Source organism: Aotus nancymaae, unplaced genomic scaffold, assembly GCF_030222135.1.
Source record: "Aotus nancymaae isolate 86718 unplaced genomic scaffold, 86718_ANA_hifiasm-v0.15.2.pri h1tg000058l, whole genome shotgun sequence".
NCBI lineage: Eukaryota > Metazoa > Chordata > Mammalia > Primates > Aotidae > Aotus > Aotus nancymaae.
In genome coordinates this window covers 11,333,850-11,465,696 of record NW_026988472.1, presented here as the reverse complement: position 1 = coordinate 11,465,696, position 131,847 = coordinate 11,333,850, and the positions used below count along the sequence as shown (strand labels likewise).

The 131,847-nt window shown below is 44.3% G+C and overlaps 2 protein-coding genes and 1 pseudogene across 8 annotated transcripts; 1 reads left to right on the top strand and 2 right to left on the bottom strand.

Annotated features, from left to right (window-relative positions):
* Positions 1 to 14,517: 14,517 nt before the first annotated feature.
* ZNF41 (zinc finger protein 41) lies at positions 14,518 to 60,685 on the bottom strand. 7 transcript variants are annotated; one of them, XM_021666286.2, is made up of 5 exons: positions 60,543 to 60,685; positions 39,210 to 39,561; positions 25,990 to 26,132; positions 25,627 to 25,722; positions 14,518 to 19,341 (listed from the first exon to the last, which is right to left on the bottom strand). In XM_021666286.2, exons 2-5 carry the CDS (start codon positions 39,269 to 39,271, stop codon positions 17,270 to 17,272), a joined length of 2,373 nt encoding a protein of 790 aa, XP_021521961.1. In that variant the 5' UTR covers positions 39,272 to 39,561; positions 60,543 to 60,685; the 3' UTR covers positions 14,518 to 17,269. The 7 variants fall into 7 exon arrangements, with proteins under 7 accessions (XP_021521961.1, XP_021521963.1, XP_021521962.1 ...); XM_021666288.2 differs by having other exon boundaries at positions 25,990 to 26,116; XM_021666287.2 differs by having other exon boundaries at positions 39,210 to 39,470.
* LOC135269993 (small nucleolar RNA SNORA51) lies at positions 55,415 to 55,577 on the top strand (annotated as a pseudogene).
* A 50,239-nt stretch (positions 60,686 to 110,924) lies between the features above and the next one.
* Positions 110,925 to 111,415, bottom strand: LOC105734535 (small ribosomal subunit protein eS17-like). The gene has a single exon (XM_064364607.1). The coding sequence runs from the start codon at positions 111,352 to 111,354 to the stop codon at positions 111,016 to 111,018; it is 339 nt and encodes a 112-aa protein (XP_064220677.1). The 5' UTR covers positions 111,355 to 111,415; the 3' UTR covers positions 110,925 to 111,015.
* Between the last annotated feature and the right edge of the window lie 20,432 nt (positions 111,416 to 131,847).

Here is a 131,847-nt window from a genome sequence, read left to right as displayed (position 1 = left end):
CACCCAACTAATTTTTATATTTTTAGTACAGATGGGGTTTTGCTATGTTCGCTAGGCTGGTCTTGAATTGTTGACCTCAAATGATCAGCTTGCCTTGGCCTCCCAAAGTGTTGGGATTATAGGTGTGAGCCACTGCACCCAGCCTGTTTATTTTTTAACTTGTCTTTCCTAACCGTCAATGGTATTTTATGGTTTTCTCCAAGAAATTGTCTATGAAAGTTAATTTTTTAGTAGCAGCTTTGCATTTATACAGGTATACACATATATATTTCAAAATATAATGATGTTATGGGGTTTACGTATATACTTATATATAATATTTGTGTCTCTGTCACACACACACACACGTCTCCCCACACAACATTTTTGTTTGAGGTGGGCAAGCAGGAATGGCAGGCCACAGGGGGAGCACCATCCTTCCAGGTAGACCTCTTTAGCTGTGGCTGCTCTGGGGAAACAGTCCCTGCAGAGAGGCTGACTGCTGCAGAGCCCTGGTGTGGCCTCCTGGCAGGAAATCAATAGCCCTAGAGTCCCTAGATTTGCTTCCATCACCTGCTAGAAAATCCATTAAAGTGAACACTTCCCAGCATTCAGGGTGTCTGTGTGTGAATCTCTGTTTGGGAGAGACCGTGATGGCCGAGAGGAAGCACATGGATACCACAGCTGTGTGCAGTGTGCAGCATGGGAACCAGCCCTACTCTCACCCAAGCCTCATTCCTTCTCCCTAATACATGGACATCACACTTCTGGCCCAGAATCCTTCAGAGTCCCGTGCTGATGTTGGAGGATGAATATAGGGTGTCTGCCCCATGGGTATTTTTCAGCTCAAAACATGAAACCCTTATAACTGAATGTGCAATATTACTAACGGCCATTTAGTCTCTAGACAGGCAGTGTAGTGTAATGGTTAAGAAAATGAATGCTGGAGCCAGATATGTATTCAAATCCTGCCCCTTAATGGTTTCTTAGATATGGCATAGAAAGCACACATAAAGAATTCTTACACTTTGCTTAAAAAAAAAAAAAACATAAATAACCCAGCTAATAAATGGGCAAAGTCTGGGTGCAGTGGTTCACGCCTGTAATCCCAGCGCTTTGGGAGGCCAACATGGGCGGATCACTTGAGGTCAGGAGTTTGAGACCATCCTGGCCAACATGGTGAAACACCATCTCTACTAAAAATACAAAAATTAGTCGAGTGTGGTGGTACGCACCGGTAATCCCAGCTACTTGGGAGGCTGAAGCAGGACAATCGCTTGAACCTGGAGATGGAGGTTGCAGTGAGCCGAGATTGTGCCAATGCACTCCAGCCTGGGTGACAGAGCGAGACTCCATCTCCAAAAAAAAAAAAAAAAGAAATCTCTACTGGGCCGGGCACAGTCTAATCCCACCACTTTGGGAGGCCGAGGTGGGAGGATTGCTTGAGGTGAGGAGTTGGAAACCAGCCTGGGCAACATAGGGAGATCCCCGTCTCTACAAAAATTAAATAAAGATATGTACTATTGCCAACTATTGCCAAGACTATAACTTGCAAATCCCTAAGCCCTTGGTAAACAATTTCCTTGAAGAGCCCCCTCTCCTCATTGTGACGACATATGTCCTCTTTTACAAATACCCAACTGGCAAATACTTACTGTATTAGTTTTCTTTTTCTTTTTTTTTGAGACAGAGTCTTGCTCTGTCACCCAGACTGGTGTGGAGTAGCACAATCTCGGGTCACTGCAACCTCTGCCTCCCAGGTTCAAGTGATTCTCATGTCTCAGCCTCCAGAGTAGCTGGGATTACAGGCTGGTGCCACCACACCTGGCTAATTTTTGTATTTTTAGCAGAGACGGGATTTTGGAATGTTGGCCAGGCTGGTCTCAAACTCCTGGCCTCAAGTGATCCACCCGCCTCAGCCTCCCAAAGTGCTGGAATTACAGGCATGAGCCACCGCACCAGACCAACTGTATTAGTTTTCTATTGATGTATAACAAATTACTACAAACTTAGCAGCTTAAAACAATACCCATTTATTATCTCACTGTTCTGTAGGTCAGAAGTCCAGGCAAGTTTTGTTGGGTTCTCTCCTTAATGGTCTCACAAGGACAAGGTCAAAGTATTTGCTACACTGGACTCTAATCTGGAGGTTCTCAGGAAGAACCCACTTTTAACCTTGTTCAGCTCATTGTCAGACTTCAGCTCCTTGCAGTGTGTAGGACTGATGTCCCCATCTCTCTGCTGGCTGTCAGCCAGTGGCTGCTTTCTGCTCCTAGAGGCTGAGTTCCTCACCGTGTGGGCCTCTTCATCTTCGAAGCCAGCTAGGATGTGTCAAATGCTTCTCATGCTTCCAATCTCTGATTTCCTCTTCTGCCACCAGCAGGAGGAAATTCTGCTTTTATAATGGGCTCATGGGCTTAGATTAGGCTCACCTGAATAATCTCCCTATTTTAAGGTCAACTGATGAGTAACCTTAATTACATTTGCCAGAGGCAGAGGTTGCAGTGAGCCGAGATCATGCCACTATACTCCGGCCTGGGCAACAGACTCCATCTCAAAAAAAAAAAAAAAAAGTAAAATAAAATAAAAGTGGCACTTCCTCTCACCTGGCTCCTATTCTGGCTGTGATGCACCAGCTCCCCCTTTGCCTTCTGTCATGATTCTAAGTTTCCTGAGGCCTCCCCAGAAGCTGAGCAGATGCAGGCACCATGCTTTCTGTACAGCCTGCAGAACTGTGAGCCAGTTAAACTTCCTTTCTTTTTTTTTCAGACAGGGTCTTGCTTCGTCACCCAAGCTGGAGTGCTGTGGTATGAACACAGCTTACTGCAGCCTCAACCTCCTGTGCTCAAGCAATCCTCCTGCCTCAGCCTCCCAAGTAGCTGCAGTTACGGCATGCACCAGCATGATCCAGCTAATTTCTGTATTTTTTTGTAGAGACAGGATTTTGCCATGTTGTCCACGCTGGTCTCGAATGCCTGAGCTCAGGCAATCTCCCAGCCTTGGTCTCCCAAAGTGCTGGGATTACAGGTGTGAGCCACTGCCACCCAGCTTAAACTTATTTTCTTTATAAATTACCCAGTCTCAGGTGTTTCTTTATAGTGACGCGAGAATAGCCTAACATACACACTCAAGGGAGTGGTCTCTTCCTCTTTTTTTTTTGAGACGGAGTGTCGCTCTTGTTGCCCAGATTGGAGTCCAATGGCGTGATCTCAGCTCACTGCAACCTCCGCCTCCCGGGTTCAAGGAATTCTCCTGCCTCAGCCTCCCAAGTAGCTGGTTATAGGTATGCGCCACCACTTCCAGCTAATTTTGTATTTTTAGTAGAGATGGGGTTTCACCATGTTTGTCAGGCTGATCTCGAACTCCTGACCTCAAGTGATCCACCAATCTTGGCCTCCCAAAGAGCTGGGATTACAGGCGGGAGCCACCTTTCCTGGCCTTCCTCCTCTTTTTATCTTTTTTAAAAATAATTTTTTTATTCTTTTTAAAAATAACTGAATGCTTGTAACAATCTTCCTCTTAGAAGGACATCAGTCCTATTGGATTAGGGCCCCACCCTTTTAACCTAATTTAACCATTATTTCCTCTTTAAAAGCCCTGTCTCATTCAGTCACATTGAGGGTTAGGGCTTCAACATATGGATTTGGTAGGACACAATTCAGTCTGTAGCAACAACTCTCGGACAGGTGCGATGGCTCTTGCTTGTAATCTCAGCACTTTGGGAGGCTGAGGCAGGTGGATTGCTTGAGTCCAAGAGTTCGAGACCAGCCTGGGCAACATGGCACAACCCTGTCTCTACTAAAAATACAAAGAATTAGCTGGGTGTGGTAGCATGCGCCTGTAGTCCCAGCTGAGGTGGGAGGATCATTTGACCCCGGGAGACAGAGGTTGCAGTGAGCTGTGGCTGCACCACTGTAGTCCAACCTGGGTGACAAAGATACCCTGTCTCAAAAAAACAAAAACCAAAACCCAAAAAACAAAAACACAAAAAATAAAATTAGTACAGAAATAGGAAGATGTATATAATGGCTTGAATAGGATGAATTCGTTTTTTACTATTACTATATGTCATATAAATGCAATAATAAAAGTAGATGCCCAGACAAATACGATAATTTTGCTTTGAATGAGCCTTGGCCAAAGGCAGGGGTGACCTGTGTATTAAAGAATTTAACTGTATGGGAAGATGGATCTGGCCTTTGCCATCAAATTCCAGTTGGTAATCTCTCTCCCTTTTTTCTTTTTTTTTTTTAACTTTTTTTGTTTTTTTATTTCTCCTTTTTAACTAAAGATCTCATTACTGACCAGTTGGTAATCTAAGCCCTTGGACTGTTGTGTCTAATAGGAGTCTGTCTCTTTGTTTGCCTGGGGCTCTTGAGCCAGCCAGAATGAAGCAGTGTGATTTAGGGTGGGGGATTTAGTCCAGCCAGATAATAGCTGTGTGATTTAGGGTAGGGGCTTGACCTCCTGAGGGCTGGAAATTGAAATCAACCACGTGGACAGTCAACCGTTCCTGCATGATGGAGCCCTGTACACCAAGGCTCGGGTGAGTTTCCCTGGCCTGCTATTATCACACATCAATGCTGGGACAGTATTGCTGCTCTGATTCTGAGGAAGAGGACAACTGGAGGCTCTGCATTTCTGCCTTTCCTGGACTCTGCCCTATGTGTTTCACCCCTTGGCTGATTTTAATCTGTACCCTTTCACTGTAATAAAATGGAACCATGGGTAGAATGGCTTTCAGTGAGTTCTGTGAGTCCTTCTAGTCAATCTTTTTTTTTTTTTTTTTTTTTTTTTTTTTTTTTTGAGAGAGAGTCTTCCCTCTGTAGCCAAGGCTGGAGTGCAGTGGCACAATCTCAGCTCACTGCAACCTCTGCCTCCCTGGTTCAAGAGATTCTCCTGCCTCAGCCTCCCAAGTACTTGGGACTACAGGAACCTGCCACTATGCCAGGCTAATTTTTGTATTTTTAGTAGAGACAGGGTTTCACCATGTTGGTCAGGCTGGTCTTGAACTCCTGACTTCAGGTGATCCACCTGCCTTGGCCTCCCAAAGTGCTGGGATTACAGGCGTGAGCCACCGTCCTAGGCTCTAGTAAATTGTTGCACCTGAGGGTCTTGGAGACCTTTGAATTTGTAATTGGTGTCAGAGGTGGATACAGTCTCGTATGATGATTGTTCCCTTTAACTTTTACACAAGATAAACATACAAACATCCATGTATTGTCCATGGACTAGCAATTAACAGTAAGAAATTGAACTTAAAAACCAGTACCACACAATAAAGTGGAAATAGAATGATATCAAGTAAAACAGTATAAAAAATATGAAATACTTAGGGAATAATTTGTCACAATATGTGAAAGACCTGTACACTGAAAACTACAAAATATTACTGAGAGAAATTAAAGAAATGGAGAGAGGGCTGGGCATGGTGGCTGTCACCTGTAAGCCCAGTGCTTTGGGAGGCTGAGGTGGGAGGATCACTTGAGGCCAGGATTTTGAGACCAGCCTAGGCAATATAGTGAGATGCCCATCTCCACAAAAAATAATTTAAAAAAAATTAGCCAGGTGTAGTGGCACATACCTGTAGTCCCAGCTACTCTCAAGGCTGAGGCAGAATTGCTTGAGCACAGGAGTTGGAGGCTGCACTGAGCTATGCTCATGCCACTGTACTCCAGCCTGAACGACAGAGTGAAACCCTATCTCAAAAAAAAGAAAAGAAAAGAAAGAAATGGAGAGGTATACTGATTTATGAGTCAGAAAACAATATTGGCTGAGTGCGGTGGCTCACGCCTGTAATCCCAGCACTTTGGGAGGCTGAGGTGGGTGGATCACCTGGGGTCAGGAGTTTGAGACCGGCCTGGCCAACATGGTGAAACCCTGTCTCTACTAAAAATACAAAAAATTGGCCAGGCGTGGTGGCGGGTGCCTGTAATCCTAGCTACTCGGGAGGCTGAAGTAGGAGAATTGCTTGAACCCTGGAGGCCGAGGTTGCAGTGAGCCGAGATCGCACCATTGAACTCCAGCCTGGGCAACAAGAGTGGAACTCCGTCTCAAAAAAAAAAAAAAGGAAAGAAAATTCAATATTGTTAAGATTTCAATTCTGGTAAGGTGCAGTGGCTCATGCCTGTAATCCTAGCACTTTGGGAGGCCGAGGTGGGTGGATCACTTGAGCCCAGGAGTTTGAGACCAACCTGGGCAACACAGTGAAGCCCTGTCTACAAAAAGTACAAAAGTTAGCTGGGCATGGTGGTTCATGCCTGTAGTCCCAGCTACTCAGGCAGCTGTGGTGGGAAGATCACCTGAGCTCAGGGAGGTTGAGGCTGTAGTGAGCTAAGATCAAGTCATTGCACTCCAGCCTGGGTGACAAAGCGTGACCCTGTCTCAAAAAAAAAAAAAAAAAGATTTCAAATCTCTTCAATTGATCTATGGATTCAAACCAATCCCAATAAAAAATCACAGCAGCCTTTTTTTTGCGGGGGGGCAGATTTCGATAAACTTATTTTATAATTCATATGGAAATGTGAAGGACCTAGAATAGCCAACACAGCTATGACTTTATTAAATATACCTACTTGTACAACCGTCACTACAATCAAGTTCTAAAACAGTATGTTATCCCAATAAGATCCCTTGTGCTATTTTTTTTTGTTTTGAGACAAGGTCTCCCTCTCTCACCCAGACTGGAGAGCAGTGGCACAATCATGATTCACTGTAGCCTCCACCTTCTGGGCTCAATCGATCCTCCCACTTCAGCTTCCCCAGTAGCTGGGCCAGCAGTCATGTATGTATCACCATGCACAGCTAATTTTTATTTTTTTATTTTTTTTTTAAGATGGGGTTTCACCATGTTGGTCAGGCTGGTCCTGAACTCCTGACCTCAGGTGATCTGCCCGCTTTGGCCTCCAAAGTGCTTGGATTACAGGTGTGAGCCACCATGCCCAGCCAATTTTTTTTTTTTTTTATACAGACAGGGTCTTGCTTTGTTGCCCAGGCTGGTCTTGAAGTCCTGGCCTCCAGTAATCCTCCCACCTCAGCCTCCCAAAATGCTGAGATTTTAGGCATGAGCCACTGTGCCTGGCTCCTTTTGCTAATTTATAATAAATATCTATTAATTACAATTCCCAACTTCAGACAACCACTACTTTACAGATATCCCAGAGTGATGGGATTACAGATGTGAACCACCGCACCTGGCCACATTTTTGCTTTAATATCTTCTATAGAACTAGGTCCTCTCAATGTTTTAGGAGGTGTTTTTCCTGTTTCTGGAAGGATTCTTGACTTCTGATCTTGGTGTTGATGGTAGTGAGTCTTTTCCATTTGGTTTGATGTTTGCGCATTTTTGGCTGGAGTATTGTTATACCCAAGCGAGTCAAGGAATGTGCCACACTCTGAGATTGAGTTATGAGTCCTTTTATTGCTGGCAACCGAGAGACATCTAATGCCCAAAATTCTCTGGGCCCTGAAGAAAGAGCTAGGTGGTTTCTTATACCCTAGTTTGAAAAGGGGTGGGGGATTCTAGCTGAAGCAATTTTCTCACAGAAGCAGAGCAAACAAAAAGTTAAAAGATAAACTAGTACATAAGAAGTAAACAGTACCAGGTGCAGGGGCTTAAGGTGTCACAAAAGACATACGACTTACAGATATGGGGGCTCTGCGTACTTAGCAACATCAGCATTCCCAGGGCTGCTGGTACCGCTTGACTTGGTATCTTATCGGATGTGCCTGGCGTCATCTTGCCCCAGCTACACACTACAGCTACATACTTAATGGGAGGAAAATAACTATAAAGGAAGAAGCTAAGATGGAGTTTGTCTGGCTTCTTCAATTAAGAATGAGTTGGTTAGGCCAACACGGGGTATGTTAACACAGTATCTCGTATAGATTTCTCCACTGGGGCTTTTTCTTAGTTTCCTCATTATGTTCATCATCTTCATCATCTTCCTCATCATAATCATCTTCATCAGTAGCAAATTTTAGTTTTTTTGTGTGGAAACTTGCTACTGCTTCCAGTGACAGATTGCTTTCCAGATAGACTTAGGAATTTGACATCCCCCTCTTCATCTGACTCTGTATCTTCCTTCACAGTTGCTAAGTGCTACTTATATGCATAGGCCCTAAAACACGCTTCAATTGTAAGACAATAGCCAGTGTTATTTCCAAGCCCTCAAGAGAAGCTGTTGGCTGTACAGACGTTTTCAAAGTTGCCATTGTTACTTTTTTTTTCCCCCGAGATGGAGTTTCTGTTGCACAGGCTGGAGTGCAGTGGCGCGATCTCGGCTCACTGTAACCTCCGCCTCCCGGATTCAAGTGATTCTCCTGCCTCAGCCTCCTGAGTAGCTGGGATTACAGGCGCCCGCCACTACGCCCAGCTAATTTTTTGTATTTTTAGTAGAGACGGGTTCACCATGTTGGCCAGGCTAGTCTCGAACTCCTGACCTCAGGTGATCTGCCTGCCTCAGCCTCCCAAAGTGTTGGGATTACAAGCATGAGCCACTGTGCCTGGCACTTTTTTTTTTTTTTTGAGACAGAGTCTTGCTCTGCCTTCCAGGCTGGAGTGCAGTGGCGCAACCTTGGCTCACTGCAGTGGCATGACCTTGGCTCACTACACCTCCAACTCCTGGGTTCAAGCGATTCTCCCGCCTCAGCCTCCTGAGTAGCTGGGATTACAGTCACCCACCACCATGCCTTGCTAATTTTTTGTTTGTTTTGTTTTTGTTTTTTGAGAGGGAGTCTTGCTCTGTCACCCAGGCTGGAGTGCAGTGGCCCGATCTCGGCTCACTGCAACCTCTGCCTCCCAGATTCTAGTGATTCTCCTGTCTCAGCCTCCCGAGTAGCTAGAACTACAGGCATATGTCACCACACCCAGCTGATTTTTGTATCTTTTAGTAGAGATGGGGTTTCACCATATTGGCCAGGCTGGTCTCAAACTCCTGACCTCGTGAACTACCCTTCCAAAGTGCTGGGATTACAGGCGTGAGCCACTGCACCCAGCCTTAATTTTTGTATTATTAGTAGACAGGGGGTTTTGCCATGTTGGCCAGCCTGGTCTCTAACTGCTGACCTCAGGTGATCCATCTGTCTCGGCCTTCCAAAGTTCTGGGATTACAGGCATGAGCCGCCACGCCTGGCCAACCAGTGTTGCTTTTTTTTTTGAGACAGAGTCTTGCTCTGTTGCCAGGCTGGAGCACAGTGGCGCAATCTCGGCTCACTGCAACCTCTGCCTCCCGGGTTCAAGCGATTCTTCTGCCTCAGCCTCCTGAGTAGCTTGCACTACAGGCACGTGCCAAACACCCGGCTAATTTTTGTATTTTTAGTAGAGACAGGGTTTCACCATGTTGGCCAGGATGGTCTCGATCTCTTGACCTCGTGATCCGCCCACCTCGGCCTCCCAAAGTGCTGGGATTACAGGCGTGAGCCACTGCGCCCAGCCCCAGGGTTACTTTTAATTGGACTGCTTTCATATCCATTGCCTCTGCTTCAGCAACATGCAATTCACCCTTTGCACCAGCCCCTAAACTGTCCTTTCTGAAAGATAACTGGTGCTCATTTTCATCATTATCCACTTTAAAGTGATCAATCTTTGTCTGCCTTTAGTTTGCAACCAAACATATACTTCTGGGAGCTCAGGGGGCTCATATCCATGTCCACTGAATCTTCCATGGGGTGATGGCATGCACTTAGATGGGAGAGAAGATGGAGCTAAATGACTACTGTTGCAGACAACAGCCACACAGAATCACATTGGTGCAAGCTACTTTGATTCAGTTTTGAATGTTGGCTGGGTGCACACACCTGTAATCCCAGCACTTTGGGAGGCTGAAGCAGGTGGATTGCTTGAGCTCAGGAATTCAGACCAGCCTGGACAACATGGTGAAACCCTGTCTCTACAAAAAATACAAAAATCAGCTGGGCGTGGTGGTGTGCACCTGTTGTCCCAGCTACTTGGGAGGCTGAGCTGGATTGCTTGAACCCAGGATGTTGAAGCTGCAGTAAGCCTGGTGATTGCCCCATTGCACTCCAGCCTGGGCGACAGAATCAGATCCTGTCTTAAACAAAATAAAACAAAAACAAACAAAAAAGCTGGGCACGGTGGCTCATGCCTGTAATCCCAGCAATTTGGGAGGCTGAGGCAGGCGGATCACCTGAGGTAGGGAGTTCAAGACCAGCCTGACCAACATGGAGAAACCCCATCTCTACTAAAAATAGAAAAATTAGGCAGGCGTGGTGGTACATGCCTGTAATCCCAGCTACTAGGGAGGCTGAGGCAGGAGAATGGCTTGAACCTGGGAGGTGGAGGTTGCGGTGAGCCAAGATTGCACCATTGTACTCCAGCCTGGGCAACAAGAGTGAAACTCCGTCTCAAAAAAAAAAAAATGTTGAAACAGCCTTGAATCACTGGAGTAAACCCCACTTGGTCATGATGTATAATTCTTTTTTTTTTTTTTTTTTTTTGAGACGGAGTTTCGCTCTTTTTGCCCAGGCTGGAGTGCAATGGGGCAATCTTGGCTCACCACAACCTCTGCCTCCCGAGTTCAAGCGATTCTCCTGCCTCAGCCTCCCTAGTAGTTGGGATTACAGGCATGTGCCACCATGCCTGGCTAATTTTTGTATTTTTAGTAGAGACGGGGTTTCTCCAAGTTGGTCAGGCTGGTCTCAAACTCCCAACCTCAGGTGATCCACTGACCTCAGCCTCCCAAAGTGCTGAGATTACAGGTGTGAGCCACCGTGCCTGGCCCATGATGTATATATAATTCTTAATAGGTTGCTAAATTTAATTTGCTATATAGTTTTCTCATGATGTGTTTGTTTGTTTGGCTTACATCTCAGAGGTCTCTTAGGTCTCAATACTGGCTTCATAGGGTTGGAGAGTGTTCATTCCTCCATTATTTTCTGAAAGATTTTGTGGAGTGTTGGTATTATTTCTCCTATAAATGTTTAATAAAATTAATTAGTTAAACTGGTTTTGGGTTTTTCTTGTTTGAGCAGATTTTTACTTATACTTTGTTACCTGTTACAACTCCATTCAGATTTTCTATGACTTCTTGAGTCAGTTTTGGTCATGCGTGTGCTTTTACAAATTTGTCCATTTTGTCCAGGTTGTCTAATTTATTAGCATAAAGTTTTAATGGAAGTATCTTGTCATCCTTTTCCTTTCCGTAGGGTCAGTGGTCTTCCCTCTTAATTTTGGTGAAGCGTCTTCTTTCTTCTTGGTCCACCTAAATATTTGTCAATTGTGTTGATCTTTTCAAAGAATCAGCTTTTGGTTTTACAGATTTTCATTATTGTTTTTTTAAATCTTCCCATTGCAATGATTTCCATTCAAATCTTTATCATTTCCTTACCTCTGCTTGCTTTAAGTGTAGATTGCTACATTTCTACATTTGTAAGGTGAGAGTTTAGATTATTGGTTTGAAATCTCTCTTTTTTCTTTTTTTTTTCTTTCTGAGATGGAGTCTCGCTCTGTCACCCAGGTTAGAGTGCAGTGGCACAATCTCGGCTCACTGCAACCTCCACCTCCCGGGCTCTAGCGATCCTCCCACTTCAGTATCCCAAGTAGCTGGGACTATAGGTATGTGCCAACACACCTGGCTAATTTTTGTAGAGATGGGGTTTTGCCATTGTCGCTCAGGCTGGTCTCAAACTCCTGAGCTCAAGCAATCTGCCTCCCTTGACCTGCCAAAGTGCTGGGATTACAGGCATGAGCTACCGTGCCAGCCTCTCCTTTTCTAATATAGGTATTTAAAGCTATACATTTCCCATTAAGCACTGCTTTAGTTGCACCTCTCAAATTGAGGTATGTTTTCATTTTCATGCAGTACTTTCTAATTTCTCTTGTGATTTATTCTTGATTCATGGATTATTTAGAAATGTGTTAATTTCTAAATATTTGTGGCTTTTTCCAATTTCCTTCTCTTGTCGATTTCTAGTTTTTGTAGTCAGAAAACATATTTTGTAGAATTTAAGCCCTTTAAAATTTTTTGAAACATGTTTTATGGTCTAGCATAGATCTATTCTGGAGTGTGTTCCATATGTATTTGAAAAGAATGTGTATTCATGTATTCTGCTGTTGCTGAGTGCAGTGTTCTATTGATGTCGATTAGGTCACATCAGTTTTATAGTGTTGTTCAAGTCTCCTATATCCTTGATGATTTTATTTCTAGTTGTTCTATTAATTCCTGAGAATGAGTTATTGAATTCTCCAACTGCTATTTCTGAATTATTAAAGAGTTTCCATCAGTTTTTTCTCCATGTGTTTTGAGGCTCCTTTGTTAGAGGTATATATATATTTTTTCTGATGAAATGACCATTGTATCATTATAAAATGGCCCTTTTGTGTTTAATAACGTTTTCCAACTAAATTTCTATTTTGCCAGAAATCGGTATAGCCACTCCAGCTCACTTATGTTACTCTTTGCATGTTAGATATTTTTCCATCATTTTACTTTCAATGTATTTGTAACTTTGAATCTAAAATGTGGCTTTTATAGGTAGCATATCATTGGATCCTGTTTTTATCCTAATCTGACAGTCTCTGCCTTTTGATTAGGGAATTTAGTCCATTTATTTCTAATATAATTATTGGTATGGTTAGATTTACATATGCATTTTGAGATTTGTTTTCCTTAGCTTTCATATCTCTTTTGTTCCTTTTCTTTCCTTTTTGGTTAACTAGATATTTTATTTTTTATTTTGACACAATGTCTTGCTCTGTAGCCCAGGCTAGAGTGCAGTGGCACAATCATGGCTTACTGCAGCCTCCAACTCCTGGGCTCAAGCAATCCTTTTGCCTCAGACTCCGGATTAGCTGGGACTACAGACATGCACCACTACACCTGGCTATTTAATAGATAAAGACTTGGTGTTTATTAAATGCAACATGTGGACAGCCTCAGAGACAGTTTCTAGTGACTGGTATTTTTTTCCTGTGTATGGACCAGAATTTCCTGTGTGTGTGCAGTTTGTTTGTTTTGCACGTCTCATAATTGTTAAAAAGTTGACACTGTAGATAATATATTTTAGTAACTCTGGATTATGATCCCATCCTCCACAGTTATTGTTGCTGTTGTTTTTTTGTTTAGGGACTTGTGGGGACTAATTCTGTAGGGTTTTTCATCCCTCAGTGTGCAGCTACTGATGTCTCTGCTTAGTTTTTAAAGAATTCTTTCCATTTTTATGCCTGGCTTCCTTGGGGTCGCCTGTGCGTCTGTCTGCATAGCTTATTTTTAGACAATGATTGCTCAGAAGTTGTGGTTATACACCGCAAGCCAGTATGGCTTTCACTAAGGGGGTAAATGTGTGAGTTTGAGTACACATATTAAGTCCAGGCTGCTTATAAGTCTGCACTGGCATTCATTTCAGCTTGTATAAGGTCTCACATTCATTATGGGATCTGATATTTTGTGGTCATGCACACAGCCCTCCACATTCTCATGCATATGTGTGAGCTTATCAATTCCCACTATTGCTCTTATTTTCCATATCCCCTTAATTCTTTTGTCTGATCTGCTGCTCACCCAAACAATGTTGCAGCCTTAGGCAGCTATGAGGTTGGCCTTCCCCAATTACTTGCTACCAACATTGCTGTTGTTTTTGACAATACCCCTAGGCATGGAGCTTTTCTCTGGAGTCCAGAGTCAGGTCAGCTCCCTCCATTTACAGTGAGGCTTCCATTCCTCATGGTTACCATGCCCACAGAGCTGTGGATGGGAGCAGCTCCAAGTCTAAATGCCATAGACCCCACTATTTTTATGAAGGTTTGGTAGTTTTTCCATCAATAAACACTTTTCAAATTGACACATGCTTTTGGTGAATTGCCAGTGTTCTAAAATGCTAATTTTTGACCATTTAAAAAAAGTTTTATAGTTGCTTTTGGGGAAGGGGTTTTGATGAGCTCCTCACCCTACCATTCCAGAAGCTCCACCTCTAGACAAGTGATTTTTTTGTTTTTGTTTTTTAGAGACAGGGTCTCACTCTGTCACCCAGGCTAGAGTGCAGTGGTGTGATCACAGCTCAACGCAGCCTCTAGCTCCTGGGCTCAAGCAATCCTCCCAACCCAGTCTTCTGAGTAACTGGGACTACAGGCATGCACCACACCACACCTGGCTAATGTAAAACAATTTTATTTAGAGACAGGGTCTTGCCATGTTGCCCAGGCTGGTCTTGAACTCTTGGCCTCAAGGAGCCATACAATATTTTGACTTTGTCAAAATATTGAGAAAGGGTAGTATTTAAACAAATGGTGTAGAAATATTTGGATATCCATAAGCCAAAATAAAAAAAAAAGAAGAACTTGGATCCGTATTTCAAACCATACAACTCAAAATGGATGCTAGACCTAGATGTAAAACCTAAAACTGTAAAACCTTTAGAAGAAAACACAGGAAAAAAAAATCATTGTAATTTTTGGTTAGGCAAGGATTTCTTAGATACAGCACTCAAAGGACAACCTAGAGGTGAACAAATGGAAAGATTGGAGTTCATCAAAATAAGCAGTTCTGCTCTTCAAAAGACACTGTTGAGAGACTGAAAGGACAATCCAGAGACTGGAAGAAAACCTTTGCAAGGATAATGGACTGATAGTAAAGTATAACTTTACTATCAGTCCATTATATATATGTGTGTGTGTGTGTGTGTGTGTGTGTATTTTTTGAGACAGAGTCTCGCTCTGTCACCAGGCTAGAGCGCAGTGGTCTGATCTTGACTCACTGCAACCTCTGCCTCCCTGGTTCAAGCAATTCTCCTGCGTCAGCCTCCCAAGTAGCTGGGGCTACAGGCGCGTGCTACCACGCCCTGGTAATTTTTGTAATTTTAGTAGAGACGGGGTTTTACCATGTTGGCCAGGATGGTCTCGATCTCCTGACCTCGTGATCCACCCTCCCAAAGTGTTGAGATTACAGGCATGAGCCGCCACGCTGGCCCAGAATATATTTTTTAAACTCTTAGTGCTCAACAATAAGAAAACAAATAACCCAATTGATAATGGGTAAAATATTTGAACAGACACTTCACCAAAGATTCTCAATAAAAGATGATCAATATTATTAATCATTAGGGCAATGTAAATTAATATCACAATATTACTTCACATGTACTAGGATAGGCATAATAAAAAAGACTGATAATAATAAGAGTTCTAAGGATGTGGAGAAACTGGAACCCTCATACATTGATAGTGAGAATGTAAAATGGTGCAGTCATGTGAGGAATAGGCCTGGGTCTCATGTCTCAGCCATCACTCATCTATCCTGGGGAGATACTACAATGGTTTGGAGGACAAGAAAATAAAAACAAAAACTAAAATTGACATATCACTATCTGCCCACCATTAATGGCTATAATAAAAAATATGGAAAATACCAAATGTTGGCAAGTATGTGGAGCACTAGAACTCACATACTGTGTTGGTGGGAGTGTATATTGGTACAACCACTTGAAAACTGGTTTTATAACATATAGCTGAGCATATGGATACACTATGGCCTGGAAGTTCAACTCCTAGGTACATACCTAACAGAAATACATATGTTCAGCAATACACAGCAGCACAATTCCTAATAGCCCAAGCTGCAAACAACCCAAATGTCTACAAACAGTAGAATGGATAAATTATATTGCAGCATATTTACAGAATGGGATACAACATGACAATGAGAATGAATTATCTACAACTATATACAACATACGGATGACTCTCACATACATAATGTGAATGAGAGAAGACAGATGCTGAAGAGTATATCACTCAATTATATGACACATAATTGTTTGGCTCAATTTATGTAAAATACAAAACAGGTGAAATGAATCTATGCTGCGAGAAGCCAGGATAGTGTATACCCTTGGGGCTTGCCTGGAAGGGAAAGTGGGGAAGGCTTCTGGGGTGCTGGTCATGTTCTGTTTCTTGATCTGAGTATGTTCAGTTTTTGAGAATGCATTGAGCTGTATATTTATGATATATGCATTTTCTGTATACATTATAGTTGAATAAAAAGATTTCAAAATAAAATAATAATGCAGTTGCATGCTAGGAAGAGCATTCCTTTTTATGAGTATTGTAAAAAAATGTTTAAGGGAAAATGAGAAAGTGTCCATATATGTGTTAAAAAAGAGCAGTGCTTTTTCTTGAGAAGTCTTCCAGTTATTCAACTATGATAAGCTGTAATTATGTCTTAGAATAACTAATTGCAATGCAACATGACTTTATCCCATAGCAATCTACACAAAACTACCCTTAATGTGCATGTAGGAAATGAATATATCTTAACTAAATAGGAAGAAAAACAAAATATTAGGAAGTGAAACCCAATTTTTCAACCACTCTTTTTCAGACAGGAAACCCAAGGAAAGCAAGGGTGTTGGTGGATGAGCTTGATGATCTAGAGTGCTGTGGATCAGCTCCATTGTTGCAGCGTCAGCTACTGGGGGGTAAGGAATCTATGACCTGCAGCTTATACGAATGACAGCTTTGGGGACACAGGTTAGAAGGCATGCATACCTCTTATAGGGTATGACTCACTTGCTGTCCCAGCAGGGAATTAATAAGGAGACAACCATTACCTTTATATGTCTGTATCATTCAATGACTATATTCCTGTAACATAGGCTAGAGCTAGGTCTAATTTCCCAATTCATAAAGTTATACCTTTAAATTTAAAAATTCTGTTGCACTTAAAAAATATATATGCCATGAGGACTTCCCAAAAGGAAGAGAAAAAACAGTTCTTCATGGGAATCTTTTCTGTGTCTTAAGTGCCAATGATGACAAAGCAGATTATCTCCATTCCCAAGGAGGTTTTCTGCCTTGATGTCAGTGCCCCGCTAGTGTTTGGACGATGAAAACTCTTCTCCCCAGCCTAGACATTTGAAAAAGGTTTTTCCCAGTAGTGAGTACTTTTATGTCCCAGAATATGCTGAACTAATCAGTACTGAATTTAAAAAGTTCTTTATCCAAAAAGTGAAACATAAGAGATGACAAGTCATCTCCTCAGGTCTTAATTCTACTGTTTATAGGAGCTCAAGAGTCCCGGTATGAATAATGTAACCAGACATGACTATTCCTCAAATGCTCTTCCTCTGCATAGAACCGCATATACACTGTGGTGATGCAGGAACTTGTCTTTCCAGTGGACGGAAGGATACTTGGCTCTGTTTGCCTTCAGTTCACTCAAGTCTCAGTCTCTCATATCTATTTCCCCTGCACAACAATTGCAGCATCAGGCCTTCTTCCTCCCTACTATTAGATACCTGATGCATACCAAGTTGTGATTTTCAGGTGAAGACTTTCTCAGTCACTGGCTTTATAGCGTTTTTCTCCACTATGCATTTTCTGGTGTTTAATGAGATTTGATCTGTCAGTAAAGGCCTTCTGACATTCTGTACAAGCATAAGGTTTCTTTCCTGTATGAATGATCTGATGCATACTTAGTGTGGCTTTCTGGATAAAAGCTTTCCCACATTTACTACATTCATAGTGTCTTTCTCCAGTATGAGACTTCTGATGTATATTGAGGCGTGACTTCCATGTGAAGGTTTTTCCACAGTCACTACATTTATAGGGTTTCTCCCTCGTGTGGATTTTCTGGTGCGTTATCAGATTTGACCGGTCAGTGAAGGCCTTTCCACATTCAGCGCATATATTGGGCTTCTCACCTGTGTGGATTTTCTGATGCACACGGAGTTGTGACTTCTTAGTGAAGCATTTCCCACAGTCGCTGCATTCATAAGGCTTCTCTCCAGTGTGGATTCTATGATGTGCAATGAAATGTGATTTCTGGATAAAGGCCTTCCCGCATTCAGGACAAACGTACGGTTTCTCTCCTGTATGGATTCTTTGATGCACACTTAGTGTTGATTTCTGGATAAAGGCTTTCCCACAGTCCTTGCATTCGTAGTGTCTCTCTCCAATATGAGATTTCTGATGTATTTTGAGGCGTGACTTCCATATGAAGGCTTTTCCACAGCCATTGCACTTATAGGGTTTCTCTCCAGTGTGAGTTTTCTGGTGTTTAATGAGATTTGACTGGTCCGTAAAAGCCTTCCCACATTCAGCACACATATAGGGTTTCTCTCCAGTATGAGTTTTCTGATGTGTGGTGAGATTTGTCCTGTGAGTGAAGACCTTTCCACATTCTGTACATATATAGGGTTTCTCTCCAGTGTGAATTCGTTGATGTACATGGAGTTGTGACTTCTTAGTGAAGGATTTCCCACAGTCACTGCACTCATACGGCTTTTCTCCAGTATGAATTCTCTGATGTGTGTTGAAATGTGATTTCTGGATGAAGGCCTTCCCACAGTCAGTGCATACATAAGGTTTCTCTCCTGTGTGGATTCTCTGATGCACCCTGAGTGCTGATTTTCTTGTGAAGGCCTTCCTACATTCATTGCATTCATAGTGTTTCTCTCCAGTATGAGTTTTCTGATGTATACTGAGGTCTGAGTTCTGGGAGAAGCCTTTTCCACATTCACTGCATTTATAAGGTTTTTCTCCTGTATGAATTCTCAAATGTCTAAAGAGGTCTGATCTCTGGAAAAAGGCTTTTCCACATTCACTGCATTTGTAGGGTTTCTGCCCAGTATGAATTTTTTGATGTGTCATGAGGTTTGATTTGAGGGTAAAGACTCTCCCACATTGAGTACACAGATTGGGCTTTTCTCCTGCATAAACACTCGGATGTACGTCAGTCTGGGGTTTCTGGGGGAAAACTCTGTTGCTTTTGTCACATTCACGGACCTTTTCTCCAGCATGAATTCTCTGATGCTCAAACAGATGTGACTTCTGAGTGAAGCCCTTTACACATTCAGTGCACACATACAGCTTCTCCCCAGGATGAATTTTCTGATGGTGGGTGAGAGCTTGTTTGTGGCTGAGATGTTTTTCATAGTGATTATGTTCACAGGAATTTGCTCCTGTCTTAGCATTCTCATTCTTAGTAGAGGAAGGGCTATGGGCGAAATTGTTACCATTTCCAAAAATCTTGCCAAGGTTCTTTGTTGCATTGTTTCTATTATGATTATGTGAGTTTAAAGTCTGCTTCAAACTCTTCCCAATTGTGTCACAGTTATGGAGTCTTTTAATTGAAGGAACAAGTTTGCTAGTCACATGAATTAATTTTTCAGTGTTTTTACGTTCATAGCCCCTCTCCTTAATCAATACTTTCACATGACTTAAAAGGTTATTCTGGTTTTCCTGACATTGCTCTAGCTGGTCATTATCTTGCCACAGTTCTTCTAAAATGGAACACAATGAAGCTTCTCCTATGGGTTGATCAAATCTCTCAAGGAGACCAAATCTCTCACAGTGGAAGAAAATTTCTCCAGGAATTCCCTGTTGTTGTATTTTCCCAATAGACTCACCTAAAAAGAAAAACAAAGACATGAAAACAACACAAAGAACAATTAGCAGAGGCTAGAGGGGACATGTAGTTCAGACAGGATGAACACAGAGAAATGAAAGAGCCCATAGGACAATATAGGACCAATAATGTAGCAACACAACATTCTTATAGAACACTTAATAAAGGCAAAACAACTATATATCATTTAGGATACACAGGAACTGTTACAAGTGCTTGACACATAACAGCTCATTTAATCCTCACTAAATCTTATGAGGTAGCTATGATTATCAATTGTTTTACAATTGAGAAAACAGAGGCACAGAGAAGTCATGCAACTTGCTGAATATCAAATAGCTAAATAAGTGGGAGAGATGGGATTTGAACCCTTGGAGTCTGGCTCCACTATGTAAGATGCCTGGATTGTGAGTAGAGTAAGCAGAAGAAACTGCAGCCTGTGGGGAAGGCTGGCATGGAAGAAATATTTCAGAGTGTATGTTCTTATACATATCAGCTCTACCGCTTTACTAAGCTCTCTGCTTCTTCTTAAACTCTATACCATTATGAGTGGAGCCCTTCAAATTTAATGTTCATTTAAGCATTAAATGTATATGCCTCAAACACCAATTCCTTTTTTTTTTTTTTGAGATGGAATCTCACTCTATCGCCAGGCTGGAGTGCAGTGGTGCAATCTCAGCTCACTGCAACCTCCGCCTCCTGGGGTTCAAGCAATTCCCCTGCCTCAGCCTCCTGAGTAGCTGGGGCTACAGGCATGCACCACCACGCCTGGCTAATTTTCTGTATTTTAGTAGAGATGGAGTTTCACCATGTTGGCCAGGATGGTCTTGATCTCCTGACCTCGTGATCCACCTGCCTCAGCCTCCCAAAGTGCTAGGATTACAGGTGTGAGCCACCGCGCCTGGTCCCAATTCCTTTATATCTATAGACAAACTAGTTGCAACACACCATCCTGACATAGATGAACAGCAAATAGGTATCTGTACTCTAACTCTATAACCAGTTACAAGTTTCTTTTTTTTTTTTAAATGGAGACTCGCTCTGTAGCCCAGGCTGGAGTGCAGTGGTGCAATCTCAGTTCAGTGCAACCTCTACCTCCTAGTTTCAAGTGATTCTACTGCTTCAGCCTCCCGAGTAGCTGGGATTACAGGCATACACCACCACACCCAGCTAATTTTTGTATTTTTAGTAGAGATGGGGTTTCACCATGATGGCCAGGCTGGTCTTGAACTCCTGACCTCAAGTGATCTGCCCACCTTGGTCTCTCAAAGTGCTGGGATTACAGGCATGAGCCACCATGGCGGCCCCAGAAGCAACTTTCTATTGGTTCCAGGAATACATGCTTATAACAAGAAGCGTAAAAGAGGAAAGGGAAAGCTATCCGTGGCAGAATCTGTAGGTCCTCCCCTGACATCTATTCTCCCCTTCTTTCACAGGAATAGAATGTAACTGGGCCTTACATTCACTGGCCTCGCTGTGTTCTCACCAGTGGAATATGAGCAGAAGTTATATGTGTCACTTGCAGGCCAGCCTTAAGACAGTGGGCAAATCTCCTCTATTTCCTCTTCCCTATTCCCACTGGACTCCACAGTGATCCATCATTAACCAGGCAGGTGACAACAATGCCCCAGGAGATGCCAGAGGAGAGACTTAGAACATGGTCCCTGAATGACCTGTCAGGATTAGAGTTGACTTGTTGAACTGGACCCATTCACCTCAGAATTATCATGTAGGGGAAGACATACATCTATATTTAGCTTCTTGTTTTGTTCTTCTGTACATATCTAAAATGTATTGTCTTTCTAAATGTTGGCTCTTATTTTGGTATACCTCTAGGGAGCTTATGTTTGCTAGGAATTTGTAAAGCAGACACTGTACCACTCATATTGATAGTCAGTTTGGCACAGTTTTATAACAGAAAGGACAAATACATAAAAGGTGAGAGTGTTAACATTTCATGTAGTCATCTTCCCACTCCAAATATAATGTATGTTCCTTTGAATTCTTCTGAGCAGACACTCGAAAATTCCATCTGAAAGAGAACAAAATCTCCTCCTCTGACTATATACCCAAATTCAATAAATTTGTTTACTAAATATTTTCTACATGCTCCACTTCAGAAAACTGAAGAATAAGTGTGCTGGTTATCAATGTTTTGCCTCTCAGTTCCAAATTCGCCCTTCCTTGCCTGCTCAACAAAAACGGATCTGGCCCCATTTGCCCTGATGTGATTATTACACATCGTATGCCTGTATCAAAATATCCCATGCAGGCTGGGTGCAGTGGCTCATGCATATAATCTCAGCACTTTGGGAGGCCAAGATGTGTGCATCACTTGAGGCCAGCAGTTTGAGACACGGCAAAACCTTGTCTCTACTAAAGATACAAAAATTAGCTGGGTGTGGTAGCATGCGCTTATAATCCCAGCACTTTGGGAGGCGGAGGTGGATGGATCACCTGAGGTCAGGAGTTCAAGACCAGCCTGGCCAATATGGCAAAACCCCGTCTCTACTAAAAATACAAAAATTAGCCAGGCGTGGTGGCATGTACCTGTAGTCCCAGCTACTTGGGAGGCTGAAGCAGGAGAATTGCTTGAACCCGGGAGGCGGAGGTTGCAGTGAGCCAAGATCATGCCACTGCACTCCAGCCTAGGTGACAGAGCGAGACGCTTGTCTCAAAAACAAAAACAAAACCCCCCAAATATCCCATGTACCCCATAAGTATATATACTTATGTACCCATAAAAATTAAAAACTTAAAAAGTGGATCTCGATCTCTTTAAATAATTTTTTTCTTCTGCCAGCTAGCATGATAATAAACTTTGTCAGTGTAAGATGCTAGAGAGACACTGCAGGAGGAGGGAGATTTGCTTCCTGGTTCTAGGGGGCTCACTCAGCAGGCTCATCCAGCAGGGACAGCCTGTCTAGAACCAGGCTCATTTAGTGTGGGCATCTTTGCCAACATCTGGCTCCTGATGCACATGTAGTGTCCCCAGTGCCCAGGTCTTGCAGTCTTCTCTAGAGCTCAGCTCCTGCAGCTCATATGGCTTCCCAAGCACCCAGTTCCTGCAGGCTCCCACAGTGCTGTACAGTCAGCAGCACCCAACACCCCCAGGTTTACTCTCAGACGATTTGCAGTGGAATAGCTCCAGTGAGTCACCTCCACATGAACAGCTTTCTCTAGAATCCTAGAGGGCAGGTTTCCAGCAAGTTCCACTGGCACAGCACCATAGCAAGTATTCTACCTGCCTCAAGCCATGGTTGTGCCCTCCCTACAAGGTCTGAATCTCATCCCCGGGAAGTAGGGAGCCTCTTCCTTGGGTGCTTGCTCACAACCCTAGTGCTTTCTGTCTGCTAGTCCTTTATTCTTCAGAGTTTCCTTTTTTACTAGCAAATCCCTCATTATTCCAGTCCCATGGCTCACTGCAACCTCCACCTCCCGGGTTCAAGCGATTCTCCTGCTTCAGCCACCTGAGCAGCTGGGATTACAGTTGTGTGCCACCACACCCAGCTAATTTTTGTATTTTTAGTAGAGATGGGGTTTGACCATGTTGGCCAGGCTGGTCTTGAAGTCTTGACCTCATGTGATCCACCTGCCTTGGCCTCCCAAAGTGCTGGGATTACAGGTGTGAGCCACCACACTCAGCTGCAAAGAATCTTTATGTTAACCATTCTCTGTTCAAATTAGTCTGTGGTTTTTCCCTCAGTAAGACCCTGAGTTATACGTTAAAAAATAGGCTCTTCATATATACATATTTCAAAACATCATGTTGTACATGATAAATACATTGAATTCTTATTTGTCAAATTAATGGATTTTTCTGTAAAAATAAATAGGCTCTTTTTTCTTAATTTTTTTTTTTTTTGAAATAGAGATGGCATCTTTCTGTGTTGCCCAGGCTGGTCTTGAACTCCCGGCCTCAAGTGATCCTCCCACCTCAGCCTCCCAAAGTTCTGGGTTTACAAGCATGAGCTACCACACTCAGCCTGAAACAGGCTCTTATTTCTGGAGACTTTCTGAAAGCATAGAGGCAAAAGCCTCAGTCTGTGATTTTTTTCAGAATTCTTGTGGGGCAGAGGATGAGAAAAAGGAAACAGCCATATAGGCTGGAATAATTAAGAGCTATTTTGTGAGACAGGTGAGAACTGATCACAAGGTAGAAAATATCTCATCTGAGTAGACAGAACACAGAACAAACAGATTCAGGGAGGACTATCAGATATGGTCGACATTAAGAAAACATTAAAAATGGAGTTGAGCAGAGGTTATGGAAAATATACAGATATGACTTGAACTGGAAATATATGACCATGTTGTTTGTCTCCTTGAAAGAAGAGTTTAATTGTCAAATACTAGGTAATGGAGAACAATTGTAGGGTTGTTTCATAATTCTCTATTTCAAGAGAAATAGAATGTTTTAGGTGAAGATATCTGTCATTAGCATTTAATATGAACTAGTAAAAAGACAGGAATCAGCAAATCAAAACAGGAATAGAATAATTATAATTCAGGCAGAAGAAAATACGGAGCTGGCTGGGCGCAGTGGGTCACACCTATAATCCCAGCACTTTGGGAGGCCGAAGCAGGCAGATCACTTGAGGTCAGGAGATCGAGACCAGCCTGAGCAACATGGTGAAACCCCCATCTCTACTAAATATACAAGAATTAGCAGGGCATGGTGGTGCACATCTGTAATCTCAGCTACTCAGGAGGCTGAAGCAGGAGAATCACTTGAACCAGGAGGCGTAGGCTGCAGTGAGCTGAGATCTCTCCACTGCACTCCGGCCTGGGTGGCAGAGGAAGACTCTTTCTCAAAAAACAAAAAAACAAAAAACTGAACAGGAGAAAAGGTCCCTAGGAGAACCTCACTTATGGGGAAAATGAGGATGAGAAGGCTGAAAAAAGGGCAAATAATAAATGAGATGCAGATCAGTAAGAAACAGACAATTGAGGAGGCACAATTGAAATCAGGGAAACATTATGAACAAGGTAATTCATAGGAGGGAAGCTCAAAGAGATATCAGGTAAATCATGAAATGTTCAAATTAAAAATGAGATACCTTACTGTTGTATCATGAGGTTAAAAAAAAAATGAGATATTCCTTTACACTCACTGTTGACCAAAAAATGAGAAACTCTGGTACTACTAATTGTTAGCAGAGACAATGGGAAAGCATGAACCCTTGTACAGTGCAGCTAATCTGAGAATAATATGCTGGTACTCAGTCCAATTCTGGATGAGATACCCCATGATTAGGCAAATTCTCTCTTCTCTACACATCCCTGAGAAATTCTCATACCCTGTAAGGAAACATTTATGTAGAAGTTGATTGCAGAACTGTTTATATTAGATGGGACTTGGAAACAATGCTCAGCGTCCATGACTAGGTGAGTGGTTAAGTATGATGCGGTGCTGGGGACATTGTGAAATACTATGCAGCACTTTGAAGAACAAAGCCAGATGAACACACTAAAATATGGAGAGACCATAGGAATGAGTGAATAAAAAGGAACAGAACTGAGAAACATAGTACAATATGTTTTATATATACTAAAAACACATACTCATAAACCAATACTTTAGGCTTTAAGAGAATATCACACAAATTCAAGGTTTAAACACATTAGTCCAGTTGCCCATGGGAGGAAGCATAAACAATGGTTATGGAGAACTGGAATAAAAGAAAAGACCTATAATCCAAGCACTCTGGGAGGCCGAGTCAGGCAGATCAGTTGAGCCCAGGAGTTCGAGACCAGCCTGGTCAACATGGTGAAATCCCGTCTCTACTAAAAATACGAAAATTAGCTAGGCATGGTGGCATGTGCTTGTAGTCCCCACTACTTGGGAGGCTGAGGTGGAGGATCACTTGAACCTGGGAGGTGGAGGTTACATTGAGCCGAGATCATGTCACTGCACTCCAGCCTGGGCAATACAAATTTTAAAACACCTGGATGTATAAGAAAAGACTAAGATGGGGGGCAGGGGAAGAGTAGGAAGAATAAAAAGTTCCTAGATAAGACAGGGTGGTATGTGATCCAGAGTACAGAGACTAGAGACAGCTCTCTTGCCAAAAGGCCAAACAAAGAAGACAATAATGTGGCAAGGGTCACACATGGAAATGGCATTTAGGTATCTGAGGGCTACTGTCGACTATCTCTAATTGACTCCAAAAGTTTAGAACTTTCAAGATGGGTTGTCTTCAGAGTGTTTCAAAGGCATTGGGTTCTCCTAGGAAAAGTGAGACTGACTTCCATGTCCCCATCTGCCTGGGTTATGCTCACTCACCTGAATAGCTCTGATGTGGGGCTTCCCCCTCCAGTGTCCATGGCCCCTCTCCTTGCTCCAACTTGAAGGTGGCCTCTGACTTGGGAACTTGGTACCCTGTTAACAGGACATGATACAGGATTGGGTTCAGCTGATTGGGTTTCAGGGGTCTTTCAGTGACACTTTTCCTTGCTGTTCAGAAAAGTAAACACATTTCACTGGGAACAGAGTAACAATCACAGAGGTGAAAAGGAACTGAATCCCAGACAAATCCAGGATGGCACCATCACATAGTTTAGATGTCGGGCAGCACTCAGCAGCCGAGAATGGAAATACCCTCACACACTGGGGCCCCTCGCAGATGCATGGGGCGGCCGTGCTTACCCACTGAGAGCAGGTGGCTGTAGTTCTCTAGTGTCACATCCCAGTACAGGCGTCTCTGAGCAGGGTCCAAGTGCTGCCACTCCTCCTTGCTGAAGTCCACAGTCACATCCTCAAATGACACTGAAATCTGTAACGACACAATCCTGTTCAAGGCAGCATGGTCAGCACTGGGGGATGGAAGAAGGTAGATACCAAGTTGTTTTTAATGCTTTTTACCATAATGTATCATGTAGGGTTTTCACAAAGTACCTAGTTTTATATTGTATTTTGTGAGAGGAAAAAGTTTATTAAAAATTTAATAAAATATAACTTAAAGACTTGGATAACCAACAGAAGAAGACATCAAGGAAGCTTTAGGAATTTGGAAGAAAAGTATGGACTTTTCTTAGAGACAGTGCGGCAAGAGTTATCTAGAAGGGAGAAGCATGAGGAAAACTGTGGAGAAAGGAAAATAGAAAAATACATGGTGGGTTCTGGGAACTCCAAGTAGTTCCATATAAAGAAAAGGAATCTGTGTAGTATATTGAGAAGGTGGCTATGAGGAAAATCCAGTAGAGATTGTGTGATTTCAAACAGTATTCAAGATGCATAGGACTGGACGTGCTGGCTCACTCCTGTAGTCCCAGTACTTTGGGAGGCCAAGGTGGATGGATCACCCGAGGTCAGGAATTCGAGACCAGCCTGACTAATATGGTGAAGCCCTGTCTCTACTAAAAATAAAAGTTAGCTGGGCACGGTGGCATGTGCCTGTAATCTCAGCTACTCAAGAGGCTGAGACAGGAGAACTGCTTGAACCCAGGAGGCAGAGCATTGCAGTGTACCAAGATTGCGCCACTGCACTCCAGCCTGGGTGATAGAGTGAGACTCTGTCTCAAAAAAAGATACATCACAAGGAATGTTTGAAATGGGTGAGTCCAGATCAGTTTGGAGATGCACTACAGAGTTTATATGAGAGAATAAGACAATCTGGACTTAAGGTAGTACTTGTCATGGGCAAGTAAAACAAGGTGTTGGCCGGGGGGGGCGGTGTCTCACGCCTGTAATCCCAGCACTTTGGGAGTTCGAGGCAGGCAGATCACCTGAGGTCAAGAGTTTGAGACCAGCCTGGTCAACATGGCGAAACCTCCATCTCTACCAAAAATACAAAAATTAGCCGGGCATGGCGGGCCCCTGTATCCCAGGTACTCGGGAGGCTGAGCCAGGAGAACTGCTTGAACTCAGGTTGCGGAGGTTGCAGTGAGCTGAGATCGCACCACTGCACTCCAGCCTGGGTGATAGAGTGAGACTCCATCTCAAAAACAACAAACAAACAAAAAGAAGGTGTTGATACTGTGTTTTACAGAGGCAGAATTATGGGGGTGAGAAAAATAAAGAATTCTAGGGCAATTATCAGTTATCACTTTTATACAACCATGCAGACCGTGGTGCTATATACTGAGAGGGGCTAGTAGATTAAGAAGGGAGTGGGGAAGAGAATAAAACATAATGTTACATTTTGTCCATGTTGAAATTAAGGTGGTAAAACATGCAGGGAGTTATACAATAGGTTGTTGGACTAGGATAGAGGTAAGATTTGTGAGTTCTCATATAGAGCTGCAAAACAGATGAGACGGCCCAGGAAGGGCACACGGATAGAGAAGATACAGAAACCATCTCTTACAGACCATCTCTAAACGAAGTGTATTTAAGTCAGAAATCAGTAATAAGAGGAAACTTTTCAGAAATCATCATTTTAAAGTTTAAAACTACAGTTCAAAATAACTGATCATCTAAGAAGATACACTAAACAATGTAATCAGTATGTGTAAGAATTTATAGGATTAAGAAATGGCCGGGCGCGGTGGCTCAAGCCTGTAATCCCAGCACTTTGGGAGGCCGAGGCGGGTGGATCACGAGGTCAAGAGATTGAGACCATCCTGGTCAACATGGTGAAACCCTATCTCTACTAATACAAAAAATTAGCTGGGCATGGTGGCGCGTGCCTGTAATCCCAGCTACTCAGGAGGCTGAGGCAGGAGAATTGCCTGAACCCAGGAGGCGGAGGTTGTGGTGAGCCGAGATTGTGCCATTGCACTCCAGCCTGGGTAACAAGAGCGAAACTCCGTCTCAAAAAAAAAAAAAAAAAAAAAAGAAACGGTAACTAAAGTGGAAATTAGGGTCTTCAGTGCTCATATTACAAAAGAATAAAGTTCAAAATTCCATGTATTAAGCATCAAAATAAAGACATTATAAAAATAAAACAGAGGCCGGGCACAGTGGCTCACGCCTGTAATCCCAGCACTTTGGTAGGCCGAGGTGGGTGAATCATGAGGTCAGGAGTTCGAGATCATCCTGACCAACATCCTGATGGGTGTAGAGACCCCTGTATCTACTAAAAATACAAAAATTAGCTGGGTATAAGGGTACATGCCTGTAATCTCAGCTACTCAGGAGGCTGAAGCAGGAGAATTGCTTGAACCCGGGAGACACAGGTTGCAGTGAGCTGAGATTGCACCACTGCACTCCAGCCTGCATGACAGAGCAAGACTCTGTCCCCCAAAAAAAAAAAAAAATAGAGTGAAGCCCAAGAAAAAAGTCTTTAAAAAGAAGAAATCAATAAATTCAATGCCATCCCAATTAAAATCACAACAGGATTTTTGTAAAATCTGACAAACCAATTCTAAAATTTCTGTGGAAGTAGCGCAAATGGCCAGGAATAGCCAAGACACTTTTTTATTAAAAAATTATTTTTTATCTTGTTTTCAGAGACATGGTCTCACTTTGTCACCCAGGCTAGGGTGCAGTGGTGTGATCGCAGCTCACTACAGCCTCAACCACAGGCATATGCCACCATATCTGGCTTTGTTTTTTTTATTTTGTAGAGACAGGGTCTCCCTATGTTGCCTAGGCTGGTCTAGAACTCCTGGCCTCAAGTGATCCTCCCACCTCAGCCTCCTAATGCACTGGGATTGCAGGCATGAGCCACTGCGCCTGGCCTGCCAAAATGCTCTTGAATAGTAAAAGCAATGTGGGAGGACATGCTTTACAAGATCTCAAGACTTAGAAAGCAATGGAAATTTAAGATATTGTTGTCCTGGTGCTAGGATACACAAATAATCCATTGCAACAGAATACAGAGTACAGGCTGGGTATGGTGGCTCATGCCTGTAATCCCAGCACTTTGGGAGGCCAAGGCAGGTAGATCACCTGAGGTCAGGAGTTCATGACCAGCCTGGCCAACATGGCAAAATCCGGTCTCTACTAAAAATACAAAAATTAGCTGGGCGTGGTGGCACGTGACTGTAGTCCCAGCTACTTGGGCGGCTGAGGCAGGAGGATAGCTAGAACCCAGGAGGCAGAGGTTGCAGTTAGCTGAGACCGGGTCACTGCACTCCAGCTTGAGTGACAGAGTAAAACTCCATCTCCAAAAAAAAAAAAGAGTGGAGAGTACAGACACAGACCCACATATACAGTCATCTGATTTATGCCAAAGGTATCCAGGCAGATAGTGAGGAAAATTATTTTTAACAAATGTTGCCAGGGCCCAGGTGCAGAGGCTCACACCTGTAACCCCAGCACTTTGGGAGGCTGAGGTAGGTGGATCGCTTGAGCTCAGGAGTTTGAGACCAGCCTGGACAACATGGCAAAACTCCATCTCTATAAAACACACAAAAATTCAGCCAGACATGGTTGCATGTGCCTGTAGTCCCAGCTACTCAGGAGGCTGAGGTGGGAGAATCACTTGAGCCCAGGAAGCTGAGGCTGCAGTGAGCCGTGATTGTGCCATTGCACTCCACCCTGGGTGACAGAGCAAGACCCTATTTCAAAAAAAAAAAAAAAAGAAAAGAAGAAAAGGTGCCAGGGCAGTTGTGTACAGAAAAGAATAAAATAAAATCTGAGCTCTACTTCATATCACATGCCAAAACAACAACAAATCTCTTGAACCCGGGAGGCAGAAGTTGCAGTGAGTTGAGATCACGCTATTGCACTCCAGCCTGGGCAACAAGAGTTTGAGACTCCGTCTAAAAAAAAAAAAAATCAATTTTCAAGGCCAGGTATGGTGGCTCATGTCTGTAATCCCAGCACTTTGGGAGGCTGAGGCAGGAGGATTGCTAGAGTCCAGGTTTGAAAGCAGCCTGGGCAACATGGCAAGACCCTGTCTCTACAAAAAAAATAAAACATATAGCACACATATAAAAATTAGCTGAGTGGGGTGGCATACGACTGTGGTCTCAGATACTCAGGAGGCTGAGGCGGGAAGATCTCTCGAGCCTGGATGGTGGAGGCTGCAGTGAACTATGTCTGTGCCACTGTATTCCAGTCTGGGCAACAGAATGAGATCCCATCTCAATAAATATATATGAATTCCAGATGTATTACAGACTTAAATGTGAAAAGCAAAAACTCTAAAGCCTTTAAAAGATAATACAGATGGCTATCTTCATTCATGAACTTGGATTAGGAAAATAGTTCTCAAACATGAACCATGAAGATTGATAAGTCTGGCTACAACAAAGCTTAGAACTACTATTCATTTAAAAGACAGCATTAAAAGAGAACAAAGGGAAAGCCACAGAGTAGGAGAAGATATCTCCAGCTCACATTACCAACAAACGACTCAGAGCTAGTAGATGTAAAGAACTTGTACAAATCAACAAGAAAAAAAGAGACCACCTAGTAGAAAAATGGGCGAAGCATTCATTTTACAAAAGAGGAAATCCAAGGCTTTAATAAACATATTTAAAAAAAGGTTTAACCTCCTTAGTAACCAGGGAATACAAATGAAAACCACAATGGATACCACTACAGAACCCCTAGAAAGTCTTAAGTGAAAAAGACTGATAATACCAAGTGTGGAAGAGAATGTGGTGCAGGGAGAACTCTGGTATTGCTGATGGAGGAGGTGGGAATTGCTACAACCGCATTGGAAAGTATTTGGCCCTAACTGATAATGTTGAAGACATGCAGACAATATGACACAGTGAGTCCACTCATGGAAATATATATGCCCACGTGGAATATGTACACATGTACAACAGGAGGTGCATTCAAGAATATTTACAGCAGCATTGTTCAAAATATGTATAATACTTCATGACACAAGGGTTTAAAAACAGTGATTAAAAACATCAGTATTCAATAAATGTACAGTATCTACTGTCTTTGTAAAAAAAAAATTAAGGATATTTACTTTTCTTTCTTTTTTTTTTTTTTTTTGAGACAGGGTCTTATTCTGTTGCCCAGGCTGGAGTGCAGTGGCACGATCTTGGCTCACTGCAACCTCCACCTCCTGGGTTCAAGTGATTCTCCTGCCTCAGCCTCCCGAGTAGCTGGGATTACAGGTGCCCACCAACACGCCCAGCTAATTTTTGTATTTTTTAGTAGAGAAGGGGTTTCACCAGTTTGGCCAGGCTGGTCTTGAACTCCTGACCTCAGGTGATCCATCCGCTTTGGTCTTCCAAAGTGCTGGGATTACAGGCTTGAGCCACTGTGCCTGGCCAGGATATATTTTTTCTTTTTTTCTTTTTTTTGAGACAGAGTCTCACTGTCACCCAGGTTGGAATGCAGTGGCACAATCTTGGCTCACTGCAACCTCTGCCTCCCCGGTTCAAGCGATTCTCATGCCTCAGCCTCCTGAGTAGCTGGGATTACAGGTGCCTGCCACCATGCCTGGCTAATTTTGTATTTTTAGTAGAGATGGGATTTTACCATGTTGGTCAGGCTCATCTTGAACTGCTGGCCTCAGGTGATCTGCCCACCTCAGCCTCCCAAAGTTCTGGGATTACAGGTGTGAGTCACTGCGCCTGACCTCTTTTTTCACTTTTTTGAGACAGGGTCTTGCTCTGTTGCCTAGGCTGGAATGCAGTGGTGCAGTCACAGCTCACTGCAGCCTCAAACTCCTGGGCTCAAGGTATCCTTCCCACCTCAGCCTCCTGAGTAGCTGCGACTACAGGTGTACACCACCATGCCCACCTAATTTTTAAATTTTATTTTTACTTTTTTGTAGAGATGGTGGTGGGAGGGGTGTCTCACAATGTTGCCCAGGCTGGCCTCAACCTCCTAGGCTCAAGCGGTCCTCTTGCTTCTTAAGTAGTTGGGATTACAGGCATAAGCCACAGCACCTGGCTGTAAAAACTTTTATTATACGTGCTGGGAGCTGGTGGACAAAAGTCACAAAGGTCACATTCACAATGCCACATGCACAAAGACTATGCCAGGCATTATACAAGCATTGACAGATGCAAGAGAAATACAGACAAGGTACACTGCCCAGAGATGTCCCTCTTTGGTCCCTTCCACTACCAAAATAGAAGCTTTGGATTCCACCATGGCTGGGAAGGAATGTGTAGGGTGGTTAGAGGGCTCTGGAGAGATTTGGGTACAAAGCTGATAACACAGACATGCCCAGATTCCAGCCTCACCTGTCACATATGAAAAGGTGTCATTTTCTGGGCAGTTTCCACCACGGAGGATGGCATCTGTCCCTGCCACCACAAGGACTCCTACAAGGACTTCCTCATCCTAAGTAAGGACCTCCATCCCAGTCCCTCATGGCTCTCCAGCTAGTCACACAGCAATGTCTCTATTCAGGGTCATCTCAGCCCCAGCACATTCTGCACCCTCACCCCTAGGGGTATACTCTGCTGCCAGAACTGGCTGCCAAGTGCCCATTCTGTCCCTGATGCCTTAGCCACCTGCTCTGTCCCACCCTGCTGCTGGCTGGGAGCTCAGGCCTCCTGCTTCAGGGCTGTTCTCACTCCTGCCTCAGGACACCTGTCACCTCCTGGTGTGATCTTGCCCTTCCACTCTGCCCCAGGCCTAGCAGAAGGGCTTGCAGGGCACTTAGGAGCATGGCTGGAAGTGAGCCTGGGGCCAGGGACCCAGCTGCTCTGCAGGCTCACCCTGGGCTGGGGGTGCCCTGGTCTTTGCAGAATAATTTTCTGGGTGGCCTTGGACCAACTCAGTTGTCCCCTCTTTCTTGCTTGCAGTTCTCAAGAATAACTGTAGAATGTGCTGGAAATGGAACATCCTGAGCTGTGGAGGGACTGGCTCAAACAGGAGAGACAGCGGGGGGCTCTCCTGGAAACCAGATGTCCGGTGCTTTAGCCCCACGCGTTGGGTGCACGTTGGGTTGTCCTAGGGTATAAAACCCAAGGTAGGCTGCCTTCTGGGATTCCTCAGCTGTGGTACAAGTGGGGCATCCACAGATGAGACTCCATCTGCACCAAGCAGCTTTCCTGAGCCTTGGGGGACCAGCTTGCAATGAATCCTAGGCTTCTGCTGCCCTGCCTGCCTACCTGTAAGTAACGAGCCTGCTCCATGTAACTTGTGTCCGTAGGTGTTTCTGTCTCATGAGACTTTGGTCTTTGTGAAAAAATATGAAGGATATTTTCTTTTTTTACTTTTTTGAGACAGGGTCTTGCTCTGTTGCCCAGGCTGGAGTGCAGTGGTGCAATCATGGCTCACTGCAGCCTGAAACTCCTGGGCTCAAGGGATCCTACCTGCCTCAGCATCCCAAATAGCTGAGACTACATGTGTACCCCACCACATCCAGCTAATTTTTAAATTTTACTTTTACTTTTACTCCTCCCTGTCCATCTGAGTGTTTCCTGTTCCCCAGGACTGTTCTCTGTGGCCCTGCAACTGTTCTTCCCTCCCTCTGGCTTTCCCTGCTTCCCCTGGCTGCTCCCTGTACAGCTGTTTTCTGTCTGCCCTGATCTGTCCCTGCTCCCTCTGCTGGTCCTTGTTCCCTCTGACTTTTCCTTGGTCCCTGTTTCCTATTCCCTCTAAGTGTCTCTTGTCCTTCTAAGTGTCCCCCTTTCTTTTATTGCTTTCTTTGACTCTACCTGGATCCCTCTAACTATTCATGCCTTGTTTCCTGTTCTGACATGTCCTGTGCTCCCTTTGTTGTCCCTCCAGCTGATCCTTGTTCTGTGGCACCATTCTGATTGTGCGCTAGTCCATCTGACTGTTCCCTGGTCCCTAAGGGCCTTTCCTGATCCTTCCAGCTGTTCCTGGCTCACACAGACTGACTGCTGTTGGATTCTGCTGACTAATCTCTAGTCTCCTGATTCTTCCCTGTCCTTGGACAACTCCTTGAGCACGTTTCTTTCTTTCCATTCTCTCTTTCTCTTCTTCCTCCTCCCTCCCTCTTTCTTTCTTTGAGACAGGGCATCACTCTGTCACCCAGGCTGGAGTGCAGTGGCACGATCACAGCTCACTGCAGCCTCCACCTCCCAGGCTCAGATGACCCTCCCATCTCAGTACCACTCTACCCAGCTAATTTTTTTTTTGTAGACGGGATTTCGCCATGTTGCCCAGGCTGCTCTTGAATTCCTGGCCTCAAACAATCTTCCCACTTCAGCCTCCCAAAGTGTTGGGACCACAGGTGCGAGCCACCATGCCTGGCCGTTGAATACATTTCTATTGGGCTCTCCTGTGATGCTCATGCATCTGGTCCATGGACCACACTTTGAGTAGTACCTAACTAGCTGGCTCCTTAGCTTACGCCTCTACCCACTAAAGTGCACTACTGCGTGTTCTATGCCACGGCTGGATTCTGTATTTCCACTCCCTCCATTACTCAAATTACGTCTGACTATTGGCTGGTTCCACTGGTTGCTTCCTGGGTAGGGTGACCAAGTGTCTCAGTTTGCCCAGGAATGTTCCTGTTTTAGCACTGCAAGTCCCATGTGTTCTCAGTCACAGGCAAACTAGGATGGTCCTGGGAACTCTGGCTGTTTTGCAGCCTCTCCAACTCGAACTTCACCCCAGTAACTACTGCACGGGCCCTCGGGCTGTTACCTCGCTTATTATACTATTCCTTCTGGCTCTCCTTTAGTCTCTCTAGCTGGCCCCTGGTCAATCAGGCTGCTACCCCACACCGGATATAAGTTTAATGCTCACTTGACCTCTTCCCTAGTTCCTCTGGTGGACCCTCAGCCCTAAGCATATTTTGACTGCTCCCTCTGGCTGACCCCAGCCTCAGTGACCGTTCCTTGCTCCAGGTGTTCCCCAGTACTCTAGGCCATTCCGCAGCTTCAGAGGCTCTTCTCTCATCTTTCCACCTGTTCCATGGGCTCTGTCCCTTCCCGGATCCCTCTGCCCATTCTACAGCCTCAGCGATTGTCTCCTGGTCCCTCTGGCTGCAATCCATTCTCTAGGTCGTATTTCCCATTTCTCGTTCCCTGGTATCTCTGTCTTTTGCCTTTACCCTCAAGTTCTCTTCTAAACCAAGGAACTGCTTTCTGGTTCCTCGGGAATTTGCTTATCCCTCAGGCTCATACCCAGTTCCTTGGATATGTATGCCTTTTCCATTTTATCCGATTGTTCTGCTTCCTCACCCCTCTGGATAGTGACTGCTCCATCTGGCTGCTACCTGTTTCCTCTATTTCCTGGTACCTCCTCCTATTTCATGATCCTTCTCACTGTTCTTTAACCCTCGGCTCTTCCCTGAGAAGGATCACCACTTCTCCAGCCTCAGCAACTGCTTCTTGGTCTCGCTGCTACCCAGCATCTGACTCATGTACTGTTTATTTTATTGTTCTTCCACCTGTACCCTGGACCCCTTGGTTATTTTCCATCTCCTGTAAGTGCACCATGGTCTCTGTTCCTTATTCCCTTGTGGCTCCCCGAGCCCTCTTTACCTTATGGATCCCTCTGCATCTTCTCCATCTTCAGCCACTGTTTCATGGTACAACTGTCTGCTCGTCAACCCCTGGGGAAATTTTTATTGGTACCTCGGTATCTCTGCCTATACCCTACTCCCTGATGTTTAATGAAATATATATTCCCCCCAGTGTCTTGATCATTTCCATCTCTTCTTGAGATGGGTCAGAGATCTGTGGTTGGGAAGGAAGAGATGAATGGAGAAATGCACCTTGCAGAGCCCAGAATCATTCCCCTAGAAATCCCCACTATTGGCTGGGCAAGAGGCCACCTGCAGGAGTGGGGAGGACCACACTGTCATGGCGCTAACCTGTGGGTCCGTGACTGATATGACTGAGCAGAGCTTAGACAAGGTGGAAGTGTACTACTGTCAAGCACTGATTCATTTACCATTTAATGCCCCTATACCTTTGACTCAAAAATATAATTTCAATGACTTGGCAGAAATATTTATTTATTTATTTACTTGCTTATTTTGAGATACGGTCTCTCTCTGTCACCCAGGCTGGAGTGCAGTGGTGTGATCTCGGCTCACTGTAGCCTCAACCTCCTGGGCTCAAGTGATCCTTCCACCTCAGCCTCCTGAGTAGATGGGACTATAGGAGCACACCACCACACCCAGCTAATTTTTGTATTTTTGTTGAGATGGGGTCTTACTATGTTGCCCAGGCTGGTCTCAAACTCCTGAGCTCAAGTGATCTGCCCACCTTGGCCTCCCAAAGTGCTGGGATTACAGGCATGAGCCATCATGCTCGGATGGCAGAAAGATTTAAATATAGGAATTTTATCAGCAGTTTTAATCACAATAGAAAACCTGAAATAGACCGGGTGCACCAACTGTGGTGGCTCATGCCTGTAATCCCAGCACTTTGGGAGGCTAAGGCGGGCCTGAAGTTAGGAGTCTGAGACCAGCCTGGCCAACATGGAAAAACCCCGTCTCTCCTAAAAATACAAAATTAGCCAGGCATGGTGGCACATACCTGCAATCTCAGCTACTTGGGAGGCTGAGGCAGGAGAATCGCTTGAACCCGGGAGGTGGAGGTTGCGGTGAGCTGAGATTGTGCCATTGCACTCTAGCCTGGGCAACAAGAGTAAAACTTTGTCTCATTTAAAAAAAAAAAAAACAGGCCGGGTGCAGTGGCTCATGTCTGTAATCCTAGCACTTTGGGAGGCTGAGGCAGGCGGATTGCCTGAGCTCGGGGGTTCGAGTCCAGTCTGGGCAACATGGTCTCTACTAAAATACAAAAAAAAATTAGCCGGGCATGGCAGCGTGTGCCTGTAATCCCAGCTACTCGAGAGGCTGAGGCAGGAGAGTCGCTTGAACCCGGGAAGCAGAGGTTGCAGTGAGCCAAAATCATGCCACTGCACTCCAGCCTAGGTGACAGAGTGAGACTCTGTCGCCAAAAAAAAAAAAGAAAACCTGAAATACCCTAAATGCACATTATTAGTGGAGTGGTTGTTGGGGGACAGGAAGACATTGGTCAAAGTATACAAAGTTTTTGTTAGAGGGAATAAGTTTTTGAGATCTACTGCAGTATGGTGACTATAGTTAATAATGATGTAATGTTATTTCAAATTGCAAAGAGAGTAGATTTTAAATGCTCACATCACCAAAGAAATGAGAAGTCTGTGAGGTAATGGATATGTTAACTAGGTTGATTTAAATATTCTACAATGTGTACAAATATCAAAACATTACATTGTGCCCCATAAATGTATACATTTATTATTTGTCAATTAAAAATAAAATTTGCGGGGCATGATGGTGACTCACGCCTGTAATCCCAGCACTTTGGGAGGCCAAGGCAGGAAGATCACTTGGGCCCAGGAGTTTGAGATCAGCCAGGCGTGGTGGCATGTGCCTGTAGTCCCAGCTACTTGGAAGGCTAAGGTGGGAGGATTGCCTGAGCCCAGGAGGTTGAGGCTGCAGTGAGCCGAGACTGCATCACCGCAGTCTAGCCTGGGCAACAGAGGGAGACTGCCTCAGAGAAAAACCATTAAAATAAATACATAAAATTTTAAAAATAGTGAACTGGCTAAATTGTGGACATCGTAAGTGTATGAAGCAAACTACTTGCTGCCTAGCAAATTATGTTAAACTGCCCAGTTAAAAATGAGGTAACCAAATAGTATGATTCTGTTTTAAAACTTGAGCTATATATGTATATGTGTACAGTATGGATGCACACTCAGGCCCCAAACATACACTCACACATATGCACACACACACATACAAAGGAAAAAACAACTGAAAGGAAATACAGCTAAATGTTAACACTGGCTAACTTTGGGTAATGTTGGAATTACAAGTAATTTTTTAGTCTCTTCTATTTGTTAACCTATACGTTCTAATATTTTATTATGAAGTTAATAAAATGACAAAAAAATAATATTTAAAACTTTAATATTATCCTAATAACCGCATGACCCTGAGCCCTTGAGATGATGAACCCTTCCAGAGCCAACAGCATCCACAGGCAGGTCTGAAAGGAGGGAGCTGTCAGCCAGGGCCTGGCTCGCTCATCGTTCTCCCAGGCTTACAGAATTTCAACGGGAACTCTGATCTCAACGGGAACTCTGCTCTCAACAGGAACTCTGAATGGGAAACTTGATCTCAGCTGTGGTGCGGCGAGGGTGGAAGACACAGTCAGGAGAGCTGGCTCTAGTCTAGTGCTGTCACCGCCAACCTGAGAGGCCTGGGCGAGTCACATGGCTTCTGGGGCCATTTTATTCATCTTTCTTTCTTTTTTTTTTTTTTTTGAGACGGAGTCTCACTCTGTCACCCAGGCTGGAGTGCAGTGGCGTGATCTTGGCTCACTGCAACCTCCACCTCCTGGGTTCAAGCAATTCTCCTTCCTCAGCCTCCTGAGTAGCTGGGACTACAGGCATGTGCCACCATGCTCGGCTAACTTTTTGTGTTTTTAGTAGAGATGGGGTTTCGCCATGTTGGTCAGGCTAGTCTTGAACTCCTGACCTCAAGAAATCCACCTGCCTCAGCCTCCCAAAGTGCTGGAATTACAGGGAGAGCTAGAGACTGTAGTGGCCCTACTACGCTGCCAATCTCTAAGTTCCAAAGAAAAAGGATTTTTCTCTACCTAAATCAGGATGGAGGAGAAATTGCCAGATCCCCAGAGACCTGGGGGAAGGGGGCTCTGGTAGGGATCAGCTGACATCTGTAAAGAGCCAATGGAGAGGGAAGGGTTGGTGCTTGGGTGGGGGATGGAGACTCACTGGCAATGGATGGGTGGCCACTTCACCTGGACCTCGCCCTCAGATACCCTGCAGGGAGCTGTCCCCACTCCCTAGGCTGTGGGGTTCACCTTCCACATCCTCCCTCTCCTCCACTGTAATCAGTCACATTGCACTGGCCACTGAAACATGCAGGGCTCTGGATGTGGCCACATCAGCCAAGAGGTGCTCACTCTCAGCGGTAGGACCCTGTCTCCAGCGCAGCAGGTCCGGCATCTGCCGCTTCCTCTGACTCACCTGCTCCTGCCCTTAGGCCCTTTTGACAGGTCAGGGTATGTCCTCACTGAATGAATTCTTGCCTCCGGGGTCCTCTCCCTCCTCACCTCACATGAGCTGCCACGTCCCTCTGTAGCCAGGGCCAGGGACCATGGGGAAGAGTCCCCATTAGCTGCCATGTTCACGCTGGGCCTCAGCCTTCAGGCTCTCCTGCTGACAACCCAACTCTTTCCCAAGCTGGAAGCCAAGCTGGCATCTGTGGACTCAACCAGAGCTGCTGGGGCGAGGCGAGCAGGGGTCAGAAGGAATGTCCTATAGTTTCCACTGAGGAGCCTGGCCTCCAGACTCTGCAGAGGTTCCAAGAAACCCTGGAAAGACAGTGTCCACATGGTCATCACTCCACGTTCACCCACAAATGGTTTCTGGGGGTGCCCAGGGGGCCACTCACTGTGCTGGATGCTGTGGAAGAGAAAAGTTTGGTAAAACCCACACCAAGTATTAAAGCAAAACATGAGGAAAATTCACAAGATCAATGAGGGTTTGTATTCAACCTCTTCTATGTTCTAGCTAGAATCTGGGGAAGTCACTTTACTGAAGTTTCTTCATCTTAAAACAGGATGAAAATACCTACATCATAGGGTTGTTAGAATTAAATGAAATGATGCTTCTACACACACCTACCTGGTACCCAGAACATGCTCAACTCATATTAAATAGTGCTACTATTATAAGGTGCAAGGCATGTTTTATTAGGTACCTCATTTAATTTTCACACTCATCCTGTGAACTAGGCATTACTGTTATTACTAATCCCATTTGCCATCAGATAGAGCTGTTCAGAAATATTAAGAAATTTGCCCCAAGATCACTCAGATAAGGGGGAAGAGCAGGGATTCAAACCCAGGTATGCCTGGCTCCTAAGTACACTTTCTTAACTACTGAGCCATCTGGTACTCTATACATGGCAGAATCACAATGAACACTGTGGTTCCTGCTACCTTCAAAGTGCCCTTGCTAAGGGGTGACCATGTCACTTGAGCATAAACTGAGCTTCTGTGTAATTCAGTGTACATTCTGCGCAAAGGATAGAGCCCACCCTCTTCTGTCAAAGATGAAAACTTAAACTTGTCCCTTCTCCTCTGCAATTCCCATCAGGCCCTGAAAACCAACAGGTCTGCACAGGCTCCTAAATCCCTATAAATCCCTATAGTCCACACTGCTTGACAAAAACTGTGTCCCAAATGGTGTCATCAACAGGTTTCCACAGGCTCCTCAAATTATCACCAACCCAGGCAGTTCACCGTCAATAGACCAATAACTCCCATAAAACCTTCAGTAACAGAAGTTCCAGTCCATCACGCAGCAACTCATATAGTACTGCAATAACCAATGTCCACAGGCCCCAATCCAGGACTGCTACAGGTCCCCCAAAACTGACCTGTAATTCTTTGTGAATCCCAGACTTGCAATCATTCACCACCTTAGCACCCCAATCAATAAACTCTCATGGGCTGAATCGATGACCTCAGATACCTACATTTCCAACACTTCCAGGAAATGGAAGTTATTTACAAGAATAAAGATCTTATTCACACGTTATTTACAAGAATAAAAGATCACAATGGCACTAGATTTATTTGCAACAACAGAAACCGTATTAGAAGAAAACTCTACAAATTATTGAGAGAGAAGGGTTGAGATCCAAGAATTCTAAACCCACCCTAGCTAGATACCATTCTTTTGTCAGAGCAAAAGAAAGACAATTTTAGACATAAAAGCATTTCTAGCATTTTATGCCAATATTCCAATCCCAGGAGAACACTCCAGGGAATAGCCTAAACAATGGTAAATGGAACAGACACAGAAACCTCAAAATAGGAGGAAAGCAGTTTTGAGATAGGATTCTTGCAATTGACATATAATTATATCTGCATAAAGAGAAACAACGTAATTGGGCATTTGTAGTAAATAAGGCTGTTACTATTACTAGGTGGAAATTAAAAAATTCGCTGGCCAGGCACGGTGGCTCAAGCCTATAATTCCAGCACTTTGGGAGGCTGAGGCGGGTGGATCACGAGGTCAGGAGATTGAGACCATCCTGGCTAATACAGTGAAACTCCGTCTCTACTAAAAATACAAAAAAATAGCTGGGCGTGGTGTCACGCACCTGTAGTTCCAGCTACTCGGGAGGCTGAGGCAGGAGAATCACTTGAATCTGGGAGGCGGAGGTTGCAGTGAGCCAAGATTGCGCCACTGCACTCCAGCCTGGGAGACAGAGCGAGATTCCATCTCAAACAAACAAACAAACAAAAATTCCCTGAGAAAATTTACTGAGTGAAATGAGAAGGCAAATTACAAATCTCCATGGGCAGATATTGGTACAATATTATTTGGATTTAGTAATACAGAAAATATAAACAATCATATTTGTAAGGAAGGTGAAGGCAACTACTAGCAGAAATTGATTAAAAAATAATCGAAATTCCAAACAATCAAAATTCAAAAATAAAACCTAAAAGGGGATTAAGAGAAACATGGCTGGCTGGGCGCAGTGGCTCACACCCGTAATCCCAGCACTTTGGGAGGCCGAGGCAGGCAGATCACCTGAGGTCAGGAGTTTGACACCAGCCTGGCCAATATGGTGAAACCCTATGTCTACTAAAAATGTAAAAATTAGCCAGGCTAATCCCAGCTACTCATGAGGCTAATGCATGAGAATCACTTGAACCTGGAAGGCAGTTGCAGTGAGTTGAGATCTCGCCACTGCACTCCAGCCTGGGAGGACAGAGTGAGTCTCTGTCTCAAAAAAAAAAGAATATTAAAGAAAAGAAACATGATCGTGCAACCAAAAATAGGAAAAGGGAAAGAGAAGAAATATTAATCAACTAAAATAAATAGCAAACAAAAAATATAGGAGAAAAAAGGGGGAAAAATAATAGGAGGCATAAAGTCAAGTATGTTATAATGCAAAGAAATTGAAATGAGTTGAATTCTGCTATAAAAGACAAAGATTATGGGACTGGGCTAAAAAACAAAATAAAGTTGCCACATACCTACAACAAAACGATGAAGATGTGGAATGAAGCACCTGATACAAACACACCATATGATTGATCATTCGTTCCTTTATGGTTGGCATACATTATGTCTTGTTAGGAAACCTTTGCCTACCTCTGGGTCATGTAAAAGTTTTACTGTTTTAGCTTTCACATTTAGAAACACAGTCCATCTGGGAAGGATTTTAGCATGTAATATGTGCTGGAGTTAAGATTCATTTATTTCATATGGAAGCAAGATGATCCAGCACCATTTATTGAAAAGCCTACCCATGGCTGGGACCAGCGGCTCACATCTGTAATCCCAGCACTTTGGGAGACCAAGGTGGGCGGATCACCTGAGCTTAGGAGTTCACGACCAGCCTGGCTAACATGACAAAACCCTATCTCTACTACCTGCAAACCCCATATATATCCCCCATAGTCTGTAAGCCAGGCTGCTGTCTTCACTGCCTGTGGTGAGGCAGCCAGCCTGGCAGGTTAAAATAAACTTGCTAAACCTGACCTGGCATCTGCCTCTCCATCCTTTCGGTCAACCTCACATTTTGGTGCTGAAACCCGGGACGGGAGTAGACGCTTGCTGCTCTTTCTCTTTTTCTTTTTCCTGCCTCTGCAGCTAGCTCCCCCGTCCAGACCCAGGAGGGAAACCTCAGACCTCCATTGCTAACTATGGTTATCTCCATCCAAATCATCACCTCCTGGCCAGTAAGTTGGATAGAGGTTTGCCTCCGTCTGGGTTCCTCAACCATCTGTTTTCTGTCTGAAAGTCCCAGGACTAGGCTGAGGACACCCTTTGGGCCCCAGGGGCCTCAGTCCTGTCATCTTGGGGACATCTAATTCGACAGCGACTGTTCCAAATTCACTGTCTTAGGTGAAGGAAACAGGGCAGAGGACGCTGTCTCCTGTCTTCCTTCTCGGCAGCCTCATCCTCTTCCGGCCTTTTACCATGGGGTCTGGCCAGTCCGTTCCATCTAAGACGTCCCTTAGGATGTTTCCTCCGGAATCTAGACACCCTTGGCCTTTAGTCTGAAATCAGGTCCCAAAAATCTAATTCTCTATTGCAATCAGCCTGGCCCCAATATAAATTAGACAATGGTTCTCAATGGCCCGAGAATAGTACTTTCAATTTCAACATTCTCCAGGAGGGACCTTGACAATTTCTGCCACCACAATGGTAAATGGTCTGAGGTTCCCTATGTTCAGGCTTTCTTTACCCTCTGCAACTGCCCCCTCTCTGTCAGTCCTGCTCCACTTTCCAAATCTTCCTTGCCTGCTCAAAACCCAACTGAATCCCTCCCATGGCCCTGGCAGATGATGCATCCTCTTTCAACCCAGCTGATTTCCCTCCTCTCCGCCAGCACCCTGAGCCTCCACCAGGATACCCTGAGCCTCCACCTTAGGCCCCAGCTCCAGCTCTCCCCTTGTCCCCTCCCCTCTCCATTCCCCCTGCTTCCGACTCTGACTCTTCTCCATCTCCACTCCACACCTGCTCTCGGACCTGGCATCCCCCACAGCCAGCTCCCTTACTCTCCTTTCAAGAGGTGGCGGGGGTGGAAGGCATTGTCCACATTCATGTCCCCTTCTCTCTCTCTGATCTCTCCCAAATCGAAAAGTGCCTTTTGTCCTTCTCCTCCAATCCAGACACTTACATCAAAGAATTTAAATATCTTACCCAGTCTTATGAACTTACCTGGCATAATCTCTATATTATCCTCTCCTCTACTCTCCTCCCCAAAGAGAAGGAAAGAGTGTGGCTTGCAGGCAGCTGCTGTCCCCTGAAAGGAACTGGCCTGGAACTATCAGCCTACAGATCCCGGCAAAGCATTTTGTAACCACATAATTACTTGCCCTTAACAAAGCTGCCCATACAGCTGTAAATTTTTAAAAACTCAGAAAATTTTCCCAAAAGGCAAACAAAAATCCTGGCCAGTTTCTTTCCTGCCTTACAGAGGCCCTCCAAAAATACGCCTGTGTTAATCCTGCCCTCAAGAAGGCACAATTCTTAACACTCATTTTATCTCCCAGTCTGCTCCAGACATCTGACACAAACTTTTTTAAAAAGGCCAAAAATGGCCCTCAAACCCCGCAACAAAACCTCCCTAACCTGGCCTTCAAGGTCTTCAATAACAGGGATGAACAAAGTAAAACAGACAAGGCCCAAAGAGATCATGCTAAATACCAGCTTCTAGCAGCAGCCATTCGCCAACCAAACAGCCTGGCTATGGCACCCAGGGGCACAAAAGACCTGATAGCAGTGCACCTCTGGGGGCATGTTTCAAGTGCAGCAGGGAAGGCCATTGGGTGTGGGCATGTCCCAATCCATGAGCGCCAAAAAGCCCTTGCCCCATCTGCCAGCACACAGGCCACTGGAAGTCTGACTGTCCTCTCAACAAGCAGACAGAAAAGCCTGTACCTCCAACCCGCAACCCCTTCACCAAGACAAAAGGTAAAGAATCGCTTGCACTCCCACAGCTCCTTGGCTTAGCTGCTGAAGACTGACGGCGCCCAGAGTCCCCGGCCCCATCCGCCATCACTGTATTGGAGCCCAGGGTAACTCTGTTAGTAGCGGGTAAGCCAATGTTTTTGTAATCAATACCAAGGCCACCTACTCGGCTTTACCTGAATTTTCAGGACCAACTCATCCCTCACAGGTCTCAGTTGTGAAGGTTGACAGACTCATCTCATGTCCATAGGCCACCAGACCCCTTACTTGTTCCTTATTTAATACCATTTTCTCACACTTTTTCCTTCTCATGCCTTGCTGTCCTGCTCCCGTTCTAGGTAGGAATCCCCATCACTAAAAGTTCCCTTATTTACCAACTCCTCCAAGGTGCACACCTCCCAGCTAAGGCGGGAGTTATATACTGCAGAGGATGCCAAACAGTATCCGATAAAATCTCAAAAAGGAACAGAAAGGCCACCAAGGCAGCAAAATAGCCTCCCTTTCCTCTGCCCCTGCCCCTCTCCTCCTCATCACCCCACAATCCAATCCCAATATTCTACCGACAATCTTCATTGTTACAACAAAAAGCCTCCTTCCAGGGAAAGTGAATAGTCAAATATCAAAAAACTCATCCTCCCTCAAGAACAAACCAAAAAATTCTAACATCTCTTCACCAGTCCTTCCATATCAGTGCATACCCTGTACCATATCCTTTGCCCTTATTTCTATTCTCCCCACCTATTTACCACACTAAAAACATAACCTCAAACTGTCATGTATGCTCTGTTTCTTCCTCTCAAGGGGCCTCCACTCTCCTACTATCCCTACACATCAGCTAAGAGAAACAGCCTGTACCCATAGCATACCACATATTAAAAGTCCTCTCCTCTCTCCCCATTCCCCCCACACAAAAAAGTCTTAATTCACCTATTTCTTGCTCATCTGCAAAAAAAGTTTATCCACAGGACTCTATCAGCCACCTCATAAACCTTCTAAAAGAGGCCACCTCTCATACAACCCCTATCAACTCCTTCCCCCAAATACAGACTCCAATTCTTCCTCAAAGTCCTAACTCTTTTAACAGTCAGCCCCACTGCCTCTACTCTCTCAAAGTCCCTTCTCACTTCTACAAGACTCAAACAATCTCTCAATCTGTCTCACTCCTTGTTACTGCACTCCAACAATACACTTGCTTCCCGTTGCTGGACCTGTTTTTCCCTTTCCTCTACTGCCTACTCAGCTATCCCAATTTCTCAGCCCTGGGACCATATTCCCATTCGCTTCTCACACACCATCCAAAAAGGCTCTGTCTTTGTAGGCAAAGCCCTCACCCTCACTAGAAACTACCCCACTGCCCTCACTACCAGAGCTCCCAAACTTCTCTCCACATATACTGCCAATTACAACTGCCCTCACCCTGCCATCCAAAGTCCCATAACCTTCCACACCACAAAACTTGGCCAAGCCCCCTTATGTGTCACCTCCTTCAATGGACACATACATGCAGGCACCATCCCTGCCTCTGCCTGTGGCTCAACTCAACCCATCTCCCATCTCCCTTCCCACACCTCACTCCAAGTAAATTATTCAGTTTCCCCTGAAGCTAAACATCCCTTTACCCAGCCCCTCCGCATTATCTCCCATCCTGCCTCTGAAACATGGAAACGACTTCCCCAGACAAAATTTCTAAAAGGGGTCTCTCTCTTTCTCTCTCCTCCTCACTCTAGGTTACTAAAGCTGCACCAAGTCCCTCCAAACAAGAAAACTACACACTCAAACACCTACTTTCAATCTGCTTGTCTGTCTGCATTAACACTGCAGGCATCCTCTTCCTCTGCGGATTCACAACCTACTTCTGTCTCCCTACCAACTAGACAGGTACCTGCACCCTAGTCTACCTGACCCCCAACATTATTAACCTTGTCCCTCCAAAGCAAAAACTCCCTGTCCCTGCTACACTACATGCCTCCCCCCAAAAAACCAATAGAGTTCATTCCCTTATTAGTAGCCCTTAAAGTCACAACTAGTGTCAACTTAGAAGCAGGAAGTGTAAAAACCTCATTATCATATTTCCAGTCGCTCTACCAAAACTTCCAATCATCACTAAAAAAAAAAAAAGCAAACTCTATCACTCACCTCCAAAACCAACTACACTCTTTAACAGCAGTCCCCTTGCAAAAAACCACAGAGGCCTAGACCTCCTCACTGCTGAAAACAAGGAAGTCTGTGCCTCTTTTTAAATAAACAATGCTGTTTCTACCTCAATAAATCTAGGTTAGTTCAAAAGGCTGTCAAAAGGCTCAAAAACCAAACCCCCAAAATAAAAGAAAACAATTCTTCTGCCTGGGCCCCCTGGCCCGCTAGGTGTCTCAGCTCCTGGGCCCCTTGGCTGCTTCCCCTCCTCGGCCCTGCTATAACTCTCCTCCTCCTCTTGGTCTTTGGCCCTTGCCTCTTACGCCTTTTCAGCCAGTTTTTGTAGAATCAATACAAGCTTTTACCTCTGGCACAATACAAGACATGATGGTGTTCCAGGACTACCAACCTGCAAGCCAGCCCCACCCCAACCAGCGTCCCTACTCAGCATGAAGCAGCTAGGAACGCCCCTTTTCTCTTTCTTTTATATATATAACAAAAGGCTGGAATGTTAGGGTAACAGCAAGGCAAGCCCATAGACCCCCTCCCCGTTCTCCCCTGCTAAGCCAAGCTCATAACAAAAACGGCCTCAAGCCTTGTCAACAGGGCACCTAGGTTCCAGGATGTGGTTGCACTCAGGATGCTAACCCAATGAAGCAGAATGTCAGCCCCTGAGAACCAAGATGTGGTTTTTCTTAGAATAGTACCTGGTTACCTGCAAACTCCCTATATGACCCCCATAGTCTGTAAGCCAGGCTGCTGTCTTCACTGCCTGTGGTGAGGCAGCCAGCCTGGCAGGTTAAAATAAACTTGCTAAACCTGACCTGGCATCTGCCTCTCCATCCTTTCAGTCAACCTCACAGTGCTATATTTATACAAGAAAATACTATACAGGAACGAGAAAGAATAAATTGCTATACTCAACATGCATGAGTCTCATCCCATGAACACTCTGTTAAACTAAAGAAGTCAGACTCAAAAGAGCAATGAAGCAATGCCATATGATTATGTTTATATACATTTAAGAAATGTGGCTGCTTAAAAAAAATTTTTTTTGGAGACAGGGTCCTGCTCTGTAACCCAGCCAGGAATACAGTGGCAAGATCATAGCTCACTGCAGCCTCAAACTCCTGAGGTCAAGTAATCCTTCTGCCTCAGCCTCATGAGCCGCTGGAACTACAGGTGCATGCCACCACACCCAGCTAAAAAACATTTCTTCAACTAGGTGGTGGCTATGCAGGTTTGTCTGGTCTGTTAAAAAATCATCAAGCGCAGTAGCTCACGCCTGTAACCCCAGAGTTTGGGACCAGCCTGGCCAACATAGTGAAACTCCATATCTACTAAAAATACAAAACTTAGCCAGGCATGGTGGCGCACGCCTGTAGTCCCAGCTGGTCAGGAGGTTGAGGTAGGAGAATCGCTTGAACCCAGGAGACGGAGGTTGTGGTAAGAAGAGGTCGTGCCACTGCACTCCAGCCTGGGCAACAGATCGAGACTCTGTCTCAAAAAAAAAAAATCATCAAGCTAAATATGCACAATGTGTGCACTTTTCTGTATTATGTTATATTTCAACAAGGATTTAAAAGCTATACAATTTACTAGGCAAATGCCAAGAAAATGAAAGGAGGTCGAAAATACAATTATCGCAGTAGAAATTAAGGTCCAAATCATCAACAGATCAACAAAAAAGGGGAGTATCAAAAGGGGAGTATCTTTTTTTTGAGATTATGTCTTGCTCTTGTCCTCCAGGTTGGAGTGCAATGGCGCAATCTGGGCTCAGTGCAACCTCTGCCTCCCGGATTGAAGTGATTCTCCTGCCTCAGCCTCTTGAGTAGCTGGGATTAAAGGTGCCTGCCACCACGCCTGGCTAATTTTTGTTTGTTTTTTAGTAGAGACAGGGTTTCATCATGTTGGCCACGCTGGTCTCGAACTCCTGACCTCAGGTGATCCCCCTGCCTTGGCCCCCAAAGTGCTGGGATTACAGGCGTGAGCCACTGTACCCAGTCAGGAGTATCTTTTAATAATAAAAGAAACAAAGAAGTATTAACTGGCATAAACCTTCAGGATCATTCAACGCATACAAATAAAACCAGCACAAATGCATTAAACCACATGAAGTTTTAAAAATCATAATTGTCAAATTAGAACTCAGAATTAAGAAACTAACTCAGAACCACACAATTTCATGGAAACTGAACAACTGGCTCTTGAATGTTGACTGGATAAACAATGAAAGGAAGGCAGAAATAAAGATGTTCTTTGAAACCAAAGAGAACGAAGACACAACATACCAGAATCTCTGGGACACATTTAAAGCAGTGTCTAGAGGGAAATTTATAGCAATAAATGCCCACCAGAGAAGCGAGGAAAGATCTAAAATCGACACCCTATCTTCAAAATTGAAAGAGCTAGAGGAGCAAGATCAAAAAAACTCAAAACCTAGCAGAAGACAAGAAATAACTAAGATCAGAGCAGAACTGAAGGAGATAGAGACACGAAAAATCCATCAAAAAATCAATAAATCCAGGAGCTGGTTTTTTGAAAAGATCAACAAAATAGACAGACCACTAGCCAGATTAATAAAAAAGAAAAGGGAGAAGAATCAAATAGATGTAATAAAAAATGATAAAGGGGATATCACCACTGACTCCACAGAAATACAAACTACAATCAGAGATTACTACAAACAACTCTATGCACATAAACCAGTAAGCCTGGAAGAAAAGGATAAATTCCTGGACACTTGCACCCTCCCAAGCCTAAACCAGGAACAAGTTGAAACTTGAACAGAGCAATAACAACGGCTGAAGTGGAGGCAGCAATTAATAGCCTACCAACCAAAAAAAGTCCAGGTCCAGACAGGTTCACAGCTGAATTCTACCAGACGTACAAAGAGGAGCTGGTACCATTCCTTCCGAAACTATTCCAAACAATACAAGAAGAGGGAATCCTTCCCAAATCATTTTATGAGACCAACATCATCCTGATATCAAAACCTGGCAGAGACTCAACAAAAAAAGAAAACTTCAGGCCAACATCTATGATGAACATAGATGCAAAAATCTTCAATAAAATACTGGCAAACCGATTGCAACAGCACATCAAAAAGCTTATCCATCACGATCAAGTAGGCTTCATCCCAGGGATGCAAGGCTGGTTCAACATACGCAAGTCTATAAACGTAATCCACCACATAAACAGAACCAAAGACAAAAACCACATGATTAGCTCAATAGACGCAGAGAAGGTCTTTCACAAAATTCAACAGCGCTTTATGCTAAAACTCTCAATAAACTAGGTATCGAAAGAACATATCTCAAAATAATAAAAGCTATTTATGACAAACCTACAGCCAATATCATACTGAACAGGCAAAAACTGGAAGTATTCCCTTTGAAATCCGGCACTAAACAAGGATGCCCTCTGTAACCACTCCTATTCAATATAGTATTGGAAGTTCTAGCCAGAGCAATGAGGCAAAAAATAAATAAATAAATAAATAAAGGGTATTCAATTAGGAAAAGAGGAAGTCAAATTGTCTCTATTTGCAGACGACATGATTGTATATTTAGAAGACCCTATCATCTCAGCTCAACATCTCCTTAAACTGATAAGCAACTTCAGCAAAGTTTCAGGATACAAAATCAATGTGCAGAAATCACAAGCATTTCTATACACCAATAACAGACTAACAGCCAAATCATGAGCAAACTCCCATTCACAATTGCTACAAAGAGAATAAAATACCTAAGAATACAACTAACAAAGGATGTGAAGGAACTCTTCAAGGAGAACTACAAATTACTGCTCAAGGAAGTAAGAGAGGACACAAACAGATGGAAAAATATTCCATGCTCATGGTTAGGAAGAATGAATATCGTGAAAATGGCCATACTGCCCAAAGTAATTTATAGATTCAATGCTATCCCCATCAAGCTACCAATGACCTTCTTCACAGAACTGGAAAAAACCACCTTAAACTTCATGTGGAACCAAAAGAGAGCCCGCATAGCCAAGTCAATTCTAAGCAAAAAGAACAAAGCTGGAGGCATCATGCTACCGGACTTCAAACCATACTGCAAGGCTACAGTAATCAAAACAGCATGGTACTGGTACCAAAACAGAGATAGAGACCAATGGAACAGAACAGAGGCCTCGAAGGCAATGCCACCATCGACAACCATCTGATCTTTGAGAAACATGACAAAAACAAGCAATGGGGAAAGGATTCCCTGTTTAATAAATGGTGTTGGGAAAACTGGCTAGCAGTGTGCAGAAAGCAGAAACTGGACCCCTTCCTGACACCTTACACTAAAATTAACTCCAGATGGATTAAAGACTTAAACATAAGACCTAACACCATAAAAACTCTAGAAGAAAATCTAGGCAAAATCATTCAGGACATAGGCATAGGCAAGGACTTCATGACTATAACACCAAAAGCACTGGCAACAAAAGCCAAAATAGACAAATGGGACCAATTAAACTCCAGAGCTTCTGTACAGCAAAAGAAACAATCATTAGAGTGAACCAGCAACCAACAGAATGGGAAACAATTTTTGCAATCTACCCATCTGACAAAGAGTTAGTATCCAGAATCTACAAAGAACTAAAACAGATTTACAAGAAAAAAAACAAACAAACCCATCCAAAAGTGGGAGAAGGACATGAACAGACACTTTTCAAAAGAAGACATATATGAGGCCAACAAACATATGCAAAAATGCTCATCATCACTGATTATTAGAGAAATGCAAATCAAAACCACATTGAGATACCACCTCATGCCAGTTAGAATGGCGATCATTAAAAAATCTGGAGACAACAGATGCTGGAGAGGATGTGGAGAAATAGGAACACTTTTACACTGTTGGTGGGAGTGTAAACCAGTTCAACCATTGTGGAAGACAGTGTGGCGCTTCCTCAAGGATCTAGAAATAGAAATTCCATTTGACCCAGCAATCCCATTACTGGGTGTATATCCAAAGGATTATAAATCATTCTATTATAAAGACAATGCACACGTATGTTCACTGCAGCACTGTTTACAATAGCAAAGACCTGGAACCAACCCAAATGCCCATTGACGATAGACTGGACAAGGAAAATGTGGCACATATACACCATGGAATACTATGCAGCCATAAAAAATGATGAGTTCGTGTCCTTTGTAGGGATGTGGATGAATCTGGAAACCATCATTCTCAGCAAACTGATACAAAAACAGAAAATCAAACACCACATGTTCTCACTCATAGGCGGGTGTTGAACAATGAGAACACATGGACACAGGGAGGAGAGCATCACCCACTGGGGTCTGTTGGGGGAGCTAAGGGAGGGACAGCAGCGGGGTGGGGAGGTTGGGGAGGAATAATATGGGGAGAAATGTCAGATGTAGGTGACGGGGGGATGGAGGCTCTAAACCACATTGCCATGTGTGTACCTATGCAACAATCCTGCATGATCTGCACATGTGCCCCAGAACCTAAAGTACAATAAAGAAAATCATAATTGTTGTTGTGTTATATTTAACAAGTGTTGCTATTAAGGTTATGCCAGTTTTTAAAAGGAACTCAGAAAATTTCTTTTTATGTGTTAAAATGGCATAGATATTATCTTCTTTAAAGTTCAGCTATAAACACATTTAGAACTGGTGCCTTTTAAAAATGGTACATTTTTAACTCTTTTCCTTTCTTTGAATTTTGGTCTTTACCAAATGTTGGGGTGGATGCAGAGAAACTGGATCTCTAACACATTGCCAGCAGGAATGTAAAGTGGTACAGCCACTCTGGAAAATAGTTTGGCAGCTTCTTTAAAAGCTAAAATACTTATCACATGATCCAGCAACTGCACTTCTGGGCATTCATCCCAGAGAAAGGAAATCTTATGTGTACACAAAAACCTGTACAAGATTATTCACTGCAGCTTGATATGTAATAGCCTTAGACTACAAACAAGCAAAATGGCCCTCAGATGAACAAACTGTAGTAAATCTAGAATATGGAATCTAAACAAACTGTAGTAAATTTAGAAAATGGAATACTACTCAGCAACAAAAAGAAATGAATTATCGTTGCTAGCAACAGTTTGGATGGTTTTCAAGGACATTATGCTGAGGGGAAAAACCAACCTCAAAAGATAACACACTGGGCTGGGCACGGTAGCTCATGCCTATAATCCCAGCACTTTGGGAGGCTGAGGCGGGCAGATCACCTGAGGTCAGGGGTTCGAGACCAGCCTGGGCAACATGGTGAGACCCCCGCCTCCACAAAAAATTTAGAAAGTAGCCATGGCATGCACTCGTAGTCTCAGCTACTCAGAAGGCCAAGGCGGGATGATCACTTGAACCTAGGAGTTTGAGGCTGCAGTGAGTGATGATGGCGCTACTGTACTTCAGCCTGGGCAACACAGTGAGAACCTGTCTGAAAAAAAAAAAGAGTATAAAGGGGTAGTAGTTCTGTATCTTGATTGTGGTAGCTGTTACATGAATCTATGCACATGACAAAATGACATAAGAACTATGCACATACTAGGCTGGGTGTGGTAGTTCACGCCTGTAATCCCAGTACTTTGGGAGGCCGATGTGGGTGGATCGTGAGAGGTCAGGAGTTTGAGATCAGCCTGGGCAACATGGTGAAACCCCATCTCTACTAAAAATACAAAATTAGCCACGTGTGGTGGCACACACCTGTAGTCCCAGCTACTCGAGAGGCTGAAGCAGGAGAATTGCTTGTACTAGGGAGGTGGAGGTTACAGTGAGCTGAGATCGTGCCACTGCACTCCAGCCTGGGTGACAGACTGAGACTCCATCTCAAAAAAAAAAAAAAAAGAAAGAAATATTCTCTAAACATGTCAGGATTGAAAATGGATTTGATAACAAAATTTTAGACTTCATAACAAATTTTGAGACATAGCTAAAGCTATATTTAAATAATATTTTGTCTTTGTCTACAGTCACAGAGGAAAAAAAGAATGTTTTCACCTAATTATTTTTAATGTTTAAAAATAAAAGCTAAAGGTAAATGAACTAAGTGTTCAATCTAAGAAAATATATTTTTAAAAGGCCAGGTGCAGTGGCTCACGCCTGTAATCCCAGCACTTTGGGAGGCCGAGGTGGACGGATCACTTGAGGTCAGGAGTTCCAGACCAGTCTGGCCAACATGGTGAAATCCCATCTCTACTAAAAATATAAAAATTAGCCAGGCATGGTGGCACACACCTGTCATCCCAGCTACTCGGGAGGCTGAGGTGGAAGAATCATTTGAACCTGGGAGGAAGAGTTTGCAGTGAGCTGAGATTGCGCCACTGCACTCCAGCCTGGGCAACAGAGCGAGACTCCATCTCAAAAAACAAACAGACAACAACAACAACAACAACAACAACAACAAAAATTAGCCGGATTGCTTGAGCCCAGGAGGTACAGGCTGCAGTGGGCCGAGATGGCACCACTGCATTCCAGCCTGGATGTCAGAGGCAGACCTTGTCTCAAAAAAAAGAAAGAAATTAAAAGAAGACAACAAAATATTCATGAGAAACCTGACCAAGGTAAAAGAGAAAGGAAAAATATATATACATATGTATATACACACACACACACACACACATACACACACATATCACAAACATGTACACAGTCTTAGACCCTAGCAAACATAAACTACCAAAATGAATCCTCCTCACCAGAAATCTGTAGAGCAATAATCAGAGAAAATAATATACCTAAAATTTGCCATTTAAAAAAGGCATCAGCTATAAGTGTGTATATAGTTGAACTTAAGAGAATGTCTATGCTATTTTAACACATTAAAAAATGGTGCAGGGCATGGTGGCTCACGCCTGTAATCCCAGACTTTGGGAGGCTGAGGCGGGTGGATCACGAGGGTAAGAGATGGAGACCATCCTGGCCAACATGGTGAAACCCCATCTCTACTAAAAATACAAAAATTAGCTGGGCATGGGGGTGCGTGCCTGTAATTCCAGCTACTCAGGAGGTAGAGTTTGCAGGGAGCTGAGATTGCACCACTGCACTCTAGCCTAGCAACAGAGTGAGACTCTGTCTCAAAAAAAAAAAAAAAAAAAGGAAATCTCCTGATTTCCTTTTAAAAACTGGCATAACCGCCGGGCACGGTGGCTCAAGCCTGTAATCCCAGCACTTTGGGAGGCCGAGGCGGGTGGATCACGAGGTCAAGAGATCGAGACCATCCTGGTCAACATGGTGAAACCCCGTCTCTACTAATACAAAAAATTAGCTGGGCATGGTGGCACGTGCCTGTAATCCCAGCTACTCAGGAGGCTGAGGCAGGAGAATTGCCTGAACCCAGGAGGCGGAGGTTGCGGTGAGCCGAGATCGCGCCATTGCACTCCAGCCTGGGTAACAAGAGCGAAACTCCGTCTCAAAACAAAACAAAACAAAACAGAAAACAATCTTTGTTCACAGGGAAGTTCCCTCACCTACTTTCTACTTCCCCCAGAGCTCAGAGGAATTTTGTCCCGCACCATTGCACTCCAGCCTGGGTAACAAGAGTGAAACTCTGTCTCAAAAAAAAAAAAAAAAAAAAAAAAAAAACCTGGTATAACCTTAATACCAACACTTGTTAAAGATAGAAACACAAGAAAACTACAAGCAAACTTTTTATAGTGGCAAAAATTCTAAATAAAATATTACTAACTCAGGCTTCCTGGTGCTTACCACAGGCTGTGTGCTTACACTGACTGTATAGAAAAAGAAGTGGGCCTGCCTTCTCTGTTCTTACACTGACTGTACAGAAAGAGAAGAAACCCACCCTATATACACCTCTGCCCAGGCCCTATGCTTGGTCTGAATTGTGAATGAGGGGACAGAGTTGAGGAAAAAGAAACAAATACATTAGTAACTCAAATCTAACCATGACTCATAAGAAAAATTGCCCTTGACCAACAGAATTATCCCAGGAAGGCAAGGATGGATCTGCATTATATATCAGTATCATTCATTACAACAACCAATTTAGGAAAGTAACACCATTAGGCTATTCCATCAAAAAGGCATCTGACATAATTCAAGAACCATTCCTAAGAAAAATACAAATCAAGACAGGAACATGTGAAAGCTATAAGGACACCATCAGGAAAGTGAAAAGACACAGAGGCTGGGCACGGTGGCTCATGCCTGTAATCCCAGCACTTTGGGAGGTGGAGGCAGGTGGATCATTTGAGGCCAGAAGTTCGAGAGCAGCCTGGCTGAAAGGGCGAAACCCGGTCTCTACTAAAAATACAAAAATTAGCTGGATGTGGTGGTGAGTGCCTATAAAACCAGCTACTTGGGAGGCTGAGGCAGAAGAATCACTTGAACCTGGGAGTTGGAGGTTGCAGTGAGCCGAGATGACACCACTGCACTGCAGCCTGGGCAACAGAGTGAGACTCCATCTCAGGAAACGAAAACAAAAACACCTGCACAGAATGAGGGGAAATACATGCAAATCACATTTGTGACAAAGGACTTGTACCCAGATTATCTATACAACTTGATAATACAAAGACAATTCAATTTAAAAATAGGCCAAGGATTTGAATAGATATTTCTTCAAAGATATACAAATGGCCAATAAGCACAGGAAAAGATGCTCAACATCAGTGGCCACTAGAGAAACAGAAATCAAAACCACGAGATACCACTTCACACTTACTAGAAAGGCTAGAATTAAAAAGACAATAAGCGTTAGCAAGGATGTGATAAATTGGAACCCTCATACATTGCTATCGGGATATAAAGTGATGCAGCTGTTTTGGAAAACAGTTTGGCAATTCTTCAAAATGTTAAACATAGAAGGTTGGGCACAGTGGCTCACGCCTGTAATCCCAACACTTTGGGAGGCTGAGGCGGGTGGATCACTTGAGGTTAGGAGCTCAAGACCAGCCTGGCCAACATGGTGAAACCCCATCTCTACTAAAAATACAAAAATTAGCTGGGTGTGGTGGTGGGTGCCTGTAATCCCAGCTACTCGGGAGGCTGAGGCAGGAGAATCACTTGAACCTGGGAGGCGGAGCTTGCAGTGAGTGGAGTTAGTGCCACTGCACTTCAGCATGGATGACAGAGTGAGACTCTGTCTCAAAAATAAAAATTAAAACAAAAATAAATAAAATAAATAAAGGTGCTGGGTCCATAGGAAAACTATCAAATAGTATAGTTTTAATGGTTATTTGTGAAACTAGATAAAATAGTTTTAACATTCATATGGAAGAATAAACACCAAGAAAATGAATGAAAGTAATCAAAAGGAAAGTGAGGGGGACTAGTACTATCTGATATTAAAACTATATCTTTCTTTTTTTTTCTTTTTTAGGAATGTCAGGACTCACTAGCAGTACTGAAATATTTCTAAAGTCAATATGATTTTTTTTAAAAGGAGTAGATACATATATCGGAAGAACTAAACAGAGTTCAGAAATAAAACAATACACATTTGGGAACTTATGTGACAAAAGTGACATTTAATTGAATTAGAAAGGGTATTCATTTAACAACTGGTGCTGGCAAATTAGCTATCCAAATGGAATATACGAACTGATTCCATCTCATACCATACACCAAAATAAATTCCAGTTAGATTAAAATTTCGCTTAAAAAAATTGAAACAATAAATATATTAAAAATAAACTTAAGGCATATTTGTTTGAACACGAAATGGGGAGAAGTCACTAGGCAAGACAAGACACTCAGAATCTGTAAAGGAAAAAGGCAGATATATCATAATAGATAATTTTTAAAAAATCAAATGTAAAGACAACTTTCAAAAGTCAAAATAAAGAGATGGAGGAAATATAGTTACAATACAGGTTAATATTCACAACTTAGTAAGAAAGAGAAACCACCTAAAGGAAAGAAAGAGCAAAGAACATGAAGAAGTTTAAATATATATTTCAATGGCCAATAAGTATGAAACAATGTCCAACCACTAGTTGTCAGGAAAATGCACATCAAGGTAAACTAGATACCCTTGTGTTTGGCCCTCAGAATGGGGAAAAATAAAATAAAAAAAATCTCACAAGGTCAAGACATCGAGGCCATCCTGGCCAACATGGTGAAACCCGTCATTACTAAAAAATACAAAAAAATTAGCTGACTGTGGTGGTGCATGCCTGTAGTCACAGCTACTCGGGAGGCTGAGGCAGGAGAATCACTTGAATCCGGGAGACAGAGGTTGCAGAGAGCTGAGACAGAGCCACTGCACTCCAGCCTGGTGACAGAGCAAGACACCATCTCAAAAATAAAAAAAAAAGGCCGGGTGCGGTGGCTCACGCCTGTAATCCCAGGACTTTGGGAGTCCGAGGCATGTGGATCACAAGGTCAAGAGATCCAGACCATCCTGGTCAACATGGTGAAACCCCGTCTGTACTAAAAAATACAAAAAAATTAGCTGGGCATGGTGTTGCGCGCCTGTAGTCCCAGCTACTCGGGAGTCTGAGGCAGGAGAATTGCTTGAGTTCAGGAGGTGAAGATTGCAGTGAGCCGAGATTGCACCACTGCACTCCAGCCTGGCGCCTGGCGACAGGGCAAGACTCTGTCTCAAAAAAAAAAAAAAAAAAAAAATTCAGTGTGGAAGAGGATTTTGGAAGAAGCCTTTTTATATGTTGCTGGTGGGAGATCCAATTTTACAAAAGTTTTGAAAAGTAATTTGGAGATACGTGTTGAAGTTAAAAGCATCATTCTTCCATGTAATGATCACTCAGGTGACAGCCTCTGACCACAATTTCGAAATCAAAAACAAAAATGTCAACGTTTTGGGAAATCAAAGTCTCATATCTAAATAACCCAGAGGTAAGAGTGAACACTGCAACTGCAATTAGAAAACATTAGAAGGAAACTATAGTGGAGATGTTACACATCAAAACTTGTGGGTTGGACGCAGTGGCTCTTGCCTGTAGTTACAGCACTTTGGGAGGATGAGGTGGGAGGACTACTTGAGGATTGCTTGGGGCCAGGAGTTCAAGACCAGCCTGGGCAACAGAGCAAGACCCCAATCTCTACCCAAAAATTTAAAAATTAGCTGGGCAAGCTCGCCTGTAGTCCCAGCAACTTGGGAGGCTGAGATTGGAGGATCACTTGAGCCTAGGAGGTTGAGGCTGCAGTAAGCCATGATGGCTCCACTGCACTCCAGCTTGGGCGACAGAGAGAGATTCTTGTATCTTAAAAAAAAATCAGCCTGGGCAACACAGTGAGACCCCGTGTCTACACAAAATAAAAAAGTAGTGGGTGTGGCAGCACAGGCCTGTAGTTCCAGCTACTTGGGAGGCTGAGTTGGGAGGATCAACTGAGCACAGGTTGAGGCTGCAGTGAGCTGTGATCACGCCACTGTACTCCATCTCTGGGGAACAGAGTGAGACCCTGTCTCAAAACAAAACAAAACAGCAGCAGCAACAACAACAAAACACGTGGCATGGAGCTAAAGTGTTCTTTGAGAAAAATTTATAAACTGAATGTTCATATTATAAAATAAAATGACTGGATAGTAAGAGATATTAATTAATAAATTCAGGACTTTAAAAATGAGAACAAAAGAAAAAAAAAGAAAAGAAATAACAAAGTTAAGGGCAGAAATTAATGACAGAGAAACAAAGATACAGGAGGATCAACGAAGTCAAAAGTAGGTTTTTGAAACAACCTCATCCCAGACCTAAAGACCACCTATCACTGACCCCAGAAGCTGCATATCTGATTTCACAGACCCTGCCCCATTACTAGTCCCAAATAAACACATCACTCACCTGGCAGAAACCTTGAGCAATCACCCAATAGACCCCATCCCACACCTCACAGACCTCCAGTATTCACCCCGCACAGCTCCTTCTCATCCCACGGACTTCTCTTCACTCATCTGACATATACCCTATCACTCACCCTAGAGACCCTGTATCACTCACCCCACAGACGCCCTTATCATTCACTCCAGTGTCCCTATCACTCAGCCCACAGGCTACCCATCAACTTTCCCTAGTGACCCCATCACTCGCCCACAAACCCCAATCATTCACTCTCCGCACCTCCCTATAAATGACCCCAGAGAAGCCTCCTCACCCTACTGAGCATCATCGAGTACGACATCCATGTCATAACATCACTATAATTATCTCAATGCTTGATCCATGTCATAACATCCCCATAATTATCTCAATGCTTAAGTGGCCCTAAGTCCGTCTGTTGAACTCACTCCCAGAGCCTAAGTCCTGAAAACTGCTTCGAGGGACCCCGGCGCTTCACGACTTGATTTGCACATGCTCAGTGTCAGCTCCGAAGCGGCCGCTCGCCCACAATTACACCTGATGCCCTTACACCGCGTCGGTGCGTGCGCGTGTGCGTCGAAGGAGAGGCGGCCTTTCCAATTTCCTTCAGTGACTGTCAGGCAAGAAACATGGCTGTCCCCTTGGGAGTGTCTCTACGGGAGCCGCCATCTTGGAAGGGTGGTCATTTCTGCCGTGAAGCCCGCGGTCCCCTACCCGATATTCCCCTGTAGGATTTCCAGTGGCCGAGGCACTGGGCCATGGAATGTACCACCAGGCTTCTACCCCTCCGCCGCAGCCTCTAGGAGTCAGTCACCTCCGAGGCCCCAGCGGGCGGCGCGCTTTGCCTTTTCCGCCCTCAGGATGCCCTCGGCCTCAGGCCGTCCCCTCTGGGGAGCCTCCGCCTCTTTAAGTATCACCCAGCCCCCACCCCCAGGAGCGGGTCGCGAGCCGCCCCGGGTCCCGCCCCCGCCCCCGCCCTGCTCTGTGGCAGGCGGCGACCCCCTCTCCGCGGCGGCCGGCACCCCACGCCCGCCCGGTCCCGAGCCCACCTGGCGGCCCCGCTGGCGACAGCTCCAACCTGAGCCCCGGTCGGCTGTGGGAAATGCCCGGTGTCTTGGCTATCACCGAACCTGTGCAGTTGCTGCCGTGGCGGGGGCGGGGGGGTGAGTCGTGCGTATCAGATTTAGGCCAGGAAGCGGAAGTCGCTTGCAGCAAGAGTTTAACCTGTGTGGGCGCGGAGGGTTGCAGGGATTCAGCGCCCGGGACTGTCGATCTGTGCAGGGAGTCATGGATGTGTGTGACATCAGTGGTGGAGCATCTTGGTTCATTTTCACAATTCAGTCATTAGCCTTTCTGCTTTCCTCGTGGAAGCATTAAGGTTGAAGTTGTCTTCTAAAGATCCAAGTTTTGATTTGTTATATTAGTTGGGATTTGTTGGATTTTTTTTCGTGTTCGGTTTCAAGTGCTGATTTGTAACTCTCCCCCCCACACAAACACCTTTTGACCCCTGAATTATTTAAAAGTCCATTGTCCAGGTGGCAAACATCCTCTGAGACTCAAAAGGCAAGGCCATGGGCCTTTTATTCCGGCTGCTGCTCCAGGGAGAACACACAAACGCGGTGTCTCCAGGAATGTGGGAAAGGAGTGGAGTTTTATTCTAGGGGAAGGAAACAAAGGCGGCCGAGTGCCAGCTGCACGTTTGGTGGGCTTTGGTCAGTAGGGGTGGACACGCTGCCCAACGGAGCTGTCGGCAATTTGACCCAGCTCGGTCTATCGCGTCCTTTTCTAAGGATCGATTCAAAGAAGGAATTTAGAGGGACTGCAGAAAATATTACAGGTTCTAACACCATTTTGCATTTCCACAAACGAACAAGAAGTTAATCCTTACGTCAGTGATTTCTAAGCCTGGTTTGCCTTGTGGCCCAAGAAGGTTGAGCTTGAAATTTGTTGAAACTTGCCTTAAGGCTCAGGTACAAGACCAGCTTTCAAAAATGGTTTTGTGTCTTGATTGAAAAGACTGTATCTTCCAGTTGTTGGGTTATTGTACTCTACGGCTCTATTGGTTCAAGCTTGTGCGTTGGGCCGTTTAAAATGTGTGTTTCCTGATAATTCCCTTCAGCTTGTCAACTGAGGGTGGGGTAGGGGGGAGAAAGAAGAGAGAGACTGTTTTGTCAGATTTTCCTTGTGCTATTAAATCTTTTGCTTCCTATATTTTGAAATTTTATTATTAACTGCAGATAACGGTGTACTGAATAGATATAGCCAAATTCCTTCCCACAAAAGATTGCAAGGTTTCCTAGTCCCACCAGCAAAATAATTAAGTTCATTAAGGCAAATCCCCTCCAGCGCTGGATGTTGATGCTGACTTTAATGTTGTGTTTTTTTTAACAAGTTGTGCAACTGAGAATTGTTTTGGTCTGTTGGCCATTTAGGTTTTCACTTTTGCAAATTTTCATATCCTTTGTCCAGTTTTCTTTGGGGTGATTTGTCCTTTTCTTTTCAATTTGTAAACAGTGTACAAATTACATTGTACGTTAGGGATATTAACAGTCTGTCAGTTACACTGTACATTAGGGATATTACATTAGAGATAATATCTTTGTACATTAAGGATATTAATCATCTGTCAGTTACATTGTAGTATTTTTCCCTGAACTCTTTTTGTCTTTTGCATTTTACGTTTTTTTAAATGTGCAATGAGAAAAATTTTATGTGGGTTGAGTGCAGTGGCTCATGCCTGTAATCTCAGCACTTTGGGAAGCCTAGGCTGGTGGATCACCTGAGACCTGGAGTTTGAGACCAGCCTGACCAACATGGTGAAACCCCGTCTCTACTAAAAATAAAAATAAAAATAAAAAAATAGCTGGGTGTGGTGGTGAGCACTTGTAATCTCAGCTACTCAGGAGGTTGAGGCAAGAGAATTGCTTGAACCCGGGAGGTGGAGATTGCAGTGAGCTGAGCTGGCACCACTGCACTGTAGCCTGTGTGACAGAGTGAGACTTCATCTCAAAAAAAAAAGAAAAATTTTGTGTTTTCTTTTTAATATGTAATTAGTGAAATGTAGCCTCTGATCAGATATGTCTAAACTTGCTTTTATGGCTTTTGTATATCCCATCTTGCCTAGTTTCCCTTCCCTATTCTAGATAGAAAGATAATCTTAACATTTATACATTTATTTCAGTGTCCTTCCTTTCCTCCCTCCCTCCCTCCCTCCCTTCCTTCCTTCCTTTCTTTCTTTCGAAGGAGCCTTGCTGAATGTAGTGGTGCAATCTTGGCTCACTGCAACCTCTACCTCCCAGGTTCAAGCGATTCTCCTGCCTCAGCCTTCTGAGTAGCTGGGACTACAGGCGCATGCCACCTGGCTAATTTTTGTATTTTTCGTGGAGATGGGGTTTCAGCATGTTGGCCAGGATGGTCTCGATCTCCTGACCTTGTGATCCGCCCACCTCGGCCTCCCAAAGTGTGGGGATCACAGGTGTGAGCCACTGTGCCAGGCCTATTGCTTTTTTTCTACTTTAATCTAGTTGGAATTTACTCTGGTGTATGGTATGAAATCGAGATCAAGCTTGAACAAGAAAAGAAGCCTGTGTCATGCTTTTTTCTGTGTCAAATAAAAACAGAGACTTTCTTTAGAAAGACAGACTATTGCAAAAGGGAGAATGCTCCCATCTCAGAAACCTGAGAGCATCTTGAAACCAAACAGAAAAAAAAGCTTTTCTTGTAGAGGGTAAGGAGGCCGGCAGAGATAAACAGAATCTGTGGAGAGGAAGCGCCACAAACAAGGGGGAATGGCCAGTGGAGTCTGCCAGGGAAGTGTGCCACTGTGGTCGGCCCATTCTCAGGAGAAGCTGAGAAGCAGGGTCCGTTGCAGGGGGTGGGGGGGATTTCTACTTTTTTTTTATGCTTGCGCAGGCTTGGGAGCAAGCAGAGTCGAGGAGCTTGTAGGAAAGAACCCTGGTTCAAGTTTGGCTAAAGAGCATTTTGTTCTGATGTATCACTGGGAACAAGCAGGCTTATCATTTATGAGACAAAGAATGGGAATTTGGAGGGTGGGTGTCTGGCCTTCTCATAGGTAAACAGGGGCATCTGTGATTTCTAAGTCGTGGGGAAGGATGATTCTTTACAGTAAGCCATTTTTCAGAAAAGCCATTTTCCCTTTAGAGTAAGGGGATTTCTTGACCTGCACTGCTCACCAGGATGAGGTGTCAATATTGTCAGCTGGCACTATTTATGGAACACACCACCCTGTACCTACTGAATTAAATATTGTTTCTGTCATATAAGGTCACAAATATACTTAGCTTGAGCTGAACTCTATTTTGTGTCTATAATCTATTTAATTTCAGGGGATTTTTGTTCTTACAAATTTATTTTCTAGGAATTCTCTGAAGTTTAAAATCATTTAATCAAATTTCAAAATGAATGCTACCAACCCACCCACCACCCAAAAAAAAACACCCACAACAAAACTAAACTGTTGTGGCTGGGCGAGGTGGCTCACACTTGTAATCCCAGCATTTTGGGAGGCCAAGGCGGGCAGATCACTTGAGGCCAGGAGTTTGAGACCAGCCTGGCCAACATGGCGAAACCCTGTCTCTACTAAAAAAAATACTAAAATTAGCCATGTGTGGTGGCGTGCACCTGTAACCCCAGCTACTTGGAAGGCTGAGGCAGGAGAATCGCTTGAACCCAGGAGGTGGAGGTTGCAATGAGTAGAGATCACACCACTGCACTCCAGCCTGGGTGACAGAGTGAGACTCTGTCTCAAAAAAATCCTAAACTATTGTTGGACAAGGTGGCTCACACCTGTAATCCTAGCACTTTGGGAGGTAGAGGCAAGTGGATCACTTGAGGTCAGGAGTTCAAGACCAGCCTGGCCAAAAAGGTGAAACTCTGTCTCTACTAATATAAAAATTAGCTAGCCACAGTGATGCACGCCTGTGATCCCAGCTACTTGGGAGGCTGAGGCAGGAGAATTACTTGAACCCGGGAGGCAGAAGTCACAGTGAGCTGAGATCATGCCACTGCACTCCAGCCTGAGTGACAGAGCAAGACTCTGTCTCAAAAAAAAAAAAAAACCTATTATAATTTTGATAATTAGAATTATATTTACATTAATATAATATTTGGGGAGATTTAATGTTTTTATTACATTAAGCCTTTGTATCTAGGGATTTGATGTGTCTGATTATGTCTTATATGCTGCAGTGCTATCTATAATTTTTCTTCTTATAAATCCATGTTTTTATCTTTTTTGGTTAAATTTATTTTTACATATTTATATTTTTGTTGTCTTTATTTTTACTAGTCCCATCTGCTTATTGCTAGTATAGGAAGAACCTATTTTTATAATTTTCTCTCTTATTTATTTATTTATTTTGAGACAGGGTCTTGCCTTGAAGTTCACTGGCATGATTACAGCTCACTGCAGCCTCAACCTCCCATGCTCAAATGATCCTCCCTCCTCAGCCTCCCGAGTAGCTGGGACTATAGGTGTGCACCACCAGACCCAGCTAATTTTTTTGAGACAGAGTCTCGCTCTGTTACCCAGGCTGGAGTGCAGTGGCGAGATATTGGCTCACTGCAACCTCTGCCTCCCAGGTTCAAGCGATTCTCCTGCCTCAGCCTGCTGAGTAGCTGGGACTACAGGCACGTGCTACTACACCCAGCTAATTTTTGTATTTTTAGTGGAGATGGAGTTTCACCATGTTGACCAGGCTGGTCTTGAACTCCTGACCTCGTGATCTACCGCCTTAGCCTCCCAAAGTGCTGGGATTACAGGTGTGAGCCACCGTGCCTGACAAGAGCCAGCTAATTTTTGAATTTGTTTTGTAGAGACAGGTTCTCCCTATGTTACCCAGGTTGGTATCAAACTCCTGGACTCAAGTGATTCTCCCACCTCAGACTCCCAAATGGCTGGGACTACAGGTGATAATTTTGTCTTGTATCCAGCTCCTTATCAAAACTATCTACCTATTCTGGTAGCTTCTTAGTATAGTTTTTTTGTAGGTTTTCTAATTGTACAATCATATCAGATATAGATAATATTCTCTGACATCTGATATGATTATTTTTTCTCCTTTTTTCACTGTTTCAGCTGTCTAATAAGGTAGCCACTAAGCTCATTGACTGTTTATTTTATCTTTTTATTATTATTTTTTTGAGACAGGGTCTCACTCTGTCACCTAGGCTGGAGTGGAGTGTCATGATCTCTACTCACTGCAGCCTCTCCCTCCCAGGCTCAGGCGATGCCCTCACCTCAGCCTCCCAAGTAGCTGGGACTACAGGTGTGCACCACCACACCCAGCTAATTTTTGTATTTGTGAAGATGGGGCTTTACCATGTTGCTCAGACTGATCTCAGACTCTTGAGCTCAAGGGATCCACCTGCCTTGGCCTCCCAGAGTGCTGGGATTAGAGGCGTGAGCTACCATGCCTGGCCTGCTGTTTAAATTTAAGTTAAATCAAACTTAAAATTCAATTTCTCAGTTGCCTAGCCAAATTTCAAGTGCTCAGTACCCAAATATGGCTAGTGGCTACTATATTGGATGATGCTAAATATAAAAACATTTCCATCATTACAGAATGATGGACAATGCTGTATTGGACAACGCTGAGACAGAGCCTTCAAAATACTGTTGAGTAATAGATGTGATAGAAAACATCCCTATTTTGTTGCCAACGTTAATGGAAATGATTTAAATATTTTACCATTTAGTATACAGTTTTCTGGTAAGTTTTGGAAAATAGTGTTGTTCATTTTAAGTAGTTTTCTTCTCTTACTATTCTATCTCTAGTTTTTCTTATTAATGCAATGGCTACTGAGTTTTATCATATTCTTTTTCATATTAATTGATAGCATTATATAGTTTTTCTAAAGCATTGGTGTAATGAATTATGTTGATTTATTTACAAATATTAAACCCTACCAGTATTCCTGGAATCATCTTAATGGCTAAGGCAAATTTGTTTTTCTTTAGACGTGTCTGGATTTGATTTGCTGATATTTTATATAGAATTTTCTGTCTATATTCAGAAAAGATTGTTTCTAGTTCTATCCCTTCCCTCCCCTCTCCTCCCCTCCCCTTTCTGAGACAGAGTCTTCCTCTGTTACCCAGGCTGGAGTGCAGTGGTACGATCTCAGCTCACTGCAACCTCTGCTTCCAGGGTTCAAGAGATTCTCCTGTCTCAGCCTCCCTAGTAGCTGGGACTACAGGTGCCCACCACCACACCCAGCTAATTTTTATATTTTTAGTAGAGACAGGGTTTCACCATGTTGGACAGGCTGGTCTCGAGCTCCTGCCCTCAGGTGATCCACCTGCCTTGGCCTCCCAAAGTGCTGAGATTACAGGTGTGAGCCACCATGCCTGGCCTGTTTCTAGTTATTTTTCAAGCAGCATATTTCAGTTTTGGTATTAAAGTTATTCTTTCATAAGATAAACTGGGAAATTACTGTCTGTCTTTATGAACTGGAATAATTTATATAATGTAGACCCACTTAGTTCTGATCTATTTAGGAAAGTGTTTCTTAATTTCCAACTGGTTAAAACATTTTGGTAAGCCGGGCGCGGTGGCTAACGCCTGTACTCCCAGCACTTTGGGAGGCTGAGGTGGGTGGATCACGAGGTCAGGAGATTGAGACCATCCCGGCTAACATGGCGAAACCCTGCCTCTTAAAAAAAATTTTTTAATTTATTTCTGATTTTACTGGATCTTAAAGAATGTGATCTGTCCAAGCCCTTCTTTAAAAAAGGTATAAATCATTTATCTGAGGTGAAGTTAGACAATTGAATGTTTTTAATGTTGCAAGGCACAGGAGTAGAGAGTATATAGTTTGCTTGTAAGATACAGAGTTTTTTTTCATTAATTAGCTTATAATTTTCATATTTTTTACCTTGGATTCTTTTTATTTATTCATTTTATTTATTCATTGATTGATTGATTGACAGGATCTCACTCTGTCACCCAAGCTGGAGTACAGTGCTGCCATCATGACTCACTGTAGCCTCAACCTCCTGGGCTCAATTGATCCTCCCACTTCAGCATCTAAAGTGGCTGGGACTCCAGGTATGCACCACCATACCTGGCAAATTTTTTGTTTACAGGAGGCACGCCCCTATAATTGCAGAACTTTGGGAGGCCAAGGCAGAAGGATTCCTTGAGCCCAGGAGTTTGAGACCAGCATGGGCAACAAAGTGAGACCCCATCTCTACCAAAATAAAAATTAGCTGGGCGTGGTGGTGGTATGTGCCTGTAGTTCCAGCTACTTGGGGGGCTGAGGTGGAAAGATGGCTTGAGCTCAGGAGTTCTCAGAGCTCTCTAACTTTTTTAGAGATGGTGTCTCACTCTGGGGCGATCATAACTCACTGCAGCGTCCAACTCCTCCAGTTAATTTTTAAGTTTTTTTTAAACACAGGGTCTTACTGTGTTGCCCAGGCTAATCTCAAACTCCTGGCCTGAAGTGACCCTCCCGCCTCAGCCTCCCGAAATGCTGGGATTACAGATGTGAGCCACTGCATCCAGCTTTTGTCTCTTTGTTTTATTTATTATTTTACTTTTATTTTATTTTGGTAGAGACAGGGTCTCACTCTTGCCCTGGCACTATTATAGCTTACTGTAGCACTGAACTCCTGGGCTTAAGTTATCCTCCTACCACAGCCTCTCGAGTAGCTGGGACTACAGACGTGCATCACCATGCCGGGCTAATTTTTATTTTTATAGAGATGAGATCTCAATCTGGTCTCAAACTCCTGGCCTCAGGTGATCCTCCCACCTTGGCCTCTCAAAGTGCTGGGAGTACAGACGTGAACCACCCTGCCCATCCAATCTTTTTATTTTAAATGTGCTTCTAGGCCAGGTGCAGTGGCTCACACCTGTAATCCCAGCACTTTGGGAGGCTAAGGTGGGTGAGTCACCTGAGATTGGAAGTTTGAGACCAGCCTGACCAACATGGAGAAACCCTGTGTCTGCTAAAAATACAAAATTAGCCGGGTACAGTGGTGCGTGCCTGTAATCCCAGCGGCTGAGGCAGGAGAATCATTTGAACCCGGGAGGTGGAGGTTGCGGTGAGCCAAGATCATGCCACTGCTCTCCAGCCTGGGCAAGAAAAGTGAAACTCCGTGTCAAAAAAAAATAAAAAATTCTTTTAGTAAACAGCACATAACTTTTGTTTTTTAACTCAATTTCAAAGTCCCTTTCTTTTGTAGGAGAACCTAGTCCATTCAGTTTATCAATGATATGCCTGATTTTGTATGTTGCATTGGACTTTGTTTCCTTTTTCGATTTTGTTATTGTTTCCACTTTTTCAATTTCCTTACATTTGTTGGCTCTGTCAAGCTTCTGTTTATTCCCCCCTTCTCCCTCCCTTAGTAATTTGGAAGTTCTACTCTGCTTATCAGTTCTCCTGGTGATTATCTTTCCATTCCTTAAAAGCATAATTCACATTTTGTCTATTGGTAGATTAAACACACACATGGGTGCACATACACACACACACAGGTGTGTTACTGGCCTTTATTCCTAATTTCTCAGGAGAATGAACCATTTAGAATGTTTTTACCTCTTCATTCTACCTCCACCCAAAATTTCTGTTCTTTTCTGAGATAGTTTTTTTTTTTTTTTAATTAGAAGAGACACTGGAAGCATAATGGCAGCAGTGTAGTTTTCACTCTCTTGTCATGCCAGCATACAGACAGAGCAACCAGATGGCAAAATCAAAACCCATGGACAACATTTACGGTGAGGCCAGTGGACACAGTGTCCCCAGTGTGGCAGATTATCTGCAGATAAGGCTGCCAGCCATATTTCCAACCCTGTACGTGTTTGCCACCCTCCCATCAAGACATGGAGCCTATTTTTTCATCCTTTGTGTCTGGGCTGGCTTTGTGTTCCGTTTGACCAATAAGGTATGGTAGAAATGGCATTCTGGGATTTCTGAGCCCAGCCTTAAACGACACTGAACTTATGCTTTTGTGAGAGGGGAACCTAGATACCCTGTAAAGAGGTCTGTGCTGTCCTTCTGAAGACAGAGGTCCTGGAGGATGAGGCGTCATTTAAAAATAGGTCATGCAGCACTGTGGTGGCCACCTGGCTAGCTCAGTCGGTAGAGCATGAGACTCTTAAATATAGGCTGTGTACATACCTGAGACCCCAGCTGGCAACTAGCACTGAGGTCCCAGTCATGTGATGAAATTATCTTGCATCCTCCAGTACCGTTTCAGCTTCCCCAGGCATCACATTGAGAAGAAACAAGTTTTGGCATGGTGGTTCACACCTTTAACCCCAGCACTTTGGTAGGCTGAGGTGGGTAGATCATCTGAAGCAATAAAGCAAGAAGTTTGAGACCAGTCTGTGTAGCAAGGCAAAACCTCATCTCCACTAAAAAATATTAACCAGACGCAGTGGCACATACTGGTAGTCCCAGCTACTCGGGAGGCTGAGGCAGGAGGATTGCCTGCGCCCAGGATTTTTAGGCTGCAGTGAGCTATGATCACACCACTGTACTCCAATGGTTGACAGAATGAGATCCCACCTCTTGGGGGGGAAAAAAAAGAACAGATGAGCCATCCCTAGTGAGCTGTGCCCATTTTCGTGAGCAAAAAAAATACTTATTAACCACTAAGTTTTGGTGTGGTTTATTTATACAGCAATAGATAGCTGAAATATCCATGAATATCAAAATGCACATGAGTAAGGACAAATCATCAACAGCCACAAGAACTTCGTGGTACAATTATCTGTATAGGAAAAAGCAGGGGAATTAAGCAGCATTTGCCAGACCTGAGAACACAATACCAAAACAGCCAATGGGCATGGCAGGTCAACTTGAATTCAGCAGCTGAAACAGAAGAATTTTGCAAAAATCAGGAACAAGTGATTGTGAGAGGTCTGCAGGAAGGTTGGAAGGGGTTGGAGCAGACTATAATAATTCCTATGAACCTTTTTTTTTTTTTTTTGAGACTGGGTCTTGCTCTGTCACTCAGGCTGGAGTGCAGTGCCATGATCTTGGGTCACCTAAGCCTCAATCTCCCAGGCTCAAGCAATCCTCCCTCCTCAGCCTCTTGAATAGCTGGGACTACAGCACATGACATCACACTGAGCTAATTTCTTAAATTTTTAGTAGAGACAAGGTCTTGCTATGTCGTCCAGGCTGGTCTTGAACTCCTGAGCTCAAGTGATCCTCCTACCTTGGCCTCCCAAAATGCTAGATTAAAAGGCATGAGACACCACGCCCAGCTTCCTATGAACTCTTAAGACCGACTGTGCTTGGGGTTCCCGGGACCAACCTCAGGTTCACTGATCCATTATGAAGGACTCAAAAATCAGCAAAGCTGCTATACTGATGGTTACAGTTAATTAGAGCAAAAGGATAGAGACTTAATTCAGCAATGGAAAAGGGCACATAGGGCAGAGTCCGGGGGAAACAAGGATCCAGCTTTGGGTTCTCCCTTCTCAGTGGAGTTATACAGCCAGTGCTTAATTTTCCCAGCAAGATATGGGGTAACATGCATGAAGTATTGCCAACTGTGGACGTTCACTTGAGCCTTGGTGTTTGTGGTTTTTATTTGGAGTCAGTCTCAGGCATGGCCAACTACCTATGTGGTTGACCTTACTCAGTCCTTCCAAGGTTCACGCTAATACTGCACAGCCGAAGACCCTCACCAAAAATCACAGCTATCTGGCATGGCTCATGCACTCAAGTAAACAAAGGTTTCATAACAGGCAAGTATATTCCAAGGATTTAGAGCAGTGGTCCCCAACCTTTTTGGCACCAGGGACCAGTTTTGTGGAAGACAGTCTTTCCATGGATGCAGGGCAGAGGGGGATGGTTTTGGGATGAAACTGTTCCATTTAATATCACCAGGCATTAGATTCTCATAAGGAGCGTGCAACCTAGATCCCTTGCTTGCACAGTTCACAATAGAGTTCGTGCTCCTATGAGAATCTAATGCTGCCACTGATCTGACAGGAGGCAGAGCTCAAGAAGTATTGCTCCCTTGCCTGCCGCTCACCTTCTGCTGTGTGGCCCAGTTCCTAACAGGCCACGGACTCATACTTGTCTGTGGCCTGGCAGTTCAGGACCCCTGGCTTAGAGTCCCAGAAGCTGGGCAAGGGCCAAACCTTTCCTTGGAATGTGCAAGGTTTAAACAGCCCAGACTTCCTAAGTTAATTCTTTACTGTATGATGATATACCAGGGCTGTCTTATAGGACAGCAAACTACACTAAGGAGAAACTGCTGGGAGTGAAACAAAAATTGAGCAGGACAGGACAATAGTAAATGTAATTTTTTTTTTTTTTTCTGAGATGGTCTCTCTCTGTTGCCCAGGTTGGAGTGCAGTAGTACGATCACAGCTTACTGCAGCCTCATCCTCCCTGGGCTCAAGTGATACGCCCACCTCAGCCTCCTGAGCAGCTGGGACTACAGATGCATACCATCACACCTGGCTAATTTTTTGTATTTTTTTGTAGAGATGGGGTGTCACTGTGTCGCCCAGGCTGGTCTCAAACCTGGGCTCAAGCAATCCACCTGCCTTGGCCTCCCAAATTGCTGGGATTACAAGCATGAGCCACTGCACCCAGCCTCTCATGTTTGTTTTGTTTTGTTTTTATTATTATTTAATTGACAAAGAAAAATTGTATATATTTACGTATTAACAGAGGTAGTGGGGAAAAACAGTGTTTCTCTTACTCTTAAGACAGCTAATGCAACACTTCTGACGTCAGATTCTCCAGTGGATATCACCTGGGTGTCCTCCCATTCAATTCTGATGCTACCTGGAAATACTACTATTAGAGGGCTCAGTACCACAAGACTGCCCTCACTTCAGATGCCAATTGTAAGTCCCAGATTGTGACCTACACTTCTGACCAGCCAGTTATAAGTCAATGACCCCCTCCTTGGGTTCAATTAATTTGCTAAAACAACTCCTAGAATTTAGGGAAACACTACTTATGTTTACCCATTTATTATCGAGGATATTACAAAGGATACAGATGAATAGCAGATGGAAGAGATGCATAGAGTGAGGTATGGGGGAAGGGATGCAGAGCTTCCATGCCCTCTCTAGGCATGCCATCTTCTAGGACTCTCCCTGTGTTCACCTATCTGGAAGCTCATCCAAAGCCAGTTCTTTTGGGCTTTTATGGAAACTTCATTATGTAGGCATGATTGGTTATATAATTGGCGATGAAGTCAGCCTTTTGCCCTTCTCCCCTCCACAGAATTTATGGTGGGTCTGCAAGTCTCAATCCTCTAATCATGCTTTGGTCTTTCTGGTGACCAGCCCCCATCCTGAGGCTATCTAGGGGCCACCAGTCATCATCATTCATTAGTGTAAAAAGTCACTCATCACTCTGGAGATTCCAAGGCTCTTAGGAACTGCGCTAGGAAATGGGGAATGTATTAGACTGTTCTTGCACTGCTGTAAAGAAATACCTGAGACTGGGTAATTTATAAAGAAAAGAGGTTTAATTGGCTCACAGTTCCACAGGCTATACAGGAAGCATAGCAGCTTCTGCTTCTGGGGAGGCCTCGGGAAACTTACAACCATGGCAGAAGGTAAAGGGGAAGCAGGCACATCTTACATGGCCAGTGCACGAGGGAGAGAGGGTAGAAGAGGTTCCACACAGTTTTAAACAACCAAATCTTTGAGAACTTAGCACCAAGGGGATGGTGTTAAGCCGTTCATAAGAAACTATACCCGTGATCTAGTCACCTTCCACCAGGCTCCTCCTCCAACATTAGGGATTACAATTCGAAATGAGATTTGAGCAGGGACACAGGTACAAACCATATCAGGTAATGAAGACCAAATATATCTTTTTTTTTTTTTTTGAGATGGAGTTTCTTGTTGCCTGGGCAACAAGAGTGGCACGATCTTGGTTCACCACAACCTCTGCCTCCTGGGTTCAAGAGATTCTCCTGCTTCAGCCTCCCAAGTAGCTGGGATTACAGGCATGCGCCACCACGCCCAGCTAATTTTGTATTTTTAGTAGAGATAGGGTTTCTCCATGTTAGTCAGGCTGGTCTCGAACTCCCAACCTCAGGTGATCCACCCACCTCAGACTCCCAAAGTGCTGGGATTACAAGCATGAGCCACTGCGCCCGGCCCAAATATATATATCTTATTATAAATCACAATATCATAGGTGTACAATATGATGTTATAAAATATGTATACATTGTGGAATCGCCAAATCAAGCTAATTAACATATACATAACCTCAAATACTTATTTGTAGTGAGAACATGTAAAATCTACTTTCAGCAGTTTTCATGTATACAATACATTGTATATTAGTCTGTTTTTATACTGCTATAAAGAACTGCCTGGGACTGGGTAATTTATAAAGGTAATATATAAATTTATAAGGTAAATTATAAAAGAAACTCACAGTTTCACATGGCTGAGGAGGCCTCAGGAAACTTACAATCATGGCAGAAGGTGAAGGGGAAGCAAGGCACCTTCTTCACAAGGTGGTAGTAAGAAGAGCCGAGCAAAGGGGGAAGAACCCCTAATAAAAGCATCAGATCTTGTGAGAACAGACTCACTATCATGAGAACAGCATGGAGGTAACTGCCCCTCTGATTCAATTACTTCCACCTGGTCTCTCCCTTGACACATAGAGATTATGGGGATTACAATTCAAGAGGAGATTTAGGTGGGGTTTGCACAAAGCCTAACCGTATCAATTGTTATTAACCATAGTCACCATGTTGTGCAGTAGATCTCTTGAACTTGTGTATTCATTTCCTGTGGCTACTGTAACAAAATACCTTACACTTGGTGGCTTGAAACAACAGAAATTTATTTTCTCACAGTCATACAGGCCAGAAGTCTGAAATCAATATCAGTGGGCCAAAATCAAGTATCAGCAGGGCCCTGCTCCCACCAGAGGCTGCCAGGATTCCTTGGCTTATGGCCACATCACTCCAGCCTCCATCTTTGTAGTCACATTGTTTTATCTTTTGTGCCATCTCGTCTACCTCTCTCTTATAACATCATCTATGGCCAAATAATATAGCATTCACAGGTTCCAGGAATTAACACATAGATATCTTTCAGGGAGTCGTTATTCAACCTACACAATCCATCCTGTGGTTCTCAGACACTGATGTTCATCCGACATAAAAAATACATTCACCCTATCCCAACACCTTCAAAAGTGTCAATTCATTACAGCATCAACTCAAGTTCAAAATCTTAGTTGAATATCATGAGCTCAGAAGTCACAAATCTCATCATGTAAATCAGGTTTTGGTGAAACTAAGTATGGCAACCCAGGGTACAATTCCCCTTTATCTGTGAACCTTGTGAAATAAGAAAATGGGTTATCTATTCCCAAAATACAAGGGTGGGACAGGCACAGGATAACAGTTATAGACATTCTCATTCTAAAAGGGAGAAAAATTGAAGGAATTAAGAAGTCGTAGTTACCAAGTCACTTTGAAACCCAGCAGGGGAGATTCCATTAGAGTTCAAGGCCTGGAAATAATCCTCTGTAGTTCAAGAATTGACACTATGGGCCCCAAACTCCATCCTTGGAGTCATTCTTCCTTTTTATTGAAGGGTAGCTTGGGTTTGAAGCTTAGTAGTTTTATCACCCTGTTTCCTGCCTGAAGAATCTTTGGAATCTGTAAGCCTTCCTTCATTTCATTCCATCTTTGTCTCTCAGTATAAGTTGGCAATGCTTCTGCTGGCATAACATTCTTTGAAAACCTTGCAGATCTCCTGTATATGTTGCAGGGATTCACACCATCAGGCAAGAAGGTCTTGCACAGGCTTTCCCTTGTTAATCCCATCTCTACTCCTGGCTTCTGCTGTAAAGATTGAGGGGATCCATGAATTACATGCCAAATCTCTTTGGAGTAGCAAATGGTTGCCCAGCCATACCTTTGTCCTTCTCTCCAGAGCATGATTTCCTAAAAACAAATATCCTAATTTTAGTAGCTTTGGTAACCTGGATAGGCTAAGAATTTCTCAAATTATCCAGTCCTGATTCTTTTTATTTATTTATTGAGACGGAGTCTCACTCTGTCACCCAGACTGGAGTGCAGTGGCGCAATCTCAGCTCACTGCAACCTCTGCCTCCCAGGTTCATGCAATTCTTGTGCCTCAGCCTCTGGAGTAACTGGAATTACAGGTGCATGCCACCACACCCAGCTAATTTTTGTATCTTTAGTAGAGATAGGGTTTTGTCATGTTGGTCAGGCTGGTCTTGAACTCCTGACCTCAAGTGATTCTCCCCCCTTGGCCTCCCAAAGTGTTGGGATTACAGTCGTGAGCCACCGTGCCTGGCCCTGATTCATTTTTGCTTAGCAGTTCTTCCTTCAGTTTATCACTTCCCTCTCACATTTTACCATAAGCAGCAAGAAAAAACCAGGCTGCACTTCAGCACTTTGCTTGGAAATCCCCTTAGCTAAATATGCAAGTTCACTGCTTATAAGTCTGCTTTTAACATAACTGTAGGATTAGCAATTAGCTTAATTGCTAAATTTTCTGTCACTTGATAATGAGATCATCTTTCCTATAGTTTCCAGTAAGATTTCCTTCTTAGCCCTCACCAGCAGCACTTTTAATGGTCATATTTATATTAACATGCTTATGATGATACATGCATTCTCTAAGATGATATAGACTTTCTCTACCCTTGTCTTTACTTCTTCTGAGTCCTCATCAGCAATGCCTTCAACATCCATATTTCTACCAACAGGGTGTTTTAGGTAATCTAGGAGTTTTCTATAATGTTTCTCAACAATCTTCCAGCCTCTACCTATTAACTAATTACTCTATTCCAAAGCCACTTCCACATTTTTGGGTATTTTTTAGAGCAACACCCCACTTTTGCGACCAAACCAGTTTCCTATTGCTACTGTAACAAATTACCACAAACTTGGTGACTTGAAACAACATAATTTTATTTGTTCACAATTCTAGAGGCCAGAAATCTAAAATCAGTATGGCTGGGCCAAGATCAAGGTGTTGGCAAGGCACCTCCTCATTCCTTGGCTCTTCCAGCTGTCGGTGGCCGCCGGCATTCCTTGGCTTGTGACTACAACACTCGAATCTATGCCTCTGTATTCATATTTTCTTCTGCTACTTGTGTCATCTTCCTCCGCCTCCCTCTTATAAAGACACTTGTGATTGCATTTAGGGCCTATGTTGATAATCTAGAATAATCTCTCCATCTCAAAATCTTTAACTTAATCACACCCCAAAAGTCCTTTTATCATATGGTAACATACACAGGTTCCAGGGATTTATCTTGGGGAGTCATTATTCGGCCTACCTCAATAAGGGAAGAGGCTGTTTAAAGTGGGGGAACAGAGCCAAGAATCTCAGAAACAAGCTTCCATAATTTTTAGCACTATGCAAAAACAACAGAAGAGGGAGCTCTGACATTTGAAAAGCTACCCTGAACCCCACCTCCTTCTGAAAGTTCAGGAAAACTAATTTGATATAAAGAAGAGCAACAGAAATATACAGAGGACAAATCCCATACAATATTGCTGTAAGAATAAAACAACAAGGGGTAGAATACTGTTCTTGGACACAATGGAAGAATGCCAAAAACACATGCTCACAGAACACGTCAAAATTATAGCCAACTATTTTGAACAAGCTAAACAACATTAAGAAAATGATGTGAGACAATGAAATAATAACGTAAATAAGAAGTAGAAAAACCCAGGATAGATCTCAGAAAATATTTGGGAATAAAAGAGAAAATCTTTCAGAATAGAAAATTAAACTGCAAGGAACACAGAGCAAATAAACACGACACATGATGGCTTAAAAGAAATAGAAGGTGGAAAGGAGGAACATATTTTCTACAAAGAGAAAGAATAGTATTTGAGGACAAATGACAAATATCAAAGTTAGAAAAAGAAGATCCAATTCATGTATGCTAGGAGTCCTTGAAGAAAACAAGAACAAAAGGATGAAAACAAATACTAAAAACTATAATTCAAGAAAACTTCCTGGAATTTAAAAAAGAAAAATGGAAACTACACATTGGAAGAGCACATCAGACTTCCTTTTGCTTCTGGCCAAGATGGAGTTACAGGAACCAGATTTACTCTTCCACTTGAACCAACTGCAAAAATGATAAAATATATGAAACAATGAGGCCGGCCATGGTGGCGCATGCCTGTTATCCCAGCACTTTGGGAGGCCGAGGCTGGCAGATCACTTGAGGCCAGGAGTTGGAGATCAGCCTGGCACATGGCAAAACCCTGTCTCTACTGAAAATACAAAAATTAGCCAAGCAAGGTGGTACACACCTATAGTCCCAGCTACTCGGGAGGCTGAGGCATGAGAACTCCTTGAACCCAGGAGGTGGCGGTTGCAGTAAGCCAAGATCGCACCACCGCATTCCAGCCTGGGTGACAGAGTGACAGTCTGTCTTGAAAAAAAGAATTAAAAAAAAAAGAAGGTCTGATAAATATCTCAAGCACCAATCTTAGGTTTTACAATAGTGATGTTATCAAAAGGAGCAACTGGGGACGTTAGGAATCTTGTGACGTCTGGCTGCGTGACTTCTAAACCAGATTTTCTCATCTTGTGGCTGATTTGTTAGTTTTATAAAGGCCGTCTGGTCCCCAGGCAAGAAGGGGGTTTGTTTTGGGAAAGGGCTATTTTCATCTTTGTTTCAAAGTTGAACTATAAACTAAGGCCTCATGGTGGCTCTCTCTGGTAATCCCAGCACTTTGAGGGGTTGAGATGGGTGGATCGCTTGAGGTCAGGGGTTCAAGACCAGCCTGGCCAACATGGTGAAACCCTGTCTCTACAAGGAAAAAAAAAATTAGCTGGGCATGTTGGCACACACCTGTAATCTCAACAACTTGGGAGGCTGAGGCAGGAGAATCACTTGAACCCAAGAGGCAGAGGTTGCAGTGAGCCAAGATCGCGCCATTGCACTCCAGCCTGGGTGACAGAGTGAGAGCCTGTCTCAAAAAACAAAAAAGAAGAAGAAGAAGAAGAAAAAACCTATAAACTAAATTTTTCCTATAGTTGGCTTGGCCTATGCCTGGGAATGAATAAGGGCAGTTTAGAGGTCAAGGGCAAGATGGGGTCAGTTAGGTCAGATCTCTTTCACTGTCATAATTTTTTTCACTGTTATAATTTTTTCAGTCATTTCAGTATTGTTATTCTGAGACTGGATAATATGGGTGCCTAGAAAGGGATTAACAGAGCAGGCCTGAGACTGTTATGCTGAGAAAAACTTGCTCTCAAGGTTTGCCCTTGGCTGGTGTCTGGGAACTTGGATTTCTGGAGGGTTCCCACCCTTCCCTAACTGATAAGGTTGGCTCACTGTGTCTACGTTGTGCTGACAGTCTGGTTTATGCTGGCCATCGGCCTCCCTTCTGGGAGTCTGGAATATTAGTGCATGCTAGGCAGAGAGCTCGTAAACTCCCAGTAAAAACCTTTGACACTGGGTCTTTAATGGGCTTCTCTGGGCAGAAACATGACATACTTGTTGCTGCATTGTTGATGCTCTGGGGAGAGTGCAATATGTGGGAGCCTTCCTGGGAGGGAAGTAGAGGGAAGGGGGATGAGAAAATCGTTCCTGGGTGGCTACGGAGTTACCTATTACATAAAACAGCAGCTGAGCAGCAGCTATCTCTTATGAGAAGTAGAAGTTACTCGTGGCATTTGAAAATGATACGTCCATCCATACACAGTTGGCTTGCTGGATTTCCTGGCTGCTTTTGGCCATACTGGCTCAAGATAGGAAGAAATGCAGCTCAGAGGATGAGTTTGGTTTTTGTTTTCTCCTCCAATTGGGAGGAAAAAGGGCCCAAACATTCCCCCCAGTGAGCTTCCTATGTACTAAAGACTGGCCGGGCACAGTGGCTCACGCCTGTAATCCTAGCACTTTGGGAGGCCGAGGTGGGCAGATTGCTTGAGGTCAGGAGTTTGAGACCAGCCTGGCCAACATGGTGAAACCCCATCTCTACTAAAAATACAAAAATAATCTGAGTGTGGTGGCAGGCACCTGTAGTCTCAGCTACTCAGGAGGCTGAGGCAGGAGAATGGCTTAAACCCGGGAGGTGGAGGTTGCAGTGAGCCGAGATTGTACCACTGTACTCCAGCCTGGGTGACAGAGAGAGACTCTGTCTCAAACAAAACAAAACAAAACCAATGAAAAGACAAGAATGGTCTAAGTTTGCATTGGTCACTCCTCCAAGTAGAAGAAAAATAGTTAAATCAGTTCCCAGTGCTGGAGCAAGGCTTTAGATAAACCAGAGGGGAAGAAAGGGTAAAAAACTGATGTAAAATGGTATATGCTTCATTTCATTGACGTTAGACAGATCATCCTGATAGGGAAAGCTGCAAAGAAAAAAAAACCAGTGTTAGTGGATCAAAGTTCCCTTGCTTTTTGCTGCCTGTGGGTGGATTGCAATTTAAACTCTTTGAGGATTGGAAACAGAACCATAACCACTGATTTTTGCCCATTGGAGCCTCTGGAAGAAGGGAGAGAACATAAAAAGGGCGGCAATCTCCAGGTAGAAACATACTGCTGGGAGTTTTCAAAAACAGCTTTTAGTTTGCTAATGTGCTATCGCTGCCATGAACTGCCTGACCCATAGAGGCTGATGGTTTTCAGCCTGCTGTGCATATATTTGCGTGGGTCTATTTGGCCTCTAAAATGAACAAGATAAAAGGGACTTTTAGAAAAGCCTTGTCACTTGGTCTTGGAACACAGCTGTCTGACTCTTCCTTGTATTGGCTTTGCTGCTACTGAAGGAAAAATCCCGGATTCATAGATCTTAATTGCCTGTGCTTGCCTCTGAGCTGAAACTTGATGCTGCCTTCCGCAGCTATTTCAGCCTTACCATGAGCTGTGCGGAACTGAAGCCTCATGTCAAACAACAGACTCAGATTCTGAACCATTGCCCATTTAAGACAGCCTCTGTGGGGCTATAAACGACGAAAATACGGACGCTGACAGGACTGTCTGGGTCACTAAAAATGCCAACAGGAAAGGGTGTGTTCTCATGAGACCATCTAAAATTGGGTGGCTGAATGGCTCTAGATTTCTGATACAGAGACGAATTGCATTCCTAACTTGTGAGTTCTCATGAAATCTTCAAGTCGGGGAAGGACACATCACAGGGAATATGACCCTTTCATCCACTCCACACAGATTAGAGCAGCCCCTTCTTTGAGATGTCTCATTGCTGTTGACTTGTTGCATTCAGCTTTCAGGATTAGATGCAGTTTGTGCCAAGGGACTGATAGCCTGACTCTATTTCCCTCACCTTTCTTTCTTTTTTTTTTTTTTTTTTGAGACAAGGTCTCACTCTGTCGCCCAGGATGGAGTGCAGTGGCACAATCATGGCTCACTGCAGCTTCGACCTCCTGGGCTCAGGTGATCCTCCTACCTCAGCCTCCCAAGTAGCTGTGACTACAGGCTTGTGCCACCCAGCTAATATATATATTTATTTTATATTATTTTTAGAGATGGGGTTTTGCCATGTTTCCCAGGTTGGTCGTGAACTCCTGAGCTCAAGCAATCTGCCCCCCTCCGCCTCCCAAAGTGTGGGGATTACATGCATGAGCCACCAAGCCTGACCTACTTCCCTTTCTCCTGGTGCACACATCTTCATATCTTAGTAAAACAGTTTGATTATTCAATGCAGCTGTCCCCAGCAGGAGATTGATTTTTTTCCCCCCTAGGCTGCTCACTGGGTAAATGATGAGGAAGAAAGGAATGGGAGATTAATGGAAACCAATTTTGAAAACATTTGCAAGTTCACGATTCTTCCTGACCAATTGCTGGACATGATGTGTCTTTCTGGTTAAACTGCATAAAAATATTTTCCTGGGAAAATATTTATTTCCTTCTAGCATATAACCCTTCCAGACAAATGGTCTGGATAAGAGTAAAATGATTGGGAAATATGAAGTCATGATTACTGGATGAGACACACTGATTTTGTAACAATGGAGAAAAGAGAAAAACCCAGGGAAGTGCAGGGGTGTAGAGTATTCATGATCTTTGTTTTTACAGAACTGCTCCTGGCAGCTTTCCCCTCTTCCTGTAGAATAATGCCCCATGTTTCATTTCCAATCTACTGTGAGTGCTTTGAATGTAAATTGGCTGCTGAGCCTCTGATCACCCCTGACAGCACTAAGCAGGGTGGCACCTGCTCCTATGCTTTGCCGGCAGAACACCTGCAGATGCCATCCACATGCATGAACTAATGTCATGGATAAGCAAACCTGAGGGAACCTGACTACCTCTGGGTAGTCCCTTGAAAACAAGGATTAAACTGAAATATTTGGATTAGACTCAATGGGAGTTTCCCTCATGGGAGGCTACACTCAGAAGCCTGTTAACCTGCCCTGGCTGACTAATGTATGCCCTGCTCAGGGTACCTGAACAATTGTAAACTCTTGGTTTCCAGGGCTATCACACGTTCCCTCTGGGATTGTACTTGCCTGTGCACCCTACCTGTCCCAACACTGCTTCAGCCTGGAAGATGTTGACATCAGCTTCAGTTTACTGGCCAGAGTGGTGCTGAGCCTGAATTGATGTGGCAGGCTGGGCAAAAAGGGGTTAATACAGAAATTTAAGGAAGAAGCCACCTGACTTTAGAAGATGAAATTTTGTGGTTAATGGAATTTGGGGTGTGTGTGTGTGTGTGTGTGTGTGTGTGTGTGTGTGTTGAGGCAGTGTCTCACTCTGTTGTCCAGGCTGTAGTGCAGTGGCGTGATCTTGGCTCACTGCAACCTCTGTCTCCTGGGTTCAAGCAATTCTCCTACTTCAGCCTCCCAAGTAGCTGGGATTATAGGCGTCCACCACCATGCCCAGCTAATTTTTGCATTTTTAGTAGAGACAGGACTTCACCATGTTGGCCAGGCTGATCTCGAACTCCTGACCTCAGGCGATCTAACCTGCCTCAGCCCAAAGTGCTGAGATTACCATGCCCGGCGCCCAGCTAAATTTTTTAAAAATGTTTTTGTAGAGATGGAGGGTGTATTAGGGTTCTCTTAGAGGACAGAACTAATAGGATATATATATGTGTGTGTATATATATATACACACACACACACACACATATGCACACACACACATATATGCTGTCTGCAAGCTGAGGAGCAAGGAAAGCCAGTCCGAGTCCCAAAACTGAAGAACTTGGAGTCCAGTGTTTGAGGGAAGGAAGCATCCAGCACCGGAGAAAGATGGAGGGTCGGAGTCTAGGCCCATCTCACTCTTTTCTCGGTTTTCTGCCTGCTTTATATTTGAAGGAAGCTGATTAGATTGTGCTCACCAGATTAAGGGTGGATCTGCCTTCTCCAGCCCACTGACTCAAATGTTCATCTGTTTTGGGCAACACCCACACAGACACATCCAGGATTAGTACTTTGTATCCCTCAATCTACTCAATCCAATCAAGTTGACACTCAGTATTAACCATCACAGGAGGTCTCACTATGTTGTCCAGGGTGGTCGCCTGGGCTCAAGCAGTCCTGCTGCCTTGGCTTCACAAAGTGCTGGGATTACAGGTGTGAGCCACTGTGCCCCACCTGGAACTTGTTTTAACTGGCTAAATCCAGGACCCTTGGAGGGTATAAGTGAGGTTAAATTTGCAGAGTGGTCTCACCCAACTGCATGGGGTCCTACTGATAATTTTGCTGTGAAGATGCCAGGGCCAAGGGGTGGACTAAGCAGAAGGGGGTTAACATAGCAATCCTGGAGCTAGTATTTTTTGGAAGTCCTGCTTACAAGGTTGGCCCTTGGCTGGCAGCTGGGAACTTGGATTTTGGGAGTATTCCCAGCATTCCCGAACTGATAAGGATGGCTTGCTGTTCCTAACCTGTTATGCAGACAGTGGTTTCTGCTGATCACTGGCTTTCATTCTGGGAGCCTGGAATTTTGGCAAGCACTAGGTAGAGGGTGCCTAATGATCAGCCCCCAATGAAACCCTTGGGCACCAAACCTCTAATGGGCTTCCCTGGGCAGAAGCATCACACATATGTTGCTGGGCTTTCATTGCTGGAAGGATGGCTCCGTGCAAGCCTCCTGGGAGTGGGAGACGGCATCTGTGTACGGCATCCTTCACACTCTGTCTGTGTCTTTTTACCTTGATGATTCTGTCACGTATCCTTTTGCTGTCATAAACCTTAACTGTGAGGACAATTATATGCTATGCTTAGTGCTGTGAGTTCTTCCAGCAACTCACTGTACATGGGGGGTGGTCCTGGGACCCCCCCAACAGAATGGGATAAAATAAATGAATAATTATGAGATATTCCAATTCTATCATCCTTGCATCTTTGAGAACATATAGTTTTGTTGTGAAAGAAATGAAATACAGGCCAGGTGTGGTGGTTTATGCCTGTAATCCCTGCACTTTGAGAGGCCGAGGTGGGTGGATCACCCCTGAGGTCAGGAGTTTGAGACCATCCTGGCCAACATGATGAAAGCCCATCTCTACTAAAAATATAAAAAAATAGCCGGGTGTGGTGGTGGGCACCTGTAATCCCAGCTACTCATCAGGCTGAGGCAGGAGAATCGCTTGAGCCCAGTAGGCAGAGGTTGCAGTGAGCTGAGATTGAGCCACTGCACTCCGGCCTAGGCAACAGAGGGAGGCTCTGTCTCAGAAAAAATAAATGGAATACGGATACAATATAGAAGAGCTTAAGAAAAAAAAAAACCTATATTCCTGAATTTGAGTTGGAGATATCAATATGATCTCACAAGAGTTTATTTTTTTAAAAGAATGTACGTGCATGCGCATGCACGCGCACGTGTGCACACACACACACACACTTTATAGCTCTATTGAAGAGGCCTACAAACAATGACCAATACAGTAGTAATGAGCAACCCTGGCAACCAAATTGTGACCTTGACATTCCATTTCCCATGAAAAGGAATCAGTACCAGGTCTGGTACTGGAAATGTACAAGATGATCCTGGAATCTTGTCATAAGAGCAGATAGTGAGAAAGCTATTAATACCTACTAGGGTCAAGTCAAAAGGATGTGGGCACCAACTCCAGGAGTCTCTCACAGGCCACAGATGAGACAATTTGAGCTTCAAGAAGATAATAATTGCAACTTGACTGAAACCTGCCTAAGACATATTTGCCTGGCAAATTTTATATAGGCCACTATGCTATATACCATACAGTATACAAAGTTCAGTGAGAATTAACTCTAGATTTTAGTCATGATGAAATACTGGAAATACCAATGACGTTCTGGGTAGAACTAATGACAGTTTCAATTCCAGCTCTTCCTCTTTTTAGACATGAGAATATTGAAAAGTTGTTTCATTTTCACTTACTTCATCTTAAAAATAAGTATGAAAATTCTTATCAGTCAATGCAAAGATATTTTTCGACAAAGAATACTGTATAGAGAATTTACCAGCAATGTTCTAGACTAAAGGCAAATAACGAAGTTCTCTCACTTTAGAACAGAAATCTCAAACTAGGAATAGAACAATATCAGGCAGTGACTCTTGCAACATACACATAAAATTAAATCTAAATGGATGGTGACTGGGCATTTGGGTTGGTTGGTGCTGCTGTTTTTGAGATGGAGTCTCGCTCTGTTGCCCAGGCTGGAGTGCAGTGGCACAGTCTCGGCTCACTGCAATCTCTGCTTCCCCAGTTCAAGCAACTCTGCCTCAGCCTCCCGAGTAGCTGGGACTACAGGCGCACACCACCACACCTGGCCAATTTTTTGTATTTTTAGTAGAGACAGGGTTTCACCATGTTACCCAGGCTGGTCTCGAACTTCTGAGCTCAGGCAATCCACTCACCTCAGCCTCCCAAAGTGCTAAGATTACAGGTGTGAGCCATCGCACTCAGCCCTGTTGTTTTTTGAGATGGAGTCTTGCTTTGTTGCTCAGGCTGGAGTGCAATGGTACAATCTCTGCTCACTGCAACCTCCGCCTCCCGGGCTCAAGCAATTCTCCTGCCTCAGCCTCCCGAGTAGCTGGGATTACAGTCACCCATCACCATACCCAGCTAATTTTTGTATTTTTAGTAGAGACAGGGTTTCACCATGTTGGCCAGGCTGGTCTTGGACTCCTGACCTCAAATGATCCACCCGCCTCAGCCTCCCAAAGTGCTGGGATTACAGGTGTGAGCCACTGCGCCCAGCCATGACTGGGCATTTGAATTAAATATTTTCTACTATAAGGAAGAAACCAATAATAGCTCAGGACTTTATTTTTATTAAAGTAAAATAAAATATAGCTACATAAAACCATATAACACCAAGGTATAGCTTAACTGGTTCTTACAAGGCACACACCTTTGTAACAACCACCCATTTCAAGAAAGAACTTTGCCAGCCACCCCAGAAGCCCCATCCAGTTTCAACTCACCAACCATGACCTTGACTTTATAGTAATTACTTCCTCACATTTCTTTATAATTATATCACCCAAGTGTACATCCTCAAACATTATAGGTTAGTCTTGCTCATGAAAAAAAAGATTATATTTTTAAATCTCTTTTACTTTTAAGGTCCTCACTCAAATCTGGATTTTTCACAACCTGGATTTGGGTGATTGCACATGCACGGCAATATATTTCTCTGTACCCTATGTTTCCCGCAAACTGGCAGGTGAATGCAGGGACCAGATCCGGTTCAGGCCTAATTCCTTTAGCAAGACTACAGGTGGTGGTATGTGCTCTCATCAGGGGCACAGAATGTCTGGCTGTCACTCTTGTGATGTTAGCAGCTGAGATGCTCCAATGCCTAGAAGATCCATGAAATTCATTACTGGTTACAAAATGATGATATACACATTTCAACAATCCTTTTTATTAATTGCAACACTTTTATAGGGATGCTTTTGTTCATTTATCATTTGGTTACTGATGATACAGTTTATTTAGGAAAGGCAACATAAATGCTTTATTCTTTGTCCCTTTATCAGTTTTCAAGAAAATGATTTGGTTCCCTATCATTCTCCAAAGGTAACTATTTTTTAAAAAGAACATTGTAAACTAAAGAATTTAAACATACTAGGCAGGTTTCAGTCAAGTTGCAATTATTATCTTCTTGAAGCTCAAATTGTCTCATCTGTGGCCTGTGAGAGACTCCTGGAGTTGGCTCCTACATCTTTTTGACTTGACCCTAATAGGTTTAAATTTTAAACATTTTAATTGTGGTAAAATATACACAACATAAAATTTACCATCTTAACCATTTTTAAGTATACAGTTCGGTAATATTAAGTATGTTCACATTGTTGTGCAACCAATCTCGAGAACTTTTTCATCTTGCAAAACTGAAACTCTGTACCCCTTAAACAACAACTCTTCATTTCCCCTCCCCAGCCTCTGGCACCACCGTTCTACTTTCTGTCTCCATAAATTTGACTACTTTAGGTACTTCATATAAGCGGAACCATACAGTAGTTGTCTTTCTGTGACTTGCTTATTTCTTTTAGCATAATGTCCTAAAGGTTCATCCCAGTACAATTAAAAAAATTTTTTTTGAGACGGAGTCTTGCTCTATTGCCCAGGCTGCAGTGCAATGGTAGGATCTTGGCTCACTGCAACCTCCGCCTCCCCAGTTCAAGCCACTCTGCCTCAGCCTCCCGAGTAGCTGGGATTACAGGCACCTGCCACCACGCCCAGCTACTTTTTGTATTTTTAGTAGAGACGGGTTTTTACCATGTTGGCCACGCTGGTCTTGAATTTTTGACTTCAGGTGATCCACCTGCCTCCTCCTCCCAACGTGCTGGGATTACAAGCATGAGCCACCTCGACTGGCCTCAGTTTTCTTTCTTTTTTTGAGACACAGTCTTGCTCTTGTTGCCCAGGCTGGAGTACAATGACTCGATCTTGGCTCACCGCAACCTCTGCTTTCCGGGTTCAAGCAATTCTCCTGCCTCAGCCTCCTGAGTAGCTGGGATTACAGGTGCCTGCCACCATGTCTGGCTAATTTTTTTATATTTTTAGTAGAAGACGGGGTTTGGTCAGGCTAGTCACAAACTCCTGACCTCACGCGATCCACCTGCCTTGGCCTCCCAAAGTGCCGGGATTACAGGCATGAGCCACTGCGCCCAGCCTGGCCTCAATTTTCTTTCTTTCTTTTCTTTTTCTTTCTTTTTTTTTTTTTTAAAGATAGTCTCATTATGTTTCCCAGGCTAGTCCCCAACTCCTGGCCTCAAGTGATCCTCCTGCCTCAGCCTCAGAAGTCACTGAAATTATAGGCATGACCCACCACGCCTGGCCACAAACAATTTTATGGTGCCACTTTACCAAGTTCTTCCCTTTTGGGAAGAAAAGAGGCCCTACCTTCCTGGAACCACAGTTCCACAGACAGCAAGGAGGGTTCCCCTTCCTCAGAGTTGTGGCTCCTCTAAGGTACCATTTGGCCACTGCCATTGCTACCACGAGATTGCTTAGGGGCCGGGACACAGGAGGCAAGAGAAAATAAAATAGTGGGGGATTTTCATACTCTCTCTGAGCCCCAGGAGTTCTCTTTCCTATTTCTCAAGCCCGAACTAGAGGGCTTCCCTAGATCTCTCTCTGCACAATAGTGCTCACTTCTGGACTTCAATCTGCCTTAAGTTCAGGCTGGAGAATACTAGAGGCGGAAAAAAAGGTGAATGCTACATTTCAGTGCTACTGCAAATGTTGGTCTTCTTCCTCAGTCCTCCTGCTATTTACTTTTCAAAGCCCTAAAATAGCTGCTTCTGGTACTTTGTCCAGATTCTACACCTGAATGAAATCTGTGACGTTGACCAGGCACAGTGCCTCACACCCCAGCACTTTGGGAGGCCGAGGCGGGTGGATCACAAGGTCAGGAGTTCAAGACCAGTCTGGCCAACATGGTGAAACCCCGTCTCTACTTAAAAAAAAAAAAAAAGAAAGAAATCTGTGAAGTCTGTCTCCCCTGCAAGGTTCGGCCAATGATGTCTCTGCTCAGATATTTTCTCTGGTTTTGTATCCTTAAGGCTGGCTTTCTAGGGGTCATCCCCTGTCTGTACAGCTTGGTGTTCCACCAAAGACTTATCAGAGGTTGTGTTCAGTCATGTTAAGCCATCTTTGACTTGCTTTACTCCTAAGGAGCACGTTCAAACCTACAAGCCCAAGCTGGCTTTTACTTTCAACCAGGCTTGCTTGTATCTCCTTTGTGCATCCACTGGCTCAGTAGGTCACGGATATGGGTGTGGTTTCCGTCTGCTCTGATCTCTGCTACCCATGTCTCCAGTCTGCTGAAGATGGAGGGAGGCTTTGTCAAGTCCCTTGTGGATAGCTTACCTTCCAGATCTCCATGTTCAATTCCCAACAGATCAGTCCATCACTTGCCCCAAGAAGGCTGTAAGGTGAAGCTAAGGGTGCTGCTGGCCCTCTCCATTTGCTTGCTGTGGAGATAGCCCAAATCCTGTTAGCTATCTCCAGCAGTGGCAGTGAAGCCTGTTGTTTTCACGGCCTCCCTTGCCCTGGGAGGGCACCGACAGAACTGGAGGAAGGATAGGAGCCACACTGGAAAAAATCCACCATAGACAACACTGTTCTGAGCCAAAGTTGAGTTGTTTTGATGAATAAAACACCTCTCAGTTTGTACTTATGCATTCAGTTGAATTCCAGGATACGGAAAGGGTTGCTTTTAACACTTTTCGCCAGCTTTTGGAGTTGCTTTCCAGGGAGAGGACTTGCCAGCCTCCTTACTCCTTCATGCCAGGAGCACAATCTGCCTTATGTTTTTTCTTTTCTTTTTATTAAAAAAAATTTATTTTTAGAGACGGGGTCTCACTATGTTGTCCAGGCTGGTCTGTAACTCCTGGGCTCAAGCAATCCATCTGCCTCAGCCTCCCAAAATGCTGGGATTACAGGCATGAGCCACCGCACCCAGCCATGCCTTCTATTTTATACAAGCAAAAAGAATAGAAGAAAGCAGCTTACCTGCCACCAGCTCCAAACCTCACTTTAAAATCAAGTCAGTCCACATGGCCAAGGATGCTTGTCTCTTGAGAGACATCCTCAAAATGAAACATCTGCTGCCTGCTAGCAGCATGATGAGGACTCCAAACTTTCCCATCAACCACACGCTCTCCCAGAATACAACTACACTCACCATTATCTTCCTCTATATTCCAGAGCTGAATTCTCATGACCTTTAACCTCTAGTCACTTCCCCAAATTGAATGTGTATGGCAACAGTGATCTATATAACCAGACCTAACATGCTTACAAAACATCTCCCACTTTTTCATTTTCAACCCCTCCATTGCAAGTATTCCCATCCTAAAGCTTGGATATAGCTTTATTTTATTCGTATATCCAATATGAGATCCTCTTTCATTACTAGGTGAGTTAAATCATTTATATTCAGTTTGAGTTTTTGGTCTTATCTCTAGAGCAGTGAGTCAAGATCATGCCACTGCACTCTAGCCTCAGCGACAGAGTGAGAGTCTCACTCTGTTGCCCAGACTGGAGTGCAGTGGTGCGATCTCAGCTCACTGCAACCTCTGCCTCCCAGGTTCAAGCAATTGTCCTGCCTCAGCCTCCCGAGTAGCTGGGATTACAGGCACCCACCACCACGCCTGGCTAATTTTTATATTTTTAGTAGAGACAGAGTTTCACCATATTGGCCAGGCTGGTCTTGAACTCTCAACCTCAGGTGATCCACTCAGCCTCCCAAAGTGCTGGGATTACAAGCGTGAGCCACTGTGCCCAGCTGCTAAGATATTTCTTAGCATCGCTCTTGTGAACCGCATGTCATATGCTTTGCGTATTTTTCTATTGATGTTCCTAGCTTTTTGCTGTGGCAGCTGATAGGCAGGAGTTCCTTGTATATACTAGATATTGTTCTTGGTTGGTATTAGACACTTAAAAGATCTCCAGTTTTTCGTGTATCAATTAACTTTATCATTTCCTTAACTGAGCAGAAATCCTTCTGTAATGTAATGATATGTATCAAATTTTTGCCTTATACATTGTGTATTTGTAGTTTTCTTTAAGAAGTCCTTCTTTGCCATACCTAAGCAGGGTTTTAAAAAATATACATTTGGTTTGAATGTGTACAGTATACGGTAAAGACATATATAGAGACTTACCACCCTATAGCGCAGCCCTATAGGGTGACCACAATAAAGTCACTTTCACTTGATGAGAACAGTAAATTCCTCCCCTGTGGAGAGACTGTTAGGCTTGTAGCATGCAATATGCTCACAGTAGAGGCACAGTGGAGGTTGGTTCTGAAGTGAGAAAAGAGGCACCATCAGTCCTCTAGGCTCGTCCTCAGGTTGAATGACACATTCAGGAATGGCGTTGCATCTAGGAGCTACTCAGTTCCCCCAGATCCTTACCTAAGCTGCAATGAGACTGATTTCCTGTGGCCCTGAAGACAGGGCCAGAGCAACTTCTCTGTACTGACCTCCCCAGACCTAAGACCACACCATTCCCTGCCCCCCAAACACCAGTGGTCTCTTTGCCCAACCTGCTGTAGGGCTGTCTTCTCCACCTGATATCATGCATACGCTCGATAACGATTCCTTTAAAAATCCTATATAGGGTCGGGCGCGGTGGCTTATGCCTGTAATCCTAGAACTTTCGAAGCAGGTGGATCACCTGAGGTCGAGAGTTTGAGACCAACCTGACCAACATGGAGAAACCCCATCTCTACTAAAAATACAAAAATTGGCCAGGCGTGGTGGCACATGCCTGTAATCCCAGCTACTTAGGAGGCTGAGGCGGGAGAATCACTTGAACCCGGGAGGCAGAGATTGCGGTGAGCCAAGATCGTGCCATTGCACTCCAACCTGGGCAACAAGAGTGAGACACTATCTCAAAAAAACAAAACAACAACAACAAAAAACCCTATATAGAAGAAGAAAGTGTATTTTTTTTTCCCCATTAGGAGAGATCAGTATTATACAACATTGACAATGGTGTCAGAAAATAGTTCCTCTCACTCTTGCAAGAAATGAGATTGGTAAAAATATTTAGGAGGGAAATGTATCAAGATCCATCCTCTATCTTTTTTTTTTTTTTTAGGGAATGTGGCTGGTCTCGAACTCTTGGACTCAAGCCTCCCAAAGTGCTGGGATTACAGGCATGAGCCACTGCACCCAGCCAAGACCCACCCATTTAAATAGCTGCACCATAATTCACTGAATCATTCCTCTATTGAATTTTCCCCCATTTACTATTTCAAAGAGCTGCACTAAATATCCTTGGACATATATTTTCATTTACTTTCTCCAATACTTCTAATGATAAAATGTAATATCCAGTCATTGCAAAGAATTAGAATACAAAAGATAATTTATAATTTGACCTCCCAGACTTCATCACTGTTAATGTTTCTGTGTGTATCTTTCCAGCAAGTTCTAAACTTGCCAACATTATTCTAAAAATCTCTGGTATTATTTTGAAACCTACCTTAAAAAGCATTTATTATTTTTATTACAAATATTTTCAAACTTATATAAAAGGAGAACTATTAGTAAAATGGGTCTTCATGTATTTATCACTTAGCTTCAATAATTATCTATATATCTAAAATAGTGGGGTTTTTTTTGAGTTGGAGTTTTGCTCTGTCACCCAGGCTGGAGTGCAGTGGCACGATCGCAGCTTACTGCAACCTCTGCTTCCTGGGTTCAAGTGATTCTCCTGCCTCAGCCTCCCAAGTAGCTGGGGTTACGGCATGCACCAGCATGACCCAGCTAATTTCTGTATTTTTTTGTAGAGACAGGATTTTGCCATGTTGTCCAGGCTGGTCTCGAATGCCTGAGCTCAAGCAATCTGCCAGCCTTGGTCTCCCAAAGTGCTGGGATTACAGGTGTGAGCCACTGCCACCCAGCTTAAACTTATTTTCTTTATAAATTACCCAGTCACAGGTGTTTCTTCATAGCGATGCGCGAATGGCCTAACATACACACTCATGGGAGTGGTCTCTTCCTCTTTTTTTTTTTTTTTTGAGACAGAGTTTTGCTCTTGTTGCCCAGGTTGAAGTGCAATGGCGTGATCTCAGCTCACTGCAACCTCCGCCTCCCAGGTTCAAGCAATTCTTCTGCCTCAGCCTCCCAAGTAGCTGGCTACAGGTATGCGCCACTATGCCCAGCTAATTTTTTGTATTTTTAGTAGAGATGGGGTTTCACCATGTTGGTCAGGCTGGTCTTGAACTCCTGACCTCAAGTGATCTGCCTGCCTCAGTCTCCCAAAGTGCTGGGATTACAGGCGTGAGCCACAGTGCCCCACCTAAAATAGTTTTATCTGTACTTCAAATCCCCAATGAAATATTCAAAAGAACGACCCAGATACCGTGTCATTTTTTTCTTTTTTACTGTGCTCAAAACTACATAAGATAAAATTTGCTATCTTAGCCATTTTTAAGTATACAGTTCAGTAATGTTTATTATATTCACACTATTGTGTGACAGATCTGTATTTTTTTCATCTTGCAAATCTCAAACTCTACACCCCTTAAACAACTCCTCTTTCCCTTCCCCTCAACCCGTGGTAATCACCATTCTACTTTCTGTTTCTATGAATTTGACTACTTTAGGTACCTTATATAAGTGAAATCATAGTCATACAGTGTTTCAGTGTTTATCTCTTTTTTTTTTTTGAGATGGAATTTTGCTCTGTCACTCACGCTGGAGTGTAATGGTGTGATCTCGGCTCACTGCAACTTTCGCCTCCTGGGTTTGAGCAATTTTCTTGCCTCAGCCTCCAAAGTACAGGCACAGACCACCATCCCTGGCTAATTTTTGTATTTTTGGTAGAGACGGGGTTTCACCATGTTGGCCAGGCTGGTCTCGAGCTCCTGATCTTAGGTGATCCGCCCGCCTCGGCCTCCCAAAGTGCTGGGATTACAGGCGTGAGCCGCCGCACCAGGCCCAGTGTTTATCTTTTTGTGACTGGTTTATTTCACTTAGCATAACGTCCTCAAGGTTCATCCATGTTGTAGCATGCATCAGAATAGCTTCCTTTTTAAGGCTGAAGAATATTCCATTGTATGGATAAAGCATTTTTTAACTTATTTATTCATCCATTGATGGACATTGCTTCCATCTGAGGGCTATTGTGGATAATGCTGCTATAAGGCTGGGTGCAATGGCTCCCAAACTGTAATCCTAGCAGTTCTGGAGACCAAGGCAGGATGACTGCTTGAGGCCAGGAGTTTGAGACCCGCCTGGGCAACATAGCGAGACTCAGTCTCTGTGAAAAATTTAAAAATTAGTCAAGCACAGTGGTGCATGCCTCTGGTCCCAGCTCCTAGGGAAGCTGAGGTTGAAGGATTGCTTGAGCCTGGGGGTTGGAGGCTGCAGTGAGCCATGATCACACCGTTGTACTTTAGCCTGGGAAAAAAAATACTGCAGCTATGAACATGGGTGTGCAAATATTTCTTCAAGACTCTGCTTTTAATTCTTTTTGATATATGCTCAAAAGTGAAATTGATGAATTATATGGTAGTTCTATTTTTATTTTTTTTAAGGAACCTCCAAACTGTTTCCTATCAATTGGACAATTTTACAGTCCCACCAAAAGTGCACCAGAGTTCCAATGTCTCCACCTTCTCACCAACACTTATTTTCTGTGCCTTGTCTCCTGCCCCTCTGCCAGTAACAGGAAGTGCTAGAGACAGAGGCCCAGTCATTGACTAGCACCTTAGTCAATGCCAGGCCCTGACTCATCCCTCCATTTATTCCTGTCACAGTGACAAGATGAAAGAGAAAGGACACATCAGGTGTGGAGAACACAGGAAGAGAGGCCCTGACTGGGGAGAACAGTGAGGGGAATTGAATGGGGGAAGTTTCCATTTCTCACCTCTGTCTCTTTCAGTTTCACGGTGAGACAGAGTAAAACCCTGTCTTAAAAACAACAACAAACAAACAAACAAACAAAACAGGCGGGGGCAGGCATGATGGCTCATCCCTGTAATCCCAGAACTTTGGGAAGCTAGCTGGGAGGATCACTTGAGCCTAGGAGTTCAAAGCCAGCCTGGGCAACATAGTGAGCCTCTGTCTTTACAAAGAATTTAAAAATTCTCCGGGTGTGGTAGTGTGCACCTGTGGTCCCAGCTTCTCAGGAGGCTGAGGTGGGGGGGATCACTTGAGCCCAGGAGCTTGAGGCTGCAGTGAGCTGTGATTGTACCACTGCACTCCATCCTGCACAACAGAGCAAGGCCTTGTCTCAAAAAATAAATAAATAAAAGAGCTCAAATAAACTGAGACAGAGATTGAAACAATGGTTACAATGGATAGGGGTTGGAGGGGAGAGAAAATGGGGAGATGAAGGTCTAAGGATACGACATTGTATTGTATTGTATTGTATTAGGGATTTTTGCTAAATAAGTGGATTTCAACTGCTCTCCTCACAAAAAGTAACTGTGAGATGATAGATGCTGTGTTAATCTGCTTCACTATAGTAACCATTGTTACTATCTACATATATCTATGTATCTGTATGTATCCCATGACATCATGTTGTAAACCTCAGATATACACCATAGCATTTATTTTAAAATGAAATAAAAATAGGCTGGGCGCAGTGGCTCATGCCTGTAATCCCTCCTTTTTAGGAGGCCAAGGCAGGTGGATCACTTGAGGTCAGGAGTTCAAGACCAGCCTGGCCAACATGGTGAAACCCTTTCTCTACTAAAAATACAACAAATTAGCAGGACTTGGTGGTGAGCATCTGTAATCTCAGCTACTCGGGAGGCTGAGGCAGAAGAATGACTTGAACCTGGGAGGCAGAGGTTTCAGTGAACTGAGATGGCATCACTGCACTTCAGCCTGCATGACAAAGTGCGACTCTGTTTCAAAAATAGATAAATACAAAATATACACTTAATTTCAAAGTATGTAATATACTTTGTAGTCACTTTCAGGCACTGCCCAGGCTAAAAGTAACTTCCGCTTGGTTATATTGGGCTCAGGATGGCAAGGAATTTGCATTCAGTCCTGACCAAGAGCTCCCCACATGGGTGCAGGAGGACAAATTTGTCAGGCAGCACCACTGGAGGAAAACTTGGCATACTCCAGCCCAATGTGAAGATAACTCTCTCTTCATCCTTCTAACCGACTGGGCTAGAAAAGTGATTTACAACTTTGGTTACCATAGGCCTGAGATACATCTCCTAACAGAGGTGCTGGAAGAGCCGCCTTTCCCCCGCTAGAACCCACCTGCCTGCCTGGCCTGGGGACCGTGGGGACCTGGGTTCCCTGGGGGAGAGGGCAGAATGGCAGTAAAATAAACGGAGGGAGTAGAGGTGAGAAACAGAAACTCCCCTCATTTGATTCCCCTCATTCTCTTCCCCAGTCAAGATCTCTCTTCCTGTGTTCTCTGCACCTGCCATGTCCCTTCTCTTCTAGCTTGTCACTGTGACTGGAATAAGTGGAGGGATGAGTCAGGGCCTGGCATTGATCAAGGAGTTGGGAGGGAGGGTCTGGGCCTCTGTCTCTAGTACTTCCTGTTACTGGCAGCAGGGCAGGAAAGTCAGACCCCTGCATTCAGCTGCTAGACTGGTGGCTGAGAGGAAGGTACTGAAGGGACCAAGAGGTGACATTTGTCATTTTCTCTCCTGCCTCCAACTTTCTCTGGCTCACATTTCCACCCTATGTCCTAGGCTGCCCTGACAATCAGCCCTGATGCCCCAGTCCCCTCCAGGACCTCTATTCCCACCCATCCATTGTACAGCAAGTTCTGATCCAGAATATATTAGGATGTGAAACACTGTGTGTTCTTGATCTTCGATCTCTAATTGCTATGGTTAAGATAGAAATGACATTCTTTGTCTGAGAACTGTTCACTATAAAAAAGAAAAAGAAAAAGAAAGAAATGGAATTCCTGAGGCTCATCTATTTGAGAGCAAGAATCTAATCTACAGCTGATTATGGTTCTGTCCTTCCCCATCTCCATTTCTTGATCATTGCTAAGATAATATCGAGTTTGGGATTCATATAGTTATCAATATACTGTTTTATATAATAATCCTTTGGTCCAGCCTGGGCAATATGGTGAAACTCCATCTCCACGAACAAATATGAAAATTAGCCAGATATAGTGGTGTGTGTCTGTAATCCCAGCTACTCAAGAGGCTGAGGTGGGAGGATTGCTTGAGCCCAGGAGGCAGAGGTTGCAGTGAGCCAAGATCATACCACTGCACTCTAGCCTGGGTGACAGAGTGAGACCCTGTCAAAAAAAAAAAACCAAAAAACCAACCAACCAACCAACCAAACAAAAATAATCCTTTGGTCATACATTGACCAAAGGTTACGGTTTTATAACTGGATGCATAATGTTTTTTGAGACAGGGTCTCACTCTGTTGCCCAGGCTGAAATACAGTGGTAAGATCTCGGCTGACTGCAACCTCTGCCTTCTGGGTTCAAGCAATTCTCCTGCCTCAACCTCCTGAGTAGCTGGGACTACAGGCTTGCACCACCATGCCCAGCTTATTTTTGTATTTTTAGTAGAGATGGGGTTTCCCAATGTTGGTCAGGCTGGTCTGGAACTCCTGACCTCAAGTGATCTGCCCGCCTTGGCCTCCCTCAGTGCTGGGATTACAGGTGTGAGCCACTGTGCCCAGCCTGGATACATAATATTTTTTTTTGAGACAGAGTCTCACTCTGTCACCAGGCTGGAGTGCCTTGCACGATTTTGGCTCACTGCAACCTCCACCTCCTAGGTTCCAGCGATTCTCCTGCCTCAGCCTCTTGAGTAGCTGGGACTATAGGCATGTGCCACCATGCCCAGCTAATTTTTGTATTTTTAGTAGAGACGGGGTTTCACCATGTTGGCCAGGATGGTCTTGATCTCCTGACCTCGTGGTCCTCCCACCTTGGCCTCCCAAAGTGCTGGGATTACAGGAGTGAGCCACCTTGCCCAGCCTGGATGCATAATTTTTAAACTATGTTTTTTCTTTCTTTCTTTCTTTCTTTCTTTCTTTTTTAAGAGACGAGGTCTCACTCTGTTGCTCAGGCTAGTCTTCAGTTCCTGGGCTCAAGTGATCCTCCCACCTCGGCCTCCCAAAGTGCTGGGATTATAGGCATTAGCCTCTGCTCCTGGCCTCATAATTATGTTTAATCTGATTCATTTCTCACTGCCAGGCCCAGCAATGTCCAATAGAAACATAATGTGAGCCACTATGTAATTTTAAATTTTATTGAAACCACTTTATAAAAAGTAAAAAGAAGCAAGTAAAATTAATTTTAATCATGTATTTTATTTAACTCAATAGATCCTAAATTGTATCATTTCAGCATGTAATCTATATAAAAATATTAATGAAATATTTTACAATCTGACTTAACTAGCTTGTAGATCTGACATGAAAAGGTGTCTACCCATTAGGATGGCTACAATTTTTTTAAAAAACACAAAATAACAAATGTTGGTGAGAATGTAGAAAAATTGGAACCCTGGTGCACTGCACTGTTGGTGGGGTTGTAAAATGATGCAACTGATATGAAATAGTTTAGAGGTTCCTCAAAAAATTAAAACTAGGACCACCATATAATCCATCAATTTCATTTCTGAGTATATATCAAAAGAATTGTGCCTGGCATGGTGGCTCATGCCTTTAATCCCAGTGCTCTGGGAGGCTGAGGCAGCGAGTGGATCACTTGAACCCAGGAATTCAAGACCAGCCTGGGCAACATGGTGAAACCATCTCTACCAAAAAAAATTTAAAAGTTTGGCAGGTGTGGTGGCATGTGCCTGTAGTCCCAGCTACTTGAGAGGCTGAAGCAGGAGGATCTCTTGAGCTCAGGAGATTGAGGCTGCAGTGAGCCAAGATTGCACTACTGCACTCCAGCCTGGGCAACAGAGTAAAACCCTGTCAAAAAAAAGAGAAAGAAGAAGAGGAAAAGGAAGAAGAAGAATTATTATTATTGAAAGCAGGGCCTTGCTCATAGCGCTGTTTTTATTTGAGACAGAATCTTGTTCTGTTGCCCAGGCTGGAGTGCAGTAGTGCCATCTTGGCTCACTGCAACCTTGAACTTCTGGGCTTAAGGGATCCTCCTACCTCAGCCTCCTGAGTAGCTGGGACCATAGCCATGCACCATCACACCAGACTATTTTTAAATTTTTTGTAGAGATAAAGTCTTACTATGTTGCCCAGGCTGGTCTAGAACTCCTGGGCTCCAGTGGTCCTCCCACCTAGACCTCCCAAAGTGTTGGGATTACTGGTATGAGCCACTGTGCCTGGCCCACCCCAACTTTTTTTGAGACAGTGTCTCATTCTGTCTCAAAGCGAGACTGAGGGAATAGAGGTGAGAAATGGAAGCTTCCCCCATTTGATTCCCCTCACTCTCCTCCCTAGTTAGGACCTCTCTTCCTGTGTTTTCTGCACCTGATGTGTCCTTTCTTTTTCATCTTGTCACTGTGACTGGAATAAATGGAGGGATGAGTCAGAGCTTGGCGTTGATCAAGGAGCTAGAAGAGAGGGCTGGGCTTCTGTCTCTAGTACTTCCTGTTACTGGCAGAGGGGCAGGAGGCAAGTCACAGAAAACAACTTCTCAAAATAAAGTGGTGACGAGAATATGGAGAAATTGGAACTCTGGTGCACTGTTAGTGGGATTGTAAAATGGAGCAACCAGGCTGGGCGCAGTGGATCATGCCTCTAATCCCAGCATTTTGGGAGGCTGAGGTGAGTGCATCACTTGAGGTCAGGAGCTCGAGACCAGCCTGACCAACATGGTGAAACCCGTCTCTACTAAAAATACAAAAAAAAAAAACCAATAATAACCTAGCCAGGCGTGGTGGCAGGTGCCTGTAATCCCAGCTACTCAGGAGGCTGAGGCAGGAGAATCACTTGAATCTGGGAGGCAGAGATTGCAGTGAGCCAAGATTGCGCCACTGCACTCCAGCCTGGGCAACAAAGCCAGACTCCATCAAAATAAAATAAAATGTGCAACCAATAGGAAACAGGAGTTTCCTAAAAAAATTAAAAATAGAACTACCATTTAATTCATCCATTTTACTTCTGAGTATATATAAAAACGAATTGAAAGCAGGGCCTTGAAGTGATATTTGCACACCCACGTTCATAGCAGCATTATTTTTTTCTAAAGCTGGAGTGCAGTGGTGTGATCATAGCTCACTGCAGCCTCAAACTCCCAGACTCAAGTGATCTTCTTGCCTTGGCCTCCCAAGGTGTGGGGATTAAAGTTGTGAGCCACTGTACCCAGCCTGAGCTCTTTTAAAAATATTCTACATATAAACGAAATCATGCAATATTTTTCTTCCTGTGTCTTAAGGAAAGCTATCCTTCAAAAATGGAGAAAAAGTTTTTCCTGACAAGAAAAAGCTGAGGGAATTTATCACCACTAGACCAGCCTTAAATGTGAATTTCTAAACCTTGCTAATCAGTTTGCCAATATTTTAACTTATACCTGTGGCATTTTAATATTTATTTTATTCCATAAAGATGTATTGGGCACCAGATGTGTGCTTGACACATGGCTACCTGTGTGTCTTTTAATTTCAACTCCATCTTTAACACCCAAAGCTTCTAGGCCTGCCTCCACTATCCAGGTGCCCTGCACTCTCCGTTAGGGTGCTGGGACCAGGGCTCAGGTGCCTAGATTCTCCGATCAGCCAGGGAGGAGTTGGGAATGGAAAGCAGCCTTGTTTGTCCAATTCATATGCATATGTAGTTACTGGGGAATTGTAGTTACCGGGAAACTAAATCAGGGCCAACATGTGCATGTTTCTAATGTGGGGGTAGATTTCTTCACTTCATTAGATCAATTGAGAGATTAACTGTTTTGAACAGAAAAATGTTGACAGGAGTTTATTTCCAGAGGCATATGGAATAAGATTTTAGGTTTGTGGTGTATATCAGGGTGGGGCTTGTTAAGGAAAAGGGATACCTGGGTATTAGGGGAGGGGGAGCACAGATATGTCACAGGCCTGGGTGACATCTGGACACGGCCTTACCAAGGAGCCCCCCACTCTCCTCAAGCCCTGCCCAGCTCCTTTTCCTGCCAGGCCACAGCCCGGGAAGTACCTGGCTTCCCTTTATCTATAAAAAGGAAAGGCTTCAGTTTACTTTAATATGAATTTATGCACACTCTACAAAGGCATTACCATACCTGCAGAAAACCATAGTTCATGCTTGGAGGGAGTTTTGATTATCATTCCTGTTCTGTGTGTAGTTCACATTTTTACATGGAGATTTCTGTGTGTGTATCCTGAAGTTTTCGCTTTAATAGTATATGAAAATCATTTCCCCATGATGTTACATAGTCTTGATAAACAGTTTTTCAAATGAATCCATAATATTTTTAGACAGACTGTCTACCTGGGTTTCTTTAATTTATTATTCCCTGTGGCTTCAGATGTTTCCTTTTTTACGGATACTGCTTGGATAAGTATCTTTACCCACGCACGCGCACACACACATCCATCTCTCATCCATCAATCTGTCAAGAGAAGAGGAGGAGGGAGAAGATGGAGGAGGCGAGGGAAGAGGAAAGGAGGAGGCCTGCTCCTTCACGTCGTGAGCGCCGCGGGTGGTTGCGGAGCCTGGGTGAACTCGACCGTGACCGCGGCTGCGAAGGCGGGCCCCGCCCTCTGACTGCGGAATGCGCGGCGGCGCCCATGCCGCAGTGGCGCTGGGCCTTAGCCTCTGGCGGTCTCTGGCGCCCCCTGCCGTTTGGATCGTGAACCGGGGCCGAGCCCGCTGCCTCCGGTCCTCGCTCTCGTCTCCGCCTCCCCCTCCGTTTTGCTTCCCCGCAGCTTTTGCCTCGCCCCTCCTTCCCCTGCCTTCCTCTGGCCCTCTGCGTGTTAATTTAGGGGTCCAAACCCGGGGAACCCCTCGCAGAACCAGCTACTGTCGTTAGGCCCAGGGGAGTGAGCAGGACGAAAGGGGACGGCTGATGATGGAGCCCAGCTCGAGCCATCACTCGGACTTGCCAGACCCAGAGCTCCTCTTTGGGGTTCCCGGTCTCCCCCTCTCTGTGCTCCTGGGAGGAGGTGCTGGAAACGACAGAATCTGAGTGCATTCGGGGTGCCGCACAACTGCGCCCCGCCAGTCCCCTCCTGCGGACAGAGGAAGTGGGACTCGAGGGCCAGAGGTCTCAGGTCTCCTGATCCAGGGACCTGCCATTCCCTGACCCAGGACCCCGGGAATGCCCGAGGGTGGCACCTCAATGCGGCAGGACAACTGATCAGGAGGCGGCAGAGGTGCCTGAAGGGGATGGGAGGCAGCCACCTCCCCACATCCCTGGCACCCTTTGCTTGGGCTTCCGGATATCAATACCCTCACTCACTCAACAACCCCCTCTTCAGAATAACCTCAAAACCCAACTGAGCTCCTGGCCACAGGGCCTTCTTTAGTCCAACCGCCAGGTTGAATGAATCCTCATGGGGCCAGGAGGTTCCTCAGTGACCCTCCACAAACCAGGTATCAAGTCACCCCAAGTAGGATCCAGTTAGCAACCTGTCTCACCTGGAATCGCCACTTACCACACCTCTACCTGCCTCTGTTTGCTTGCACCTGGCCATCTCTCCTGCAGTCCCAGAGTAGGGACTGGATGGCCGGACCCAAGCCTCCCACGAATGATTTCAAGACAGGAGACGCTCCCCCAGCAGCCAGACATGAGGACTGATTTCACGACTCACTCACCTGCTGCCCCAGGGACCCCACAGACTTCCCAAGCAGAGCCAGTTCACTGGGAGGGCTGCATGGAGGAGGAGGAGACCTGTAAACACTGGAGCCCAGGGATTTCAGCCAGGGCACTGATTCATTCACAAAGCTTAGATCTCAGATTCTGGACACGTGATTGCACTTCACAAAGTCTCAGGATCCCCACACGTTTTCCATTTATTCTTCTATCCACAGATTTGCCAATACAGTCATCCCTCAGTATCCAGGAGGAATTGGTTCCAGGACCCTTATGGATACCAAAACCCACGGATACTCACACCCCTGAGATTAAATGGTGTAGTGGTTACATGTAATCTACACACATCCTCTCTTATACTTTAAACCATCTCTAGATAACTTATAATACCTCATACAATGTGAATACTATGTAAATAGTTGTTATACTGTATTATTTTATTTTATTGTTTTTTTTTCTGAATATTTTCTGTCTTTGGTTGGTTGAATCTGAGGATGCAAAATCAGGCATAGGGTGGACTCAATGTTGGTCCTGGTATTTGGGAACAAGGGATTGAGAAGGCGTTCAGGGCAGGAAAGAAAGAAGCTGGCATTACAGCCAAGTGCAGTCAGGGATCTTGGGAGGCCTGCTGCCAGCACATGCAGGAGAGCTGGGGGCACTGGGTCAAGTTACTCAACTCTACCTGAGGGGCAATCCCAACACTTTGGGAGGCTGAGGCAGGAGAACTGCTTGAGCCCAGGAGTTCGAGACCAGCCTAGACAACATTGCGAGACCTCATCTAATTTTTTATTTTACAAAAAACAAAAAAATTAGGCATGGTGGTGAATGCCTGTAGTCTCAGTTACTCAAGAGGCTGAGCTGGGAGGATGGGGCCAGGAAGGCTGCTGCCAAAAAGTCACCTTAGAATTAAGCTGTGAGGCCAGGCTCAGTGGCTCACGCCTGTAATCTCAGCACTTTGGAAGGCTGAGGCAGGCAGATCACTTGAGCTCAGGAGTTTGAGACCAGCCTGGCCAACATGGTGAAACTCCGTCTCTACTAAATATACAAAATTAGCTGGGTGTGGTGATGGGCACCTGTAATCCCAGCTACTTCGGAGGCTGAGGCAGGAGAATTGCTGGAACCTGGGAGGCAGAGGTTACAGTGAGCAGAGATCACGCCACTACACTCCAGCCTGGGTGACAGAGTGAGACTCCATCTAAAAAACAAAGAGAGAGAGAGAGAGACTTAAACTGTGGGAAGTGAGAAGGGATTTGCCAAGTAGACGAAGAAGGGCGGGGCTTTCTTGGCAAAGAAAGCAGGTGTTCAGTGGCTCCCAGACTGTCCCAACTGGCAGAGTGCAAGGCTGCCTGGGAGCGGGGGAGGGGGGAGGGGGGCAGGGGGCAGTAGCTGGAGCACAGAGGACAACAGGAGGAGTGGAAGAAACGTTTGGTCAGACGTGTTTGGGAAGGTTGGCCACTGGCGGTGTGTATGCGGGGGGGACCTCAGGGGCATGAGGGTGGGTTAAGAGGGAGCTCAGACTTGTGTGGAGCCCTCTCACGGCCATCTATGATCTTTTGCCTTTAGAGGGCTAGTTTTCACCAAGTTTCTACCCTCACTACAACCCAATGACAATGTTTAAATATTCCGGGTGAGTCATTTGTTAGGATTTCTGCAAAAGTGTTTGATTCGATCCATTTGTGAATCAGTTGGTCCTCCCTCCCTCCCTCCCTCCCTTCCTTCCTTTTCTGTCTTGCTCCATTGCTCAGGCTGGAGTGCAGTGATGCAATCAGAGCTCACTGCAGCCTGGAACTCCTGGACTCAAGCAATCCTCCCACCTCAGCCTTCTGAATCGCTAGGACTACAGGTGTGTGCCACCATGCCCAGCTACTTTTTAAATTTATTGTAGAGATAGGATCTTGCTATGCTGCCCAGGATGGTCTTTGTTTGTTTGTTTTTGTTTTTGAGACAGGGTTTTGCTGTGTTGCCCAGGCTGGAGTGCAGTGGCACAACCATGGTTCACAGCAGCCTCAACTTCTCAGGCTCAAGTGATCCTCCCATCTTAGCCTCTTGAGTAGCTGAGACTACAGGCATTCACCACCATGTCTGACTATTTTTTATTTTTTGTAAAATAAAAAATTAAATGGGGTATTGCCATGTTGCCTAGGCTGGTCTCAAACTCCTGACTCAAGCAATCCTCCTGCCTCAGCCTCCCAAAGTGTTGGGATTGCAGACATCAACCACTGTGCTTGGCCACCAGACTGGTCTTGAACTCCTGACTTCAAGTGATCCTCCTGTCTCAGGATTGCAGGCATGAGCCCCTATGCCAGGCTAAGTTGGTGCTTTTTCTTTATGGATTTGTTTTTTGAGAGGGAGTTTCATTCTTGTTGCCCAGGCTGGAGTGCAATGGCATGATCTCGGCTCATCACAACCTCTGCCTCAACAGTTCAAGTGATTCTCCTGCCTCAGCCTCCTGAGGAGCTGGGATTACAGGCATGTGCCACCACGCCTGGCTAATTTTTTTAAAATATATTTTTAGTAGAGACAGGGTTTCTCCATGTTGGTCAGGCTGGTCTCGAACTCCCAACCTCAGGTGATCTACCCGCCTCGGCCTCCCAAAGTGCTGGAATTACAGGCGTGAGCCACCGCCCCCGGCCTCTTTATGGATTTTTTTCCCTCCGAGGAGAGGCTGATAGCTACCCAGAGTTCTGCCTGTCAGTTTCAATGTCTCATCTGGTCAGTGACCCACAATCTCTCCAGCTTCCCAGCACTGAGGAGTGGAAAGTGTCTTCCTGTCTTTTCCCTTACCCCGGGTCCAGGCAGCATCCAGGTAACTGTGGCGCTGTGGCTGGAGCAGGCCAGGCCCATGGAGAAGGTTGTCAACTCAAGAGTTTCTGCTTTTCCTCAGAATCTGAGGTATTTCTTGGTAATGAGGTAGAGCCCAACCTCCTTAAAAGTGACATTGTTCCCACACATGTTTAACTGATCTCGAAGGTGGCAGCAAGGTGCAGAGGAGGAAGGACTAGCGGCGCTGAAGGCCCTCAAAGCTGCCCTCATAGCCTTTGGTCCAGCCACCAGGTGCCATGCTTGCCAGTGCACTTTGCTACCATATATGTGTTTGAATAAAGTTAAAAATGCTGTAACTTTGGCTGGGCGTGGTAGCTCACACATGTAATCTCAGCACTTTGGGAGGCCGAGGCAGGCGAATCACCTGAAGTCAGGATTTCGAGACCAGCCTGACCAACATGGAGAAATCCCACCTCTACTAAAAATACAAAATTAGCTGAGCATGGTGGCGCATGCCTGTAATCCCAGCTACTCGGGAGGCTGAGGCAGGAGAATCACTTGAACCCGGGTGGTAGAGGTTGTGGTGAGCCAAGATCGATCATGTCATTGCACTCCAGCTGGGGCAGTAAGAGTGAAACTCTGTCTCAAAAAAAAAACAAAAACAAACAAACAAAAAAAAAACTGTAACTTTGTCTATAAAGACAAATAGACAAAACCAAGATCTGGAAGCAAGGGAAACAGGAAATGAAAATTATAATCCAGGTGAGAGGGTAGGAAGCCTTGAATTAAGGCGGGAGACACCGGGAGGCATATGTCACATACTCTTGCAAACTTCTCGTGACCATTGAATTGGATAAGCTGCGGAAAAGCAGCTGGCATGGTGCCTAGCATACAGTAGGCATCAAATAAGTGCTGGGTTGTCACTCACCCCCTCCCTGAGGCAAATTTCATCAGAAAGCAGGCCCAGGGGTGTTCTCTGCAGAGAGAAGCCAGGATGAAGGCCTTGTTCAGCTCCTTGGAGACCTGTGAGTCTGATCCCACACGCCTGGCAGGAGTGCCTCCAGTTTAACTGCCTTGGGCCTTCTTGACCACAGTGCGAGTGACCACAGCCCTGTGGCCGGCTGGTACTTGGGGCCTCTCCCTTCCTCTCACTTGTGGAGAATCAGCCCAAAGTGGCACCAGTGTGGCCACATAAGCGCTCCAGCCTCATCCTCTCTCCTTGGTTCTTCCCTACTCACCACCACCGCAACCGACAAGAAAGGAAAACCGAGGTCCCACCCCACATGTATTGCCTGCCCTAGTATTTGACAGAGAAGGAGGCGGTAACACTCAGTGTGACCTCCGCGCCAAGACAGTCCCCCCACACCCTGAGCTGGTGCCACACCATCAGCTCTGCAGCGGGCACCTTCAGCCCCTGCTGTTCCTTCGCTACCGGGTCTGGGGTTTCACCGTTCTGGGGAAGGAACAGCGGCCTTCTCTGTGCCTGAGGGCCCCATGTCATGGTGGCCGAGGGCCAGGCCGGGAAGTGAGCACTCATGCTGCAGCTAAGAGGAAGGGCTCATCATTTCATCTGGAAACATTGACCTGCTTCTCCACGTTTCCCTTTAACTCTCTGGTCACAGCAGAATTCCCGCGCACAAGGACATAACTCCCTTGAGGTATCTTATTTAGTGGCCAAATTGCTTTCCAAGTGAGTTCTTTTATTCTAAAAATCCTACATTATACTCCATTTTAGCATTGAGTATCATTATTTCTTTTCTTTTTATTGAGACAGGGTCTCAGTCTGTCACCCAGCCTAGAGCACAATGGGGCAATCTTGACTCACTGCAGCCTCAGCCTCCCCCAGCTCAAGTGATCCTCCTACCTTAGCTTCCTGAGTAGCTGGGAATACAAGCGCCACCATGCCTGGCTAATTATATATATATATATATATATATATATATATATATATATATATATATGTAGAGATGGGGTTTTGCCATATTGCTTAGGCTGGTCTCAAAACTCCTGGACTCAAGTGATCCTCCCACCTCAGCCTCCCAAAGTGTTGGGATTATAGGCATGAACCATCATGCCTGGCCGAGTATCATTATTTCCAAAAGAAACTAGCATTGAGGCCAGGTGCAGTGGCTCACACCTGTAGTTCCATTACTTTGGGAGTCTGAGATGGGAGGATTCCTTGAGCCCAGACGTTCAAGAGCACCCTGGGCAACATAGGGAGACCTCATCTCTAGAAAAAAAAATAGAAAACTTAGCTGGGCATGACAGGGCGTTTCTATGGGCCCAGCTACTGGGGAGGCTGAGGTGGGAGGATCACTTTAGCCCTGGAGTTTGAGGCTTCAGTGAGCTATGATTGCACCACTGCACTCCAGCCTAGGCTACAGAGCAAGAACCTGTCTCTAATACAAATAAATTTTTTAAAATTGCATTGAAGGAATAAGAATGAACCAATGGAAGGAAACATAGAAGAATTTTTCAGAAAGACCAGCAAGAATCAAGACCCAGGTGGTGAAGGGACCACGGGCAGATCAGTAAAAAGGCTGAAACGGGAGGGGGCTTGAAAGACAGGGCAGTTAGGAGGGACCAGGATAGGAACAACTTTGACTCCACTTGAAGGAGCGTGGGCCACTTTTTGGAGGTGAGGAAGAGCCATTGAGTGGGTTTTTTTTTTGAGATGGCGTCTCGGTCTGTCACCCAGGTTGGAGTGCAATGGTGCAATCTCGGCTCACTGCAACCTCCACCTCCTGGGTTCAAGCGATTCTCCCGCCTCAGCCTCCCAGGTAGCTGGGACTACAGGCGCCCGCCACCATGTTGGCTAATTTTTTCGTATTTTTAGTAGAGACGGAGTTTCACCATGTTAGCCAGGATAGTCTCGATCTCCTGATCTCGTCATGATCTGCCCACCTCAGCCTCCCAAAGTGCTGGGATTACAGGCGTGAGCCACTGCGCCTGGCTCATTGAGTGGGTTTCAGCAGAAGAACATGGGAATAATTCTCTTTCCATCTGATTTTCCTGGCTGCAGTGTTGAGTGACTGGGAGACAAGCCAGCAGAGAAGGACGGATTAGTCCACCCAGGCTGCCATAACAACCTACCACGAACTGGGGCTTCCACAACAAGAATGTCCTGCCTCACAGTTCTAGAGGCTGCAAGTCCCAGATCAAGGTGTTGGCAGGGTTGTTCCTTCTGCGGGCTGTGAGGGAGAAGCTGTCCCGGGCCTCTTCTCCAGCTGCTGGTGGTTGCTGGTGATCTTTGGTCTTCCATGGCCTATAAAAGCATCACCCCCTCTCTGCCTTCAGCTTCGCATGGCATTCTCCCTGTGTCGGTGTCTCTGAGTCCAAAGTTACCCTTTTCATGGCTGAGTGGAGTGGTTCACTCCTGTAATCCCAGCACTTTGGGAGGCCCAGGCAAGCAGATCACTTGAGGTCAGGAGTTTGAGACCATCCTGGCCTATATGCTGAAACCATCTCTACTAAAAATACAAAAATTAGCCGGGCGTGGTGGTGCACACCTGTAGTCCCAACTAATCAGGAGGCTGAGGCAGGAGAATCACTTGAACCTGGGAGGCAGAGGTTGCAGTGAGCTGAGATCACGCCACTGCACCCCAGCCTGGATGACAGAGCCAGACTCTGTCAGCTCCCTGCAAGATCAAAAAAAGCAAAAAAAAAAAAGCAAAGTTCCCCTTTTTTCAAGGACACCACTTGGATTGTTTTAGGGCCTACACCACTGCCCTCATTTTAACTTGATTATCTCTGTAAAGACCTTATCTCTAAATATGGTCACATTCTGAGGCATTGGGTATTAGGACTTCAGCATGTGAATTTGGCAGGGGGAGGGACCAATTCAATCCACAACAAAGGGGGAGAATAGATTAGGAGCATAGGACTTGAACTAGAGCCATGAAAGACAGACAAAAAGAGGGCCTAGGCTGGGCGCGGTGGCTCACGCCTGTACTCCCACCACTTTAGAAGGCTGAGGTGGGTGGATCACCTGAGCCCAAGAGTTCCAGATCAGCAAGGCCAACATGGTGAAACCCCGTCTCTACTGAAAACACACACAAAAATGAGCTGGGCATGGTGGCATGAACCTGTAGTCCTAGCTACTTGGGAGGCTGAGGCAAGAGAATGGCTTGAACCCAGGAGGTGGAGGTTGCAATGAGCTGAGATCGCACCACTGCACTCCAGCCTCAGTGACAGAGTGAGACTCTGTCAAAAAAAAAAAAAAAAAAAAAGAGGGACTGGAACAGAATCATTTGAGGATGTAAAATCCACAAGTCTTGCTATTTCATGAAATGTGGGGGAAGGAGAGTTCAACGTCTAGGTTTGGAGTGCCTGCATTTCAGAGTTATTTAAGTGTTAGGACCAGAGGAGGAGAATGGGAGAGGGGGGTAGAGGGGATTGCACTGTAAGGTGACAATCATTCTAGACAAATCGAGCTTGAAATATCACCCCTTAGGTGAAACAGGAGAGAGATCAGAACCCTAAGGCATGTTAGGTAGTGAGAAGCATGTAGATAGAAGTTTAAAATAATGAGCAAGCACCGGACACAGTGGCTCACGCCTCTAATCCCAGCACTTTGGGAGGCCAAGGCAGGTGGATCACTTGAGCCTAGGAGTTTGAGACCAGCCTGGGTAACATGGTGAAAGCCTGTCTCTACAAAAAGAACAAAAATTTAGCTGGGCGTGGTAGTGCATACCTGTGGTCCCAGCTACTTGGAAGGCTGAGGTGGGAGGATTACCTGAGCCCAGGAGATAGAGGCTGCAGTGAGCCAAGATCGTGCCACTGCACTCCTGGGTGACAGAGTGAGACCCTGTCTCAAAAAAATAAAAAATAAATTTAAAAAATAAAATAAAATAAAATAATGAGCAAGGAGGTAATTGTACAAGGAAATCACACAGAGAAGACCAACAGTCAAGAACCAAAGGCTAGGGAACGCTCAGGTATCAGGGCTGTGCTTAGTATCAGAAGTTTATTAAAAAATTCCAAGCCGGGCGCAGTGGCTCAAGTGTGTAATCCCAGCACTTTGCGAGGTTGAGGTGGGCGGAACACTTGAGGTCAGGAGTTTGAGAATAGCCTGGCCAACGTGGTGAAACTCCATCTCTAGTAAAAATACAAAAGTTAGTTGGGCATGGTGGCACATGCCTGTAATCCCAGCTACTCGGGAGGCTGAAGTGGGAGAATCACTTGCACCCAGGAGGCAGAGGTTGCAGGGAGCCGAGATTGTGCCACTGAACTCCAGCCCAGGCAACAGAGCGAGACTCCGTCTCAAAACAACAACAACAACAAAAAGGCCTTGCACGGTGGCTCACGCCTGCAATCCCAGCACTTTGGGAGGCCAAGGCTGGTGGATCACGCGGTCAGGAATTCAAGACCAGACTGACCAAGACAGTGAAACCCTGTCTTTACTAAAACCACAAAAATTAGCCGGGTGAGGTGGCAGGCACCTGTAATCCCAGCTACTCAGGAGTCTGAGGCAGGAGAATCACTTGAACCCGGGCGGCAGAGGTTGCAGTGAGCCGAGATTGCACCACTGCACTCCAGCCTTGGCGACAGAGTGAGAATCTGTCTCAAAAAAAAGAAAAAGAAAAATTCCAAAGAGGAGCTAATTTTCCATAGGAATGTTAGATCTGTAAGAACACCCATGCTGTCTGATTTGTTCACTGCTAAGTACTCAGCTACCTAGAACGGTGCCTGGCACAGTGTAGCAGTTCTATAATAATAATAATTCTAATTATTATTATTATTTAAGATGGGGGTCTCACTGCAGCCTCACACTCCTAGGTTCAAGCAATTCTCCAGCCTCAGCCTCCCAAATAGCTAGGACTACAGGTATGCACCACCATGCCGGGCTAGTTTTTAATTTTTTTGTAGAGATGGGGTTTCAGTAAGTTGCCCAGGCTGGTCTCGAACTCTTGAACCCAAGTGATCCTCCCACTTTGGCTTCCCAAAGTGCTGGGATTACAGGCCTGAGCCACTGCGCCCAGCCAGTTCCATAATTATTTGATGAATAAAATGTTGAATGAACTACCCAAAGAGAGGTATATGAAAAATCAGGAGCTCAGTGTCCCAGGAGCCATGGAAGTGATTATCTTTTTGTTGTTGTTGTTGTCACAGGTTTGTTGAAAATAATACAGCATTGCAGAAAAGATTCAAACAGGTCCCTCAGGTGTTTTGAAATTTATCCCAACTGTAGGCTAAGTGACCTGCAGGTTGGACAGACCGCCGAAATCCAGAAGCTTCAGCATTTCCTTAGTGTCAGGATCTACTTCAATGATCTCCTGACCCAGGGCTGAGACCTCAGGAACATAATTGTCTTTCCTTTCTCTCTCCTCCTCCTGCAGCTTAACGGAGATCTCTCTTACTGCGCCTCTCTGAATCCACTTCATCAGATGCGTGACATAGCCTGCTATCATGTTGCAGAGCTTCTTGCTAGGGATAATGGCGATCTCCTCACACATGCGCTTTTTCGTGTGGAAGTCATTGCCCAGGTGGGTGTAGTACTTTTCTATGATGACCCGGGCCGCCTTCTTCATGGTTTTGGTGCGAACGCGGCCCTTATTGGCACGTTCTTAGTGAAAAAGCCATGGAAGTGAATTTATCACCTCTGCCATGCCTCACTTTAAAAATATCATTTTATGTTACTGATTTTAGTGACTTTAAAATGAGCTACTCCTAAAAGGTTTTTTAAAAACTTCCTTTATGACATCATCATAAACACCTCACCAAAAAGCTCAGGCAAAGTAGTTAAACCCTGTCTCCACAAAAAGTTTTGAAAAATTAGCTGGGCATGGTGGTGTGCACCCATCGTCCCAGCTACTTGGGAGGCCAAGATGGGAGGATCACTTGAACCCAAGAGTTTGAGGCTGCAGTGAGCTATGATTGCACTATTGCACTCCAGCTGGGATGACAGAATGAGACTCTGTCTCTACTAAGGAAAAAATAAAATAAAAGCCAGACATGGTGGCACACGCCTGTACTCCCAGCTACTCAGGAGGCTGAGGCAGGAGGATCGCTTGAACCCAGGAGTTGGAGGCTGCAGTGAACAATGATCCCACCACTGCACTCCAGCCTGGGCAACAGAGAGAGACTGTGTCTCAAAAAAAGCTAAAAAAAAATTCAACAAAAAATATTTGTGCATGGTGTTTGAATAGATGTTATTAATATATTAGATATTGTTCTTCAAATGTAGTCTTACGTGCTAATCCACAAAATGATCTGAGAACTAAAATTACTATATACTGCTTTACACGAATGCTTATAGCAGCTTTATTTGTAACAGATGAAAATGGGAAATGATCCAAATGTCCATCAACAGGAGAATGGATAAACTGTGGAACAACCATACAATGAAATACCACTCTGCAATAAAAGAGAATGAATATTGACACACACAATGACATTGATGAATCTCAAAATAGTAGTGCTGCATGAAAGAAGCCACAGAAGAAAACTGTACATACTGTATGATTGCATTTATATAGAATTCTAGAAAATACGAGTCAATCTATGGTGACAGAAAGTAGATTGGTGGCTGCCTGGCAGGCAGGGGAGGACAGAAAGGGGCAGAATGGATTATACAGAAGCAAGGAAACTTTTGGAGGTGAAGGATATGCTCGCTGTCTTTTTTTTTTTTTTTTTTGAGATGCAGTTTTGCTCTTGTTGCCCAGGCTGGAGTACAGTGTTGCGATCTTGGCTCACTGCAACCTCTGCCTCCCCGGTTCAAGCAATTCTCCTGCCTCAGCCTCCCAAGTAGCTGGGATTACAGGCATGCGCCACCACACCCGGCTAATTTTGTATTTTTAGTAGAGATGGGGTTTCACCATTTTGGCCAGGCTGATCTCGAACTCCTGACTTCTAATCCGCCCACCTCAGCCTTCCAAAGTGCTACAATTACAGGCGTGAGACACCACACCCGGCCATGCTCACTATCTTGGCTATGGTGATGGTTTCACTGATGTGTACATTAAACTTATCAAAGAGTAACCTTTAAATATGTATAGCTTATCATATGTCAAGTATATCCCAATGAAAATGATTTTTAAAATGTGTTTACCCAACAAAAGATGCAGGCAAAATACATTTCAGAAAATATAGTCGGAGCAAGTTTATTACCAACAGACTATCACTAAACTAACTTCTATATGGTGTACTTGAGGCAGAGTGACAGTAATCCCACAGGAAACGTTAGAGATAAAGGGAAGATGAAGACGAGAAACTGGCAAGCATGTGGGTAACCATTACCACCTATTCTGTCCAATATTTTACTGGAGGTCTTTTTTTTTGAGACGGAGTTTCGCTTTTGTTACCCAGGCTGGAGTACAATGGCGCAATCTCAGCTCACCGCAACCTCCGCCTCCTGGGTTCAGGCAATTCTCCTGCATCAGCCTCCTGAGTAGCTGGGATTACAGGCACACGCCAGCCACCATGCCCAGCTAATTTTTTTTTTTTGTATTTTTAGTAGAGATGGGGTTTCACCATGTTGACCAGGATGGTCTCGATCTCTTCACCTCGTGATCCACCCGCCTCGGCCTCCCAAAGTGCTGGGATTACAGGCGTGAGCCACCGCGCCCGGCTTTACTGGAGGTCTTAACTAGGGCAGGAAGAAAAAACAGGGATATGATAGGTGTAAGGATAGGAAAAAAGAAAAAAATACTGTGATTTTCAGAAGTTATGACTGTCTATACAGAAAACTGAAGACTCTCCAGAGAGTTTTAGAAATAAGAGACTTCACCAAAGTTGCTGTAATATAGGCTAGATATCTCAAAATCCATTGCATTCCTATACATTAGAAATAAACTTTTAGATAACATAGTTGAGACCAAAACGGTGGCACATGCCTGTAATCCTAGCACTTTGAGAGGCCAAGGCAGGAGGACTGCTTGACCCTAGGAGTTCCAGACCAGCCTGGGCAACATGGCAAAACCCCATCTCTACAAAAAATACAAAACTTAGCTGGGCATGGTGGCACGGCCCTGTAGTCCCAGCTTCGGAGGCCAAGGCAGGAGAATCACCTGTGCCCAGGAGTTGGAGGCTGCAGTGGTCTGTGATCATGCCACTCTGCTGCAGCCTTGGCAACAGAGTCAGACTCTGTTTCAAAAAGAAAAAAAAATCAGTGGTTGTCAGGGAATGGAGGGAGGGAGGGATGAATAAACAGAGCATGGAGGATTTCTAGGGCAGTGGAACTCTTCTGCATGATACTATAATGGTGGAAACATGCATTATACATTTGTCCAAACCCATAGAATGTACAACACCAAGAAAGAACCCTAATGCACACTACGGACTTTAGGTGATAATGATGTGTCAAGGTTGGTTCATTGATTGGAACAAATGTACTACTCTGGTGAGGGAGGTTGATAGTGGTGGAGATTGTACATGTGTCAGGGAAAGGGATATATGGGAACTCTCTATACCTTCTGCTCAATTTTGCTGTGAACTTAAAGCTGCACTAAATAGCATCTACAATAGCAGCCAAAAACATAAGGACCTAGAAATAAATCTGGGAAGAATGATGGAAATAATTACAGTGATTACTGTGACCTGCACTACTCCAAGTATGTTATATATATACGTCTAATCCTCAAAGCAGCCCCATGAAATCAATACCATTATTATTCCCAACGCTATAATTTGGCCACAAAAGTTGATTCTAAAGACAAGTGCCATTTTCCCACAGTCAAACTCCTGAACACAGCCAGTCTTTGGATGCATGCACTTGTGAGATATTGAGTCTCACTGGATGAATCTTATATTCAGTGCCATTTCAGGCAGTCTTAAAAAGATTTCCTGAGGAACTTGACAAGTGGACTTTATTTATTTATTTATTTATTTATTTATTTATTTAGACAGAGTTTCACTCTTGTCATCCAGGCTGGAGTGCAATGGCACGATCTTGGCTCACAGCAACCTCCACCTCCTGGATTCAAGCAATTCTCCTGCCTCAGCCTCCTGAGTAGCTGGGATTACAGGCATGCGCCACCAGGCCTGGATAACTTTGTATTTTTAGTAGAGACGGGTTTCTCCATGTTGGTCAGGCTGGTCTCAAACTCCCGACCTCAGGTAATCCGCCTGCCTTGGCCTCCCAAAGTGCTGGGATTACAGGTGAGAGCCACTGTGCCCAGCCCACAAGTGGGCTTTAAAATTTATCAAGAAACATAATGGCCTACCACATTCCTTAAAGGGAATGAGATGGGGGAAATTGCTCGTAAGGTTTCAGATTTATTATAAAGATGTAGTAACCAAGCAGTGTGGTATTGTTGAAAGGAAATACAGACATCCCGAGGAAAGAAAAAGGGGAGTGCCCAGAAATAGACCTGTCTAGAGCCATTGATCTTAAGACAGAGGTGGACAGTAGGTCAGTGGGAAAGGATGGATAGTCACATAAATTCCTGGGACAATCGAGTATCCATGAGGAAAAATATAATCCGACCCCTACTTTGCACTTTATTTTTTATTTATTTTATTTTAGAGACAGAGTCTCGCTCTGTCACCCAGGACAAAGTGCAATGGCAGAAACACAGCTCACTGCAGCCTCAAGCTCCTGGGCTCGTGTGATCCTCCTGCTTCAGCCTCCAGAGTAGCTGGGATTACAGTCAGGCATCAGCACACCCAGGTAATTTTATTAAACATTTTTGTTTGTAGAGATGGGGGTCTTACTATTTGCCCAGGCTGATCTTGAACTCCTGGCCTCAAGGGATCCTCCTGCGACTGGGATTACAGGCGTGAGTCACCACACCTGGCCTCTACTTCACACTTTACATACGAATCTGTTTTAGAGGGATTGAAATGCAAATGTGACATATTTGAAATATTATAGAAAATATTGTAGAAGAAATTGCAAAGGAATAGCTTTATAAACTCAGGGTAGAAAAGAATTCCTTAAATTAGTTATAACCACACCAAGTACCTAGGAAAGAATAATCTGATTCATCTATATTCAAATTAAAAAGGTTTGTTAATCAAAACATACCATTTTTGAAGTGAAACATACAATCCATGGGATGTTATTTGCAATGAAACCAAGAAAGGGCTGATCTCTGGGATATATGTTGAGAGGAATAAGGCACAAGGCATGAGAAGACATATGCTGACACCATGTATATAAAGTTTAAATGCTTGCAGAAATATTTATATATTTGTACTACATATTTAGTATATAGTATAATGTTATATACTATATATATACTGGTACATAGTATACAGAACTTTAGTATATATAAATATATAGAATATATATTTAGACTTCAGTATAGAACTGGGCCAGTGGGAATGTATACCCAAGGAGCAGTGTCGGGGTCCTTGGGTGGAAATCACTAAGAGGAAACATCAGGGGGATTCTGGCTAAACCGACCTAACAGCGTTCTTGCTGAAGGCAGGCCAGGGGAATCACACATCACACATCACCTGGGGGGTGGTGGAAGATGAAGAACCCGATCAGATAGCAAGGATGATCAGAGATTGAGGATAATCAGACATTGAGGATGGAGGGTTCATGCCACACTGACTTAGCAGGGCTCTTTGCTAAAAGTGAATTTTACAAGGAAGCTTGCAGATGTGCTGAGAGGTTTCAGGAGCCTGAGTAAAGTTTGGTCAAGTGAAGAATCTTCGTATGGGCACCCTCTGCACACCCAGAGAGCCTGGTGGGCAGCTCTCCTAATTCTGGCTTTGCCAGGAACTACACATCTTCCAGCGCATCTGAATTTCAAAACTGCAGATAATTGTATGAGGGCTTAAAGGACAGGATCTGTATCAGGTGCCTAGATGGTTGCTGGTGTTTTATGTTTTTGTTTGTTGTTTGTTTCTTAGAGACGGGTTCTCTGTTACCCAAGCTGGAGTGTGGTAGTGTGATCATAGCTCACTGCAGCCTCGACCTTCTGGGCTCAAGTGATCCTCCTGTCTCAGCCCCCCAAGTAGCTGAGACCACAGGTGTGTGCTACAGGCATGCACCCTGATCCTCTCCCGTTTTTGAACTACGGGACCATGCCACCATCCCAGTGGCTCCCTGCAGCCCTGTTCCCGTCGCCAAGGATAAAAGTGCCAAGAAGGGGCCTCCTGGTTTGTGCAGCTAGGCTAGGCACACCCTAGGTCCTTCTCCGCAGTGCAGATGGCACCAAGAAGGGGCACCCCAGACTCGATGGGGCAGAGACCCAGGCAGGGAAAAGGGAGTCCTGGAAAGGAGGGGCTAGGGTGGTGCATAATGCCCACCCTACTATGCCAGAGCTGACCAGGGAGGGTGGGAGAGAGAGTCCAGGACCTCAGCAGGTTTGGGGAGCGAAAGGGGGCCGGTGTGTCTGCAGTTCCAAGTCACACACCTTGGAGCCCCACACTGGGCAGTGACTTGACAGAACGCCAGCGTGTGCCACGGTGCAGTAAGAACGCACCAATTGCGCGAGCAGGCCCCTTGCTCATTCACAGAACCTATCCCCCTCCCAGAGCAAACTAAGTCGTTCATCAGTGCAGCTCTGAGCTCTCAGGATCCCTCTAGTCTGTAGTTGGCCAAGTGTGAACCCAACCCCAATGTCAAGCTCATACCTTCATAGCGACCAGTGTCAGCCTGATTGGGGCCTCGGGTGCTGCAAAGAGGTGCATTTGCTGTCACGTGTAACCGTGTCTTTCACACACCTTAGGAAAAGCTGAGTGTTGCAACCCAACGGGCATAGGAGGGTATCTCCTAGCCCCCACCATGGTTTTTAAATCCTACTAAAGGGCTGGGCATGGTGGCTTATGCCTGTAATCCCAGCACTTTGGGAGGCCTAAGCAGGTGGATCACTTGAGGTCAGGAGTTGGAGACCAGCCTGGCCAACATGGTGAAACCCCATCTCTACTAAAAATACAAAAATTAGCCGGGCGTGGTGGTGCGCGCCTGTAGTCCCAGCTACTCAGGAGGCTGAGTCCTGTAGTCCCAGGAGGCGCGCCTGTAGTCCCAGCTACTCAGGAGAATCACTTGAACCTGGGAGGCAGAGGTTGCAGTGAGCCAAGATCACACCACTGCGCTTCAGCCTCGGTGACAGAGTGAGACCCCGTCTCAAAAAAAAAATGCAAATTAAAACCGCAATCAGCTATCAGTCATACATACTTGCCAGGATGTCCAAAATTAAAAAAAAAAAAAAACACACAAAGCAGTGACAATACCAGATGCTGTCTGGGATGCAGAGAAGCTGGATCACTCATGCATGGCGGGTGGGAATGTAAAATGGTCCAGATAGTCTGGCCGTTTCTTACAAACTAAACATGCAATTACCATGTAACCTAGCAATTGCACTCTTGGGCAGTTATCCCAGAGAAATGAAAACCTATATTGACATAAAAACCTGTACATTAATGTTCATACTAGCTATGTTAGAAATAATGAAAGACTAGAAAAAATCCAGACATTCTTCAATAGGTGGATGGTTAAACCATGATACATCCATACTGTGGAATACTATTCAACAAGAAAAAGAAACAAGATGGGCTGGGCTTGGCGGCTCACGCCTGTTATCCCAGCACTTTGGGAGGCCGAGGCAGGTGGATCACTTGAGCCCAGGAGTTTGAGACCAGCCTAGGCAACATGGCGAAACCCCTTCTCTACAAAAAATATAAAAATTACCCCGGCATGGTGGTGTGCACCTGTAGTCTCAGCTACTTGGGAGGTTGAGGTGGGAGGATCACTTGAGCCCGTGAGGCGGAGGTTGCAGTGAGCCATGATTGCACCACTGCACTCCAGCCTGAGTGACAGAGTGAGACCCTGTTTCAAAAAAATAAAAAAAAAAAGGTACAAGATGTTGATACATGCAGCAACTTGGAAGAATCTCCAGGGAACTATGCTGAGTGAAGAAAATTAAATCCAACAGGTCACATACTGTATAATTCCATTTACATAACAGTCATGAAAGGACAATATTTTAGAAATTCCATTTATATAACAGGGATGAAATGACAACATTCTAGAGACAGAGAACAGATTAGTGTCAGGGGTTGGGGACCTGGGGCGGGATAGGTGGCAGGCACAAGGGTAGCAGGTGTGGTTGTGAAAGGGCAGCAGGAGACATCCCGGGGTTGTGCCAATGGCCACATCCTGGTTGTGATATTGTGCTGTTGTTCTGGAAGCTGTCACCATTGGAGGAAACTGGATAAGGTGCACATAGGATCTCTCTGTATTATTCCTACAATTGCATGGGAATCGATACTGATCTCAAAAACAAAGTTTAATTTTTAAAAATTCGCAGCTCACCTAGAATGGTTGTGTAACTGGTTTAGACCGTGGCTACGTAGAAGTAACCAGAGAGCAGTGAGAACAAGGTGGGGCAGGAAGGAATCTTATGGATACAGAAGAGAACAACAAGCAAGAACATGGTGGTGGGAGCCACGCTGCCTGGATTCGAATCTTGGCTCTGGCCCACACCCATGCTGTGGCCCTGGCTAAGTTACTGCCTTCTTCTGAGCCTTAGTCTCCTTATCTGTGAAATGTGGGCGAGTTCATATATGGAATTGCTTAGGGAAGCACCTGATAAAGAGCTAGCACTCAAGGGTTTGTTATTCTCTTTTTTTTTGACACGGAGTTTCACTCTTGTTGCCCAGGCTAGAGTGCAATGGTGCGATCTTGGCTCACTGCAACCTTTGCCTCCCAGGTTCAAGAGATTCTCCTGCCTCAGCCTACCGAGTAGCTGGGATTACAGGCATGTGCCACCACGCCCAGCTAATTTTGCATTTTTAGTAGAGATGGGGTTTATCCATGTTGGTCAGGCTGGTCTCGAACTCCCAACCTCAGGTGATCCACCCGCCTGGGCTTCCCAAAGTGCTGGGATTACAGGCATGAGTCACCGTGCCCGGCTGGGTTTGTTATTCTTTCTATCATTTCACCTAGGAAGGATGTGTTCAACTGGAAATGCTAGGTGGACTTAGAGAAACACTGTAAAATCCATCATGTGAATGTTTAGCTCATGAGAATTTCACTCTTCATGCTCTGGGGATATATAACACATATTCTATATACTCACTTGTATGACTGTTGAGATCTGCTGCAGTACTTCATTCTTCTCCATCATTATCTTAAGTTATGTGATGAAAAGAACATAAATTAAAAAATAAAAAACAACATACACCCCATAGAATAAAATAGGGAACCAAGAGTCCATACTGATATAAATAAATGAATACATTGAAAATTTGATGAGGAACAGAATGTTTACAAGATCTCAAAGTGCCTCTCCACAAACTACTGATTTTTAAAAATAATTTTAATATATTTTATTTAATCTATTATATCAAAAATGTTATAATTTCAACAGGTAATAAAAGTTGAGATAAGGGCGGTTGCAGTGGTTCATGTGTGTGATCCCAGCACTTTGGGAGGCTTAGGTGGGCGGATCACCTGAGGTCAGGAGTTCAAGATCAGCCTCACCAACACATTGAAACCTTGTCTACTAAAAATACAAAAACAATTAGCCAGGCGTGCTGGCGGGTGCCTGTAATCCCGGTTACTTGGGAGGCTAAGGCAGGAGAATTGCCTGAAGCCAGGAGGCCAAGGTTCCAGTGAGCCGAAATCATGCCATTGCACTCCAGCATGGGCAGCATGGGTGAGACTTTGTCCCAAAAACAACAACAACAACAACAAAAAAAACAAAGGACAGTTTCCTTTGTATCTTTGGGTCTTCAATGTGAAGGCTCCTGTGTCACACAAAAGTATAATCAAATAAATTTGTCATGCTTTTCTCTTGTTAACCTGTCTTTGTTACAGGGTTGTAAGCCATGACCCTTATGACGGGTAAGGAAAGGGATCACCCCCTTTCTACCCCTACACTTCTTTATAGGAAAAGAATTATTTTCCTTATCACATATATAAATGATTTGTGATTAATATATTCAATGTCATATATGAGTAGATGCAACTAAAGTGTCTGAGAATAGTTTGTTTCATCATCAAAGTGATTCAAAACTATTCAGCAACGTTTTTACCCAAGAAATGGCTAAGAAAACCCCACATATTACAGTTAGTTCCCTTGCATTCTGTTTGCTCAAAGCCAGAGAGCAAAATTTACTTGTATTATTATTTTAATTGGTTCTTCTCTTACAACTTAAGATGAAGGCAATGAAAGGCTTTCTCTGACTTTTCAACTTGGAGTTTTTAATGCCAGAAGAGCATATATCAGAATTTCTTTTCTTTTTTCTTTTCTTTCTTTCTTTTTTTTTTTTTGAGACAGAGTTTCGCTCTTGTTGCGCGGGCTGGATGGAGTGCAATGGCATGATCTCGGCTCACCACAACCTCCACCTACCGGGGTTCAAGCGATTCTCCTGCCTCAGCCTCCCGAGTAGCTGGGATTACAGGCATGCACCACCACGCCTGGCTAATTTTGTATTTTCAGTAGAGACTGGGTTTCTCCATGTTGGTCAGGCCAGTCTTGAACTCCCGACCTCAGGTGATTCGCCTGCCTCAGCCTCCCAAAGTGCTGGGATTACAGGCATGAGCCACCATGTCCAGCCTATATCTGCACTTTTTAGGTAGTCAGATGTAGAGGAAGAAAATGCCATAAAACTGGCAATTAAGCTAATCACTACAAAAATAGAGCAATGTCAGGATATTTTGTAACATGTGGCACATGCCTGTAATCCCAGCTACTTGGGAGGCTGAGGCAGGAGAATCACTTGAACCCGGGAGGCAGAGGTTGCAGTGAGCCGAAATCGCGCCATTGCACCACAGCCTGGGCAACAAGAGCGAAAGTCTGTCTAAAAAAAAAGTGCAAATATTTATTTTTACTTATTTATTTTAAAACTTTTCTTTAGAGATGGGGTGATATAGTTTGAATATATGTCCTTGCCAAATCTCATGATGAATTGCAGTCCCCAGTGTTTGAGGTGGGGCCTGGTAGGAGGTAATTGGGTCATGGGGGCAGATCCTTTATGGCTTGGTGCTGTCCTCACAATAATGAGTGGGTTTACTTCATGAGATATTTGGTTGTTTAAAGTGTGTGGCTTCACCCCACCCTTTGCTCTCGCTCTACCATGTCAGATACCTGCTCCCACTTTGCCTTCCGCCATGAGTAAAAGCTCCTTGAGTCCTCCCCAGGCTCCTCCCTGTACAGTCCTGCACAGAACTGTTAGCCAATTAAGGCTTTTTTTCTTTATAAATTACCCAGTCTCAGGTATTTATAGCAATGCAAGAATGGCCTACTTCATGGACAGGGTCTCCCTCTATCACCCAGGCTGGAGTGCAGTGGCTCTATCTCGGCTCATTGCAACCTCTGCCTCCCGGGTTCAGGCAATCCTCCTGCCTCAGCCTACGAAGTAGCTGAGATTACAGGTGCTAGCCACCATGCCTGGTTAAGTGCAATATTTAAAGAGTTCTGAAATTTTTCTTCCGTTGAAAGCTTCATTACCTGAGAACTTCAAAGTTCTATTCTCCTGAGAAATTCAAATAACTTTCAATTATTTCTAGGGTCTCCTAGTTGTTACTTGGGGAAATAAAAAAGAAAATTCAGTATCTATCTTTTTTTTTTTTTGAGACAGAGTCTCGCTCTGTCACCAGACTGGAGTGCAGTGGCGTGATCTCAGTTCACTGTAACCTCCGCCTCCCGGGTTCAAGCCATTCTCTTGCCTCATCCTCCCGAGTAGCTGGGACTACAGGTGTGCGCCACCACACCCCACTAATTTTTGTATTTTTAGTAGAGACAGTGTTTCACCATGTTGGCCAGGATGGTCTCGATCTTCTGACCTCGTGATCCACCGGCCTCGGCCTCCCAAAGTGCCAGGATTACAGGCGTGAGTCACCACGCCCGATCAGAAAATTCAATATCTATCTTACTTCTCATGCCAAAATAAATTCCATCTAGGTAGAAGCTCTAAATGTAAAACAAAAAAACAAAATCAATCAACAAACTTGGGAGTATTGCATTAAAACAAGGGAAAATATTTTTTTATAATTGACAAATTAGAAGTCATGAAAAAAATTGATGAATTAGGCCCCCTAAAATTTTAATTATTTATGTGTGCTTTGGAACATTTTGCTGATCTTATACCAAGATAATATTTTTAAGGAAAATGAGATCAGTGAGTACCTATTGCTCTGCAAGCTATTTTTATTCACTTGGCAATAAAATAATGGCATCTTTCCAAGTGAGTGCATTTGTTTTAATGGATGTATTAATATCTCACTATATAAAAGTCTATAAAGTATTTAGATATTACCCTCTTCTCTTTTGTTAATATCTTTTTTTTTTGAAAGAAAGAAAGAAAGAAAAAGAATAAAGAAGAGGAGGAAAAAGGAAAAGAAAGAGAGAGAATAGGAGTATTGCTTTCTTGCCCAGGCTAGAATGCAGTTTAGTAATGGGTATTGAAAACCTCTTTTATACCAATAATTATACTTGATGTAAACAGGAAGGAATAAGGGAAGAAAATAACAAACGAGCAGCCAACCAATATTTCATTTAAACCTATGAAATGCTATGCGATTACTGAGGAGTGATTTACTTCCAATTATGTAGTCACTTATGGAATAGATGTGAGGTGGTAATGTATGTTTTATGTATTTGAAGTAGAGAGTTCTGTAAATGTTTATTAAGTTTACTTGTTCCGGGTCTGAGTTCAAGTCCTGGATGTCCTTGTTAATTTTCTGTCTCGTTGATCTATAAAATCGTTAGCTCTTCTTGTTACATTGATCCTTTTGCCATTATATAATGTCCTTCTTTGCCTCTTTTGCTCTTTGTTGCTTTAAAGTCTACTTTATCAGAGGCGAGAATTGCATCTCCTGCTTTTTATTTATTTGTTTATTTTTACTCTCTGATTGGTTGATAAATCTTCCTCCTTCTCTTTGTTTTGAGTCTTTGTGTATCGTTGCATGTGAGATGGGTCTGGATGCAGCATACCTATGGGTTTTGGCTTTTTATCCGATTAGAATATATATAACTTTAATACTGGCATTTGATGCTAGCTGGCTGTTGTGCCCATTAGTTAGTGTAAATTTTTCGTTGTGTTAATGTTCTTTTCTTTTTGATATATTTTTGGAAAGGCTGATATTGGTTGTTCCTTTATATGTATAGTGCTTCTTTCAGAAGCTCTTGTAAAGCAGGCCTGGTGGTGGTGAAGTCTCTAAGTACTTGCTTGTTCGCAAAGGATTTAATTTTTCCTTCGATTATAAAGCTTAGTTTGGCTGGATAGGAAATTTTGGGTTGAAAGTTCTTTTCTTTAAGGATGTTAAATATTGGTCCCCACTCTTTTCTGGCTTGTAGGGTTTCTGCTGAGAGATCTGCTGTAAGTCTGATAGGTTTCCCTTTATGGGTAACCTGACCTTTCTCTCTGGCTGCCCTTAGTATTTTCTCCTTCATTTCAACCGTAATAAATCTGGCGATTATGTGCCTTGGGGTTGGTCTTCTTGAAGAATATCTTTGTGGTGTTCTCTGTATTACCTGGAGTTGAATATTACCCTGCCTTGCCAGGTTGGGAAAGTTTTCCTGAATGATATCCTGAAGAGTATTTTCCAACTTGGATTCATTCTCTTCATCACATTCAGGTACACCTATCAAACGTAAATTAGGTCTTTTCACATAGTCCCATATTTCCTGGAGACTTTGCTCATTCCTTTTCATCCTTTTTTCTCCAATCTTGTCTTCTCGTTTCATTTCACTGAGCTGGTTCTCGACTTCTGATATCCTTGCTTCTGCTTGATCAATTCGACTGTTTAAACTTGTGCATGCTTCACGAAGTTCTCGTGTTGTGTTTTTCAGCTCCATCAATTCACTTATATTCCTCTCTAAATTTTCCATTCTCGTTAACATTTCATCAAACCTTTTTTCAAGGTTCTTAGTCTCTTTGCATTGGGTTAGAACAAGTTCTTTTAATTCACAGAAGTTTCTTATCACCCACGTTTTGAAACCTGCTTCTGTTATTGGAACACACTCGTAATCTATTAAGCCTTGTTCCGTTGCTGATGAGGAATTACGATCCCCTGTAGAGGAAGAGGCATTCTGATTTTGAGTATTCTCTGCCTTTTTACGCTGATTTCTTCCCTTCATTATATATTTATCCGTCTGTTGTCGTTGTAGTTACCAACTTTCTAACTAGGTCTCTGAGCAGACGTCCAACTTGTTGATTCCCAGTGCTGAAATCTGAGCAAACCACGTGCCGTTCAAAACAGCGGTGTTAAGATGGATGGTGCTTTTCTGCCCAGGAATCTCCGGACTCTGCACCAAAAACTGGCGCGCTAGGGCACCAGCAAAACCGCCGCGCCGGCCATAAGAGTCGCCCTGGCGACACGTGGGGCTCCTCTGCTGGGAATCTCCTGGTCCGTGAGCAACAAATATTCGTCTGAAAGTGTGGCGTCCTCTCGTTCTCTGTGCTTTCACTGGGAACTACGAGCCCGAGCTGCTAGTGATCAGCCATCTTCACTCTTTTGTTAATATTTTAACTAACTAGGTTATATGAGGAGCAAAGAATGAGCCTACACTAACACCAGTAATGTCTAAAGGTTCTCCTCAAAGGGTTCCCAGCACCTAATCCGATGGTTTCATGTCATACTCTGCTCCAACATGTGGCTAGAGACAACTAATCCTGACAAGAAAACTGCCAAATCACAGAACAATTTTACACTACTCCAGGTGGATAGGAAGTTTAATATTTGTTTTGTTTTTTTGGACACAGAGTCTTGCTCTGTCACCCAGGCTGGAGTGCAGTGGCATGATCTCGGCTCACTGCAACCTCCGCCTCCCAGGTTCAAGCAATTCCCTGCCTCAGCCTCCTGAGTAGCTAAGATTACAGGCACATACCACCATGCCTGGCTAAATTTTGTATTTTTAGTAGAGACAGGGTTTCACCATCTTGGCCAGGCTGGTCTTGAACTCCTGACCTCATGATCCACCTGCCTCAGACTCCCAAAGTGCTGGGAATACAGAAGTGAGCCACCGTGCCTGGCCGGAAGTTTAATATTTTTAAAAAACAGGCTGGGTGCGGTGGCTCATGCCTGTATCCCAGCACTTTGGGAGACCGAGGAAGAAGGATCACTTGAGCCCAGGAGTTTGGGACCAGCTTGGGCAACATAGGGAGATCCTCGTCATTACAAAGATAATAAAAAATATTAGCCAGGCGTGGTGGTGCATGTCTATAGTCCCAGCTACTGCTGGGGGAGTTGTTAGAGACAAAATGCTTGTTCCTAGGTGCCACAAGGAAAAATTGGCATTCAGACAAAAAGTTTTCTTAGCAAGGCAATTTTACTTTCTGCAGAAAGGGTGCACCTAGGAACGAGCATTTTATCTCTAACAGGAGCTGAGGTGGTGGGGGGGCTGCAGTGAGGGGGTGAGGTGGGAGGGTGACTTGAGCCCATGAGTTCAAGGCTGCAGTGAGCTATGATAGCACCACTGCACTCCAGTCTAGGTGACAGAGCGAGACCTTGTCTCATAATAATAATAATAAATAAAAAACAAAAGTTCATTTAGATTTTGAAGATAATAAACTTACGAATATTTAAAATTACACAGTTTTGGCCGGGTGTGGTGGCTCACGCCTGTAATCCCAGGACTTTGGGAGGCCTAGGCTGGTGGATCACAAGCTCAGGAGTTTGAGACCAGCCTGACCAGTATGGTGAAACCCCATCTCTACTGAAAATACAAAAATTAGTTGGGCATGGTAGGCCACGCCGGTACTCAGCTACTCAGGAGGCTGAGGCAGGAGAATCCCTTGAACCTGGGAGGCGGAGGTTGCAGTGAGCTGAGATCGTGCCACTGCACTCCAGCCTGGGCAACAGAGCGAGCCTGTCTCAAAAAAATAAAATAAAATAAAATAAAATAAAATAAAAAATAAAATTACACAGGTTTGTGTTCCAGAGTGATGATGAAAGTGTACTTTTTTTTTTTTTTTTTTTTTTGAGAGAGAGTCTCACTCTGTCAAGCTGGCTGGAGTTCAGTGGCACGATCTCAGCTCACTCAAACCTCCACCTCCTGGGTTCAAGCGATTCTCTTGCCTCAGCTTCCCCGAGTAGCTGGGATTACAGGTGTGCACCATGGCCCACCTCAGCCTCCCAAAGTGCTGGGATTACAGGTGTGAGCCACTGCGCTCGGCCCATTTTAGTCATTAACTTTTAAATATAACTTCACACATCAGTACATCTCAGACGTTTATAACAAAAAGGAGGGTGGACGTGTATGTGGGGGTGAGCTTTCTAATTTGACCACCTCAATATTGTCTCTGCCAAGCAGTTTCCAATTTGTATCAAGTCAAATGAGTACTTAGTTGTTTTCTTTGGTTCTTAGAATATTTCCCCTACATTCTCCCATGGCTTGGTTCTTTCCAGAAAATTCCCTGGATGGAATTTTCCATATAGCCCAGCAGAGGGCCCTGTATTCTGAGCCACAGTCAGGCATACACAGAAGACACTGCAGACACCCATCAGCCAATCAGGAACGAGAACTCCTCTCCTCCCACACTCCTGCCAAAGGGTTCTCAGCAGCTGGTCGGCTAACGACTGATGGTGTCTGCACTTCCTTTTAGTCTAGGCGGCGGTAGAAATGGTTTCTAAGAATACCCCGTGGTTCCGGAAAAGATTTCCATCATGTGAATGAACCTGCACATATTTTATACTGCAGCTTTTATTCCCGTCAGATTCCTATTCTCATTTAAAAATGTATTTAAAAGATAGAGAGACATATAAAGGCTTCAGAAAAAATGCATTAAAAAGGAATATAACACAATAGTAAACCATGGTTATTACTGAAGAGATTATGGCTTATTTAGCTCCATTCTTTTATTTCCCAGATTTTACACCATTATCGTGTTTCTTGGATTTGAATATTATCTTTTCAGAAAGAGAAAATATAGTTTGAGAAAGCGGCTGGGTGCGGTGGCTTATGCCTGTAATCCCAGAAGTTTGGGAGGTTGAGGGGGTGGATTACTTGAGGTCAGGAGTTCGAGACCAGCCTGGCCAACATGGCGAAACCCTCTCTCTACAAAAATACAAAAATTAGCTGGGCGTGGTGTCATGCACCTGTAATCCCAGCTACTCGGGAGGCTGAGGACGGGAAATTGCTTGAACCGGGGAGGTGGGGGTTGCAGTGAGCCGAGATTTCGACACTGCACTCCAGCTGGGGCGATAGAGTAAGACTCTGTCTCAAAAAAAAGAAAAGAAAAGAAAAGAAAAAAACAGACAGGAAGTAAATACATGTGTATCAAAAAGATTAAAAACATTTGGAGCAATTTTAAAAAATCTGTATTAAAAGAATTTTTAGAACATAAGTGGGTGTTTACGTGTAAAATAATATACAAGAAAATGATTTATTTAGCCTATATATAACTGGTCATTTAAACCCTTTTAGCCAAAAAGTGGAAGCACCCACTTATGTGCAGAGGGTACAGATCTCTTTTCTAGAAAGAAATGAAAAAAAAAGAAACTGCACCATGAAGTTCCGTTATTTTTATCTTGATTTCAAGGAGGAGGAGAAGACCCTGTCTGATAACTTTCTGTCATTAAAGTATATTTTGAATGAAAGGATCATTTACCCATTTATTCCACAAATATTTAGAGATTCAGGTACTTTTAATACCATGCATTCCCCAACTCTCTGAAGAAAAAGGGGCCTAATCTAGATCACAAGCCCTTCTTCTTAAGAAACTGGAACTGTTACTATCACTCCAACCCCAGCTGTCACTTGGCTAAGCCCCATTCATTTCTTTTTTTTTTTTTTTTTGAGATGGTGTCTTGCTCTGTCGCCCAGGCGGGAGTGCAGTGGTGCGATCTCGGCTCACTGTACTCTCCACCTCCCGGATTCAAGCGATTCTCCTGCCTCAGCCTCCCAAGTAACTGGGATTACAGATGCGTGTCACCACACCTGGCTAATATTTGTATTTTTAGTAGAGACGGGGTTTCATCACGTTGGCTAGGCTGGTCTCAAACTCCTGACTTCAAGTGATCCACTGGCCTCAGCCTCCCAAAGTCCTGGGATTACAGGTGTGAGCCACCGCACCCAGCCAAACCCCATTCATTCTTTAATCCTCCAACTATTCTTCAGGAAGACCTCATCTTCCTGGACCTTAACTGGCCTCTGCCCTGTGGGCAATGGCTTCCTCAGTACCTGTGGATGGGCCTAGTCATCAAACCCATTACAGACAAGAAGGGCTTCCCTAAACTACTAGTACAAGAAAGGGCCAGGAAACCCTTGAGCCAAACCTGCTGACATGGAAGTCCTATGTACATACATGTAGACATACAGAATGAGTATGTTTGTAGGCATTCTTTAGTTCTAAGACAGAGGATTTCTTCTCTTTCCCACCATATTTTATTTTCCACTGTAAAATGCTTATTTTGTGCTGGGTGCGTAGCTCACACCTGTAATCCCAGCACTTTGGGAGGCTGAGGCTGGTGAATCACTTGAGGTCAGGAGTTTGAGACCAGCCTGGCCAACGTGGTGAAACTCCGTCCCTACTGAAAATACAAAAATTAGCCAGGCATGGTGGCGGGCGCCTGTAATCCCAGCTACTCAGGAGGCTGAAGCACAAGAATCTCTTGAACCCTGATGGCAGAGGTTGCAGTGAGCTGAGATCGCACCACTGCACTCCAGCCTAGGCGACAGAGCGAGACTTGGTCTCAAAAAAATAAAAATAAAATAAAATAAATAAAATGCTTATTTTGAAATAATTTCAAACTTAGCAGAAAACTTGTAAGAATAGTACAAAGAACTGTATATCCAGATTTCTCATTTGCTAAAATTTTACCCTGTATGCTTTTGTTTAGAGACAATCTCCCTGTGTCGTCCAGATTGGGGTGCAGGGGTGTGATCACAGCTCACCGCAGCCTCAACCTCCCAGGCTCAAGAGATCCTCTCACTTCAGCTTCCTGAGTAGCTGGGACCACAAGCAGGCAACCACACATCCAGCTAATTTTTAATTTTTTTGTAGAGACGAGATCTTGATCTGTTGCCCAGGCTGGTCTTGAACTCTTGGGCTCAAGCGATCCTTCTACCTTGGCCTCCCAAACTGCTGAGATTACAGGCATGAGCCATTGCACTCAGCCGCTAGTTTTCTTAATTAAAAGTGGTCTAGGTTGAACTAATTTACACTCCCACCAACAGTGTAAAAATGTTCCTATTTCTCCACATCCTCTTGAGCATCTGTTGTCTCCAGATTTTTTAATGATCGCCATTCTAACTGGCATGAGATGGTATCTCATGGTGGTTTTGATTTGCATTTCTCTAATGACCAGTGATGATGAGCATTTTTTCATATGTTTGTTGGCCTCATGTATGTCTTCTTTTGTAAAGTGTGTGTTCATATCCTTTGCCCACTTTTGAATGGGTTTGTTTGTTTTTTTCTTGTAAATCTGTTTTAGTTCTTTGTAGATTCTGGATATTAGCCCTTTGTCAGATGGGTAGATTGCAAAATTGTTTTCCCATTCTGTTGGTTGCCAGTTCACTGTACTGATTGTTGCTTTTGCCGTACAGAAGCTCTGGAGTTTAATTAGATCATTTGTCTATTTTGGCTTTTGTTGCCAATGCTTTTGGTGTTTTAGTCATGAAGTCCTTGCCTATGCCTATGTCCTAAATGGTTTTGCCTAGGTTTTCTTCTAAGGTTTTTATGGTGTTAGGTCTAATGTTTAAGTCTTTAATCCATCTGGAGTTAATTTTAGTGTAAGGTGTCAAGAAGGGGTCCAGTTTCTGATTTCTGCACATGGCCAGCCAGTTATCCCAACACCATTTATTAAACAGGGAATCCTTTCCCCATTGCTTGTTTTGGTCAGGTTTGTCAAAGATCAGAAGACAGTGTGGCGATTCCTCAAGGATCTAGAAATAGAAATTCCATTTGACCCAGCAATCCCATTACTGGGTATATATTCAAAGGATTATAAATCGTTCTCTTATAAAGACACATGCACACGTATGTTCACTGCAGCACTGTTTACAATAGCAAAGACTTGGAACCAACCCAAATGCCCATCGATGATAGACTGGACAGGGAAAATGCGGCACATATACACCATGGAATACTATGCAGCCATAAAAAATGATGAGTTAGTGTCCTTTGTAGGGACATGGATGAATCTGGAAACCATCATTCTCAGCAAACTTACACAAGACTGAAAATCAAACACCACATGTTCTCACTCATAGGCGGATGTTGAACAATGAGAACACATGGACACAGGGAGGGGAGCATCACACACTGGGGTCTGTTGCAGGGGGCTAGGGGAAGGACAGCAGGTGGTGGGGAGGTTGAGGAGAGATAATATGGGGAAAAATGCCAGAGATAGGTGACAGGGGGATGGAGGCAGCAAATCACCTTGCCATGTATGTACCTATGCAACAATCCTGCATGATCTGCACATGTACCCCAGAACCTAAAGTACAATAAGAAAAAAAAAAAAAAAGAAAAAAAAGTGGTCTAGGTAACCTGTAAAGAAAGGATTAAAAATGTAAGATATTCTAAAATAAAAAGAAGAAATGAGCTATTAAGCCATGAAAAGACTCAGATGATTTTTTTTACATGAATATTGTTAAATGAAAGAAACCAGTTTAAAAGAGTACATACTGTGATTCCAAGTATATGACATTTTTGGAAAAGGTGAAACTAATGAGGGAATAAAAGATCAATGGTTAGGCAGGGCACGGTGGCTCATGCCTGTAATCCCAGCACTTTGGGAGGCCAAGGCAGGCAGATCACAAGGTCAGGAGTTCAAGACCAGCCTGGCCAATATGGTGAAACCCCCATCTCTACTAAAAATACAAAAATTAGCTTGGTGTGGTGGTGGGTGCCTGTAGTCCCAGCTACTTGGGAGGCTGAGGCAGAAGGATTGCTTGATCCCGGGAGGCAGAAGTTGCAGTGAGCCGAGATTGCACCACTGCACTTCAGCCTGGGTGCCAGAGTGAGACTTCGTCTTGAAAAAGAAAAAGAAAAAAAAGATCAGTGGTTGGCTGGGCATGGTGATTCATGCCTGTGATCCCAGCACTTTGGGAGGCTGAGGCAGGAAGATCACTTGAGGCCAAGACTTCAAGACCAGCCTGGGCAACACAGTGAGACTCCATTTCTATAATAAATAAATAAGTAAATAAATAATTGGTGGTTGCCTGGGGTTCCAG

Bases quoted from the DNA above. Each gene is read 5' to 3' on its own strand.
- ZNF41 (XM_021666285.2), bottom strand. From the start codon at position 39,281: ATGGCAGCTAATGGGGACTCTTCCCCATGGTCCCTGGCCCTGGCTACA. The intron at 26,133-39,123 runs GTGAGTCAGAGG...TGCCTTGAACAG, and splicing joins GGGCCTAAGGGCAGGAGCAG to GATTGTGTCGTTACAGATTT. The intron at 19,342-25,626 runs GTGAGTGAGCAT...TTTTCTTTTTAG, and splicing joins CCCACATCAGAGCTATTCAG to GTGAGTCTATTGGGAAAATA.
- LOC105734535 (XM_064364607.1), bottom strand. From the start codon at position 111,354: ATGAAGAAGGCGGCCCGGGTCATCATAGAAAAGTACTACACCCACCTG.